The 142,056-nt window shown below is 39.5% G+C and overlaps 13 protein-coding genes across 14 annotated transcripts in view; 5 read left to right on the forward strand and 8 right to left on the reverse strand.

The window, feature by feature from the left end:
* Positions 1–7,711: 7,711 nt before the first annotated feature.
* On the reverse strand, positions 7,712–21,472 carry cpe (carboxypeptidase E). Its single transcript, XM_022738354.1, has 9 exons — positions 21,072–21,472; positions 12,818–13,014; positions 12,447–12,614; positions 11,661–11,778; positions 11,102–11,284; positions 10,535–10,674; positions 9,935–10,034; positions 9,509–9,627; positions 7,712–8,902 (listed from the first exon to the last, which is right to left on the reverse strand). Exons 1-9 carry the CDS (start codon positions 21,310–21,312, stop codon positions 8,804–8,806), a joined length of 1,365 nt encoding a protein of 454 aa, XP_022594075.1. The 5' UTR covers positions 21,313–21,472; the 3' UTR covers positions 7,712–8,803.
* A 1,279-nt stretch (positions 21,473–22,751) lies between these two features.
* msmo1 (methylsterol monooxygenase 1) lies at positions 22,752–27,218 on the reverse strand. The gene is made up of 6 exons (XM_022738236.1): positions 27,168–27,218; positions 25,779–26,072; positions 25,544–25,692; positions 25,016–25,142; positions 24,694–24,848; positions 22,752–23,213 (listed from the first exon to the last, which is right to left on the reverse strand). Exons 2-6 carry the CDS (start codon positions 26,031–26,033, stop codon positions 23,024–23,026), a joined length of 876 nt encoding a protein of 291 aa, XP_022593957.1. The 5' UTR covers positions 26,034–26,072; positions 27,168–27,218; the 3' UTR covers positions 22,752–23,023.
* A 969-nt stretch (positions 27,219–28,187) lies between these two features.
* Positions 28,188–40,996, reverse strand: klhl2 (kelch like family member 2). Of its 2 annotated transcripts, none has more exons than XM_022738156.1 (15): positions 40,578–40,996; positions 37,719–37,838; positions 37,437–37,543; positions 37,147–37,268; positions 36,599–36,761; positions 36,237–36,346; positions 36,016–36,132; positions 34,137–34,286; positions 33,897–34,014; positions 32,858–33,055; positions 32,626–32,727; positions 31,608–31,736; positions 31,173–31,313; positions 30,922–31,065; positions 28,188–29,746 (listed from the first exon to the last, which is right to left on the reverse strand). In XM_022738156.1, the coding sequence occupies exons 1-15, from the start codon at positions 40,643–40,645 to the stop codon at positions 29,718–29,720; spliced, it is 1,818 nt and encodes a 605-aa protein (XP_022593877.1). In that variant the 5' UTR covers positions 40,646–40,996; the 3' UTR covers positions 28,188–29,717. The 2 variants fall into 2 exon arrangements, with proteins under 2 accessions (XP_022593877.1, XP_022593878.1); XM_022738157.1 differs by lacking the exon at positions 40,578–40,996 and adding an exon at positions 40,206–40,277.
* Positions 40,997–42,715: 1,719 nt separating this feature from the next.
* Positions 42,716–45,803, reverse strand: med28 (mediator complex subunit 28). The gene is made up of 4 exons (XM_022738323.1): positions 45,617–45,803; positions 44,257–44,323; positions 43,414–43,526; positions 42,716–43,115 (listed from the first exon to the last, which is right to left on the reverse strand). Exons 1-4 carry the CDS (start codon positions 45,773–45,775, stop codon positions 42,912–42,914), a joined length of 543 nt encoding a protein of 180 aa, XP_022594044.1. The 5' UTR covers positions 45,776–45,803; the 3' UTR covers positions 42,716–42,911.
* Positions 45,804–47,063: 1,260 nt separating this feature from the next.
* On the reverse strand, positions 47,064–50,837 carry lynx1 (Ly6/neurotoxin 1). The gene is made up of 5 exons (XM_022738258.1): positions 50,728–50,837; positions 49,552–49,653; positions 49,165–49,341; positions 48,558–48,683; positions 47,064–48,459 (listed from the first exon to the last, which is right to left on the reverse strand). Exons 1-5 carry the CDS (start codon positions 50,774–50,776, stop codon positions 48,275–48,277), a joined length of 639 nt encoding a protein of 212 aa, XP_022593979.1. The 5' UTR covers positions 50,777–50,837; the 3' UTR covers positions 47,064–48,274.
* Positions 50,838–54,072: 3,235 nt separating this feature from the next.
* lap3 (leucine aminopeptidase 3) lies at positions 54,073–59,515 on the reverse strand. Its single transcript, XM_022738259.1, has 13 exons — positions 59,313–59,515; positions 59,036–59,151; positions 58,543–58,597; positions 58,354–58,459; positions 58,098–58,257; positions 57,842–58,006; positions 56,734–56,892; positions 56,481–56,605; positions 56,133–56,221; positions 55,942–56,044; positions 54,949–55,028; positions 54,743–54,855; positions 54,073–54,626 (listed from the first exon to the last, which is right to left on the reverse strand). Exons 1-13 carry the CDS (start codon positions 59,406–59,408, stop codon positions 54,440–54,442), a joined length of 1,554 nt encoding a protein of 517 aa, XP_022593980.1. The 5' UTR covers positions 59,409–59,515; the 3' UTR covers positions 54,073–54,439.
* A 1,990-nt stretch (positions 59,516–61,505) lies between these two features.
* Positions 61,506–63,577, reverse strand: clrn2 (clarin 2). The gene is made up of 3 exons (XM_022738372.1): positions 63,325–63,577; positions 61,946–62,125; positions 61,506–61,774 (listed from the first exon to the last, which is right to left on the reverse strand). Exons 1-3 carry the CDS (start codon positions 63,575–63,577, stop codon positions 61,506–61,508), a joined length of 702 nt encoding a protein of 233 aa, XP_022594093.1.
* A 2,125-nt stretch (positions 63,578–65,702) lies between these two features.
* Positions 65,703–76,494, forward strand: tapt1 (transmembrane anterior posterior transformation 1). Its single transcript, XM_022738357.1, has 14 exons — positions 65,703–65,880; positions 68,136–68,266; positions 68,352–68,470; positions 69,365–69,527; positions 69,626–69,761; positions 70,238–70,335; positions 70,426–70,495; positions 70,678–70,758; positions 70,975–71,084; positions 71,973–72,032; positions 72,318–72,386; positions 72,483–72,559; positions 72,695–72,867; positions 73,732–76,494. Exons 1-14 carry the CDS (start codon positions 65,703–65,705, stop codon positions 73,983–73,985), a joined length of 1,719 nt encoding a protein of 572 aa, XP_022594078.1. The 3' UTR covers positions 73,986–76,494.
* A 1,545-nt stretch (positions 76,495–78,039) lies between these two features.
* Positions 78,040–99,722, forward strand: LOC111216586 (prominin-1-A-like). The gene is made up of 27 exons (XM_022738137.1): positions 78,040–78,614; positions 86,623–86,684; positions 87,228–87,254; positions 87,378–87,583; positions 89,644–89,764; positions 89,864–89,927; positions 90,073–90,162; positions 90,631–90,654; positions 91,014–91,231; positions 91,338–91,412; positions 92,074–92,137; positions 92,303–92,311; positions 92,449–92,608; positions 93,001–93,153; positions 93,861–93,984; positions 94,194–94,297; positions 94,439–94,523; positions 94,833–94,979; positions 95,424–95,495; positions 95,825–95,917; positions 96,299–96,316; positions 96,503–96,556; positions 96,676–96,756; positions 96,946–97,014; positions 97,455–97,544; positions 98,743–98,858; positions 99,635–99,722. The coding sequence occupies exons 1-27, from the start codon at positions 78,344–78,346 to the stop codon at positions 99,702–99,704; spliced, it is 2,667 nt and encodes an 888-aa protein (XP_022593858.1). The 5' UTR covers positions 78,040–78,343; the 3' UTR covers positions 99,705–99,722.
* Positions 99,723–103,988: 4,266 nt separating this feature from the next.
* Positions 103,989–105,169, forward strand: fgfbp2 (fibroblast growth factor binding protein 2). Its single transcript, XM_022738136.1, has 2 exons — positions 103,989–104,762; positions 105,087–105,169. The coding sequence occupies exon 1, from the start codon at positions 103,989–103,991 to the stop codon at positions 104,742–104,744; it is 756 nt and encodes a 251-aa protein (XP_022593857.1). The 3' UTR covers positions 104,745–104,762; positions 105,087–105,169.
* A 6,218-nt stretch (positions 105,170–111,387) lies between these two features.
* Positions 111,388–112,819, forward strand: fgfbp1 (fibroblast growth factor binding protein 1). The gene has a single exon (XM_022738082.1). The coding sequence runs from the start codon at positions 111,388–111,390 to the stop codon at positions 112,060–112,062; it is 675 nt and encodes a 224-aa protein (XP_022593803.1). The 3' UTR covers positions 112,063–112,819.
* Positions 112,820–119,959: 7,140 nt separating this feature from the next.
* LOC111216669 (annexin A5-like) lies at positions 119,960–129,293 on the reverse strand. Its single transcript, XM_022738276.1, has 13 exons — positions 129,186–129,293; positions 128,855–128,898; positions 125,244–125,328; positions 124,724–124,818; positions 124,248–124,361; positions 124,056–124,146; positions 123,020–123,099; positions 122,673–122,723; positions 121,584–121,677; positions 121,377–121,472; positions 121,203–121,261; positions 120,482–120,604; positions 119,960–120,370 (listed from the first exon to the last, which is right to left on the reverse strand). Exons 2-13 carry the CDS (start codon positions 128,855–128,857, stop codon positions 120,308–120,310), a joined length of 954 nt encoding a protein of 317 aa, XP_022593997.1. The 5' UTR covers positions 128,858–128,898; positions 129,186–129,293; the 3' UTR covers positions 119,960–120,307.
* A 7,228-nt stretch (positions 129,294–136,521) lies between these two features.
* Positions 136,522–142,056, forward strand: part of uchl1 (ubiquitin C-terminal hydrolase L1) — a 5,908-nt gene continuing 373 nt past the window's right edge. The window contains exons 1-9 of the mRNA XM_022738211.1: positions 136,522–136,632; positions 136,720–136,731; positions 137,208–137,336; positions 138,163–138,304; positions 138,739–138,824; positions 139,500–139,547; positions 140,008–140,077; positions 140,168–140,226; positions 141,330–142,056. The exon at positions 141,330–142,056 is cut by the window's right edge and continues 373 nt beyond it. Coding sequence (XP_022593932.1) covers positions 136,600–136,632; positions 136,720–136,731; positions 137,208–137,336; positions 138,163–138,304; positions 138,739–138,824; positions 139,500–139,547; positions 140,008–140,077; positions 140,168–140,226; positions 141,330–141,413 — 663 coding nt within the window. The 5' untranslated portion in view covers positions 136,522–136,599 and the 3' untranslated portion in view covers positions 141,414–142,056. The remainder of the gene's footprint in view (positions 136,633–136,719; positions 136,732–137,207; positions 137,337–138,162; positions 138,305–138,738; positions 138,825–139,499; positions 139,548–140,007; positions 140,078–140,167; positions 140,227–141,329) is intronic.

Below are 142,056 nucleotides of genomic sequence, written 5' to 3' on the forward strand. Positions count from 1 at the left end.
GGCTGTTACTAGGGAAAACACACACACATATGCACAAACACACTCTCGGATACTCAAACAAGCAATGTGAAGTAGTCTCTCCTTATGTAAACAGAAAGAGCAGAGGGAAGACGAGGTACTGAGAGGAAATCCTCTGTTTAAATGCCAAGCTGTGCTTGCCATTCTCTCTCTCCTGTTCTTATTTCCTCTTTTTTTTGCATCTCTGAAGGCTCAGATTCTCCACCTTCATCTCTCCTCCACTGCCTGTTGTGTGTTTGTGCATGTGGGCGTGACTGCGTGGGTGTGCACGTGCCAGCTCGGGGCACACATTCATGATCCTGGTCGTGTGTTGAGAAAGATGACACGGACCAGTTTTGTTTTCATGCCACCAGAATTTACCGACAGGGGAGAAGAAGAATGAACACAGGATGCATGCTGGCGTGCAAAGACGGCAGCAGCTGCAACAAGAAAGAGATGGAAAAACATAGAGAGAAATAATGGAAAAGGTGACAGGGAAAATGGGATGGATATTGTCTCTGTGACAACAATATATAATGTTCTTTTGATAAATGCCTGAGTGTAAAATCGCTGTGCTCAGAGAAGCAGTTGAATTAGATCGTTGACCTTTTACACCCCTATACAACTCTTCTTCTTCTATATTCTTCACTAGTACAGATACAGCTACAGTATACAACAAAAAGGATAGACTACATTCAAAATACAGGCCTCAAAGTGCAACCTCAGCATAAAACAAAAAGTCAATTTACCTGCGATCACTACAACAAATTTAATTACGCCTGTGATTTTCACTTCCACTGACTACATGAACCAGGTTTTGGTTTGGGTTACGTCTAATGCAACATGGCTCCACATACTAACGATATGCCAGATTGGGACAAGAGCATCAGTAGGCCACTGAGCATAGGATGAAACACGGTTGCAGCACAGTGGTACAGGAAGAGCTATACTACCAATATCATAAGGAGGAGCGGTGGTCGCTCTTGAAAAATGACACCACACACACTTCACTATCTATACAATTTGCCATTGAAAACCAGACAGGTTAGTGATTCTGACTTGGTTATCTGTGGAAATTGGTGTTTTTTAGTGACTGATCAGACAGCGCAAAGGACATTGAATAAAGTCAGCCTCTAAGGACAGCATCCAAAAAGAAAACTGTTCCTCACAAAACTGCATCAAACTGTAAGATTAAACTTTGTCAAAGAAGATCAAAAGAAGTGTGAGGAACACTGGCAGCACCTCCTCTGGTCAGATGAAACCAAAACCATCAGATGGGGTCCAGCATGGTTGGTGTGGTTTAGTCTTTCTTCTGAATAGCTTCTCAAATGTGATGATTTGTTACTTTTCTTTATCATTTTTGATTATAAACTGAATATTTTTAGATGTTGGACTCTTAGTCAAATAAAATGGGAAATGACATTGGGCACATTTCAGTGTTTAATGCGTGATTATTAGAAAAAATAATCGGTACATTTCATTCAAAATCATCATTAGTTGCAGACTTAGTATCAGTACTTATGCTAATATTACTTCATGTTACTTCATATCAAAACTAAATGTTTTCCCCCTAATTTTCCCCATGTCTTGACAGTTAGAAAAAAAACATATTCTCCACTCAGTTTAACAGCACCACATATATTTCCTGTACTTGATCATTTAAGTGCTTTATTTAAGCTAAGCTACATCACATTTACACTGTGTAAAATATTCAAATCCCAGACGCCTTTCTTGTCTTCGACATTACATCAAATGGAAAATTGTAGGTGTCTCATGCTACATGTAACAGACATCACCCTATGCTTCACGTGACATATTTAGCATCTCTGGAAATCTTAACTAAATTTCAGATAAGTGTGGCAGTACAATTGTGTGCTTGAACGCACAGCATGAGTCTGAAATATCACGAGAGATGTTGCAAATAATTTTAATTCAATTATTGTGGCTTTATTTGGTTAAAAGAAAGAAGGGATTGTAGATGTATATTAATTCCAATGAGAATCTCTAGTGTTGCCTTGATGCTTATTTCAGGGTATTGTAAAGTGAAATTTCACTTGCCTTATATATAACCCCGCACATTTACAGATTTTGCAGTTAGAGGCATAAAAGAGTTGAAGACTAGACACTATTAGACTGAATTATTTGTTGATCTAGTCATTTTTTCATTGCTGCAAAAGGAGGGTAACAGTTGGACAAAAGACCAAAGATGCTGAGTTAGATTTATGTGAATCTAAAGTCCATAACAGACCAAGTCCTCCTGTTCGCACCACTTCGCCCCTCTGGAAGCCGAAGATGCTGTGTGTGTGTGTGTGTGTGTGTGTGTCTGTGTGTGTGTGTGTGTGTGTGTGTAAATGTAAACAGTAGCCCCTTGCTGACATAGCACTTCTCCAGGAACTTGGGATTGTGTGTGTGCCCTGGCCTCTGCTCCCTGCAGATATGCTTCCTTTCAGAGAGACTGTAGAAATAAGCAGCGAAGACCTTAGACTCTTCGTGTGTGTGTGTGTGTGTGTGTGTGTGTCTGTGTGTGTGAAAATTGATGTCTTCCTCCAGTTCATGAAAAAGATTGGTATGACTGAATCAGCTTAACAGCATTTTTTTAATGCAAAGTACCTCTCCGCTTGTAAATCACTCGCAGACCCACTCGGTCACGTTTAGCAGATTCTTCACAGGAGGACAGCTGTTCTACACCTGTTAACCTGCACCACCTACAAGAAAAGAAGGTATCATCAGTGACAGTTCAGACCATTCAGTGCATTCACACATACACTTAGAAAGAGGCACACCAGTGGGCTTGTTTGTTCACAGAGTTTATAGACTGTCAAGTTTCCACACAGCACATGACAGGACAAAGAAGTTAATTTCCTGAGCAATGTATGTTAAGCATGGTTTTTCTATTCAAGCGCTAGTAGTTATAAGTTACAGTTTATCATAGAGAACACTGACCATGATGAACTAGTCTGAAGTAATTTTATGTAGCAGAGTGAAGTAGAACATAACTATGGGATTTAAGATTAAAAAAAGTAATTGTCTCAAGGGCATTAATCCCGTTTAACAAAATATTTCCCCAAAGTTTTAACCTTTCTAAATTTATCCAGTTCAGTCTTTGAGTAGTGGTGGGAACGTAATGTCAGAGTGTCTTTTAACATTCAGGTAACAATGATTCCTGTTAATCAGAAAGACTAATGATTACCAAGGGAAGTTTTATGAAGTTTGGTCTCATTTTTTATGTATAAAAAGACAGAAATTTAATTTAATTATTGGTGTTTTATGTTACTTTACTTACTATGTTTTTCGTCTGGACCACAAAAGTGGGCCAACTTTGGTGCTACATTAATCGACTTTTCAGACTGTTTTTCAAAGAAAAACATTTTATCAGCAATCTAATGACTTTTTGGACAAACGTAAGCTACTTTCCATAGAGTTGCCAGTATGCTGACTTTTTAAATGAATATTTTCACACCAGGGTGTGTCACCATGTGAGTCAATTTAAACTTGTACATGTGTATGGGTGTGTGAGTGGGCGTGCACATATGTGTGCATTTGTTAGCACACTGTTGCCTCTGTGGTTTTCTGTTTATGCTGTGGTATCAAATTTAGTATCAACAATCTTGGAATTGTATTGGTATTGGTACTGACTACCAAATTGCTGGTATTGTGACATTCCTATTCATTACAGATCATTAACTTAAAAATCACCTACACTAAATAAACAAAGCATTCAAAAAATATGCTCCTATTTGAGTGTAGGGAAAGTAAACCAAAACTATTTACCCAATAATCATAAGTAGATCACAGCGATTAAAATGTTTGTTCACTTTTAACTTTTCACCCTTTGCTTTGATTAGTAAGTGCCTTTGTGATGCATAGTCTCATTGTTTGTTGGCAGTCTGCTCCACTGATCCTTGGCCTTACTTAATTCTTAACTGAAAGTACTGAGGAGAGGATGTACTGTTTTGTGTTCTCAACAGTTGTTGATGTTCTCATGGCCAGCGACTCTGCTTCATACATCTTTTTTTACATATCAGATGAAAAAGATTACATGCGCTTTCTTGCACAAATAAGTACAATTTTCCAGCTATATGAGGTTGTGGCCTGCAGCCACTTTGAACTTGTGGGAGTTGGTGGGCTCTGAAGAGGAAACCACTCTCTAATGAGGAACAGTCCACAAACTCCACAACTAACAACAGCCACTTCCTATGATGCAGGCAAATAATGATCCATGACCAGGCGGTCGATCCGTCCAGTTCATCCATCCAGATGAACTGTAGAGACTGTACTGAAACATGTCTCAGTGATTGTCAGGTCATCAGCACACTACTGTCATCTGCAGGATTAAGGATGAAATGACAGTTTCAACTAGGAGCCATGAACAAGAGCACTTCTCTGAATTATTAAAAGCCAAATTTCTGATGTTTTACAGTTTTTCTTGTCTGCAGTCATCTGTGTTGTGTTGTGCATTTTTTTTTCCAAATAATACCTCAGAAAATATCCTGTCTCGTGAAATCAGTGTTATACCTGTGTTAAGTTTTAAGACCATTATTTATGTAATTTCATTTAATCATTTCTTTTATTTGATTCATGTTTTAAAACCTTCCACTCCTTCTCATTGACTTTACTTATCATGTACTTTATTTTAATTATTATTCTCTTTTAAACCTTTTTTTATTGCTTTTTTATTGCTCATGTGCGTTCATATCAAATAGTTTCACTGTTTACATTTGAACTGTCTTATTATTAGCTTGTCAGAATAAGACCAACCTGTGTGAAAGGTGCTACATAAATAAAGTTTAATAAAAATTTAATCTGCAGATCCTCCTATCTGATGAATCCTTATGTTTATAAAATGTCGGGAAATTGTGAAAAACGCTCATCACAATTTCCCAGCGCCCAATATGACTTTTTAGATATCTTGTTTTGTCCGTCCAACAGTCCAAAACTCAAACACATTTGATTAACAGTGATATAAAACAAAGAGAAAAACAGAAAGTCAACTTATCAATTCACTTACTAATCGATTATGACAACATGTTTTCATTACATTTCATAGATTTAAAGAGAAAAAAATTTAACACTAACATTACATGATGAAGACTTGTTATGTGTCATTCTGTAAAGCTTCACCTCATGTTGTCTACAATCAGATTTGACTGATGTTGACTGTCTGATCAGATTAATGTCCTATTCTCTCTCTGTGCACCCCACTCCTGAAGCCAGAGCAGCTTGATCAATGGTATTGATGAGGAGATGCTAATAGCAGATGCTAATAGGGCCGGTATGACTAATAGACCGAGAGGGCCATTGATCTGCAGAGTTAGCATCTAATGCTAAAACAGCTGATTCAACCGCATAGTTGGACTAAAAGTTCCACCGGTGCTCGGTGTGTGTGTGTGTGTGTGTGTGTGTGTGTGTGTGTGTGTGTGTGTGTGTGTGTGTGTGTGTGTGTGTGTGTGTGTGTGCGCACTGGGGAGTGAATAGTTAGGTAACAATGCATTTCTGCTTTAGGCCAGAGGATACAGATATTCACATGTATGTAGAAGTCATACCTGAATACATATCTAAAATCAAACTTGTATTCAGAGATAGACTCAGTCACTCAGATATGTCCATGTTTGTCAGTAACACTCTAAACTTGCACGATTTCATAGGAGTAGTATATTACTAATGACATTAACAATAGCTCTGTACTATTAAAATGTTTCTATAAATCACGACAGTGCGACTGTAACCCAGCATGCACAATACCAGGACCCTGAAACCGAAGCAGCTAAATGGAATTCAGGCTTCATTCATTTTATTGTTTACACCTGTGCTTTTCCCACATAAAAGTGTCTTTCCATGAAAAAGGCCTATTGTGCACAGTAATGGTGTTAATTGACATTAAAAACATGTATGAGGTACGTGCAGCCAAGGTGAACAGTAGTATCACATAGGAAAACATGCTCACACACTGACAAAAAGCTTCCTGAGAAAATGCACTGCCCTTATATTCATCCTGACCGTGTTTCTAATTTGATGTCCTTGTAGGCTCTGCGACCACACATGACTCGCACTTAAGTTAATGAGTCAATGGAAAACATCTTTTCCCTCTTACTACCCTGTTCCTCATTGGTCATTGCTGTTTGTGTGCAAGTCTGTTTAAAGGCCCTGCATATATACACACACGCACACACAGACACAGAGACAGGTGTTTTCAATTATTCTGCCTGATTGGAGGTATGCTGGGAATGATGTGGGGTGACTGGGCTATACACTAATGAAAATGATAAAGGTGTAATATTTTCTGCGTGAGAAAGCAAACGGATGTCAATCAAACCATGCCCACACAGTCTTGACAAGAGGTCTAATCAGCCAAAATATGTGAAATCACCTGTGTAAATAACCCATAGGTGTGCAGAGCCTTTAAGTTTCTGGCCAAGCATGTCTTCTCTTTAACTTTCACTGACACACTATTTCATATTTCACTGACTTCATTAGACACCAACACTGTGAACACATTGGTACAGATATTGTAATGTCATTTCAAAATGAGAAAAAACTTCGACTTGCTAATACTCAAGGGCTGTACACACAAATTACATGCATTCAAAATACAAGCTTGAGGAAGACCAAGATCTGAAAGTTTGGCTACTCAGCCAAAGTGCCAAACGAATTACTGAACGAAGTGATATTTCCAGGAAAATAACGTAATGAACTTTACTGTCAGCCAAGCAACAACTAGGCAATCAGACAAAAGTTAGCATCTAGCAAATGGTGAAGTTTTAGCATTTAAGCTAACTAGCTGCAGTTGTTTGGGTGAAGACCAAACCAAAGCTAGAAAGGAGAGATAAAACTGGACTTACACTCTTCGGGTGGATAAAAACAGGACTCCAGGGGGACGATAATGTTACTCCCATAACTTTATGAGATGTTGGTTTGTTGATGGTAGTTGGTACTATCCATATGTTGGCCTGTTTAAAGTTTTTTTCTACCCCCTAACGGCCAGCAATAGAAGCGACTGCATTTAACGTTTGCCCCCGTCACATTTTGTTTCCTGTTGTCTCTCTTATTTATTACTATGAATTGCGCAATAGGCTACCTTGTTTAGTGACATAAAAGCAGGTTAGGATATGTGTCGTCCCGGTGGCTCACCTGGTTGAACGCGTTTCACTAAAGTTAAGTTTGGACCGGCGTGTCCACGAGTTCGAGTCCAACCCATGGCTCCCTGTTGTCCTCGCTGCTTCTCTCCTACTGCAACCATCCGCTTTGGAGGCAACAAAAATCTTAAGAAAAAGACATTGACTCTGGATAATGCACAGACACAAAGTTCATAGTACCGCTGAACAGTAAATATCTTCTTTTTTTTTCCCCACACAAATGTTATTTGAAAGAAAATAACTTTTTTTCTCTCTATCCTCTTTTTCTATTGTGTATTCGTGCATGTTATGTGAAATAGCAATGTCATGTAATCAGATGTTTGGCATGACACATAAATAAAACATATAGACCTACTATTGATACATACTATACCTACTATCATACAGCCTGATGCTTGGAAAACCCTCTGGCCAGAGAACTGGGGCTGTTCTACTGGTGCTGTCACATCAAATATTAATTTGATTTAGCTTTATACTGTAAGAAGTTAATCAATAAAACGATTCATGGCATTACTTTTGAAAGCATAATCACTTGTTTCTGTCTGGGTTAGCTGTTGAAACAAAATGGGACAACGCTGCAGTTTGACAACATAAAGAGGGGAGTTTTATTAATTAGTTCATTCTTTACATTTTGTATCAGTTTCTGTCGCTATACATTCAATAAATTCCTTCTGTGGTCTCAAACCGGGTGAACTGCATCCATACAGTCAGCTAAACGTTCAGTGTCCACTCAGAAGATTAGTGTTAATTTATCCTTGAAAAACAACTCCTGCCACAGTTTCTTACATACTATAGTATTCTCTGTGTAGTGCACATAGGAAGGAATGGCTTTGGGTAGACTGAGGTGGACAGATTTATATGTGTTATAACCTTGTTTTCATTTTCTTTTGTTACAAAACCAGAGAGTTCTTGCTATACCTACTTCATAAATACAGTATATATTATAACCATTCACCTTGTGCTAAAATCAAAGCTGTGCAGCAATCAGTTTAAAAAAAAAAAAAAAATTCTCAACATCAATAACATACAGGGAAATAAGCTTGCCTGTATATATTGTTTACAATATAATGTTTACAGTGGTTTTACAGTGTTTTTAATGTCCCTGATTATCTCAAAACCATAGTTGTATTTTTTATTATAGTACAGGAAAGAAACAGAGTATTTGTCAGTGTGTGTTTACAGTTACTGGGAAGTGAGAGGGTGTGCACCACGGTTGTGTGTTTGTGTTTGTGTTTGTATTTGTACTAAAGCCTGGAGAAACAGAGACATTTAAAACAGGAAAAATGACAAATCCTTATGAACAGAGCCATGTGGTAATGATGTAAACAGCTCTTTTACATCCATAATTACTCAGTCACTCATTGGTTATATAGATGGGTGCTATGGTTATCAATCACGTGTACGATAAAGAACACAACACCACAGAAATCAACATCAATCTCACTGCCATCAAACTACCTGCAAGTTCCTCCTGTGTCCGTTATTGTGTGTGCAGGATATTTAAACAGTCGACAGGAGTATGAGGCAAACCATTACATTAATAAACAGTATAATCAATTAAAATAATGATTGAAAGAGAACAGAACAAATAAGAGACAATATATTCTTTTTTTAGAGTGGACGGGCACACAGAATGCTGAATATATTACATCGATGTGCGAAGGGTCCGATCTTTAGAAGTTCAGTGTCTCTGACATCATCTTCCACCAGTCCATCAGCTCCTCCCGCTCCTCCTCCTTCCTCTCCATCAGAGACTCCAGCTCAAAGTCCACCTGACACACAGAGCGACATGGACTCACATGAGAGGTAAGAAGTAAAACAACTACAAACTAACTGGATACAGTATTATACATGAATTGTCCTAGTATGCTGCTTTCCAATAGTATACAAAGAACAATTAGTAACCTAACCTGTATACTAATAGGATACGATACAACACGTGTGCCAATGCAAACCAATTACTCTCAGTCTCTTTAAAATGCATCTTAAAATTAACAAATAAACATCCAAAAAACTTTTTCCAATGATTTAATGCAGATTTTTTTTGTTTTCACAGAGCTGCTTTACCACCATTCACCATTACTTTGAACTGTTTTGCAGCTCCTCCAGTTTCTTTTGTGCACTGCATTGTGTCAAAATTATTTGAATTACAATACATTTGTGGTTAACCTGAGACTGAACCAGAAATGCTACATGAACAGGAAGCTCACAAACTTTTGACTGACACCGTAGATTTAAGATTATTTAATATAGGCATAGCACTAAAATGATCACTCAACACTGTCATATCCTGCTACAGTCACCCTTTGGAAATATGAAAGGACAACACGGAGCTCTTAAGCCAGGTTTTAGTTGGTTTATTTGTCTGTGAGTCTTACCCTGGTTGCAGGGCTGTAGGGAACAGCCACCTTTTTGATGACAGTCAGGTATCCTGGAGCAGAGGCTGCCACTTTGTAGTTTCCTGGAGCCAGCAGGCGCCAATAATCTCCATCTTTGGCTGCGAAATACAGATCATCTGATTAAAACATATAGTCAAGCAACAGACAGAGCAGCCGACTGATGCTCAGCTATGGAAATAATCACATTCACAGCTTCACTGTGATATAGGCTACTGTATATTACAGGTTCAAGCGACAGAAAAGAAGAAATAGTGCAGTATCCACTATGTCCACAAGATGGAGGCATCTTACAGCATCTTACCATTACATGTCTCATAATACAGGCCTCTTGTCAATGGAGAGTGGTGTAACGGACTTGTAATGTAATACTGTGTGTATATCTTAATTTGCACTAGATGCTGATACCTGTGGTGATGTCATGGTCAATACCCTCCACAGAGATGGTGGCATTGGAAACGGCGTTGCCCTGGAGGTCACGCACGAAGCCCTTGACACCACGGTGAACCTACGTACAATACACACATTGACACACATTGACACACACACACACACGCACGCACACACAAAGAAGCATATTAAGTTTGACTGAAAGACTGGGATCTTTGTTTGAGCTTTAAGATGGTACAATGCTCTTTGATTGTGAACAACAACTGACTGACTGTTCAACACTTCAATCAACCAATGTTACATTTTCTTGTGTTTATGCCAGTAATGGTTGCAAATGTGGATGTAGTGTTATGTTGTCATACCACCACAAAACCTCTGAGGGTGGGGTGGATGGTTATGACTTTTACACTGGGAGACCATGGATTGTGTCCCATCACCTTCCAACAGGTAATGTTAGTAATTTAAAGGGGCGTCATTTTGGCTTTCCTATTCTGTTGAGCATTAACATTTTATTCAGCGAAGATGGAAACACCTTGAGTTTTGTTTTTGGGGTCAGCTGCATCAAATACACCAATGAAAACAGATGAGATTTATTTATAGTCCTGCTATGCTGCCAACCTGCTCAAGGTAGTTGACGAGGGAGTTGCGGTTCTGCTCCCAGTAGCTCTTCAGTGTGTCCTCATTGGGGAACTTGTCACAGCTGAGCTCCAGAGTGATCTCAAAGCAGTTGCTGCTGAGGTAGTTGAAATCCTGCATTCCTGTTATGTGGAAACAGCAAGAATGACTTTAATGAGCGAAAGTGGCAGGAAAGCTGTCGTTGCCTATGACATTAAAGAGCATACAGTACATAGCTAGACATTGTTGAAGGAATTGGTAGACAGACATGTCGACTTTTCAAGGTAAAATGGGTGATATTTTGTTAAAAACGTACTGAGTAACATTTTAAATAAAGCCCAGCCAAAACATGAACACGGCCAATTTTAGCATCTGTACTGTTGTAAATGCTTGATGATCAGTGACAAGATTATGCAGCACAGAAATGCCAAAGATATTGTTTAAATTGTCTACCAGAGAGCACTGACAATCCTTGTGTCTAAAAATGATTATTATCCTCTAACCGGATACAATAAATTTGCTTCTTGTTCAAATATAGTCACTGAAGCTTAAAAAAAACATGGTTTTTACCTCCTGGGACACTGTACCAGGCCCCTCCATTAGTGATGCCATCTTTGAAGCTGGAGTCGTCATCGTTCTTACGGCACGGGGGTCGGTGAGGGTCGGACATCACTGGGTTGTACATGGAGTAGGCCCTGGCCAGAGACTTGAACATCATATCATCTGGACTTGCACTGTACTCGTGAGTGGATCCTTAATGGAGAAATGAGAGGGGAAGGAACAAACAAGTGCACAATGTTTAGACAGTGGCTTTGATAAAGTATGAACACCTGCATCTGCAACACATTAAACCTGTGCTTGCGCAAACACGGTTTGGTTACTTTGGGTAATGATGCACAGGAAGCCATAGAAGGAAACATTTTCCATCTGATTTAAATTAGAGTTACGAAATTCTGAAGAAAAAAACCCATAAAATGTTTGTTGTTTTACTTACAGGTCAAATATTTGTCTCATTAAATGTCTGGAATCATTCTCATATAGAAGAAGAAAACAGCTTAGGTACATTCAAACAACCCAAACACAAAAACAGGATGTGTATGAGATTGCGTGTGCATGTGTGTTTGTGTACCAGTGCGGGTCTCGTCATATGGGTAGTTGGCCACCACGTCTCCTCCGTGCAGGTTAGCTGAGAGGACAAAAGGGATATCCATGATCCAGTGGATCACTGCCTTGGTCTCTGGAGCCAGCTGCAAAGGCAAAACATCATAAATTACTAATGCATAAAAGACATATACAGCACATGCTGCACCTGCCGCCACGTCAGAGGGTTTTCTATATTTAAAGTATTACCACTTTCAAACTACACGCAGCAGCTGTCTTTAAAGCACTGAAAGAAGTATGTTTTCTTACTGTCAACAAATAGCATGAAACAATTAAAACAAACAATGAATTGATCCTATAAACAAGTATCACCTGATATAGTTTATTCCTCATAGATCCATTCTTGCCAAAAACTACTGATACACATTAATGAACCACACTGTTGCACTGGGTGACATGTTCCTTCATTAAAATGACCAATGACCTTTTTTTAAATTGCCACATGGGCAAAACAAAATGTGCATCAGAAAATAGTTCTTAAGAAATTACAGTATTCACTTCTGCTTAAATAACATTTGACAAAAACTACCATGCCCTGATGTTTTAGAGAATTAATTTGTTTTTTAAAAGATGTGCATGTTCAGTAGGAATGAATGGGCTGAGAGCCACGGACAAGGTAGAGAAATCAAAAAGTACTGAGTCATGTTTTATTGTTTTGGTCTTTTCAAGGGATTTCTAGACAATAAGAAAAAAAAACATCAGTCTCATCCTTAAATCAGTTATGCTGACTTTATCTGCGTGTCTGTTTGTCTACCTTGGTGTTTTCATCCACAGCCTTCTTCATGTTCTGCAGCAGGTGGTTGTTGGCTCCGCCCTCCCTCTCATTGATGTAAATGATGCGGTCCAGATCTGGGAAGTTACGGTTCAGATCCACACCCTGTGCATTACTGCGGCCCACAAACCAGTCCTTGATCTCTCCAGGCTGAGCAGGAAACAGAAGAGGATGTTTAGGTGGACAGAGATTGTGCCGAGCTTGAATAATTGCCATTCTTAAACGCTGCGTATATGTAATTTAAAGCCAAGAGTCAGTGTTTGTTGTCTTGTGAGTTTAATCTGTCTGGTGTTAAATCCCTGGATTAGGTTTGTTTTATATACAGTGTGGTTTTTGTCATGCTGTGTCATCACCTGTGAAGCGGCCTTCTCAAAGCCGTCTGGGTTCATGGAGGGCATGAGGTGGATGCGGGTGTTGTGGATGAGGTCGATGATGGTCTCGTTGCCTTTCTGGTACTGGTTGCACAGGTACTGAGCCAGGTAGATGAGCAACTCTCTGCCCACCGCCTCGTTGCCATGCATGTTGGCGATGTACTTAAACTCCGGCTCACCTGCAGGGAACAAAAGAAAAAAATTGCTGTGTTAGTGCGTCACACACAGTGCGATAATACGACATTACGGATTCAACCTGGTCATAGCTCAGAATGAGAGGCTGAACAGAATTTGAATAAGAGACACAGGATTTTTTATTTTTTTTTATTTTTTACACAGATGGACGAGTGAAACAAGATTTGCAATTGATGCATCTTTGACAAGCTTAAACCAATCACACAAAACACAACTGGCAACTAATCCCAAAGAGAAATGTCACAATAATGTCACACTCTTTGTAAAAAGAAGTGATTTTAGTCAGTATTCATGGAAACCTTTATCTCTTTTGGCCCAAGAGAAGGTCACTGATAAGGCATTCTCACTTGCTATGGAGGTTACCCTGAACACAAACACCTGCTAGACCAACTATAACACGGGGCCTTCACACTCCAGCAGTGACGAACACACTGGCTCATCAGCTGAAGGGTTAAACAGAATTGAACACTGCAGCCCAGGACTCCATTTGGACAATAATGACTGAGAGACAGCGGATTATTGGGTGACACTGTCACAGATTGTTCTGCCTGAATCTTGCCAGAGTGACAGGTCCAAGATCAGATTCGACTAAATCTCAGTGAGAGTCTGACTCCAGGACCTGATGTGACAAAATTAGGGATCCTCAGGACACTTGCAACCTATAAATCCAGCACTGGGTGCCACTTGTAATGCGGCTTATCAGTCTGCCTCTCTGCCTTCATGTTGACAATTTCCTTACCAAAAACACAGGAGAAATTCTGTTTCACATTATGAAAAAGACATGTTGGCATGTAAAGTCTTACATTTACATGAAATACATAAACCTTGGACATACAGTATGTGTTATGTAAAGCTGTGTTTTAATGACTCGGGCTCTTACCATCTGTTTCATATGCTAATTGGCTTTGCTGCTCTTCTCTTCATGTATACAAATACAAAAAAAAGCAAACAATAAAGACAAGTGCAACTAAGGAGCTATAAAAAGTCCTTTAACAAAATGACAAAGAGGATGACTGTGTATGAGCTACAGCACACACTCTTTTGATGAACTACAAACCAGAGATTAGTGGCTTTCTGTGACTGTACGACAACAAAGAACTTCTCTGAGCACTAAGAAAAAAAATTTCTGTTGTTCAGATCAGTTACGAGCTATGAAATTTAGCTCCAGTTCGGCAGATGGTTGAGTGTTTTTGTGTGTGCGTGTGTGTGTGTGTGTGTGTGTGTGTGTGTGTGTGTGTGTGTGTGTGTGTGTGTATGAAGCCAAATTGCAGCAGGGGTTCTGTTTTATTGGAGGCTTTGTGTGTGTTTTTATTGTTTTTTTTCTTTCTTCTACTATGATTTGCCGATTTTCAAGACTTCTTTTACACTTTACAGATGAATTTCTAAAGTTGATAGTGTGATTAAACTTTCACGATGCATGTGTACGTGTGTGCCAGCATTCTCATATTTGCATCTTTTTTATTTTTTTTATTTTTAGAGGATTCCTGTGTGTTTGCTGTATTTGTAAAATAATCCCAGAGGCTTCATGAGTGAGTAACACACACACACGGCCCACCACACATCTGGTAGTCAGGTTATTTTTAAACACTCGAATCTGTTCTCTCTCTGAGTTGCTACTAATGATTTCAAGACTACAATTAACTCTTTCCGTCCTGACGTTTGTGAATGGTTTTTACAGGCCTCAGAGGCCTGACAGAGCTGTCAAACACATGCACTCACAAGTTCGTACACACACACACTTTGAAGCTGGACTGAAAAAAAAAAAGAGCTACTATGATTCAAGCTATTACACAGATGCTCGGTATCTAGAGACCTTTCCTGTCTCCCTTAAGAAACATGTTTTTATGTTGTTGACGGCCATGTTAGTGTGTGACAGAAAACAGAGCTGCACATGTTTCCTACATGTAGAACAGCTGACCTACATCGAAGTGATTATAGTTACTGCACGGGCCAACACATGTATTTATGAATTTAAGATGTGTTCGGGGTGGCCAGCTGAGAGGATGATGAATGATGAATAACACTTTCGTTTGAATTAATATCATTAATTAATATTTTTGCTAAGTCACACTTAGGTAACAGCTCTGTTTACTCTTTTTACGCACACACACATTTTTGACCAGAGGATGCATTTTGCACAAAGGCGAGCGTGATGTGTCACTGTGTAGGCGGCCGACTGTTGTCTTCTCTCTCTCTTCTTCTCTTTTCTAAATTTACTCGTCTGTCAAACTGTCGGTACCTCACTGAGCTTTTATTCTTTTGGACAGTTCCTTTTTGAAATGTAAAAAAAAACAACATTTCAAAGGAGGTAAATGCACAAATGTTTTATTGTTTGAACATTTAAAACAAAGAATTTGAGGACAGTGTGCAGTGCAAAAATTGAATGATGCAACTTTTTGAAATTCAAAGCAGACATCCATATACAGCCATGTGTTTTAAACAATGTATTAGTAGTAGAAGAAGTAGTGGTATGCTTTTATATATATTGTTTTGTCTAACCAGCAGTCCAAAGCTCAAAAGTGTATTCCCTTTATAATGATGCAAAACATAGAAAACTAGCAAATCGTCATGTAGAGAGAAGCTAAAAATAGTTCAAAATTATTTTTCTGTCACTCAACTATTCATTCATTCAGTCTATCACAGGGCGGACGTATAGAGACAAACAACCATTCACACTCACATTCACAATTTATAATAGCCAATTAACCTAACCTGCATGTCTTTGGATTGTGGGAGGAAGGCAGAAAACCCCTTTAGAAAACCCACGCAGACACGGGGAGAACCGTGCCTGTCAATCAACTAATCAATTGATTATTTCAGCTCTAGCGTAGATAGGCTGCCCTTCGTTCATATTATGTTCGATGTTGTATCTCTAAGAGGTGGAGACTTTGATTTCTGCTCTCCACAGGTCAATACAATACATCTGATGCTGACAAAAACCACTGCGTCATCTTACGCTTTGTCAGGACTTATCAGAAGTGTGTGACAGGTACTCAATACTGTCTCCTAGGCGACCGCGTCATAATGAGTGCAGCTGCAACGTCATTAAGGAAGCGCCACATTAGTGGGCTCTCAGTCGTTGTGGCAACCCTGACAGGGGCAGGTGCTCAGAGAGACAAATCAACTCTGAGGTTGAGTAAACACACTCACTCTGCGTCTGTCTGTCTGCCTGTCTCTCTCACACACACACACACACACACACACACACACACACACACACACACACACACAGACACACGTACACACACACTCATATAGAACTAGTATGTTAGCTCTGCATGACTGCCGGCTGTCATCGGATATTACGAGACACACATGCATGTACGGCAGAGATAGAACGCCAAAACGGGTGAAATAAATTTGTGTTTTTACATTAAATTGATTGCTAACATTTGAGTCACATAAACTGACAACAGGATAACAAATAAAAAGCTTAGAAAATAGACAGATAAACGAATGAAAGATACCCCTATAGTGTCCAAAAATCCACAAAAGTCAGTGGCCGAGAGGCTATGAAAGGAGGTGGGACTTTGGTTGTCTGCCGCTTGCAATGGCCAACACACAGCATGACACGAAGAGACATCCCGCAGCATGTCGAGATGCAGAAGGTAAGGGAGGATGCAAGCCTGTCTGATGTATAATAAATGACTTCTGGCTGATGCCTTGGCCTTTCTCTCATCCTCTTTCCGTTTCTGCTTCTGCCTTATTCCCTCTACATTCTTTCACCCACCTCTCTTTTTTCTGTTTTTTCAATCATCATTCCTTTCTTTTTTTATCTCCCTTTTCCATCAGCTCATCCTTCCTCTCAGCTGTCTCTGCAGCATTAGTTTCTCACAGCTAAACCGTCCAAACATCTACTGGGTTTACACTCTATTCTCCTCCATTTTTCTGTCTTTTATTAGGAACATGTTTCATTTGAAAGCCCCTTTATGTTCAATATACCGCATGTCATTTGATATGACCGTAGCCCATAGAGTGTATGGCTGCTATTGACTTTAACTGGGCATCTGTGTGCGTGCTCACTGGGGATTACATACTTCCCCTGTCATCTGATAAAACAGTCCAGCGTGGAGTCTTATGACAGTCTCCACCACATGAGATAGTCCATAGCGTATTGGATGACCCAGTGCTTCATACTGACATGATTTTTTTTTACCTTCAGACAAAGTCAAACCCATTACAAGATAGGGTTTCTCCTCATATTATAAGCCTCGTAAATAGTTCCATACATGAAAGTCAAAATAGTTTAGGCTGAGGAGAAGCCCCTCGTCTTTTTTTTTTAGCCCTTATACACTCAAATGTGATCCAGCTGTGAGATGTAAACACCCCCAACACCCCCATCAGATGAAAAAACATGTCACCCACGTTCAGTGGTGGAAGAAGTAACAATACCACACTTTGAAAATATGTCGTTAAGCCCAGCATTCAAAATCTAACTTCAGTAAACATTTATGTGTCGGCAGTATCGTCACTTCATGTATCAAAAATAAAAAAGTAGCCTGTTCATTAAGTAGCATGTTAGAGATGTATTATTGTATGTTACATTTGTGAATTTTGTTACTGATGTTTTTGTGTGTAAAACCATTTTAATCTTGTACCTGAGGGAGAGGGTGCTATGTTTAATTACTTTACATACTATTGGGTAGTTTAATTTGCAGAAATTCATCATAAGTTTATCATGTGCAAACACGTATATAAAATGTAATCTGTAAAATAAGTGGTAACAAGCCGTCCGATAGATGTTGAAAGTTAATGGTAAAGTAAATACTCAAGTAGCCTATGCATCAAAAAATTGCACTTACAGCAAATGTTTTGGGAGATACATTCCATAGATCATTTAATCCAAGCAGCCAGTTAGCTCAGATAAACTCAAAGAATGGAAAAAAGGGGAACAGCTAGCTTGTCTCTGTCCAAACTAGCAAAGACCACCAACCAGCAGCTCTAAAACTCACTAGTTAGCATGTTATTTTTTCTGTTTGTTTAATCCGTACGAAAACTAAAGTGCAGAAACAACAATTCAGCCTTTTATCAGGTATGGGGTATGTGCTGGACTACTGAGCTGCAAGAGAGATTTTTTACACATTCAGCAGACACAGAGCAGCATTAACATTCATTTGGGGTTGTGTTTTTATTCCCCTTAATAAATGTATGTAAATTATACTTTCACATCATAACATTCAAATCGTATGAGCAGCCAAGTTGTAACAGCTCGTGTCAGCCTCCTAATTGTAATTCCAAGTTTTAGAAGAAAGGCTGCTAAGCCTCCATCACTGGAAGTTGCATCAAATTAAAATCTAAAATAAACTGTAATATGATGAATTTAACTAATTTAATAGAAGCTGTACAACGTTTTTTTGTTTCAATTCACGACAAACCACTACAAATATGTAACACAACAGCAGTAGCTAATTTAGGCAGCTTCAGTAATGTGACTACAGGGCTATAGCAGTAATCATCATAAAAAAAAATTCAGTGATATTTTTTCACATGATCCATCGTTGATATGATAACGACGATAACCTCTTTAAGTGCAGTGGTTGGGTAAATGTCAGTTACTTCCCACCGCCTCGCATGTCCTACACTGCATGCACTGTATATTAATACATAACCACCGTGTTTACACTCTCGGCTATAAGCACTTCCTGTGTCACGGTGTATGACAGATGGCTGCTTACTGACAGATGCATGAGCTCAAGACCGTTGTCCTCCGGAGCCAGCCAGCCAACCAGCCAGCCGGCCAACCACGAGCTCCCAGTCAGCTCAGTGCACTAAGCCGATCTGTTGCCCCGGCAACTGCTATTTTGGCTCCACCTTAGAGTTTCAACACATTGCAGGGCCAGATAAAATATTAGATAGGGCTCCTTAAAGGGAAGCTTAAAGATGTCTCCGGTCTCTGCAGATTTTTATTCTTGTCTCACACACTCATTTATCATTTCTTCCCCTGACACTGAAACCATCATCTTTTTCTTCCTTCACTCTGCTTTGCCCTATCAGTCTCTGGAGCTCTTCTCACTGTTTCCTCCTCTGTTTCATCCCCCTCCCTCTTACTGTGGATGTTTTGCTCAGCAGAGATGGAGGGAGAGGAAGGGAGAGGAGGAGGGGGGAGGTGCTACCCCTGTTGGTGAGGCTGAGCAGCTTGGAAACTCATCTGGTAGTAATAAGGGCTCCACATCGCTACTGTGACTCATGCCTGCGCACACCCACCAGACTATTACAGGCTTATTTAGTACGTGCGTACGGTCATTAGGCTCTGTGACCATGCGAGCTGCAAAACACACAAACCCTGTGGCGCACCATTAAGACCACACAAATACACACAGAGAAGAAAATACACCTTTACACAGAAATGCTACACGAGACGTATAGTTTAAATCCCACAAACTGTTGAAAACTACAGTAATTACAGGCAAAGTTTCATCTTTCTTTTGAGGGCTCTGCCTCAGGACTACTGTGATGAAATTAATCGCTTCCTTCCACTGTGTCCGTTTCTGTTTGGGAAGTTGGATAGAAATCACTGACCTGTTCCAAGACATTCATTAAAGGCTCATCTGAAAGGTTAAATGTGCTACAGGCTAATCCAGTAAGTTGCATTATTACTCTTGGTGTCAGTAGTGTTTTTCTCACTATCAGGAGTACACAGTGTACCTTTTTCACACTTACAGTACTAATCTTTCTGGGTCGTGCACTGAATTTTCGATTTGTTTGAGATGGAAGCACTATGATAAAGGGGTTCAACAGCTGGTCTGAGTACAGTTGGTTTGGCTTACTGACATTTTAATATATTTACAACATATCAGACTTTGTCAGAGATTGAACAGTGAAGTTCTGGACTTATTCCCACCCTTATCCCTGGTGTTTTTATTACAGTTCACCATTTATCAAGATGGTGTCAGGTATTAAATGTCAAATATGAAGTTTAGACAGTAGACACAACTAAAAAGCCACAAAAAAAAAAAAAAATCAATCACATATAGTCTGAATTGATTCCAGCCTGAAAATAAAACAGAAAAGAGAAGATCTCTATCACGAACAGGCCAATCCTCCATTTACAAAAAGCTTTATGGAAATATTGTCTGGTGTCTTTTATGACACATTTTTACAGTTTTCTGCTCCAGCTGTTCTTAAGCTGATATTTTGAAAGCATCTGGTGAATTTCAAGATACAGTCCCACTCCTAAAATGGACTTAAAAGACTGTGGATGATTTTGCTAATCAGGTGTGACTTAAGAAAAAAAAAAAGCAGGAGGTGCACTGCATCTAAAAACAGCAGAGGTGGTTGCCCACATCTGCATTTCCTGTGGCTGGTGTGTAAACTGTCCATCAAACAAGAAGGTCTCACATTTTCTGACATCACGTCCTCTACCCTATGGTTCCTTCCAGTTTGCAGTCCAGACCTGACAATATGGAGCAGTGTGATGGAAGTCATAACATATCCCATGTCCACTGTCTTTACTGACCTAAACCCATCAGGACTGTCATTTAATATTCAGTCAAAGGCTTCCTCCTCTGAATGCTGTGTGTAACTCTTTGCCCTGATATGTTGCAGCCAACACTGCAGATACATCTGCTTTGGATTGAGGGGGGTTGTTAATTAAAAACTCTCCCCATTGAGCCGTGGCATGATCCACCGCCTTCGGGATCTTTTCTCAGAATCACGACTCGGGATAAGCACGAAGAGATCCTTATCAACCAGCAAAATGGCGGCTTTGCGTGGCAGATCCCACACTCTATCATCTATATTCCTCTGAAGTAATGCAGCAGGCCCTGCGCTCACAGTTTACGCACAGCACGGCACACCTGCGCTCCACCTCTGCTGTTTTTTCTGCTCATTTGGGCAACATCGGCCACACGGGCCGTTTCTGTAGCCTACAACCCTCACGCAAAATAAGAGCATCACCAAGCTGCTATGCGCAATAGTGCGTGATGTGTTTGTGTTATCACAGCGTGTGGTGATGAGTTCCTACAGCGGGGACAAAGGGAGTGGGGAAAGGGTGTACAATCACCGCATTATGAAGCAGGCTTTATGTATGCGTAAAACTGACCAGGCTCGTGCGTCCCGGGGTTGTCGGACATCTCTAGCACCAGCAGCTCGCGGCCCTCGAAGCTCTCCCCGATGGTGTAGATGCGGGTGATGGTCGGGCACTGCAGCCACACCGACACCAGCGCTTTCCGCAGCTCCTCATAGCGGTGGTACTCGTAGGAGATCTCACCGTCGGTACCGGCTGCGCTGACCAGGGAGACCACTGCGGCCCCGAATAAAATTACCGATAGGAACTGTTTCATTTCGACGTGTCCTCTTTTCCCTAAGCCCTGTCTTCCTGCCTGTCTGCCCGCGGCTTGGTTCCAAGCCTTATCTCTGTACTGCAGCCTCGCTTTAGGCTATAAATATCACTCCCTCTGCTCTCTCTCTCTCCTCCTCTCTGATGCGCTGCTGTACCTGAGCGCAGACTCCCAGTCAACCTCCAGTGTAAAGTCAGGCGCAAGATGCAGGCCTACATATCCGGTCATGATTTTCAAAATAAAGATATTTTCCATTCGGACATGGAGATTTAAGGCAATTCATAAGGTCTTTTTACGTCTAGAGGAAAGGCCTGTACTTTCAGAGTAGTGCAGACTGCAAAGACAAAAATGTAAAAGAATAAATAAGAATAACAAAACCACAGACAAAATACACAATTTTAACATAAAATGTAAAATAATCAAATACATTGTTAAAACTACATTGATAAAAAATGTCCTGTGATCAAATTTGTTCCTGTAATAAAATGTTAAGTCTTAAAAACTCTTTGGGTTGTTTTACAATTCAGTGGTTATAATACATATTTAGTCTTTATTTTTTGATACGATTGTTATCCAAATACTGTTCAGTAAGAATGTGATTAACATATTCCAAAATTATTTATTCGATTGATTGATTTGATCGTTTTTTCTATTCATTAGTATGATTTCTTAGTGAGATCTGGTCTTTGCTAAATCACTTCCTGTTTGGTACCTGCTGCTGCTGGCTGACTTGATGCTGCTGTGCGTGCTGGATGGGGCTGTAGGGGTGTGTCCACAGTGCAGCAGAGAGGAGATGGAGGGAACCTACTGCACAGACACTCATCAAATCACCCACTCCCCAACAAACCCACACTCACTGTGTGCAGCAGCGATTCTGATACGTGATGTTAATCTGAAACATTGAAACCTGAACTGTCCGGTGAGCCCAGTCTCTGTAGAAAAGTGTCATTAATGAACAATATCTTATTAATACAGTGGAACATGTTATTATCTGATCACAGTAAAAAAAACTGCTCAACACAACCAAACTCCTGTTCAGTTTTGTTCAAATATTTTATTCTAATATGACAAAAACAGAAAAATAAAACATGTCCAAGGTTTCTCTTGTAAAAATTATAACAGCATTTAATCATTACAGTCTTAAACAAAATAGGCTTGAACAATGTGGAAGTTCCACATAAGCCAATCCCCTCTCATCAAAAAATTTACATGGGTTTCCATTAAACATGCCTGACTTGTTTCAGAAGTCAGCACTGAGTTTAGACAGTTCCTACTGAACTGTAGCTCAACGGAGTAAAAACGGTGTCATCGTGACTCTGTTCAACTCAAGAGGAAGTGTTAAAGTGCTGAGACATTCAGAGGTATACAGAAGCGTTTCACAAGAAAAGTTGCGGTACAACTCTTCTTTTCATTCAGTGACAAAGCAAAGCAACAAATCAATATGAGGATGTTGATGGTTTTTATTCAGCGAACAGAAGCAGACAACAATACTTCTTTTGCAGAAAGGCACAGATGGTGGACTGAAGTCAACGTGCAGTCCGATTCAGAATCAAACCACAGTAGAGCTGATCCTTTGAAAGTACATCTTTAGTGTGTGTGTGTGTGTGTGTGTGTGTTTTATTAAGTGTACTGAGAGAAAAGCAGCAACTGCTGGCGTGCTCACTGTGAGACTCACTGCCTCTTCCCTTCTCCCGGCGTGTGAGGTGTAAGTGGTTTACTGCTCCTTCTTCTCTCCCTGTTTATGCATGTACTTGCTGTACTGGTTGTCTGTCTTCAGCAGCTTGTCCCACCAGGTGAAGGTGGAGGCGTAGTTCCCGACGAAGTTCATGTGGTGGAAGTCGTGGAAACGAGCGCCGGCGTAGAACGGGATCAGGTGGAGAGGGTTCAGAGGGATGTCATAACCGCTGACAGGGAGCAGAGAGAGAGAAAGAGGGGAAAGGTAAGTCACCTTTTCATTCAAAAATCATACCCCTATACGAAAGACTCAGTGTTTGCAACAGAATTACTGAATTATATCTAGGAATTTTCCAATATATTTTCCAACAAATGATTTTTAGATGGGACATAGAAAATAATAAAACATGTCATTTTTGTCACCGTGATATTGAAGATATGAAGCATTCATTATGGTTCTGTCCTCATGTTGCTGTGGCTGGATACCAAGACAAAGCTAGTGTTGTACTTTACTGCACTGAGTATGTGACTACAAACTATAATAGTCTTAGCCCTCTTGTGTGCAAAAAATGACTATGACTATGACTTGTAACATCTTATTTCTATTTTCTGTTTATTTTGGGTTTGTAAAAAATATTAATTATATGTTGTATATACATAATTAAATATATGTTGTTGTCTTTTATTATTTAACTAAATTTACCATCAGCTTATTTATTATTATTATTTGCTTATTTAACGTAAAATAATAATTAATAATACTAATGCTATTTACTATAATTTATAGGATTTTTCAAAAAGAAATAAAACCAGGAAGTTTCATATCAGAGTGACACAGTATAAGAGTTAGAGAGCAACGAAAGCACAGAGGGACACTGACTAAAGGTAAGTCTTAAATAATGTGTTTAACACAGACATATAATCAAAGATAACAAGCTTGTTGCTTTATCAACCAAGAATTTCTGATATTATTTATACAACCAGAGCGTGTGAGCTTGGCTCACATCTTGGTATCTTCCAAGTTTTTTATATCTAATATCTTTTTCAATCTCCTGCATCCATCTATATTTATATAGTTATATCTATATAAAAGCATAATAATGAGCCTACATTACAATAAAGGGGTTTGATATCACATAATAGTACAGTTAGACATCTGGTGTTCTCTGGCTCCCTCTAGTGGTCGACCTCACAACTTACTCAGAGTTCATGTGACGAGAAACGTGCAGGTTCACATGAACTATCATCTCACTGTTTATTGTGTATGCAGTGATGCAACTGCTGCTCTGTTTCTGTAGTGTTTGAACTACATGGGTGTGAGAAGTTACTATTACTGTCATAATATTTACAGCTGTGTGTAAAAGTTTGGGCAATCAAATTCCGTATTTTTTTTTATTTTTGAGGTGAAAAAAAAAGTAAATGAAACCCCTGCAGTAAATAGAGATTAAGAATTAGCCATTCTTCAAATATGAATGCACTGCTACTTTCTATTTAATGACCTAAAATTACTGGAAAAAAATTAAACAATAATTGTGGCATGGGCAAAAGTTTGGGCACTAGTGACTAAGGTGGACAGTTACAGAATATAACAATCTGTTCAACACAGGAAATTAAGAGAAAGAGATTTAGATTAGAGTCTTCGTGCAAAGAAGGACGGAGAGGGTGATGGACAGTGCTCACACGTGTGTGGAAACTGTTATTGTGTCCTACCTGTGGACGTCAATGGTCTCCAGCAGGCGGAAAGCCACCCATGCCCACAGGAAGAACACGTGGTTACAGAAGATCATGATGCCAATGAAGAAACCAGCTCCCAGGATGAGAGTCTCAGCGGGGTGGGCGTATTCTGCCTGCATGCCAAATGGAGCCTGAAGGACAGTTTAGAAGCGGTTAGGTGCCATGATGTGTTTGTACTCACGTTTTCATATGAAAAGGAGTTACAGCATGCTTAATAAGTAACTGTACCGTTAAGAGATTAACCCCGAACGTGGTGTGTTTGTGTTTATTTATCTTATCACTTGTGTGTTGTACTCACAGTGAACTCATGGTGGACTTTGTGGATGTATTTGTAGATCCTGCGGTGATGCAGCAGCCGATGGAGGAAGTAGTGCCAGGTGTCTTCAACAACAGCACAACCAAAGCACTGAGCCAGGAGGTACGGCCTGGAAGAAGAGAGAGAGAGAGAGAGAGAGAGAGAGAGAGAGAGAGAGAGAGAGAGAGAGGGGGATAAACTCAGTGAGTTATTCTAACCAACAAAACAAATGCCACAAAGCCATTAGCTCAATCCAAAGTGCTTTGTTCATCCCCCAGGAAGCATTTGATTGCAGGAGGCCCCAGCATCAAGTAACAACAGCCCTACTTCAAAATAATTGGCTATATCATAATAATAATGAGCATTACTGCATGAACAGCATGTATCAGGCTTTATAATGTATCACATACCATTATTATTGACTTCTACAAATGAAACCAAAACTTATTCTGTTTTGCACGTAAAGCAAATTTCAAAGTAAAACAAATAATCTATGATGACGTTTTAACATGAAGACATAATCACACTGACCAGCGCGGCATGGAGTCCCAGTCATACGGGATGTTGAAGAATTCAGTGAAGTAGTACGTCCCACAGATCAGAGGCAGCTGGATACAGAAGTGGTTGAACAGCAGCATCTTGAAACATCTCCACTGTTTCTCCCAGGTCTCTGGCTTGTCCTGCACGCACAGTGGGAAGGCTTGTTTAGAGAAACCTCAGATTGTAGAAATAAAACCATATTCAACGACCAAAGACACAAACATACCTGTTGGATCTTGTATTTCTGCATGAAGGGGAGGAACTGGAAGAGGAAACCAGGTACGCAGAAGAGGAAATAGATGAACTCATGGACGATGAGCGACCCCCAGGTGGCAATCTGGAACTTGGTGTAGTTGTCCAGCATGTAGCTCCAGGCTTGTTCCAGGGAGGGCTGGAAGGGGTTTTTAGGAAGCACTGCGTCTACATACTCCACTGCAAGGTAGGCAGAGCTCAAGATGTCTGCCGTGCCGTTCACCGCCATGATGGATCCCCCGAGGTAACTGCAGGTCTGGAGAGAAGACTGGAAAACAGGAACTCAGTGTTACATGTACCGTACTTACATGTAATATTACATGTAATCCATGCTCAGGTTCTCTTTCAAAACGTACATAAGTAATGTGAAGAAGAGGAAGGCAACAGAAACAGTCCTTAAAAACAGTAAAACAGAGAAACTACATATAATTAAAAAAAAATAAAAAAGGGTCATATCATTGTCACATGAAGGCTAAAGAAAAATATAACTAATACAATATGAGGGAATTAAATTATGCCAATGAAAATACATCAAAGAAAAATTTAACTCAGAAATTAATCATCACTTTACTTGAAGAAAGAATTAAGAGGAAAGGTATGCTACACATATTCACTTAAATGAGAAATTTTGGTTGTAAAAATACCAGAAAAAGAATTAAACTCATAGAAATATGACACATTTTTAGATCACAGTTTACCATGTGCACTGTTTATAAATTCACCATAAACTCATTAGTTAATCTACAGTAAACTGCATATATACAGTATTTCTTTTTCTCTCTTCCTTTAACCACATCTCAGCTTACTACCCCATCTCAGCTTCAGTATTTATACCTTGTCCACGTTTTAATTTGTTTTAACAGAGTGGAGTTGTCTGGGCTCACTTTGCCAAAGAAGCGGTGGCCCGATATGTCCAAGCAACTATTGATAAACGCTATTTAATTCAACAAAAACTACTTACAAGCATGCAGAATGACACTAATGTCAGACTGTTTGTGCAGTTACTTACGCTTCAGTGCAATAAGATGATAACACTCACAGCAGCTAAACGTTTGTTATAATCTCATACAGAAGACTTCGACAAATAAAACATCTGTCTTAGCCATGCCTCGTTAATATCATGTAGGCTATAATGGATAGTTTGTTACGTAGTCTTGCACGGTAAGTTTTTTATTAATTAAACCCCGTCTCTCTCCGCTAGCAAAGGCCTAAATCTTTGTTGATATGATTCTACAACTCGCAACTCAACTTTCTGCCTCCATTCTTGGTCCATACGTCTAAATAACAAATAAGCATTCGCCACTGCAGCTGGAAATTCCGCTAAATATTTCAATTATAGCCAAACACGACGTTAGACTCTTACCTTCCGCGGTACGTCCCGTCTACCTGAGCGAGAGGCAGACGGCCGGGTGAAGTACAGTGCTAACCAACGATCTGATTGGCCGAGAGGAGAGGAGACTGACGTCGGGGGGCCGAGCGGCTTCTCTGATTGGTCCGCGGGATGGAGTGATGATAGTGAGACTGAAGGTTTCTACAGCAACAGCCAATCAGAGGCGAGATCTGCTTTCATAACCTGTGCAGTGTTGAATGGACTGTCTGCTGGGAGAGATGGGGTGGTCAGACAACTTTTGAGTCATACATGTGTCCTTCATCTTAAACTTACATTAGAACAGTCTGTAACTCCAGCGGCAGCTTCTAAAAATGTTGTACAGGTGTTGACAAATAAATTGATGTATTACTACTTATTATTATTACTGATACAATTACATTAAACAGCATTTTAATGTTGCAGATGAGGCAAATATCATTTTTACTACTTTGTAATGTTAGGTAGTGTTAATCACTGACAATGCCTCACGTTTTTTAAAATGATTATTGTATGAAAAATTGTAATCTGCTAAGTAGCTAGTGACTATAGCTGTCAAATAAGGGTAGTAGAAGTATAAAGAAGCATAAAATAGAAGTGCCCGTAACTGTGATTATGCACAGTACTGGTAAAAAAAAAGCTGTTTTCTGGCACTGAAAACATTTTCAGCATTTACCACAAGCTGCCAAAAATCTCAAACGTCAAATCCCTAAACACAGGCAGCATTTCAAGAAAGGAGTAAAGTGTAATTGAGAACAGTCTAGATTTGGCAAAACTGTGATTTTGAAGTTGGATCAAAGACAAAGTTGAGATTAGTTAAATCATGAGCAAGCAAATGATGCCAACTTTTGCATACATGCTAATTTGTTGCAAAGGACAAACTTTTGGCAGGTATCAAAAAAGTATAAAGGTTAAATAACCAGTCTGTTTGACATTATAATAAATGAGTTACTGTAAAATTATTAAAATATCACACATGCACATTTCCATTTCAATATTTTACTGATTTGGCAAAGTTTTAAAAACAGATTATATCATTTCACAGCTTTAAATACAAGAAGCATATTTATTAATGATAATATAAAACAAATAATGAAACATTTTCAAAGTCATTAGCCTACATGACATTCCTCAATACACTGACAAGAAACAGCGATACCAGTTACTATTATAGCAATTTTCAATATAGGAGCAGAGGGAAGAGAAAGAGACTGAAGAAAAAAGAAAATCGAGAGTAAGTTTGGTCACTTTCCAGAGAGAGAGAGAACAGATTAGTAGAGTAATAAAGAGAGACAGAAAAGAAGAGACATATTAAAGTTGGCACATTCATAGTACGTCAGGGTGTGCAGTAATTAATAGGGTTGCTACACCAAGGGAGAAGAGGGTATGGTTGAAGGATAAGAGGGTAGAGACGAGGACCATGCAGTGAGTTCAGGCTGTTGTTGTCATTAGTGGTTACAACCACAGTGAAGACGGCTGCCTGGTGACGGTAAAGCACTGATACATCCAGCAGCTTCTCCCTCTGTCTGTCACTGTTTTTGGCAAAATGAAACGAGGCTTCTCCTTTACCAGAAGAGTTAGTATTCCAGTGAAAGTCTTGTTTTCTTTTGTTTTGTTTTTTTTTTAGAAGAAATGTACATTTCCTGTAACTGCTTCTCACATAGCTGTTCTGAATTCATGCGGCTTAATGCAACCGACACACCTATCTAAACACAGTTCTCAAAATGTATTTCTTTATCCCAGAACAGCGGCCGAGTCCAGCTGTGCGTACATCTGTCCAGTAACAGTACTCAAGGCATAACAAAGGAGAAGAAGAGGGAAGCGGGGTGTAATTTGACATTCAGGCACTCTTGAACAGCCACACTGCAACACTGTAAAAGGTCAGAGGTCAGACAGAGTGCGTTCATGCGGCGTCGGACCAGGCGTCACCACAAAAGAGACTCAGATGCACACAAACACACATGCTCACATGTGCAAGCAACGGAGCACCTTTAAATGCAAGCGCACACACATACACACACTCACTCAGACACACACAAACGCACACACGCCTCAAGAGGATAAAAACGAAGGAGAAACAAAGATTTCAGTCCCAAATGGTTGTTCTCTGCCTTCCTCTCCCGCAGATTACATCAGTGGTCTTTCTCAGAGCTTTTACGTGTTAACATTAGTAATGTTAAAGTAACTTTGCAGTTATAGTAGCTTCATTTCAGTAGCGTTTCAATGGCACTGCATTGGTACAGTGTTGCTTCAAACTGGTTTTGTCCAGTCACTGCTGCAGTCCTGCCAGGAAGGGATTACAACACGGGTTCGATCCCCCCCCTCCCTCCGTTTGTTATACCTCCCCCCTGTCCAGGTAAGTGCAAAAATCTTCATCATCATCCTCAACAACAACAACAACAACAATCTTGTCATTTCCTTCATCTGCGTCAGTGCCTGTGCTAATGCTGCCCCCCATCCAAGCATTGGCATCATAGACAGATCCAAGACCAGTATTCAGCAGGAGAATACATTCTGCTCCAAGTCAGTGGCAGGTGTCAAGAGCAGTCATAAGGGCTTGTCAATCACAGTCACACCTGTAGTCAAAAAAAAAAAAACAGATTATCACTATTGCCCTGGTTAAGAGTAGGAATAGTTGTAATACTTGTATTGGCAATGAAGTGCACGTGATTTTCTTGATATGATATTGTCTTTTTTAAGTTTAGTATAAGTAATTGTCTTGACTGAGTCTCTGAACTGAATTTTAATTGAATGTCTTTTATTTTTTTTTGTTTGTTTTTTTTCTTGTTCTCTGTCTAATGTCGTTGTGTAAAGTCTGCAATAAAGTGAATTGAATTTCATGCAAAATACATTATTCAACCATCCTAAATGACAAGGTGAGAAATTATTGTCCTTACCAGTTTTAACTTAACGCAGATATAGTTTACAGTATGAGTATTTGCATAAGTGACGGCCACACAGTGACCAGAAATTGCAGTAAAACGGTACCAAAGATCTTTTTGAGGTCATTTAGAAACTGTTGCCTTTTCATAGTTCACCAGAAAGTACTGACCACATATATCTTGCTTACAATCCTTTAATAACCAACACAAAGGAATCCTTATCAAAAAGTTTTGTTTATGTTATCAGGTTTTTTAAAACTCTCACACTGGAACTTAAACCCATCTTACATGCCAAAATAAATTTCCGGTGCTGGGTGTTTATATATATATATATATATATTTTTTTTTTTCTGCCCACACACAGTCTCACATTAGACTAAAGATCAAGATATCATCTCCTGAACAGCAGTAAGGCAGTAAAAGCAAAATTAGACCTATTACCTTCTGTGTCCCTTTGGTATCATTTGGTAAACATCAGTATGTTGTGCTCAGTTTACTGATGCTACATTTTACTGTACGTGAGTCCTGGGATAGGGCCAAGCAATATGGCTGAATCAGTGTTATAAAATTAGTACGAATATTTATTTTTAGTAACAAGATACATCACTTCATGGTGGATGTATACAAACTCTCACACTGTTCACTAAATGACTGTGTTCCACTCTTATTATAGATCTGGAATAACAAACATTTAAATAATTCATGTTGTCATTTGTTTGTAGCTACTGATGAGAAAAACAAAATAGAGAAATTAAATCAGCTGCCTGCAAAACGTTAAATGTTTTTGTTTTTTTTTAAAGCTAAATTAGTGAAGCCTTACAGCCTTACAAACAGACACCTTTACATCTTGTCAGTGTGTACGTTCACACCTGCATAACTGCGTCCTGTGCTCATGCAGGTCGGCAGCAGCGTCCACTTGTCCGAGTTTGGATTGTAGAACTCCACAGAAGCCAAGTTACAGCTGCCATCGTCTCCTCCCACCACGTACAGCAGGTTGTTTACAGCACACACACCTGAAAACACACACATGCATGTATACACAGAGTGAAGATTCATGGACATCAAACAGAGGAACATCTCACACTTTAGGACAGACCGGTGGACAGACTGTCTTTCTTACCTGCGTTGCGTCGACACATGTTCATATCAGCTACTTGTCGCCAGCTGTTGGAGGCCGGATCATAAACTTCACAACTCTTCCTCACCAACGGACCATCGTGTCCCCCCACAGCGTAGAGTAAACCTTTTAACACCCCCACACCTGAGAAGTCATTAGACAAATGGTTAGACAATAGTTGTTTTTTTTTTTTACAGCAGCAGGTAAATATTCCTGTCTCATTTCGGTCTCGAGTTTCTCTTGAACGTGCATCTTCTTCCCCTGTCTCCTTAATGTTTTTTTAAATATGTAAACATAAGTGTATTTTTGTATTGTTTGACGGTAAATCTGAAAGAATCCTTCATCTACTGCATATTTTGGCATTCATTTTATAAAAAGTTATGAAAATATTTTGCAGTTAACCAACCACCGTGCACCGTCACACACAGCAACACAGACCTGCTCCACTTCGTCTTGTGCCCATCTCAGCGATGTAGCTCCACGAGTTGCTTTTTGGGTTATAAGCTTCTACTGTACTCAGACATTGCCTGGTCGCTCCATCATAACCTCCAACTGCATAGAGGATCCCTGAAAACCACACAAAGCAGGCTTGTAATCCATAAGTTAGAATGAGGCGCAGTGTTGGACAAAATGACAGAAAAGCATAAATACAGTAGCAATACAGGGAATACACATTTTGTGACGCTAATGATTTTTGAAAATGACGGAGCTGTTGATGCAGTTCTGCCTTATTTTGCAGTGTTCTAATGCAGAGTGCTTTAAGTATTTGAATTCTTCTTGTTTTAATCATTTTTAATTTATAGATTTATATACTTATTTCTCCTTGTTTTATATATTGTCTTCTGTGACTCTTTTCCCTTTTCTTACTCCTGTAAAGCACCTTTGAAAAACTTGTTTTAAAAAATCTAAAGGAATAAAGTGGGTTGCTCGCTCATTCGCCGTGGATGACGGTCTAGTTGGGATTACTTTGGGAATGCATTTTTCGATTTTTTTCTTCATAATTATGTCGTTTCACACCTTGCCATATTAACTAATTTTTCAGTTTTTGGGAAAAACACACCAAACACAGAAAAGCTGCACTGACAATGAGAAAAAATAATCACACCTTTCACCAACATGATTTAACAGGATATTTACTGAATAAACTGCTAGAGGTGAAGAACAATAGAAATCAATACAATTACAAATCATACATTTTTATATTGTATATATCCAATAAAAAGTCACATCAAATCACCATATAGGCAGAATTCAATTAATATGTCATCATATCAGCAGCATCAAGCAAATTCCTGCCTCTACAAACTGCAACTTCAACATCTGTCTGAGCCTCAAAACAAGTTGTATTTATTACAGTGCTGCAGTATTATATTGTTGGGTGTATCTATTATATTGTCTGCCTTCTTAATCTATTTCAAAATGCTGACTGTAAAACCAAACTGGGAATTGTATTCACCATTTACGACACCCACTCCTACACTGCTGCGTCGGGTACTCATGGGTAACACGTGGAACCACTCGTCCGTCTTAGCGTTGTACGCCTCGACTGTCGACAGACCTGCAAACACACAGAACACGTATCAAAAACACCATAAACAAATCGCATAATTCATAATTCTCTGTTGTCGCACAAATTTTTTAAACGTCTGTTTTAACATCACAGTCACACACTAACACCAACACTGTACCTGTGCTGCCGTCAAAGCCTCCCACGGCGTACAGGAGTCCACTGAGCACAGCAGCTCCGAGCGTTGATCGACGGTCCTGCATGCTGCTCACACTCGTCCAGCGGTCCATCATCGGGTCGTAACAGTCGACCGTCCGTACACGCAGAGAACCGTTGAAACCGCCGACTGCATATACACAACCACCCACGTACACCACACCTGAAGACACCAACAGGACGGTTCATGAAACATCTACAGAGTCCGTCATAAACAGCCTGGTTTAATAAAGATGGAAGGTGAAGGGGCCTCAAAGTGGAGATGGAGCACAGGGGTGGATCTGACCTGAGTGTTTACACGCCTCACTATTAATGCCGCCAGGTTGTGTTTAAAAAAAAGATACCAGAGTCTGCAGCTGTGTCCCAGTTAAAAGATGCATTTCTAGACTGAATACATCAATGGGCTGAAAAAGGCCCGCTCCATTTTCATCTGCTGCTGTGAAATACAGCGTTCTTCAGTTAACATGAATTTGGAGGGCATAACTAATGTAGGTTCTTTCCAGCTCTCAGTATCTTACATTGTATTGTGCACAGCTGAATTTTGTATAGTGTCCAGGGTCATCACTCACTGGCAAATATATCAACACAACTACACCAGTGTAAAAGCCACTAGAAGGAGTAAATAACAGAAGCAAGGCACAAACTCCAGGGTTAATTCCCGTCAGTAAACTGTTTATCACAAATAAGCTGAAGCTGTTAAACTGGTACACTATATGCCAGTAACACAAGCACTGTAGAGCAAAACCTTCTCAGTTTACAGGTGGTATTTACACATTATTAACTGTTAAATGGAAACGGTATGGTAACACACCTGGAATTGTATGATCTACAAGCTGATGAGAACCATCTGAATCATTAGTTTTGGTGATGCCAAACCGTCTGATATGGGGAGTAGGTGAAGGTTTAGTCTGGCCTTTAGGTCCTCTGATAGATCCACGTTCCTCAGAGGATCCAGCCCTGTAATTGTGATGCAATTAATGTTATTGTTGTTAAGGGCTTCCTACCTGCTCTGCACCTTCTGGTGGGGAGTTCAGCCACCTGGTACCATCGCTGCTCCTCAAAATCGTAACATTCAACACTGCGGATAGCTTTGGGAGCCTGGCCTCCAACCACCACCATCACCTAAAAACGACCAAAACAGCAGTGTCATAACATTAGGAATTGTACATCAACTACTGCTTTGCGTCACGTAAGTCCTCGTACCTTCTGCTGTGATTGACGCTCAGTATTGACTGTGTTTATACCTTAGGACAGCAGGCTGGAGTCCTCATGCGTGTGCGTGCAGTCTTCATCAGAGCTCTCTGGTCAGCTGGCAGCAGGTGGTACTTCATGGCTTCAATCAGGTAGTCTTTACACGCACTGCTATTCTTAATCAGAGACTCCTCCTCTACCCGCTGACACAACCGAACAGAGAGAGAGGAGCCAATCAGCCAGCAGGATTTACAAAGACTCTGATTCTGACTCAGCAGCTTTTTACTGTTGTGACATATTTGAACTAAAAGCAAATGAAACTCCTAACACGATATTATGATAAATCAAGACTAGCACTGATTCTGCTGACAAACTAAATGTTTCTGCGGCACTTGTTGGCTGTCTTTAGATTTTACCTGAATGATGTTAATAGTAGAGATTAAATGGTAGATTGGGAGAACAGGGGGAATGTATGATGGGTTTTTTTTTTCTGAAAAAGATGAAATACCAAACAGCTTTCGCCATGAACACAAATGTTCAAATGTCAGCAACATCAGCTGAAAGACTAAACTCAACTAAAAACACATCCACAACAAGGATTACAGCATGCACTCTTGTCCATTGTCCATCCCCTGAGAGTTTAATCTGCCTCTACAGGCCTACATGACACAAATAAAGATCACTGAACCATTTTAAGTGTATTTCCTGATTTTTTTTTTCTTTGCATCACATTCAACAACAAAAAATGTTTTTAATAGCGAAGCACTGTCCAAATTCTCTTCACAACTGCTACTGTATTATTCACAGGTTGTTTTTTTCAGGGGGGGGGGGGGGGGGGGGGGGGTGTTGTGAAGCCAAGTGCAGCCAAAAATTCAAACCACCTAAGGGTTGTTTTGTTGGCAGTGGAAGCACATCAGTCAACAACACACATAGAGAGCATTCTCGTCATAACAACCTGTCATCTGTGAGAGGGAAGCATCTGCAAAATTCACTCTGTGGATGTCAAATTAACAAACACATCTGCTCGCTTGTAACTCGGCGTTGTAGCTCCTTTCACACCCAGAAAGTAACAATAGGGATGTGATTAAATATTAAAATCCTGTCTCCAATACTGCCTGATGATATGGTATTGCTCTCCTGCATATACATTAGATTTTCCACTTTACAATACATCTTATGCTTCAGTTGTATATTTTAATGCCCACATTTACATTTTATTCTACTTTCTCATGTCTAATATTGCACCACATCTATTCTTCCATGCTCCATATTCACTTTTTAATTACTATCTTATATTCTACTACGTATTACACTGTACATTGTTTTTACTTTGTGTCACACTAGAACATTTTGACCATACACCCGATATTAATATATCATACTATGCACAATCTATGGAGATTATAGCCAAGTCTCTCACATCAAGTCATGCTATGCGCCATTATGTATGTGACAAATGAGTTTTTCCGACATCGCGGGAAAACAACTAAAACAAAAAACTACAAATCTGAGACCAATGAATTAGAATATATACCATTAGAGTGGGCCTGAGATCTCTGGATCACAATTCTGTCGGGCTGCCCTTTGAATTTACCTGACTAAAAATGTACATATGTCATGAGTACCATGTGATGTACATCCTCACTGGTGTGGGAAAAGACATCACCTGATGTTTTTGCCAGCTCATCCCTGTTTCAACAAAAGCTGAAAAAAAACTAGTTGGACCACGTCTGTAAACTGGAGACGTATCAACATGTTGCTCTGTTGGCAAACACACAGAGAGAGTATTTAGCCTCTCTGGGAATTAAAACAAAAATTACATTTAAGCGCGGTGCAGTTGTCAAGCAGCAGTGATGGTTAACCTTGTGGTCAAAACATGATTGTGATCACACACGAGTCACACTTAAGGGATGCAGATGCAGCCACTCATACCTGCACCAGGTACTCTCTGGAGAGAAGTGGCAGGCGGACATGCTCCATCAGGTGAGCCAAGTGTTCCTGGCGGACATCTTTGTCATGGTTGACCCAAGCTATCACTGCTTCAAAAACCTACACAAGAATGAACACATAGACACTTTCAGAACATCAGGAACAAAAACACTTGATCTGGTCCACTGTGCACAATAGACTGAGCAGTGTGAGTGTGTGTGTACCTTCTCTTCTGTGGGGATGGTGAGCTTGTCGCTGGCAATGAGGCTGGACACTTGCTCCATGCCCAAATTTAGGAACTCTTCACTCCCAACCACCTCAGTGAAATGTTGCTCTGTCAGCGGAAACATAAAACAAAATTTAAAAAAAAATATGATTGCAGATGAAACACAGTTTTATTTTCTCTCTAATTTCCACATTTTCACAAATCATGCCTGTTCTCATTCTGTCTCATTCACTGTCCCACATCCTCCAGGACACACACACACACACACAAACATGTTTTAGTAGAGCAATGAAAACTGTCTCTCTCTCACACACACACACACACACACACATACAAAAACAGACGTTAGCACACACAAACCTGCATAGCTGTTGGCCTGTGCGAGGAGCTGAGAGCAGGCGTGTAGGTCAGCGAAGGCTCGTATTCCCAGACAGTTGGACGGATGAAGCTGAGAGCTGAGAAACTCACAACAAGCCTTTTTCACCTCATTCAGCTGGAGCAGGCCCGCTGCAGGCAGCAACGCCTGTCACACACATATACACACACACACAGAATATCCTACATAAAGTGGTAGTTTTGGAAGTGCAGAGGAGAGTTGTATTTGTAAGTTTTGCTATTGCTACATAGCCAACGTTAGCATTAACAGCTGTTTACTTAGCAGGAGCTAGTTGGTTAGCATGCTAACTTAAGTAGAAGTATACAAGCAAAACCAGAGGGTTGCTCTCCACCACTAGAGACAGCTCTCGGTGAGTTTAATGCTGAACTTCTTCTAGACTGGTTAAGTAAACAGCTGTTAATGCTAACGTTGGCTATGTAGAAATAATTACGTTCAAAAATTTGACTGTGTTTCCACTGAGCAGTGTGACTTATGTGTGTGTGTGTGCGTGTGTGTGCGTGTGTGCGTTTACCTGCACGTTATCCTCTGTGACCTGTATCTCTGCTGTGTAGATGTAGTCTACCAGCAGGCCCAGAGTCCAACCATCCATCTCCTTTATCCTCACTCGTTTCGCCCTGCTCTCTGCCATCTCCCCTGTTAGTGCACACACACAAACATGAGCCTTCTATCACCACGGAGGAAAAAACTGTGTACTCTGCAAAAAGGAAGTAAAAAAAAAACAAAAACAAATGCCAAAAAATGAAAAATATATAAATAAATCCTGCCAGATGTCGTGCAGCAGGGATGGAAAATCGTCCTTACCTGTGAACATAGCGTGGAAGTAAGGGCTCCCAGCAGCCAGAACCACTCTGTGAGCAGCGATTTCTACATCCTCCGCCACTATGGTCACATCACACAACAAATTCTGGCTGTATTGACATGCATGACAGGGAGAGAGAAAGAGAGAAAGAGAGAAAGAGAGAGAGAGAGAGAGAGAGAGAGAGAGAGGGAGGAAATATGTCCAGTTAAAGCTTAGACGGTGGTACACAAAGGATTCGGGGGATGATGACAAAAACAAAGAAGTGAAGGACGAGTGTGTATCACCTGCGCAGCTCGTTCATGACTCTGAACGCCTTCCTCATGTGCCGATGGTTGAAAGTGACAGGACCTTGCCTCTCGACTCCATCCTCTTTGTCCAGACTGTGTGGACAAAGTCTAGTGCACCTGAGAGGGATATATAAACACATAAACATGCACACATTAATAGAGAATAACTAAGTAATAGTGCAGACAGAGATCATTGTGTTTCTCATTACCGAAGGCAGATAAAGGACTGTTGGTGTTGTTGTTTTACATACAGGAGGAATGCAAGTAAGCAACAATACACAACAAGGTTTCCCGATACATGAAAATCAGTATAAGGACATCTTGGAGTGTATTATTGTTGTTACTTCATTTTTCTAAAGATGGTCTGTAATCATTTTAACCCTGGCTACATCTGTTTCACCGGTGAGGGCTGGTTGATCTGTTAGCAAGAAGGAACTGTTGCAAAAACCTTTTGGTAAATTTTGGTAAATTGATGAACTGATAATTTGTTAGGGATCTAAAACAAAAAGTCAACTATGGCCAGACCTTCATTATTACTAATGTTTTGGACCTGTCTTGTAGGGGGTCCCTGTGTCTCAATCTCATTTTAAGGTGTTAATTATTAGTTTTTATTGGGCTCACGTGGTACATTTCCCTGATAAAGTGATGCTTAATCAAATGACCTCTAATGAGTAATTGAAACTCATAAAGGCTGGCGTCTCTGGGCATATAATAAAGCTGTCATATACAGTCTCCCAGGTGTTCTGTACTTAATGGTAACTTGGAAGCGAAAGGGTAGATATACACTGCACAGAGGCCAGGAAGTGGGTGGTCAGTAAGAGCCTAACAACAATCCTTTTGGCCCCTCGGATCCTCTAACAGGTTCATCCAGCCATGTGTAAGGAACACCTGCACAATCTAATGCAATTCCATACACCAGCTCTGCCATAAATTCTGCCTTTACGAAGCTTACTATGCAATATACAATACAATAAATTTGAATTTGTCGATGCTGCACAGTCAGTGCTTTAAACCACAATTACACAAACAAATTTAACAAACATTGAACACTGTTGGTCGAAGAAGTATCCAGCTCCTTTACTTAAGTTATACAACAATGTTAAAATAATCCATTACGAGTAAAAGTCCGTCATTGAAGAACCAACATGAGTAAAAGGACAAGTATTATCAGCAAAACATAGTTTAAGTATCAAAAATAAAGCATTAGGTTGTTAATACTGATGTAGCTGATTGAGGTGGAGCCGATTTTAACTACGTCACATATTGTTGTATAGTTAAGTCCAGTGGTTCCCACCCAAGGCACCAGGGCCCTCGTAAGATTCACAGATAAATCACAAGATGAAGATTCATGATTTGTGAAACATTGGATTTGGGCAACAGCTATGGATTATCATCATTATCGATTAATCATTAATTAAACATTTAGTTTATAAAATGTCTGAAAAACATGAAAACTGTCCCTCCCAGTTTTCAGAGTTCAAGTTTACATCTTCGAATGTCGCGTTTTGTTTGACCAACAGCACAGAGTTTACAGTGACGTAAAACAAAGAGAAGTAGAAAATCTTCAGATCTGAGAGGATCAAAAACAGCAAATTTGGTGCATTTTTGTTTTTTTAACAACAACAATTTGTTTATCAAAGTAGTTGCCGATCATTTTTATGACGATCGACTAATTGATTCATCGAGCTACTGTTGCAGCTCTTCATTGGATCATTTCAGTGTCACGAGACAAAAGGTTTGGGAACCCCTGGTCTAACCTTTAACCTTTTTAAAATACACCGTCCCGCCTGAGGGACACTATGGCCGTGGTAGCAATGCTTTAGTTGTGTTTTGGTCTGTACTGGACTCATTCTTCACACAGCCTTGATGAATTATACATTGTTTGAAAGCTGTAAGTCTCCTGATTTTATCTGAGAAAAGCATTTCATGGATCCTCATATCACTGCAACAGCTGTCGACACAGAATTGGTTCAGACTCTTGTGGCTATGTTTCCATAGAGGCAGAAAAAAAACTTACATTTCATGTTTGTGCCTCTGTAACTTTGGTTCAGAATATCTTCTACTCATTCCTACTTTATGGTTGTAAAATTTAAAGCATTACTTTTCAAATGAGACCATGGTTACAACTGAAGTCAGAAGGGTTGAAGAACAATAATCTTCTTATTTTGTGTATGTTATTTTCATGCAAAAATGGTGTCTGTGTAGCAGTTATTGATGTCTTGTGTTGTATAATATTAAATATGTTTTGTATGTGAAATCGTGATCTGAAACCTCTTGCTATAGGTGTCAAATAAATGCAATAAATGCAGTGGAGTAAAAAGTAGAATATCTGCTTCTGTGTAATGGGATGGAAGTAGAAAATAGTAGAAAATGGAAACACTCAAGCAAAGTACCTCAAAAATATAAATGTACTTAGTTACTTTCCATCACTGTTCAGCGCACACCAATGGCCTTTCTTTCACAATAAAAGCATCCAAGACTTACATATAATGATGTTGCTCATGGCAAAATCACGTGTCCCTTGTTTTCTGTCACAAACACACCCACACACACATGGCTTTATAGCAGTTAACACACGCCCTCTGTACTGCCAACAAAACACCTCCGTTATCCCCCAACAAACAGAGGCAGAAATCCTCCAGCCTGCTTCAGCATGCACCGACAAGGCTCGGTGTCAGTCCCCGGTCCCCATCCCACCGGTCAGTGAGCAGCCACACCGGCTGGCCGCTGTCTCTGTCAATGCGGCACCATCAGTCAAGCAGCCACTGGGAAACGTCAACACACACACGCACACACACACATACACACACACACACACACACACACACATACGCACACACGGCTTTTAGCACTTACAGCGGATGACTGTCCATGATTCCGGTGTTTTTCAGAGGCGGAACACTTGGCCCAGCGGCATGCACCATTCCATATCCACAATGTCGTCTTTAATGGCTCTAAATTCAAGCGTGAATCGCGGCGACCATCTGTCCAGAGGCGGCGAGACGGGCTGACGGCAGCCCGATCACAGCAGCCTGGTTCATATAAAAACACAGCCCGACTGCGGTGACTCTCTGTACAAACACGTTGCGATTCAACCCGGCTGTTGTACCCAGCGGACTGCTTCTTCTGTCGGCCACACTAACACAAAAAAACAGCACGGGAAAAGGAGCCAACCGCCGTGTCAAATGGGGTTTATTTTTGATTTAATCGCCCCCACACACCACCTATTTCCTCCTGGGTGTCTATGGGTGCGAGAGGCGGACGGACAAGGCTACCTGTTATTTTCCAATCGCTGATTAAAACGCACAAACAAGGACATGTCGGCAAAGACGGTCCTCAAAGCAGCCAAGGCGTCCCACAAGAAAGCACTGTCTCCCTCTAGCTGTGGAAGACTGGCTGAGCTGACAGTCAGGATCCAGTTAGACATGATAATAAAAATATATAAGATAATAGGTGCTATCTGAAAATGTTGATTTACTATCTCGTAATCTTGACATCAAAATTTTGACTTAGTCACAGATTTTTTATTTTTTTTACTTTCATAAATTTCAAGTAGTAAGTCAAAAACTATCTCTGACCAATTTCTTTTAAATTGGTATAATTTGACATAATACTTCATAATTCTGATATAATATTTTATCGTTTCAATGAACTCCTAATTTTATATTTGACTTATCCAAGAATTCTAATTTGGTATCCCACCATTTTGATTTCATAGCACACAGTTTTAGACTTTTTACTATCTCACAACTTTGACTCCATATCTCATTATTTTGTTTCAGTGACTTAAAATTCAGACTTACTCTCTCATTATTTTGACTGATTAACTCGAATCTCACTTAAAACTTTGACATATCTCATCAATTTTCATATTTCATAATTGTTAGTATCTCATCATTTTGACTTAATATCTGACATTTGTGATTAATTCAAAATTTTTGATATCCCCTCTTAATTATGACTTGTAAGTAAAAATTATCATTTTCTGTCTCATAAATTTGACTTAACACAAGTATTTATGTTTATAATGTATACCTTCTCATCTTTTTTCATTTTCCTATAGAGGATGCCTAAATAGTTTACACAACTAAAAGTAATTCAGTAGATATTATCTCAAACAGAGTGTATGAAATAGAGAAAAGGGGCACCAATTTGAGCTATTGTCTGCTAGTGAAATCATAAACCCACATTTCCCAGGTTTTTAATGTCAAGACCCTTGTTTTGCAGAAAGCTTTAGCCCCAGGGCCCATCTATAAACATTTGTGTCTGGCTGTACTGTCATTGAACGGGCAATAGCTGTGAAACTTGGGAGAACAAATCTGTTATGGTGTCAAGACACTGAATGCATTAGAGGCAACAGGCTGTCAGGAGGCTCAGTCGTGGCTTCTCTGAAGTCACTTTTTTGTCATGATAGTGAATGAAATTGGGATTAAAGCTGTAGGCAAAGAATCTTTTACTTTGTTTAATGTAAAAGTAAGTGGATATTTAAAATTATGCATCACTGATCACTGATAATTTTGTAAGTGATGCTATTTCTGATACTCTCTTATGTGAGAGACGAGCTGGTGAAAAGGAGTATTCCGGTGATTTAGTATTGCACTTCCATACATTTGGAGGACTTGGTAGAGACTGGATTAAAGAAAAAATGGTCAAAATTGAAGCAGATATTGACTTTTAGTACAAAGTATGGGTCAGGTTCTAAAAAAAACTCAGGCCTGAATGTACCTCACTAGCATCTGTTTCTTGCTAAATGTCTGTGTCTGATGATATCATCAGGGTTTACTTTTTCCAAACTTAAAGGTATTTCAGAGCCACAGAAGACATTATACAACTGTTTTCACCGTCTGGTAAACAGCTCGTCATGTGTGAAATTTATGGAATGCCCCTTTAAATTGTACAGCCAGTGCTTGATCCTGTTTTGACAAAAATGTCAAAATGTATGTACTGTATAAACAAGAAAAACATAATTAAGCCTTCAGTGCAGATTCCAAATACTCCATTTTTATTTTTACAGTAAAAAAAGTCAGCAATAGAAATATTTACATTTATCAAAATACTGAAAATAGTTGAAACAAAACAGTCTGTGTCAATGATTTTCCTTGACAACAAACTTTTGACCAGTTTCCTCACAGGTTGATAGTGGGCATCAAATGATGTACATGGTGTATACTTTCCTTCAGTGTTTGTGTGTTAGTTCGGTTTTAAAGGGGCAGGGGGCAGACTAGCAGAGGCCTGCTCCAGGAAGGCCAGTGGTCCAGGAGGAGGAAGGTCTGTGGGTTTGCGATGTTGAACGCTCACATCCTCCAGCACTTGTTGCCAGTGGTGCAATTTGGACAAATGTTTCTGAACCAGCAATTCTTTCCTCTGTAGCTCATTACGTAACTCTGACACATCCTGGAATGAGAAAAGAAATGTATGTGAGAAAGACACATTCACAAATGGAGAGAAACAAGTAATTCATAAACACTGATAACACATCAGGCCTATGAAATTAAGGCCAGTAAACTCTGACACAGGCAGTGGTTCTTAGTAAGGAATTAAGGACAATTTTGTTTTGTGCTTAGAAAAATAGTTCTCAAGTAGGTTTTACCCAAGCCAAAACCTACAAGGACACAAATAAAAAAGTGGGTAAAAATTGGGAGGTGGGGAGGACCAATTTAGGATGAAACGGCAAGTCAGTCTAATAATTTACCTCTTTCACCACCTGCTCTGGTTTCTGCACAGATAGCTGAAGCCTCTTCTGTAGGAAGAAGCACTCTGTCTGTCGAGCCACGTCCAGAAATTTCTGTATGCACTGGTCAACACCTGCAATCAACAGACACATATACAGTAAAATATACAGCAAAACTGGGTCCTTCCCTGTGCAATATTCCTATTATTTGTATGTTGAAGTGTAGGGAACTTGATCTTGCTTATAATTCAAAACAAACAGGTAAGATGGACTGCTTTGAAAATACAGGCCCCAAAGTAGAACCTCAGTGTAACAAGCATGAATGCACCTGTGATTACTGCAACAAATTTGATTATACCTGTGATTTCTATTTAAGCTAAGTGCATGAACAAGGTTAATACATAACCTGTGAACACTAAAGCTTTTTTTTGGGGTTGTGTCTAATGCAACATGGCAAGGAAATGCCTCAACATGCAAGAAACCAGATTGTGAGACTTCATAAAAGATGGGGGAGGGTACAAGAGCATGAGTAGCCTTCTGAGTATAACCTGAAAAACATCTGCAACAGTAGTCAGGAGGTAGGTGTATTTATTCAACACATTTTTATGCAATCTAGAACTGAAAAACAGGGGAAACCAGTTTTGTTGAATTGTTTGTTTAATATGGATTTTTCTATATAGTTAAATTAGTCAAGCATTTCAGTTTTTCAAATTATGTGTCTAAAAAAATTGTGTTAAATGGACAAGATTCATAATTAAATTATAATCACAAGGGGTGTATTCCGTATACTGTAAATCAATATCAAGACAACAATATGACATAAACTAATGCAAAACAACAAAAAAAATTCAGGACTTCACTCACCAGTTCGAATCTCCTCCTGGTCTGTTCCATTCACATAGTCTTGGCTTACCAGGGATGCAAAACATGCCTGCAGAATAAACCCAGAGAGAAACATTAGTAAATGTGCCTTTTTCTATGTGAGTGGATATCAATCCTGCTCTTTTGGGCTTGAGCACAGATGGTTTCTAGTCCTGTAGTTAACTTAATAAAGGTGAATTAATATACAGACAAAAATCAGCAGGTCACGGGTCTCTGAGGACACACTGTGTCATATGTTGTTCAAACATGGAAATCTGTTTCTCCATAAATGATACAAGCCTTCTAGCCTAAGTCATAGCATAGACAGACACACTCTGAGAGGGAAACCACAGATGCCAAAAAAAATGGCTGTGCCATTTTTCAATTTACATACATTAATGACAACCTGTGGTCACATATTTGTTTCTATCCATCTGCTTATGTTAGGGCTCTGTGCAAACCATTAAAATTCTTCTACTCTGAAGCTGCAACTAACAACAATTATTTTCATTATCAATTAATCTGTTGTTTATTTACTTGAATAGTCAATTGATCATTTTGTCAATAAAATGTCTGAAGTGAAAAATATCCATCAGATCCCAGACGATATCTTCATATCTTGTATTGACCTGGATTTTAGTCCAAAACCCCAAAACATTCAGTAAAGAATTGTATAAGACTAAGATAACCAAGGAAACAATCACAACGGAAGGTTGGTACCACCACCAGAAATTACTCAAAACTATCTATTGATGCAGCTCTATTCGACTCTGCTCTATGTTTCTTTATTGACTTCACTTCAAGCGTTTGGGCAATTTCATGCTGAAACATTATAATACCTGGAACTAGGGGCCTAGCCCACACCGTGAAAAACAGCCGCAGAACGAAAGTAAGTGGAGAAAACCAAATGTAATTCCCACTGTGCGAAAGGAAAGAGTTGTAGCATACTGAGTGAATGAAACCAGAGATACACCTGTGTTGTTGTTATGCATATCTTAATATTGCGTTCAGGAATTACACACTGCCAGGAAAGGTTAAGTTTGACCATCATGTCAGCTGACAATTACCAATGCAACCGTGTGTGTTCTTCTAATAGTAACTGGTTTAGGGTGGAACGAGACTGACTACTCTAGGGTTACAGGGGGTATGACAGTAACTTAGCATTAGCGCTAGCAAAGGCTACACTTATCTGAGTGTGTTTTACTTGATTAAGTCGTTGTGAAAGAACACGTGTGTTTCTTAGTTTGCGGACTGATATGCTGCAGTAACACCAGGCAACTAATGAAACAATAAACTTCACCTGACGCTGGCTAACAAGTTAGCGCACACACAGCTAACGGAAGCTAGCATATTAGCCTCATACCTCAAAGGAAGCCTCCAGTTCATCCACTAGCGTATTATTTCCCTGAGCCCTGTTAGCAGTACCGGGGAAGGCCGGTTGGCCCGGTCCACCAGGACCACCGACGGGATGCGCACCAGGCGGCTGCTGACCAGGAAACATCCCACTCATGGACGATGCCATCTTGCTCTGGCCGATTTTTGTTTCTACCCGGTCTGGACATGCGCACAAACAGCTTCGGTGTATGGGCTTTCTGGCCAAAAATATGTGGACACAACTGTTGACTAAAAGACTATAACAATCTTTAGTCCTGCAATAAATCTTACCTTCATGGCAGTTACAATTTTCAGCTTTGTTTGTTTGTTTTCCTTGTGACATAAATCGTCCTTAACACATTACAAACGAATCACAAGGTAATAGTGGAGAAGTGTATTAGCTAGCCTTGAAATGCCCAAAGATTACGATAGCAAATGCTAGCCTCGTAATGTCCAAAGGCTAGCAGTTAATGCTACCGCTAAAATTTCCAAAAGTAGAAAGACATTGGCTGCTAACTTTTGGACATTACAATTATAAAGACAGCTTTATCTTATCTCAAAAGTTAGCAGTTTATGCTAGCCTAATGTCCACGAGTTAGCTAATTCTACCTTTGAAATTTCCAAAAGTAGCAGCTAATGCTAGCCCTATAATGTCCAGTTTTGGAATTTTAGCAGCTAATGCTAGTCTTATAATGTCTGATTCATGTTAGTGACACTGCTTAGGTTCATGCTAACCTTGTTTTCAAAGTTAGTTCTGAATGCTACTTACATGTTTTCGTTTTTATCTTACCATTAAATTTATGAAGACAAAAGTTAGAAGATAATGTTATTGGCACTGCTTAATAATGTTTAATGCTAGCCTTATAATGTCCTAAAGTCAATAGCAAATGCTAGCCTTCTAATGTCCAAGGACCAGCAGCTAATGCTACCCTTGAAATTTTCAAAAGTTGCAATTGATGCTAGCCTTATAATGTCCAAACTTTAGAACTTAAGCAGCTAATGCTAGCCCTATAATATTTGATTCATGTTAGTGGCACTGCATTACTTATCTTCATGCTAGCCTTCTATTCCATATATTAGTGGCTAATGTTACTGATGTTTTCATTTTATCTTACCATTAAATGTATGAAGACCAAGTAACAGCTACTGGCACAGTGTAATTATGCTAGCCTTGTAATGTCCAAGAGTTAATAGCTAAAGCTAGCCTTGTAACATTCAGAGGTTAAGATGAGCTAAAGCTATCTCTAATTGTCTGATTTTATTATACAGATTGTTTATAAAATTATAGTTTATGTCTTGTGTGTACTAATGTTACTGCTGACGTTTTGTTAGCTGATTTTTTGATTCAAACTCCAATAAATTTTAACTACATTGAATTATCTATGAGCTGAATAACTAGTCAAGGAAGTCAAAATCACCAATCAAACAAGCAATGAATCAATCAATCCAATGAATTAATTATTCAAATTAAAGCACAGAGGTAATCAATTAATACTGCAGTCCAAATCAGATCCAAGCAATAATCACTTGATAGGCAAATATGAACAAGCCATTATCAACATTCAATCTTCAAAGTAACACATCGAAATGACATCAATGAGACCAACCCTGTCCAAACAGTTCATCAGGGTAGGGGAGAAGCCACCCTCCTCCAAGAAGACTAATAAGAAACTCCTGCAGCTAGCACAAGCATGGCACATGAGGGTGGACTTAGAAGAAAACTACACACTACACCCCAGAGTGTTGAAACATCCCTCAGGCCTTACACAGTCATATGACCAGGGGTACACTATATTCGTGGGGTCCTACAGCTGTGTGGGGATCGATATGTTGGAACCCACTTGGTTTTAGGGTTAGAGTTGGGTTAAGATTAGGGTTAGGCTTTTAGTTGTGATGGTTAAAGTTAGGGTAAGGGGCTAAGGAATACATTATGTCAATGACTAGTCGCCACGAATGTAGTAAAACAAGGGTAAGGGGGCGTGCGTGTGTTTGTATGTCCTCCAACCTGCAACATTGTTCTTTTCAATAAGCATAACATTGCGCCTTCATGTCTGTGACCTTATCTCTGTAAGATTACATCTGTGTGTGTACACAAACGTGCATGATTTTATCTGTGTGTACTTGGGTGTTTATTTGTTCTCATATATTACTCCTACATACATAACTCTTATGCAAAGTATGTAATTCATCTAGTATGTTAAGTGTATGTACCATTACAGACAGAAAATTTTCCTGAAAAAAGCAATGAGGAGTACTTTTGCAGTTCTATGCATGATTATAAGTAGCTGTGTGTGTGTGTGTGTGTGTGTGTGTGTGTGTGTGTGTGTGTGTGTGTGTGTGTGTGTGTGTGGTCTTGTCATTGGCTTACGTCAAACCAGATCTGTGATCACTTTTAGCACATGTTGTAAAATGTGTTTTTCTTTTGTACTTGTTTATTGTATGTTCGTATTTATATATTGTTACTTGTAATGTTCTTGTGTTATGTTACCTGCGTAGAGACTACAGATATAAATTAGCATTCTTGCTACAATCCAGCATGTTTACATATTGTATTTTAAACTGATGTTCATTGACGTGCATTGTCCCTATCAAATAAACAAATACAATAAAAATACATGCCTTATGTCTGTTTGACCATATCTATTATCTAAACAAGCACTTTAAATGCTGTAAGAGCAAAGCCCAGCAGCACAGTGCTCATCCTGACGCTCCATGGTGCTCCACATGTGATCTTGGTGTTATCAGCAAACAAAGCGTTCAGGACAGGTAGGTTGTTGCAGAGGTTTCTGGTTAAACAGCCGAGCTGCAACTCATCCGTGCATCTTAATGTAGCTGCAAAGGAAGAACACAAGACAGGATGGAATGGATTAAACACATATAAAAGCAGAATGACAAGTACATTTTGTCAACGATTTATTGCATGAACTTACTGTTGCCACTGAAGCAACTGTCCTCAGCTCCCACACAGGCCAAAGTCGTATTGCAGGTCCCCGCCATACTGGCAGCTGAGCTTCTACACGCAGGACACACCTTCCCATTCGTTAAAGTACTAGGAGCTGGTAACATAAAAGAGAAGGAAATAGAAACAGAAGCAGGCTTGTTTGAACTGCAGGTCTTTACATGTATGAATGAATCTTTAACACTAGTCCTCAAGCTGAACTGACTTTACTGAATTGTCCTTGTCACAGTGGCTGTTAGCTATCAATCTCACATCTGTGTGTTAAACACCACTGGAGTTGAGTAGTCTAGCTTAGCATAAAGATTGGAAGAAGGGGGAACAGAGTCTGTCTAAAGTTACAAAAAAACATATCCCATACCAAAAAGGTAGACAAGATATATTTAGTAAATAAGACCGTTTTAGATTTGTTGGTAGGTATTTTTCAGCTTTGGAGAGATAGCTGGTACTTCTTCCTCCTTACAGTCTTTATGCTAAGCTAGGCTAACCACATCGTGACACCAGCTCCATTTTCATTATACAAATATAATATTGGTGTCAATCTTCTATGAGACTCAGAGAGAAAGAATATTAGGTCTTACTGGCCAGTGTCTGGAGGTTGCAGTTGTCAGTAACGCAGCAAAGCTGATTGTGGGCTTCTCGTCTGAAACCTCGATTTACAGACCATTCAGTCGCAAAGTTGACAGGAGTGATGCAGGACAGCAGTGTTGAACAGGTTTTATTCACTGTCACAGTAGTCGATGAATCTGTCCCCATCACTGGCACAAAAAAACAAACAAACAAGGGGAATGAGAGAAGGAAGGAAAAAGGGATTGTTAAATGATTCACTCACTCTGTATCTTGTAACAAAAGTCAACTTTATCTCTTGATAACAGGATGGAACTGTTGATTCAGTTTAACTGATACTTCATTATCATTGTTAATGTAAAAGCACTGGATTTTCAGTATAGTAAATCACTGCCACCCACCTGAAGTGACAGTCCTGCATGCTGTACTTGTGGCAGGACACTGGACTGAGGTTGATGTGGTACACATGTTGTTGGTGCATGTATGGCATCGTAGCGACTCAGCTGAAAAGTCAATAAAATAATTTACAGTGTTCAATTCATTTCTGTTTCATCTCAAGACAGACACATAGCTAGAATAAGCTTCAGCTCCTACCCTACCGTATATGTAATGCACAATGGAGAGATCAGAGCATCAAGATGATTCATTTTTCTCTTTGACTGAAGGCTACCAACTGTGTGGTAAACCAGATTTAAATATTTTATAGTTTTTCACCAAGATATGTCATGTACATAAATAGAGTTTGAGTTGTCATTGTATTTTATCTACACCTCAGGAAATATAACAGACCCTCCTGGTCCATGCAATATAAAACTTGTGCAATAGAACAACCACAATTGTCCACATTTGAAATAGTCCTGTATCAAAAATGTCAATTTTTCATTAATAATCTAAACTCTTCAGATGTGTGTTCAAACATGCTTCAAATTGTTGTGACCAAACAATAGCAGTAGAGCTGATAATTGATATTTTCCAAAATGATTGATCTATAGTCTAAAATAAAATAAAAAGAATCTGAAAAATGGCAAGTACATGTTGACACAGCCAAATGTGACATATTCTATTGGCTTGTTTAAACCACCAAACCACCCAAAACACAACAATATTCAATTTACAATGATATAAAACAGAGAAAAGCAACAAAATTTCACAATGAATAAAGAAGAATTACTAATTATTTGCCTTTTTGGTTAAACAATGGCCTAAATGATTAATTTATGATCAAAGTTGATTCATTTTGATTCAATTGATTAATTGATTAATAGCTTCATCTCTGAACTGCAGACTGAGCCTTTAATCATACACATATCAGAACTGCATGTAGTAAAAGTCAAAAGTGCTTTGCAGTTGATATGTAGGTCTATTTCTTAGATGTAGAAAACAGTGAGCTTTACTTGCTAATACAGGATGCAGATATAAAAAGCTGCAGGATAGAGAGCCACACAAGGCTCCTGTTTTGTGTAAAATCTCATATTCCAAAAATGTGGAATATAAATATGAAAAAACTATGCAATACTTTTCCGTGTTAGAAAGAAATAGGTGTCAGACAAATCCGATTCCCAGATAAAGTAAATTACCTGTGTAGAGAAGAGCCCAGGTCAGACAGACAGTCAGCAGCAGCTTCATGTTTGATGGAGGTTGGAAGGCGTTTGGTGTTTCGAGGCAGAAACCCTGCAGCTTATATAGATGTGCAGTGCTGCAGAGTCACAACAGGTGGACAAGACACATCTTGGTGGTTTAAAAAAACTGATAATCTTATCATTTTTCTCAAATCCAACAAGAAGGAGGAAGGGGCAGAGATGTCCCTGGGCGGCACCTGAGCACAAGATTGTCAACTCTTTCAGCTGTGGAACCAGTTAAACTGCTGATTATCTGATCTTTTAGCTTCATAGTTCTTTTCTCTCTGAGTCCCGTGAGCTACAGCTAATGTGCATGTTAGTGCAGAGGCAGCCAAAGCTCCAGTCGTCAGCTAGATATGGGATTGCTATGAAAGAAGGTCAATGGACACTCAAGGTGTTTCTATTGATTTCTTTGGTTATTCGTGGTTTTCTTACTGTGGCACTGTGGAAGCCTCTGAGATTGAGTAAATGTGCTTTCGAGATATAGAGATAGACCTGTCTGAGGCGGATCTCACACCAGGGATGCCATGCCCGTGTCCTGCACATACCCATCATGCCTTTGACTGTCATCCCTTGACGCAGGTTTACAACCTTGCAATGAATCTGAGTTTCAGCCAGGATTCCTCGATAACTTCTCTTTTAACACCATCTTCAAGCATGAAGAACTGTTCTGATACCAACTGGACTCGTCTGCATTCGAGGCTGACAGATCGACTTGCCATAAACGTGTATTTGAGGTTGGCCTGAGCAGGTCAGCACATAAGCTGGGCAAGGTAGTACAACTGTTGCTCTCCCTAGCCACATCCTGCTAGTCTTCCTCTATAGCCCCAATGTATGCTGAGGCCAAATGGTATAAAGGCCTATTATCACTTCAGCTTGTTCTGGCTCTATCCAAGGTTCTCCTCCAAGTGGGACGTGGATGCCTGAATCAGCTGGGTGCTTTCAGTGCAACAGAGCAGTGGCTATACTCCAAGCTCCTTACCTGGTCCTGAAGGTTGAGTCCAGCCATCTGGGAAGCTAACTCACCTATGTTGATTATATCAGTAATGTCTTTCTTGCTGTCCATACCCAAAGCTTGTGACTGCTGGTGAGGACTGGAGGGGTTGAGCTCCTATTCTGCAACAGGCTGGTACGACGACATATCTGCCGCTGCTCTAGTCACTCAGTCTGTTGATCTTGTGCTCCATATTACATATTAGCAGTGAATGAGACCACCTCACAGTTGGATGCAATATGTCCCAGGTCATGGTTTGATGAAAACAACAGAACTATACATCATCTGTAAAAATGCAGGGATTTCATCCTGAGATGACCGAACTCTGCATCCCTGTACTGCACCCATTCTACTCATGGCAGAAACAATCGGTGACCAGTTACAACCCTTCGTGGAACCCAATGCCTACAGATAATGCGCTCAAGATAACATCCACACCTGTGCTGAGATCAACCTACACAATATCAACCTGACAATGGTCAAAACAGACAGTGTTCGGTTGATGACAACCAATGCAGCATTTGAGATGCGATTCAGCATCCCGATAAACAGACTAGTCCGAATTTTTTGCCTTCTCTTAATAGATTGAGAACTTCTGCAATGTGTTTTGTGATGTTGACCCATGGAACACACAGCGCTCTTCAGTCCATTGGTTAACTAAGGGAAGAAATACTGGAGAGTCCAAATGAACTTAGCAGATCATGCTCGATGTGAATGTGCCAAAAAATTTGAATCTCATAAATCATCTTGTACAGTTAATAGTACAATACATGCACACTATGTGATGACACACAACAAACATACATGAACGACACTCTGCAGAAATGCGACTGTATCACTCATCAATGAATGAGATGAAGACGATAAATGATAAAGAAACAACACAGCTGATGAAGCCGGGTTGTGAAACTGCATTCCACTGTGGTAATCTCTGCACGCACGTGTCGGACACTGTAACCTTTCGCAGGAGAGTTTATGAATATTTTCAGTGCTTTAAACAGTAAAAGGATAAGGATAATTGGTTGAAACATGTTATCACAATTCATGGATGTCATGGATGCTCTGCATTCTTGCTTTCCCAACCTCCTTATTAGCTTTTAGCCATATGTGAATTTTGAATGTTTTTAATGTGCGTTCATGTATTTTAGGCTTTGACAGGACTCTTTGTGAGCTCAGGGGCGTTTCTGTCAGTTTGTTCCACAGCACAGCATCACATGAGCAGAGCCATACAGCAAAACTAAAATGGATATTGTTGCAATTAATCATTAACATCTAGACATTAGTACCCTGACTGAACTGTTGTTGTGTGCATTAATTGTTTTCTGGGCAGTGTGGAGTTATTGGCAAAATAAAATTGAGAGGTGCACTTTGGGTTTGACCTCCAAATAAAGTGGTAGCTAATGTAGCAAAGTTATTGGCTTGTTTACAAGCTGTTTGATTGTCTGTCTGCACCTGTTTTTGCCCTGTATGAATAATTTTTTAGTGATGGTGATGGATTCGTCCAACAGATTACTTTTGCAGATGTATGAAACTTTATAGGTTTTGTTTTTGGAGCATTCAAAACTCATATAATGCTTGGAGTTCAATGCAATGCTTCCAATGTGTTATGTAAAGCCTAGGATTAATGACTAACTCCTCCTGTGCTGATCTCAAGGCAACATGTCAAAAAGAGACAGAGATGATAGTGTGATAAAATAATAGATGAGAGATAACATCAAAGAAGAACGTCAGACTGCCTGCTGAGGAAAGGAATGTTCTACTACTCAGAGCTGAACATGGTGGAGTCGTCAAAACGTCCCCAATCTGTTGAAGTGGTCTGTCAAATTATTATCACGTCTTTATTACGTTACAATTTTTCCTTCTCAGATGACAATAGAAGTCTTCATATCTTGAGGAAGGTTTTCTTCTCCAGCTTTCCCATCACGAGCTGCTGCAGTACTAGTATGAACATGTCTGATGCGAGCAAATTTTAGAAGTGTAGACTCATTTCAAGACTTGTCTTTATTCCAAATCATACAGTGTAGAGGAAATAATAAACCCATGGAGTGTGGGTGTAGTTTGCCTGTAAAAACTGAGCGCCCCTACTTTATTATATATTTCTCCTACACATCGCAATAACGTTTGTTGATAACACTAACACACTTTCCACTGTACTATTATAGATTTCCTTTTTGGGGACATTTTTATGCCTTTTATTTGATAGGGACAATGGGGACAGACGGGAAATGTCCACATACTTTTGGCCTTGTAGTAAAAATCCAAAGAGCCAAAGAGATGACCATCATAAAAGACACACAGGCTCATACACCTAATTAAAGCCATAAAGAGTTTATTTATATAACATATAAATTATCTGAACTAGTATGTAGTTACTACAGAGCTTCAATTTTCTTTCAGCTGAAATCACAACAGTGTGGGGAGGGAAATGTTACATCATGGCCTAAAGAAAAAAATTCTTAGACTGATGTATTTGCTGTATGTAATCAAAGGTCCATCGCACTGTTTCACAAAACACTTACATTTTAGATTTCTATCATTAGTTCCTCCAAGGAAAGGATACTGTTTTATCTGACTTTGACACTTTAGCTCTCCGTGTCTCTATGGAAAGATCACTGTTGAATCCTGTCAGAAGATGGTCGGAGAATCTCGTACGTTATCAGATTTTGTGTCCATCTCTCAGCTGTGGTGAGCCAGCCCGGCAGCAAACTCCACCAGCGTGCGTGTTGGTCTTCCCGACATGCCTTTCCTCAGATAAGGAACTTCATCTTTGTTACTCATCACACCAGCGATGTCCAGATGAGCCCAATGAGGAGCTGTGACAAACTCTCTCAGGAATGCAGCTGCTGTGCACGCGCCGCCAGAACTAGAGAGAAATCAACAGGCATAACAATCAAATGCAGGTAAATAAAGACTAATAGACTTTCTCTGATGCCTCTAGCGGGAGCCGCGGACGCTCGCTGAGGGTAGCAGGATACGTACCGGCTGTACTTGCCGATGTTGTTGAGGTCAGCCAGCTGGCTGTCAGTCACCTGTCTGGTGTAGTGCTGGAACAGAGGCATCCGCCATACTCTGTCACCTGTCACAACACTGGCCTACGACACACACAGAGACATGCCATTCGTCAACACAGGAGCTGAGAGTCTGCAAGATGTTGTGTGAGTTTATTGTGCACACACACACAGTACCTTGTGCAGCTGCTCCCAGAGCCAGTCAGAGTTTGTGAATACTCCAGTTGCAGCTGAGCCAAGAGCAACATCCATCGCACCTTGAAGACACAAGAAGACACAAAAAATACTATTTAAAAATTATACCAGCATACATTTAGTTTAATCGTGCAAAACTATAAGGTGGCTTTAACAGTTCAGTTCAGTTGATCCATTAACACCTCTTTTTTAGTTATGGTACATTTTGTGTTCACACCGACTTATTACCAACAAACCAAGAGCTGGGAACATGGAGTCATTCAGACTCAAAGACTCAGTGACTGAATTTAGTGACTTTCATCCTGCATCATCAACACTACATGAACCCACGTAAGGGAATTAATATTAATATTCCACTGAGTCACAGCAAGTCATGCTGCACTCAACTGCACCTTATATGAGAGAGCTCATAAATAAATAACTGATTATGAGCACAATAAGTCGCGAAGGCAACCGGACCTTGTACGTCATGAATGGTGACTAAAAAGTAGTCACAGGACAAAAAAAGGTGGCAAAGCTACTGTGAGGGTACTATGTTTCACTCACTTTTTAATGAGAAGTGAGACACAAGCATAAATCCTCACATTAGGATGTACATACACGTTACGATGGTTACCAAATGATCTTGCGTAAATATGTATAAACTTATAAAACTGCTTCTCTGACAGTTCATGATCAGCAGACGGAGTTAATGGCAGTTTAGCTTTTAAATTGATGCTAAAATCATATCTGCAATCGCACAATCCTTTTTAATTGGTCGGTTTTGTGTTCACACCACAAAAATGAACCGCACCAGAGTCAAAGAAGAACCAGACCGAGAACCACATTCTCAAGTGGTCTCAACCCAGTTGTGTGGTGAGCACTTGACACCTGATGGCAGCTTTCACACCAGACAAAACAAATGCCAAAGAGTCAGTTTGTGCAACAGTGCCAGATAAGTTATGTGTGCAAAGCACTAACTCATGAAAATCTCACCTGTTAGCGTAGCAACATTGACAATGGCTCTGGGGCTGAATGTGTGTCCATAAAAGAGCGCGTCAGCGAGAACCAGTCTTCCCTCTGCATCTGTATTGTCAACCTGTATGTGGAACAGTACAAATCCATTCAGCTGTACACATGCATACAAATGTGCAAATGTGTCTAATTTCATCATGGATTTCACCCACCTGGATTGTTTTTCCATTCTTGGCCGTTACAACATCACCAGGTTTAGTGGCCTTTCCACTGGGCATGTTCTCACACAGAGGAGCCAGACCTGATTGAATCATACACAGCAGAAAGACAGGCTGAGACATTTGTTTTCACTTTGACATAAACAGAACATATTTTATCTGTTTATAGGTGTCAAAAAAAAAGCATCATCATCTACTGTGATTCAGTGTAAAAACATAAAATACTCCAGCTGGATAGTGACCACTTTTTAAAAGCACTCTAGTTTCATTCAATGACAAATGTATACGTACTTACTGTACAAACAAACGGTGTTAGAGTGGATTTAATGTCATGAAACTCACCAATGATGTTGACCGGCAGTTTCAGAGCTGCTGCTGTGACAATGGATGCACACACGGTGGCAGCTCCGCCCATGTCAGCTCTCATTGCATCCATGGAGGGGGACGGCTTCAGAGAAATGCCACCACTGCAGTCACACAGAGAGAAGGGGACAGATGGTCTTGATGAGAGCACTGTATTGCTTAAATGAGGTCAGAAGTAAGAGTGGTCCATTAGATATCCTGGTGAGCTGGAGTACGTATCGTTACAGTTTACCTGTCGAAGGTGATGCCTTTGCCGACTAAGAGCAGCGGGGCCTGAGTGCTGTCAGGTGAACCGTTGTAATGTAGCTCCAGGAAGACAGGGGGCTCCTCTGAGCCTTTGGAAACACTGAGAAACGCTCCCATCTGTTGCTCCTCTATCCAAGCCTGGGATCTGCATAAAACATGAATTGTTAAGACAAATCCTCTTTCACCTCATCCACCTCAAAACACTAACAACCGTACTTTGTTTTTGCAGTTTGAATACTACAGAGGAGCCTGACTGAAGACCTCCCCAAGTATTCAGCCTCACATTTTTCTCTCATGTTGCTGCTACCATCAGGTGATCCTTTGTTATGGTGGATATCTGTTGCCAGCTGTGTTTCTGAAGGATATAAACTATCAGCTTAGAGTGGATTCATAAATGCTGCCAGATTTGACTGGGGCTGCAACTACAATTATTTTATTAATTGATGAATCCTTATATCCATATGATGTAAGAAAATAGTAAAAAAAAAAGAAAAGAATTGCCCATCAACATTCAGTTTACCGTGATAGAAAACAGGGAAAAGCAGCAAATCCTCACAACTAAGAAGCTGGAACTGGAGGATGTTTGGCATATTAGCATGAAAAAATGTCAGTTGCTGATTAAAATTATGTCAGCTGACTAATCGATTAATTGTTACAGCTCTATATTGACAGTTTCCAGACCAATACATTTTTTTAAACTTTCAAAAATATGATAACATATTTTGTGATTAAATTAAACAGTATACATAAACGTCAAAATTAGTAAAATTTTCCCCAAATGATCCTAAATCAGGTCGATATTTATCTTCCCACCAAAAGTTTTCCCAATCAAACGAGTCCAATATCTGAAGATGTTGGATTTGTGTGTCCCACGGTGCCTTGAAAACTCATTGATTAAAAAGTATATATGTCTAAAATACCCTGCAATGATGCGGCAAAGTTAAATTCTGTGTTTCCCATGTCTAAGTTGCACTTACTTCAACTGACAGATACAAACACTGTAGATAAATCATAAACGGTCGCACTGTAAATTCCTTTTTCTGAATACTGCGTAAAGTAATGCCAGTGATGATGAATAATGATGATGCACAAACCTCTTATTTATTGTGACTCGTCCAGCATGTGGTGCTAGTTTCTCTTCAATGGTGCTGGCAAAAGCAGTAGGAGTGATGTGATTCGCCGGAGCTTCCATTAGTAGCCGTGCCAGGTTTTGGCCTTCTGCAAACACAACTCCTCTCTCCCACCCGGCCAAGTCAGCACTAAGAACAATTACAAACAAATACACTGCATTTATGTGAATTTACCAAAATGTAAACTTGTCCCAGTTTTAGGTTATACTTGTCAGTCTACCTTCCGAGAAGCTGCGTTGTTACTTTGGTCTTCTTCTTTGATTTGAGTTGGTCATAGTGAAACAAGCCCAGAACAGCACCTTCTGCTGCTGACTGGGTATCACTGCAGCCGTCCACCTCCACGTGGTTCACCTCCAGGTCCTGAAGTAACCTGCAGCCGGCTGAGCGCACACACAGAATCACACACAGATATGAGCCAACTCCAGCAAATCCTCCATGTAACCAGTGCTGAAACAAGCAGAGGCGATGTCTCTTACCTGAAACTGCCTGTCTGATGTTCTCCCTGCCGGTGTCCCAGTTCTCTGTCCCACTCACTCCTGGGTTGTTCTTCCCCAGCCCTACTACTGCGACACAGGGGAAGTCCTGGAAAGGATGCAGAATAGATGTCATTACTCTGATGCTGTCATGTCATGGATTTTTCTTAATCTCACGTCAAACTTTGTTACCTTGTGGATTCCATAAAATATTCTGCTCTTGCCTTTCTTGAGCGCAGGTCCAGAGCTGGAAAATTCATAACAGAAGTTTATGAAACACAACAGTGAACAGAGCAGACATCACTCTGGAACAAGTTAGTTAGATATAATGTTTTTCTCATATGGATTAGTAATGTACTATTATGCTTTGCCTTAACAGTGCTACTTTTGGTCTGTACCTGACTTGACTTCACACAACCTTGAGAAATTGTACAAAGTCTGAAATCTAATTCTCCTGATTATATCTGTGCAAGGAATTTTAGGATCCCCATTTCACTGCGACAGATGTCAACACAAAATTGGTTCAGTAATTGTGGCATGTGGAAAAGTTTGGGCAGCCTAAGTTTGTACATAGCTACAGGGGATGCACTGACTTCTTTTCACTTTAATAATCAACAAAATATGTCACCTGCTCAGACTTTTGCATACAACTGCGCACTGTCAGTTTACAGATATGAAGACTCACATTTTCAGTAGTTCAGAGAGTTTTCCAGAGAGAGCTTGGTCAAACCCTGCAGCTGCCTCTGTCAGATGAAGGCTGCCCTCCTCTCCCTCCTTCTCAAACACTCCCAACACCAAACCCTGCAGAGACACACAACAAACACTGTAGGAGAAACAAACGCTCAAAGACAAACACACACCACACACACTGATGCTCACATGAATACAACTCCAGACCAACTCAGAACAGAACTGAATAAAGACACAGCTGTTTCTCCGGTAGTGTCTGACAGGCTTCTCACCTTTCTCTGGTTCAGAGTCTGTGATGCAGAAAACGACCTGCAGTGGTTCGTCCGCACCGTGGTCTGCACGGCTCTCCTCAGAAGAAGCATTGTCATCTGTTGGACATTAATGGACTGACAAAAAAATGAATTACTGTTTCAGAGAGTTAAAGGTCGTAAACATGTGCAGAAGGTAGCCGAGCGGACGGACGTAACACCGTCGCGTTTTTGATTATGTCACCAATAAGCGACGAAGACGGATCATTGTCGCCACCAGGCGGCAGGAGCGGGTTAAAACTGGTTTCTCCTCTTAAACATCAATATTTTTCTGTGCATCAGGTATGTGAAAGCTTCATTTTATGTCAACACTTTGTCAGTGTATTGTGAATATTTCACCTTTATACAGTATCATATTAACATAGATAAATAAATATAATTAAAAAGAGAGAGAAAAAGTCTGAAAAACAACACCAGGCACAATAGAAAAAATGTAGCCAGTTATCAATATGAGTAAGTCTCCAAATAATCAGGTGCAATTTAAGAGAACATTATTATTATTTGGGAGGTCTCCAAAAATAATTTGCATCAACATTTCCACATAAAAAATTTTCATCAATTTTTCATTTATTAAAGGGAGAGACAATATTATTCCCTACTGTAGACGTATATATAAAATTTAGGTCATAAATCTAACAAAACACAGACTAAGGAGAATAAGAAATATGCACTGTAAGTAATTGTTCATTGTTTATTTTATGTTATACAATAAATATGTTTGTCAGAGGTTTGTTAGTTTCCAGCTCCGGTTTCCCTGAGTAAGAGAACGTCTCGAAGCAAAGACATGATGACATGCAGCCAACTCAACACATGAGAGTGCAACCAATCTATTACTTTTCATACAGTAAATGTTCTTTAACTATGGCCAAACCCATTATTTGCATTAACTTTTTTTAAAATGTGTACAAAATAATTCTTATTTTGACCTGCATAGCAGCCAACTACTTCAAATGTGAACAACTTTTGTGACCAATTTTCTAAAGTTAAGTACGTTTAAAGAAGCTCTTATGTAAGCCCCTCACTCACTATGAAGTAAATGTTCATGCCTAACTTTCTGGTAGTAAAGATAATTGCTGTAAACGATTCATTTCAAATCCTTCAGACTTTAGACTTTATTCTGAGAACCATAACAAATCAGTTACTGACATCCCATACATACAATGAAAATAAATACTCATACATTTACACATGCAGCTATAGACAGAATATATAGCACAGGACGTCCAGAGCTCAAAGCCCGAGTATGAGATGCAGGACACTTTGTTTCCATTAATGTGGACGAGGATTAGTTAGTTCAGTCTTAGCTCCTTTGAGCAAGCAAATAGACCTGCAGACCTGCTGTTACTGTCAGCCTCTTCTGTGATCACAACTGCTGGTAGTGTTTGAGAATACAAGTGACCAGTGACTTGACATTTGTAGCCACTTATCATAAATAGTGTAAAATCTGTACAGAGTTCGGTTGTGATTCAGCAATGTGTGCAGTGCGGTGGGGAAGCCTCCAGCACGCCGTGAGTCTGACTTGTCCACAGTCTCTGTCAGGATGGTCAGTGTCTCCTGTGTGTGCCTGTGTGCTGCGATCCCTCTGGTGGTGTACATTATAACTGCTTGGCATACAGTAATTTTAGAGGGAAATATTTTGAAAATAACTGTTGATTACATTGTTTTTCCTAACAGATCAATATATTCTTCTGAAAAATCTCCAGTGTGTGCATCTGATGAAACCATCATCTTGTTTTGTGTTACAGGGTACATTTACATTTACTTAATGTTTTATTTTTGTACATTATTTACCTAACATTTTCATTCTGTTTCTCCATACTACTGTATCTACAGGGTCCATTGCATGTCTGTCTGTAATGGAAGAGGAATTTCTTTTCTGTTGCGCCTCCTGGGGTTCCTCTTGACTTGACTGTTCATCTACTCCAAAAGTGTAATCCACTCCAACATTTGAACAGCTGCCTTACAGCCCAGGCAGCTTTTTGAGGAAGCAAGTCAACACTTTTTTCCAGATAACTGTCACTGACAAATCATGATGTCTTTTTCTAGTGTCAGTTTAAGTCAAAATCAATCATGAGGCTAAATTGTGATTATATAATGAGCCTAAGGGGCCAACCATAAGTGATGAAAGTGCTAAAATGTTGCGTCTTGTTTGGTCTTTCAGTAGAGCAGGTCCAGAGCAGAGATGGTGGGTTCTTCAGGTTTCTTGATCTCTGGTTTGGGCAGCTTGATCCGGCTCATGGCGACCACTCCACAGACGGCAAAGTGAGTCGTAACGCTGCCTACACCCAGCCAGAAGGACCAGTCCAGGCTGTCATCCAGGACCACGAGGACAAAGAGGTTCTCCTGATAGTTTGCCACCCGCTCAGTCAGACTGTGCTGCTTCATAGCTGCCAGGAAACACAAAACACCCAGGGCACCGAAAAAAGCTGAAAAGAAATACAAAATGAGTTGGGCAAAATAAATGGATTTCTCACAAGAAAAGAGATGGGATAGTGCACTCAGTTGCAAATAAAAGAAAGAAAGGAAATGCAGGGCAGGGAAATGAAAAACAAAGCAATATTTGAGGGACAGAATAAAGACAAAGTCCCCTCACATACCAGCAATGACGTTCCACAGGTAGAGTCCTTTGTGCCCCTTGATGCTCTGGTAGGGAACCTTGCGTGCGTTGTAAATACAGAAAGACAGACTGACCAGAGCGAAGCCAATGGCCACCAGCAAGAAGAGGATCACCATCATGTGAAGGCCACTGTTCAATGTTCGTATGAGCTTTGGGAAAACTGGACAGTCAGACAGAAAACGGAGAAAAAACACACATCATCAGCCCTGCAAAATGATTTGTTTGAGTCAAGATGAAGAAACTGAGAAACACACTCAGCGGCCACCAGATTAACTGTCGTCCTTGGCAGCAACCAGAAATAGAGTACGTGAGGAAGTGGGAAGGTTGCTGATGTGAAAACGTGAACAGGTGAATATAATGTGTGGATGCAGTATATTGTGTTATTGCACACATTTCATATTGGACAAGAAGCTGGAGTTGTGTGCCACCTAAACAACACCGGTGCATGTGTGCCATTGGCAGAAAAATGAACGATAGTGTCTTTACAGTCAGAAGATCCATGTAGAAGTTGATCATATTTTAAATGACTATTTAGGCACAGATTAAGGCAGTCTTACTTGCCGGAAAATGTTGGAGCATGACGTTCTCTGGTAATTGTATTTATGTGCTGACAGAATCATATTGCATATGATGTTATTTTTGATATAATAATTAATAATTTGAAATTTAATCACCTAAAGTTATTTAATAAGTTTGCATTGTGATATTTAAGTCAGTAGTATGTCTGAATGTTTGCAGTACATTTGGAGGTAGCAGCAATGTATCTTAATATGTGTTTCTTTTTTTATAATAAAAGACAGTATCCTCATACCTATGTTTAAATGCTTTCAAATGTATTAATAGTGTAGTTTGTCATGCTTTTATGGTTCATACGGAGTTCATAGGAAAATAAGCCAGAAAAAGTATTTAAAAGACGGGCAACATAGAATATATAACAATTTACACAGACAAGATTAAATGAGCTTCTATTAAAAAACATGACACCTAATTTCAATTCTAAGAAACTGGTGTGTATTTGTAATTATGTTAATATTTCCACTATACTATTTCGTCAAATGGAAATATTCTGCTTGATGTCTTGTAAATCATGTTATACAAAGTTTTCCCAAAATTCTGCCTGATATAGGACTATTTGGTAATTTTGGAAACTCTCCAAGACTTGTTTTGCTCAGTATCTAAAGCTGTTGGTGCAGGAGCTAACAGGCATCAAAAAAATAGAAGAAAATAAAGTTATATTATCTGCATTCATATAATTAGTCTGTATTTCATGATGACTTCATTATGTTTTAAACACAGGAGGAAGGGAATGAGGAGAGAGGAGAGGGCTCAGAGTGGCTCATATACTGTATTTGATCCTACTATATATTTTGGAGCGCCGCTTCCCGAGCCCGCACTTCTTGCTCTTTCCTCCCTGGAACAAGCCGTAATAAATGTCCCCGATGAACTGGTCCAGCTCCGGATGGGACGCGTTCACTATCTCCGCTCCGGTTTTACACAGAATCCGTCCGGTGACCCACCGCTCCGTGGACAGGGCCACGACCAAGAGCGCCACAGAGCCGACACAGAGAACCGAGGCCACCGAGAAGGTTATCCGTTTCCACAGAGAAGGCATCTTAGGAGCCCATGGTGCCCCGAGGGAGGTAACAAGACACCCGGCAGCGACCGCGGAGCGCACTCGGCGATCACCATGAGTTTATTCTAGAGTTTGAAAAGAAAAAATAAATCATAATCCGACAAAAAAAAAGGTTGTTTCACTTGGTGAAATGATGCATGTATGGACGCATGAGTCACCTGGGAGGAGAAACCGAATCTATGGCGGTCAAAGAGATCCCTTACCGGGAGAAACTCTATCCTTTCCCTGTGCGCCTGGTTTCTGCTCCCTCTCTCTCGCACACAATCCTCTTTATTCAGGGGATGAATTAACCTTTACCAGTTGGTATTTGGAGCTGGAAATGTAATTGGTGACCTTAGTGGTGGCTGCAGCTATAAAATCATGTAAGCACAGTTAATTGTGTCAGAATGACAGATGTGGTCCATTAGAACACACACCCGAAAAGGTCAGGTTATGGCACCAATGAGAAATCTCATATGTTATTGTTTGCATGCTCCACTTAATTTAGGTCTATCTTGTGCATATCAGTAGTCTACATTTAATAAAGTTGTGTACCTAAGTACAATTGTGAGTCTGCTTTGTGATGCAGTACTTTCTCCTCCACTGTATTATTTATAAATAACGAAATGGTGTGGATACAAGTTTATATTATTCGCAGAAAGTGCAACAGTTTCAGCTCAACCAGACCCAAGTCAGTGCACATGACTACAGCACATTTATTATATGTTGCCCAAAGGTATTAAAACAGTAGTTACTGAAAAGTTGGTAAGTCAAAATTTTGACATAGGGCCCATCCACATGACAAGGTCTCAAGATGAGGGGGAAAAAGCAGGATCAGCCTTGAGGCCAGGAGCAGGGGACGGCTTATGGGGCCCCAGCCCTGGATGTTTTCCCAAAAGCCCTGACTCTTATATGTAGTTCATGGTATTTATAAGTGTGCACCACCTCAATGTCCTATGCATTTAATATTTTTGAATCTTCAGTTTATGATCAAAAATATTAAAACTCTTTTTGTTTTATTTGATTTTTTTTAGTGTAGGACATTTCCAGGGATAAATGAATGGACCTGAGAGAGTTAAAGAAGAAGAGAGGTTGAGGCAATCAGAACAGAGTGATAAAGAGTAGATCAAATAAAATACTCTACGATGATATTACAGTACATGTTCATGTTGTTTATCCTATGATGCTATTCCTTAAAGAAATTTAATATCATTAGAATAAATGTTGGCCTAATATTCAGTTCAGAGTAGTGAAGACATTTTCTTGGCCTTGTTGTGGATCCATGTCTGCTCAGTTAGAGCTGCACATATAATTGTCCTATAATTGCTATATATGCTCTATTTGCTTTAGATTTGTCGTCTAAACATTAAATCTGTGAACTCTACTCCAGCATACTGTAACAAAAGTGGGTTTCAAGATGATGCTGTTTATGCCAAATTCTTTCCCCACCTATGTCATGTAAATTTAACCTAGTAACATCAGACAATCAGACAACAGAGAACAATTAGATTCAAAATATGATGCAGGCTCTGGATGATTTTTTTTCCTGGGCAACTATCATGTTTTCCCCAAATGATGTACAATGACTTGATACAGTGAATAGTGCATGTAGCTGCTGTGAATGGGGAAAAAAATTCCCAAGGGGAGCATGTCCCCTGAATATAGACTTAAGTTGGGGTGAAGCACTGAATGTTTACAATGTCTGACTACATCCCCACTTGAGGCCCTTATCATTTTGTAGCTTCTAAGGTGCTTTAGTGATGTAAATTACCAAAGCAATTCCATATTTCCATTATTTTCCATTATTATTGTAATTTCTTTGTCATTTAAGGTATGTATGTCTGTATGTTTTATAGTCTTATTCTGAAATATAATTCCCCCATCTTTTATTCAAGCTGTGATGTGTGATTGTTATACGTTTTATCGTCAACAAAGACGTTTTAAGGGTGAAGAGGGGAAAAGCAATCATTCAGTTATTAATAATTTATTATCAAGGAGTAAAATGACTTACTGAGCTTTTCATGACACCTGCTGGCGATTTGGTGACACTACGGGGCGTGATGACGTCACGACGTGTGACGCAGATGTCAGTCTCCCAGGCAGCAGCTGAGATCGTTAGGCGAAGATGGCGGACTCGCTGTCGACAGGTCTGGGAGAAGAGAAAGAGAAAGAGAAGGAGGACAGGGAGAGGGACAGAAAGACTGCAAAAACCGAGAAGAACAAGGAGAAGGACGAAGTCACGGAAACGCTGGGGTTCAACGATAAAAATGGCGGCAGTAAGGGCAAGAAACGCAACCTGTCAGGTGAGAGCTAGCCTCGTTTCCACAGCCACAGACCCCCTCAGTTTGACAGCGCTAAGCTAGCTGCTGAAATTATTGTTTTTTGCCTATTATTGTTTATTCACAAGCAAATATGTTTGGGTTAGATTACACTTCTGCACTGTAAGTGTGGTTATCTGTGATAATCACCTTTCTTGAGCACGCAGTTGCAATTTTAGTCAGTGGAGTCTCTGCAGCTGAGGGCGCTGCTCAGTGTTGCCTGATTTGCTTAAAAAAGTAGCTCAGTAGGAGCCTAAAATCCACCCAATCGTCATAAAAGTAGTCCAATCTGTAAATTTTATGGACGTTTTTTGTGCATCACATACGTGTATATGCATATATGATTAAAACGTTAAAAGGTAACAGCTGTAGCTAAAGATACATAAAGTATAATGTTGCTATGGACTCACTGAGGTAATATGTGGGATACACCTTAAATCCCTAATTTTAGCCGATACGTGTTTACATTTTGGAAAATTAGGTACGCCGAATTTGTTATTAGCGGTTCCTGATTGCTGCGCACCATTGGACACACCGACACCAGTCAATGACTAAGTTAGAGACTGAAGAAAATTAAAAAAAGGGGGTTATTTTAGAGCAAGTTCTGCAGTTATAGGAAGCATCTTTTTCTGTGACTTCTAAGCGGGTTTATGGACGTGTACTTGCATTATACAATGGAGGCAAATATATTTGTAAAGCCTAAGTCACATTAAATCTAAAATTATGTGCATCATATGTTTTTGTTTAGGTTTGACTGGGTTATGACACAAATGGCTTTTACACTAGTTGAACTACTTTAATTGCCGCTGATGCAAACTTTGATGGTGTTGATAAGCGGGTAAGACTAAAATAACTTTTTGTCGTGCATGCACCTGCCCCTTTTACCTCACACAACGGTATAGTCTCTCCCGGCAAACCGCCCAGTCTTGCATTAGTGGCGTTGCAGCGAGTTGGCACTGATCTCAGGATGTAGCGACCACCTCAGACACTGAGTGTCAAACACTGAGCTGGATTAAAGTAACGTTAGGAGGCTAATTTATCTTGTATGCACCCTTGTTAAAATTGGTAGTATCGACTGCAGTGGTGGAATGTAGCTATACATAATAAGTATAATTTTGAGGTTGTACTTTACTTGAATATTTCCCTTTTTATTCTACTTTATACTTATACTAATACTATCAATTATCTAACAGTTTTATCCACTATTTTTCAGATTAAGATTTTAACATTAAGATTTTGTAAGATTTTACATGAAAAAAACATATCATAAGCTCATAGCATGTAAGGGTAGATTCTAATTCAGAAAACATGAGTACACTATGTACAGTGTCAAGTTTGTGAGCTTGTGGTTTTGTGATACAACAAGACATGGATACAACTGATCTAGAATAGACAGCACAAGAGGTGTTGGTATGGCCGTACTTAAGTAGAATCTTGAATACAAGTACTAATACTAACCCTGAGAGAACAAAGCTCCCTCAGAGTTGCAAAAAACATCATACAACTGTTTTCACTGGCTGGGTAGTAGTTCCTGTAAGTAATAAATTGACTTTGATACATAAAATGGTGCAGTGCATCTCTTTTAGACAACAGTGTGTTTCCAAGGCCTTTCCTGTGTCAATATTGCAGTGCCCCCATGCACAAAGTGAGGTTCATAAACAGTTTCTCCATTTTATTGTGGAAGAACTTGATTGACCTGCACAGCGTCCTATCAACTTTGGAACCCTGACTGTGAGCCAGGCCTTATCGCCTAACGTCAGTGGCCAACCTCACTAATGCTCTTGTGGCTGAATGAGAGCAAATCCCTGCAGCCAGGTTCCAAAATGTTGTTGTAAACCTTCCCAGAGTAGTGGAGGCTGTTATGGCAGCAGATTACTGTCCATGGTTTTAGTTTTAGTGTAGGTAATTCAGATTTCCAGGGGTTTGCTGAATCTTAATTTTAAGTTGCTTGGTTGATTATTAGCTAAGGACTTATCTTTGTTTGCAGTGGAAATGCACAAGCAGGCAGCCATTATTAACCTCTGGATGTAAGTCATCAAAGCTTTTAGGATGGCAGTTATTTGTATCACAAAGGTGGGTGGGTGTGTGTGGGGGTGGAGGTTCCTTACAATAGACAGGTGATGGTTACATGCTCAAGGAAAAGAGCACAATCTTGATCATGGAGACCTGAGAAAGAATGGTTGGTTTAGTTGGTCTTTATGTATGTTTTCAATGCTTTTTCTCCGTCCTTGTGTATCTAGACTTGTCTCTGGTCAGATTTATAACTACTGAGCTCACCAGAGGCTATTTCCTGGAACACAATGAGGCCAAATACACAGAGCGCAGAGAGAGGGTCTACACTTGCCTCCGCATCCCCAAGGAGCTGGAGAAGGTAAACACGCAAAACATTCACTCTGGAAAATTAAAAATATATGACAAATACATAAATTAATTTTCCTCTCTCTCTTTCTCTATAGTTGATGACATTCGGCTTCTTCTTGTGTCTGGATGCCTTTCTCTACGTGTTCACGCTGTTGCCCCTCAGAGTTATTCTGGCCCTCTTACGACTCCTCACACTGCCATGCTGTGGCCTCAGGTAAAGTTCACACAGAAGTGTCTGGTGCGCGGGTTTCAAGCAGTTTTCTTAATTGATCTTTGTCCACATTGACGATAAGCATTCAATTAATCATTAAACGCTTTTTCCTGAACACAAGCTTTATTCAAACAATTGACAATTGAGTACAGTATTATGATTTACAGTATATTTCCAGTCAGTAAACATTCACTATAAACCACCTCAAGACCTAAAAAAATGACAGTAGAGTCTAATTCATACCTCTCTTACACAGTTTTTACAAAAGTACAATACACATTATAACCTGCTATGCTTTTGAGATGTCTATGTCATGTGTAGTTCAAGTTATTTAGAAGAGTGTACCCTTTCTCTGGATGAGTTTGAACATCTGTAAAAACTACTATTGAAACTGACAAGTATTTTGGTTGGTATTTGGTTTTAAGTAATTTATCAAGCCAAACTTTCAGCCATTCCTATGTGAGGATTTGTTTATTTTTTGGTTTTATTATCTGTTTAAATTGAATATCTTGGAGCCTCAGGCAATTGGTCAGACTGGTGTTCTGCACAATTGTGATGGGCACTTTTCTCATTTTTAAAGACTAAACAATTATAAATTATTGAAAAACTAATTGACAAAGTAATTGATAATGAAAATAATAGTTACTTCCAACTCTACAAACTGACAGATACATACGGATTTGATGAGTAGTTTCAATTGTCAACATGTAGATTCATAAACAGAAACAGCCATTGCATTATTGTTCTTGACGTCTAGGGGGCAGTAGAGCTCTCTCTGACTGCTCCAACTGAACAGATTATAACAACCTGCGTTCTGTTGCTCTCTTCTTCTGTTGTTTTTGTGATTTCCTTCTGCGAATATTTTCTTCATCTGTATTTTGTGTGTGTGTGTTTTAGTGGCTCCCGCCTGCTTCAACCAGCCCAGGTGTGTGATGTGCTGAAAGGCTTCATTATGGTATTGTGTTACTCAATGATGAGCTACGTGGATTATGCCATGATGTACCACCTCATCAGGGGACAGTCTGTCATCAAACTGTACATCATCTACAACATGTTAGAGGTACACTCAAATAATACTTCCCAGTGTTTCTAACTCTGATCGTGCAGTATAGTCAGCCATCCACTCATACACTCTCCTCGCCCTTGTTGTGTTATCAGGTGGCGGACCGCCTCTTCTCATCATTTGGCCAGGACATCCTGGACGCTCTGTACTGGACAGCAACCGAACCCAAGGAGAAGAAGAGAGCGCACATCGGCGTGATTCCTCACTTCTTCATGGCCGTGCTCTATGTCTGTATCCTCTCTGAGAAGGATGGTGGTTGTTGTTACCAGTTTGTGTATCTTTGTAAGATTGTATGCTTCTGTACATGAGCTGATAAAAAAGATATAGAAAAATAGAGTTGTCTACAACAGTGTTAATAGTCAGTTAAATCATTTAAGTAGTTGAATCAGTGATTCCTGCTTCTAAACTGTGAGTTACTAAATATTTTTTCATTTTGGACTGTCACATAAGATAAGTTATTTGAAGATGAAAACTTAATATTAATGTTTAACAATTCCAGACATTTTAAAGACCAAACAATTAGTCAGTTAATTGTAAAATAATCAGCAGATTAATCAATAATGAAATAATCATTAGTTGCAACCCCACACAGCTTTTCTTCAAACTACTAGTGCATATTAGTAAATGTATATCAGAATAAAAAACACAGCAGGATGTTTTTTAGTGCAGTCCTCAGTATGTCTTTTCCTTAACATGTTTGTATTCAGTTCTCCATGCCATCCTCATCATGGTTCAGGCCACAACCCTCAACGTAGCCTTCAACTCCCACAACAAGTCTCTGCTCACCATCATGATGTCAAATAATGTAAGTGTGAGGCACACAGCCATATTAACTTGGAGTAAAACATATGCGGAAGTATGAGTTCGGTCATGATATTTTTGGGTTTTCTTGCAGTTTGTGGAGATCAAAGGAAGTGTGTTTAAGAAGTTTGAAAAGAACAACCTTTTCCAGATGTCAAACAGTGGTAAGTGGTCAATAATGTATAAAACAGCCAAATATGTGCCACTTAAATCAGTGTTTTTTGGACATTTTGTACCTCAGCCTTTGAACTTGGTGATTTAGTACAAGGTAAATTTATGGAATCAAACTCAGCCGCTCTGAGTACAAAGTAGGTTAATCCAGGATTGATTTGTTTGTTTCCCACAGACATAAAAGAGAGGTTCACCAACTACATCCTTCTGCTCATCGTCTGTCTGAGAAACATGGAGCAGTTTTCATGGAACCCTGGTAACTAACACTGATGTACAAATACTGAAATCTATACAGCTGGTTTATCTAAATGATGAGTTCAATATGAACACCACTCTGCTTCTCATAAGTCCATCTTCAGTTCCTCTCAGTGTGGTTCAGCATTTCACTTTCACTGACTGACTCATATCCACATTATAACTAATATTGAACTGAATATTGACACTGATCCATTTTCAATGTGTTTGTTTTTAGACCACCTGTGGGTGCTGTTTCCCGATGTAGTCATGGTGATAGCCTCAGAGGTTGCCGTGGACGTTGTCAAGCATGCTTTCATCACCAAGTTCAACGACATCAGTGCTGATGTGAGGGCTCACAGTACAGTACTCCATACAGTTCTTTCACAGTTTAATAATGACACTGGTTAGTTTTTGATGTGTATGCTTGACACTGAACAAACTCCATCTACGCAAGAAGACTGTGAGATGCAGTTGAAATCTCAGCTAGTAAGTGAACATTGAGTTAGGATTATCTCGTCCTTCTACAATTTCAAATATCAAGAATGAAACTTCAGGCTCGAGAGACCAAAAGTGCTTTCATCTTCATCAACACTTGATGTGTCAGTGTTTTACAAAGTGGTTTTTACTCTCTCTCTCTCTCTCTCTCTCTCTCACACACACTGTCTCACACACCATCCCACTCACAGCAGATACCCTGTAGTATCAGAAGGAAACTGCCAGGCTTTTTTTTGTATTGTGCCGACCTTGTTCACGTCACCCCTTCGTCTTTCCTTCGTTTTCTCATCCTCTTTGGTTTTCTTCAAGGAGTTTTAACCATGTTTATGTAACAGAAACCATCTCCCCAAGAAGGGATTAACCCCTTTATCTTCAAACTGTCAAACCTAATCACACAAACCTGACTCACATGTAGTTGGTGTTCAAGCGCTTGTGAATTTATGTTCGTTCTCATTGAATTCATGTGTGCACATTTTTGTTTTTTTACATTGTATTTAACTGACTTAACTAATCTTTACTACCTCTACTTGTACTCTCACATTTATCCACAACACCAACTAATAAACAGATGAACATATTATGCAGCTTTGGTTTTATGCACACATTTCTCACCTGTAATTTTTATTACCTGGATACACTCTGCTCATTCCATGTAAATCAGTAACTGCACAATTGTTTGATATTAAGATTTTTCTTCTTTGGCTGACTTGTGTTGTGTTACTCTGTGTCATGTTCCAGGTATACGGAGAATACCGAGCCAGCCTCGCCTTTGACCTTGTCAGCAGTCGACAGAAAAATGTGAGAAAATAAACTTAAACATTAATTTTTTCTCCAAGAAACCATCATGCAAGTTTCAGGCAAACATTTGAAGTTTTCCTCCAGAAGATATCTTGATTTATTTTGTCTTCATCAGCAAGGCTAGACTAGCTGAACTTACAGTGTAGCTGCAAAGTTGAGAAAATGTCCACTCATCTTTCCTTTTTTGTTGTAATTCGCTGTGGACTGACTACTGCATAGGTTGAGAAACAAGAAAAATGCTGGTTTTTGATGTTTTCTTAGATAATGTGTTAAATGTGTCCACAGGCTTACACAGACTACAGTGACTCAGTATCCAGGAGAATGGGCTTCATCCCGCTTCCCTTAGCTCTGCTGGTCAGTCACTCTTTATGGAGATGTTCATTGCTATTGCTATCATGTTCAATGCATACAGTATAAATCTAACATTTTGCTTGTGTCTTGTTTTTTCAGTTGATCAGAGTAGTGACCAGCTCAGTGAAAATCCAGGGTTCACTCTCCTTTATGTGTGTGCTGCTGTTTTACTTGGGGTAAATGTCAAGTTGTCTTTTCCAAGTTTTGAACACACATCATAGGTTTTATTAGTTCTGCATCTCTCAGGGTTTTTTCTATCAATTTTCTTTGCCTGTTTGCACTTAAACATTTCTGTGTGTGTTTGTGAACAGGATGATCACTCTAAAGGTGCTCAACAGTATCGTTCTGCTGGGGACATCTTGTGTGTTTGTCAAAGAGGCCAATATGGAAGAAAAGCTCTTCGACCCTCCACCTTCTGTCGTCTCCAGCCGTGCAAACTCCAGAGCTAACCGGACCAAACACGTTCACACTTCACCACAGCAAGGTAGCACTCAAAGTGTCCCTTTTTCTCTTAATTGCTCCCATTTAAACTTGAACATGCTCCCCTGACAGGTTCAAAATATGCATTCAAACCTGCCCTCTGATTTACCCACAACCTCTGACGCTCCAGCCGCCCTCACAGCTCTTGTCAGATTGTTGTTCCAGTGTCATTCTGTCTTTCCCATTGATGTTCCACACAAACACATTTCAGACATTTCTTACCTTCAGACTTCAGTGCTTATATATCATTATATCATATTAATGTGTATGCTGACCAGTATCAGCTTGTGTTGCGCTGTCATTACCCGCAGCATCTACAGTAAAAGCAGTGACAGTGACTTCACTCCCTTCAGTCCTAGAGGCTGGATTTCTGGATTTTCACTGGGAAAAAAAGTTAAATAACTTCTGTTGTATTGGACTCTCCAGTCTGGGACCGGAAGCAATTGATGTTGTAATAAAGTAGCTATTCATAACAGTGCTTTTCCTGGCTCAAAACCAGGTGCAGGTGGTGCCATCCTGATCATGTGCATACACATGCATGTGTACTGTGCCTTCAACTGCCTCAATTGCTTTTTACAAGCAACACATCTTGAGAGTTCTAGCGCCTTTCCCAGTGCACCACCACATCGGTGTAATGCTGCAAGTGCAGTTACAAATGACAGAAATCCAAAAAGTCCAACACTTGTTAGATAGTGTTTTCCATGAAGAGACTTATAAAGTTGTAGCGGCACAAAATTTGACAGTAATTCCCTATGCAGGAAAAACCTTGCATATAATCTACTAACTCAAAAAAAAAGAATGGATTCAGTGTTAAATTACTCTTAAAGTTTCTCATCTATTTACATTGAACTCTCTCTCTTGCAAACAGAACCCACAGCTGACAAAGGAGGAATATCACTGGTATCAGACAATGCTCAGCCCGCCACCGTCGCAGAAAGCTCTGCTCCCACACTTCCCAAAAGCGACTCGGACACATTCCTGACAACGCCTGACGAAGAGGACGATGACAAAATTATCAATGCTGACACAGGACTGGAAGGAGACGGTCTCAAACCCAGAACACCCAAGAAAGACTTGCTGGAGATAGACCGCTTCACCATCTGTGGCAACCGAATAGACTGAACGCCATAGGAATAGCCAGTCAGTGTCCTGGAAACACAGCAAGGTTCAGGGATCAGATACGGGTCAAGGAGCATGCTCAGACCGGACTTATTCTTGTGCATCTGACCCCTGGAGTATTTATTTATTTATTACTGACAAAACCAGCCGTGGCATAAAGCTGTTACACGCATCAGAGGTCGCTTCAGATGTTTCCAGCTGATCCAGTCCATTTCCCGTTCATCAGGTAGACTCTGATGATATTCTGTTGTCATCATGGCAACCTGCAGAAATGCAAATTGATTTCAGCAATGCGGAAAACTGGTGTACACAGCTGGAGCGGAGCACAAAGAGAGAAACAAAACTACATATGTGAAAATGTGTGTGATCCTAGGAACGTAACAGCTGGACTGTGCAAGTGGGTGTTCAAAAGCACAATCATATGTACAGTGCGGAGTTGTTTTTAGACAGAACAAAAACTTGTCAATTTTTTAATTTTTTAATTTCAAATGTCTGAAAAATTCTAATATTTCAAACGAAGTTTATATGAAAAACGTTTTTTCTAGACTCGACCGTGTTCAGCTGCAGGATTAAGACTCACTATCACATGAACACATTGTTGAAAACTCAAAGTCGTTCTACAGACACACACACCAACACAAATTTAAAGAGGTTGTTTTTGAATTGAGTTACTGTGAGGAGCTCAGATGTCCATAGGTGAAGTCCAACACGTTAAACATGGCAGCAGTGACACTATGTACAGTCTGGCATGAGTGCATTGTGCTTGGGTTACACAGTTTGGACTTTTACTTTTAGACACAGATAAAAGTTTTGAGGTTTTAGTCTCATGCCATTTGTGTTGCTATTTGAAGCACTGAGACAAGACAGTGCCGGTTTGTGAAAGCGCTAGTATTATTTTGAAGTGACCTCCAAGCCAAACAGGTTTGGCAGATATTTCTTTTTAAAGTTTTTTTTTTTTTTTTCAATATGGTTCATGTGTACTCTCATCACTCAAGCATGCAGCCTCGGATAATCATTACAACAACATAGGCATATAGCAATTTTTATATTGGAAACTGTGATCTTAAGAAATGTCTTGGTGAGGTACCATTGTGTGCTTGCTCTCATTTTGAATTCATGGTGTGTGACACCAGCATCAACTTAACATGTTTTCCAGTTCTTCATCATTATTTTGACACTGATATGAAAAATAATTAAGATTACATGTTTGCAGGTAAAATGGTCAAGTGTTGTGTCTGAAGGCGTAGACACAGATGTTAGAGTGAGTCACATCTAAATGACAGGAAAGAGGAAAATAATAGCACTGTAATTGCATGAAAGCAGTGAACGCAGCATTTGCCATAGCGCTGTACTTGAGGAAAAATCAGGTTTGGTCTGTAAAAGTTGTTGGCATCGTTTGGTGTGGTTGGCTTCTGGCTGTGAGCATTGGAAGACACAGGCTTACTAAACAGTCTTGGATGCCGTGAAAGCTTGAGGCATTGTTTAATCAGGTAAGCGTATTAAACAACTCCGTCTGCTCTGAAGTGCCAGGAGTTGCATGTCAGGGGCAAAAGTTAAGTCCAACCAAGCTCTCATTTTTGCCTCTCATGTATTATCATTACATGCAAGCCACCGTGCTATACATTTGTTTTGTTTTGTTTTTGGAAAAATACCAGGTGATCTTTGAAAAACCCAGAAGCCCTTTTGACAACTTATTGCTGTTCTGAAGCTTAATGAAAAAGTTTGCTGCCAATAACAATTTTAACCAGTTTTCAAGTCATAGCTCTGTTTTCTTAATCCAGAGTTGCTAGCCAAAAATAGCATATCTCCTTGCTCAATTTTTACTTGAACCAAAATTTAGGTTTTATTATTAGAACTACACTATTTGTCTGTATTGCTGTTTCTTTGTATTATCTTAAGTTTTTGTACAAAATAACATGTTTATATTTTTCTTGTGTCGTGCAAAAGTAAGTAAGAAATTAATTAATTTCCAGCTATCTGGGAAGGAATTAGAGTTGCAACTTGAAAAATAGGTTACAAAGGTCTTGCACAACATAAAGTCATAGTGACGTGTGTGTAAATCAACAACTCTTGACTGGGAAACAAACACTTTCAGTTACATTGCAGTGCACATCATCAGTTCATCAGCCAAAAAAAATTATTAATTGAGTACAAGTGATGGACAGTGTGGGGTTCCCTCTGAACAGAAGAAAATGTTGTTAATGGATGTAAAATGGATGCTAAGCTTTGCTGTGACTCAGTGGTTGTACATGAGAGGCACAAACCTGGCATAAGTCGAACCTCACTATAGGAGGACAGTCAATACAGTGACATAACTGCATACTTGCAAATGAAGGATCAAGAGTGTGTATGTGTCGGTATGTGTCAGTGTGTGTGTGTGTGTGTGTGTGTGTGTGTGCGTGTGTGTGTGTGAGAGAGAGAAATTGCAGTGTATGAATGGTTCTCACTGCTTATGTATGAATCAGATATTGATGTTTTTATTTTTCATGTACAAACCATCTGTGTAATGCATCTCCTTACATGGTAGAAGGAGAATAAAACAAGATTTTGTTTTGTAACCCTTTGTGATTTGAATGTTTAACTAGTGTGTGTGTGTGTGTGTGTGTGTGTGTGTGTGTGTGTGTGTGTGTTTGCACGGGAAAACAGTGGCAAGTGTTTCAGTGAAAGGAGTCACTTCAGGCTCTGTTCACAGGGCAAACACTGCTGTCCACTGTTCCCCCTGAATGGGCATGTTGGGGGGGGTCTGTCATCACACGGAACATTCACACAACACGGGGGAGCGGGGGTTTCTGCCAAAGGTCTCAACCCTGATAAATTATCTGCCTCTGGATACATGACTTGCATTTTCCTGATTATTTAGACATATTTCACGTTTACATTTAACCAGTGTTGTGTAAAGTGACTGAGACACGTGAGGGGGTGAGAGAGGTTGGAATAGAGGGCTAACATATCAGAGACTTCAAAGCTATTTTCCCAGACTTAGATAACTGAACTAGGCTAACGATAATTTTTAACTGAGTTGGGTTTTCCCTTTTTTGAACTTGAACCTTATTTGTTTGCCAAAATTTCTCTAGCCTTGGCCAGCTATCTGCTCAACCTCAGAGATCAAAGGTCAGTTGTTCAGTGACAAGAGTATAGAGTCAATGACCTGCTTCACATGCATAGGGAGACCCACTGTGATTATGTAGTTTGACTGTCTTGTAAACCAACGGTTTAACACTACCTGACAGTGCTCAGGTGAGCCGGCATAGTGGAGGACACACATACACAGTGAAAATATGTGGCCTTAGCTCTTTAAACTTTTGTAGGTAGACCAGAGCTCACCTAAACAGAACGCAGCCATCGTTAATATTATTTACACCTGTGTTTTCTCTTCTTTGAAAAGTCAAAATGTCTGCCTTGAGAAGGGTCTGTATTGGCTTGGCTTAATAAAAGGCAACTATAGCAGTGGTGGAACGTAACTAAGTCCATTTACCCCTGTACTTTCACGCAAAAGTGCCAAGTAACTATTTGATGGTTCCAGTTTTCTGATGTTTTACATTATAAACAATTAACTGAGTATATAATTGGTTGATTAGGCAGCTATGACAATAATCTTTAGCTGCATCTTTTTAAAAAAGAAATGCTGCTTCTGGCCAGCTGCAATATTAAAATGCCATTTACAGAGGACCCAAGAGGTCAGAGGTCAGAGATCATGGGGCCCCTGGGTCTGTGCCCAGCAGGCCCATTCAGTAATCAGTCCATGCTAGTAATATTTTTATTTGAGTGACATTTTCAATGCAGGACTTTTACTTGTAATTAAGTTTTTTTTTAAAATTTGCAGTAAAGGATCAAAATTTCTCCACCTCTAACCTGTCACTATATTATACAGAGAGAGAGTAGAGAGAGACTTGGACAGGTGATTGGACCCCGCGGTGTCGCGCGCCACAGATGCGCCCGGCGAGCTTTCAGCGAGCACGAGCGTCCTGGGGTTTTTTTACGTGCACGCGAGATTAGGCTGCTCGCAGCAGGCAGCCGGTGAGAGTGAGGACACCGAGATAACGAGCACATCCTCGGCCGTTGGTCCGTTGAGTCGTCGAAGAGCTCCGGGAAGATGTCTGTGATGAGTCCTTACCGAAAAACCAGGAGCTAACGGCTGCTATGATCTCGACCGTTGGATGACAAGTTTAAAAGTTTTGCTTCGGACGGTTGTTTCTGAGCTGAGGGGATAAGCCGCCGAGAGGGACAGGTGTCCTCTCACGTCAACAGCCCTTCTCCCTTTTCCATCCCCCGCTGGACTGTAGTACGACCGGGGCTCGGAGTTGTCCTTTATTTTAATTAGTGTTCTTCTGTTTTTGCACAAAAGTGGACTTTTGTGAGCCATGTTGTGGACACGGTGGCTCGTCTTGCTGCTCTGCTGGGGGGCCACGAGCGGCGAGCAGCAGGCGGATGAGAGGGATGGAGCACAGGCAGAGGTCCGGGCGGAATCCCGGAGACAGCGGTCCCCTCCACCGGTGGAGCCCTTGGATTTTGGGTTTGTACCGGCGGCGGTTTATGGTACCCACGCTTACTACGAGCCAGGGGCCGTAGGGATCCTCTTCCACATGGTCCATGCTTTTCTCTACGTTGTTCAACCGAACTCCTTCCCCAAAGGTGAGATTATTACCTCCCCCTCCCCCCAATCCCTGCTCTTTTTTCTCCATCCCTCAACTCGTGTTCTGTTTCTTCTTCCCAGGATTTCTCTCACATGATGAGGGATACAGGAATATTATCAGCACTCCTGTATCTACTGAATACAAATTGTTATATCACTCCTGTTGAATTAGACCAATTTAACTTGTGTCTGTGCTTCTGGCTCTAACAGTTGCACCCAGTTCTGACCCAACAGATTTAATGACCTGCATTTCAGCTTAATTGCAAATGAGTTTTACTACTGTACTGTATTCTGTGTTATATTTGTGACACCAGAGATTTTAGATAGGATCACAACGATATTGGTTGGATAAAATAAAATAAGACAGATCTAAATTAATCCTGAGATAAGTTGTATACCACCCATACTCAATATATAGTATGTGTGTGGTAAAATAAAAGACACATTAATAATACAAAATAATAAAAAGAGAGGAAACATAGTGTATATGTATAAATAGAATAAAGGGAACTGCAAAGTACAAATAATGGGAATTACCTGCAATGAAAACTGCATAAAGGTGCATCTATGTTACAGTATGGCTGTTACTATGCAATACAGAAAGATGCACCAGTGTTATAGTATAGTATAGTATATAGTATATAGTATATAATGTTACAAATGTTACAAATTACAAGCATAGATATAAAGAATTTGGGTGGAAGAATGTATGATCTGTATCACAGTTTGAGGGGGATTACACTGCAAGCAAAAGATGTAATAAACCGGTGGATTGAGTTGAGCATGGTGCATGACATCAGTGTCTGTTTTAATATTAGATAGATAAAACTAAGGGTAACAAGATTATTATTGAGATAGAAAAGACAAAAATGTACATTTCTGCAATATGAAACCATTTATTTTCTGACATTCTGTCTAATTTTTGTTTATATCTTGTGAAATACTTAATATTGTCTGAATCCAGGTCGCTAAAAACCCTTCAAATGAAACACTCTTTGGACATGAACTGCTCACAGGTTATAACCTATCCAAAAAACACTCAAAATGTCAGAGACTGCAGTGGTAGGAATTATCTGCACATAAAATCTGTACTATAGCTTGGATGATTTAAAGCATGATGTCCTAAAAAACACTTCCCTCGTAGTGGCCCTAAAATCCTTCTGGGTCAGAAGAGCACGTGCACGTAGTGACTGCATGCACTGATGGCGTGTGCCTGTTGAGTCCATAAACCACTGTTATGAGCAGATTAATGGGATCAATAGCTGTCATAGCTCATAAGTGATCCTCTCTGGGCTCATGCTATAACATTACTGTGGTGATTTAAAGTTGATCAGGTCTGTCACATGATCAATACAAACAAAGTGAATGTTGCTCTCTTACGCCCCCCCCCTGCTGTCATAAAGTAACCCAGTGATGGATATATAAAATTAGACCCAACTAAAAACGGTTGGTTTGTGTGTATGTACAACTATGAGTGGTCACGTTGGAGGATGACACAGTGCAATAGGATTGAAGGTTTTAAGTTGCTGCCATTTTGGTGTGCAGGGTTAGGGACGCTGGCTGGGTAATCAATTAGCAGATCAGCGATTAGAAGAGGCTTTCTCAGTCACCTGCATCACTGCATAATACCTTAATCCACTGGACCATATGCTGCTACTGTAAGGGACTTTCCAGTATGATTCACCGTCACACACGCACAGGTAGAGACCACCTGGATGGTCTCCCACATCGGATGTCACATGTATGTAAAATCATGCATGTTGTTCACACACATCAAACACCCACACACAGACCTGAAAGCCTGTTACCATAACTGCAGCTGCTTATAAGGCATGAGGTTTGGCAGGTTCGATTTAGCTAAACTGCCAGGTACTCTGAGCTTTAAATAAATAATAAGCCAATTTTTATGTGGCAGCAACAGAGGCAAGGAAAGCTATTAAAAGCCATCAGTTTGAATACCCAAATGAATTAGTGTCAATTAGTGTTTTCTATATAATCATCATCCTCAACAATCATTCTGTGTGCATCCACATATATATGTCTTCATATATACAATCTTTGACACAAAAAATAAAACTATAAAGTATTAGTAAAGTTGAGTTTTAAATCTTAATTTAACATTTCTCATTATGCTAATCATAATAGCTTTGGGCAAGAACTTGTTTAAGTTTTACAAATAATTTACCCACAGTCACATTTTGTGATGTTTCTCTTTACCCTGTATGTTGTACAGGCACTCTAATGATTATTAATAGACAAATATTTTACTGTCTTTTCTTGCTATAAGATAACAGCACTGTTTGATTTTCAAACTACAGTATAAAAGTGGTTGTTATGTAGTAACTCCTGGATATGACTAGGTTAGTATAGCGTAATGAAAATTGATTATTAATACCATTTAATTGTTTCATTTAAATCAGTTCTTTATTAAGATGTAGCCCAAGCATAGGCATACTTTGTGTATGAGTTATGGACAGTAGTAATGTCTTGGATTCGGTTTCCCATAATTTTGTTGATCTATTTGCAGTTTGATGGCTCTTTAACCACCAAAGGAAACAGCTTTTGGATATATTGTAGATATGAGAACTGACAGAGGGAAAGTAACTACACTGGTCTCAGACTTTTGGATCCCGCTGTACATATAGCACTACACAATTCTGCACTCATTTAGCCTGAAATTAAAGTTAGAGAAGTACTTAATGCTTGTATTAAGTTTATAACATGTGGTCAGGTTGCTACACTAAAACTTATAATAGTTTTATAACATTTGTTTCATTTCTTGAAATATGTAGACTGATTATTTCTATCATACAAGTTTCTGTATCACTATTAAAAATTTACCTGTGTGCTTATGAATTTTTTTTCTCTTGTAAAGTGTGACTTACTTTTATCACCTGTTACCACCCGGCAACAAGCAAGTTATTTGCCTGGGATAAATATTACTTCATCATCCCAGTTAGCTGCTCTCTGGAAAGTTACTTTCAACTGTAGGAAACGGCTACACAAAGCGCTTCTGAATGAGCATGAAGTGAGAGCAATGCAAATACAAATTCTACTGCGGTTTTACTGACAAGGTTTGTGTCTCTTGCTCCTCCGGAAGAACAGAAAAGGATAGAAGGTTGTGCACTATACATGCTCATCTCATTTCATGTTTCCTTAGTGGTATATAGTGGTTTGTCACTTTGATACTGGTCTGGCCCTGTAACACAGTTGTCCATGGTTGTGGTTAGAGCTTAAGTTAGGTTATTGTTGATGAAGTGGTCACAGGTTGAGGTTAGGGCAATGGTTGAGTTGAGGTTAAGGTGGAGAAATACAAATCTAGGCTAGGGAGAGTGAGGAAAGGCAGTCGATGGATTGATCCTGTCAGATCACTTGGATTCTTTGAGGTTCCATCACAAGAATTAATCATTTAGTAATGTGGCACAAAATGCTGCCACAAATCCATGTTATTTTATTAATGTTATAAATATTTCAGGTCTCCAGTAGAGCTGTTTGCATCTGAGTGGTAACACATAGTGAAAGACTTGAGAGGGGACATCACTGGTTCATGACCAGTAGCTACTGAGTCATCCCTCGTTACAAATCTGTGTGAAGGTTGAATTTAGAGTGAAGAAGCATTTTGGGCTCTTTCACTGTGTGTGGAGTCTGGGTCTTCTTATCCCTCTGATACACACAGGGTAGATTAGAGGATTAGCATCAACAGGGCCAATGCTACCACTGTGCTGCTACCACAGCTACAGATGGCATTGTCACACACACACACACACACACACACACACGTTTGCAAACACATGGACTGGCACATACGTACACACACACACATACGTGTGTGCAAACACATGGACTAGCACACACACACACACACACACACATATTGAAAGTGGGTCATAGTCCTGGTGTTTGTCTGTTTGCCTTAATTACTGTGATTGGAAGTAGAAAGGCTGTTTATCAGGAAGCAAGTGTCTTAAATCAGATCACGCTCAAGAGAAACACAAATTAATTGTCTGATAAGGATTTTTTTTTTTTTAAATGTGAAAGACAAGGTGGAAGTTCCCCCAAAAACTCCACTATAAAACTTACATATCTCCATCTTACATTACAGCCATGCACTCCTGTTTTAAAAAATTTAAAGCAAGGCGCTTTTGGTGTTGTTCAATGGCAGACTGGACTGTGTCATACTGTGTCTCTTGTACAACTGAAATTATTAGATGATTGAATATTAATTGATCAACAGAACTGGGCGACAATATTTCATCAAAAATGTAAAAAATACTTACTGTTTCCAGCTTCTCTCATGAGAATAGTTGTTGCCTTAGTCTTCTATGATAGTAAACTGAGTATCTTTTGGTTTTGAACTGTTTAAAATTAATAAGCAGTTTAAATATGTCAACTTGGGCTTTGGGAAATAATGATGTGTATGTTTGACTTTTTTCTTTTTTTTAAACTTCTCTCTGTATGAAGAGTCTACTGCAAAAGGGGAAAAAGTTATTCCATGTAATCCTCTTAGTTGTTTTGCTCCAGCTCAAAGTGGTCAGTGTAACTTTCTTTAGCTTCTGCTGCCATGAAAATACATACAGTTCTTATAGTCTTATGTAATACTCAGTCAAACATACTGTATAGTTAGTACTTAAAGTAACATAAGCACTACATAACTGTGCTTTGGCAAAGCTGACATGACTTATGTCGTAATACTAACACCTTTTGAACTGCAGCCCTCAACTTCACCTCCTTTTAACAATGTGCCTTGGAATAAATATTGTGCCAAAAAGGAGTGACCCTGGCTCTTTTGAGTTACTGAATCACAATCTCACTTTGGCACCCCAATATTAAACTTGTTTCAAAACCATTTCAGTCAAGACAATGTCCATTCATATGATGCTTCAATAACTTCAAGTGCAGCATTGTGGCTCTATAAAAAAATCAATCTTATTAAAAGTAAGCATTTTGATATTCAATTTCAAGCTACAGGTGTTCTTTCAGTTTGCTAATACACTTCCAAAATCCATAATTCCAAAATCCATAATAATTTGTTTCAGCCCTCTGTGGTGTGTGTAGGTGACTGAGAGTGTTACTTTACTTTTGAGGCTTTTCATGTAAAAAGCAGCCGAGATGTTGTCAGGTTGCGTAATGGCCTCCAGTCCACACCTTCCAGTAATCTCTCAGAGCAGGTCAGCGTAGAGGATTGTGCTAGCCTATATTTACACTTAACGGTAAGAGGGTTGAAGGTTCTGACTTATTTATCACAACAGCAGCAGTGTTTGATGGTTAGCCTGATGTGATTAGCATGTATGGTCCTTCGACAGTGTTTCTTTTTTAGTTGTAAACCCAATTTTTGCTCCAGTTTGTTTGACTAGATCCAACTGTTTTATTTAAGCCCTTCAAAGAGTCAAGATGCACACAAAATGTCTAGTAACAATCCGTGGTACATGAAAAGTTGCTTTTATCACAAATACCTCTTTAGAAAAAAACACAAAAAACATGAAAATATCACGTTTTCTTAAGAGAAAACCTGTATATTTCAGTAAATCCATCGGTTGCTCTCCCTGACTGTTGCACTGTACACACGAGTTCATGTTGGGCAGTGGTCTGTTCATCCTTTCAGGTCTAATTCTGATAGTTGTTTATCCCCCCACCCCTCCACCCCTCTTCCTTTCGTTTGCTGTAGCTACCTCTTATACTGGGTCACTGAACTAAGCTGTCTAAGCTTAACTGCCCTCAGTGGCTAATGCTAACTAAGTACCTGAGCAACAACAGGTGGTATCAGATATGTGTTCATATGCTGCATCTGCAGAGTTAACAGAGATGTCTTCACCCGACGTGACAGTCTGAAATCTTCTCCAGTCGAACCAGATTTATTCACAGTAACGTACAGGTGCAATGATGGAAGAAAAGTAAGGCAGCGACTTCCCACCATGAGAAGAAGATAGTGTTAAGAGGATTATCCATATGGTCACAAAAGATATGCAAAATCACACTTCCTTTTCCTTTTACTCACCAGAAAGGCTCCCACATCTTTACCAAAAACTCTGAACACTGAAAACCTCCCACGATTTAGAGACAGTTTAGTTTGCTGCCAATCATTCAACAAAAGAAAACACATAAAAAACTAATTAAACACTCACAATATAATATGGTGGACTGTGTATACTAAACACATTTTGGGAGGATATTTGCCTTTGCTTTGATAGTAGTCAGTATAGAGAGGAAGTTAAAGCTGAAATGTGTTAATTAATCATTTAGGTGAAAAAAAAACTTGAAAATTAATCAGCAACTATTTTGATCATCAGTTTGTCTCAGGATTTGTTTCAAATGATTAAAAATCTCTGATTACAGCTTCTCAAATGTGAAGATTTATCACATATCATTGTAATGTGAATACCCGAGAAATCAAGGAAAGATGCCACCTGAGAAATTTTCATTATTGTTTGGCATTTTATAGACAAAATGGTTAACTGATTAATCAAGAGAATAAATTATAGATTCATCGGTAATGAAAATAATAGTGAGTTGCAGCCCTGTAGGAAATGTGGGATGAGAGAGAGAGGATGAATAAAAGTTTAGTATACACAGTATAGACATTAGTATAGCTTTAACTCACCTCATTTAACGGTGAGAAAAGATTTAGTCGCAGTACATTTTGTCTTCATGTGCTTTCTCACCTCACCTGAGGTCAGCAGGTGTGCAAGCAGAAGGTAGAACCAGACACTGAATGTCTGTGTGTATGATTGTTTGTGTGTGTATGTCTGTGTGTGTGTGTGACAGCTGTGTCAGCTTTTGCATGCTAAACTGGCCTCCATCTGTTAGTCGTGTGCAGTGGCACCTACTCTGCCAGTCTGAGAAGACTTGCTATGTGACAACATTACATTCTTAAAGGAAAAAAGAAGTGTAGACCTTTTGTTTTCTATCACCTCTGTCCATTTCAGCAACTTCTTGTTCCTTTTGGTCCCATGTGAGAGATCTGACACTTTTCAGACTCATTTTCTTTACTGTCTGTAGCTTCAAGCAACTAGTGCTCAATGTTCATATGCTGTGTATCGCATAAATGTCTGCACATACATTTGTTGGTAATTTCCACTGTAGATTTACACACATGCATTTGTACGTAATAGTTATATTTGTTACTGTACGTGTCAAATGTTACATATATACAGTTTAGGGCTGCACGATATGCAAAAAAAATCATATTGTGATTGCAGATATTGCGACATGTGATTGCGATTTCAGTTGGAATGGTTGTTTTAGCATTTTATTTTCACTGAAAACGAAAAACGTTGATGTGATTCTTATTGGCTTTTGTACCAAACAATCATGATCCTTTACGTATGGAGAACAGGATTTGCGCGAACAATGCACAACAATATTGTGACACATTTTACCTTTATCAAAAAAATTGCAGCTCCTGCGATTTGGATATTGCACTCGGCCATATTGCGATTTCAATTTATATTTCGATTAATTGTGCAGCCCAAAGGCAGATACATTTCTAAGGCAGATGCATTTATATTTGTGTGCATGCGTGCAGGTGTTCTTGTTAGTGTGTGTGAGAAAGAATCTGTGTTTACCTGCTGAGTAACAGTCTGGGTGAGTCACCCTCCAGGTAGGCTTAGTGCTGGCTGACCTATATAAACACACAGACAGCTGGACTGAACTGCAGCGCTCGTTGGCGAACTACACAGCCCAGACAACTTCCGCAAAACACACAGCTGTTAGATATATGAGAAAATATAGCCGCAATACTATCCTCGGAAATTAAAAATGACTCTACATAATCTGTGTTGTCTCCTTGTGAATAGCTAAATGGATTTTTTCATTCCAGTGTAGCTTGTCAGATGTTATACCGGAAGTTGATTTGATTGTCTATAAATCTGGTTCATTAGTCACCTACAGCCAGCTGTACTACCTGTAACACTATTGCACAATGAATTATTATTTTGCAGCATAGTATCTGCAAACTGAACTTTGTGTATTTAAGTACTAATCTATATATATATTTATTATTTTTTTCAGATCTGATTGTTAAAGTCATTCAGCAAAACATGGGGGGAATCAAAATAGAAGAATGGAGAAAGGTACGTTTGGGTACTATACCCATCTAACACTGGTGAATTAACATTGATATTTTAAGTGAAGCCTGTCATTTAACACCTTTGAAAGATAATCTTGCAAATTGAAAAAAAGAAATTTCATTTTAGATATTTTAAATCCTTGTGTGCCATTTAAAGAAAATGATCACAAACCTTCACAGAAATAAAGGCTTAAATACTGTACTTAAGATTCATCACAGTGAGACTCACAATGTGATCATATCATGTCATAATGCTAGGAAGATTTTTTTTTTAGATCCTTGTTTGAATTTAATTTACAAATTTTACCCTTTTTTATGTCTTGATGTTGCCTTCACGTCCCTCTTTTTATTACTAATTACTAATCTCTTGGCTGTCACACTGACCTTGTTATGTTTGTCTTTGTTTTCCTCTTGCTGCGGCTTTGTGTGTGACTGTTTATTTGTGTGTGTGTGTGTGTGTGTGTGTGTGTGTGTGTGTGTGTGTGTGTGTATATACACATGCGTTTGTGTTTTTGGACACGAATGCGCACGTGCCATGGTGTTACAGCCAGAAAACGTCGTCCTGTTGCTACAGGTAAACTCCTCATCGCACTGTTCTAAATCTTCAATTCACACTACAATTTTCCCCCACTTGCAAAAATGATGAATAAGAATTAATGATTATAATAATGATTGGATGAATCCTGTCCCCCTCCAGTGGATCTACTACGAGGCTGGATTCCTCATATGTGGGACCATCGGTATTGTGTTCGTGGTCCTCACCCCCATCATAGGCACATGTTTCTGTGTGTGTCGATGCTGTGAGAACTGTGGAGGGGAGATGCACCAGAGGCAGAGGAAGAACGCTGACTGTCAGAGAGGTTTCTACACTGCCTCGCTCATCGCCACCTCCATCTTCATCATGTGAGTCTTCTCCTATCATCATCGTGATTCTACTCTCACTGTTTGCATCTGGGATTACTGCAGTTTTATGAGCTGTTAGAAAGTGTGAGACTCCAGTTGCGTCTACTGTACTTGTAGTCGCCTCATTCAGCTGCAAAAACTAAAAGGAAAAACATATATCTGTTGGCATGCATATATTGTATTTTCAGATATACAGCAGAAAGAGAAGCATGATACCACACCAGTATGTATGTAAACCTGAGACCGTACACTATACTTACAGTATGTGTTCTGAACTTTAACCCATCTTCTCACTAAAATCCATTGTGAATACATAGAGATATTTTACTGACTAAATAGTGTCACTATAATTGTCAATTGCAATGTGTTTTTATTAGAAGACAGGACATAAAGAGCTTCTTTGAAATAATCCCCTTTCCACCCAGGACACTTAAAGATAAAACATATACTACAACAGTAAAAGTACCTTTAATCATGTGAATCAATATGTTACTTCAAGTACCAAAAAAGAAAAAGAAAAGTTATAAGGATGCTAGTGTTTGCAAGTTGATAAAATAAGTAATAAAAGGTTGTTAACTAGACATCACTGCAATTAAAATGGTTATAATGTGAATATGAAATCAGAGCAGACCAAATACACCGTCACAATTAAGCCCTGGTTACGCAACGGATGTACATACATGATGTACTGCACACATTTTCATTTATTTGCATTGTTAACTTTATTAGAAATAATCAGAATTTTATTATCACTGTATAGAATAGAAAACAGATTTCATATTTAGATGAAGTGTCGGTGTTACAAAATGATTTTTTTTCCTAATTGATTATAAATTCAAGGGATGTATATCTTGTTCATCTTTTTGAAGCACTGTTTATGCATGTGTATGTTTGTTAATATGTGGGCTGTTCACAACATATGTACACACAAACACACACACACACACACACACACACACACACACACACACACACACACACACACACACAATCACATACAGACTGGGACATGCATTCATTGCTCCTGCTCTGTGGAAGAGGCAGGTGCAGGGTCAGAGCAATACGATCCGAACTGTGCAGGACAGTTAAGTGTTACTGATATCACTTGGCTGACTGTGAGAGGCCTCTCTGTCTGAATGACTGCTTTCACATCACAAATGCTCACCCACACACAAACACACAAATGCACATATGGGCATCTGAGGCACTTTGTGGCCATTTGAAGATGAGGCGATACCATTTGTCATCATTTTCATGCATTTCTCTGTTTTTCCCTCTGGTGGTTTTTGTCTTGTCTAGCTCAGCCTGTGTTGTTGAAAATCTCAAGGCAAGTCTAGGCAATAAGTCAAGTCTCTTTGCTTAAGGGCTTGCAGTGTAAAAGAGCTCAGGAATTTGGCAGGTAAAACCTTAAAACACAACAGTAGGATTCTTGCCATCATTTTTCAAAGAGGAGGAATAATATTCAGCCAAAATCTCATCAAAATAATGAATAATGAATAAAAGCTTCATCATCCTTTTTCAGTGAACGACATTGAATTGTCACAGCATTATCTTACTCTACTATACTGAATTTGATATAATAGATTCATCTGACAATATATCACAGAATTTAATGTACAATGTTGAAGTGAATCCAGAAAAAAATATCTGTCATTCATTTTCCTTGTTAAATCTTAATCACAGGTAGTAGGAGGAGGCAGTTGATTTAAAATTTAAAGCTTACAAGGACATTAGAAGTAGATTTTTTTTAAACAGGTTCAATATCACTAAGGTTGCCCTAATAAGGTGTACATTCGTTGAGTGTAAGTCATGCTTTCAGAAATCCTTTCAACTTCATCATCTGGTAACAAAGACAGGTGTGCATCGAACAAAAACTCCTGAATGTGAATATCACAATTTTTTGAATCATCAGTGAGTGACTTTAGAGACCCCTGCAGCAGAAATCTATCTGTATGGAGCCACGCTGCCCTCTGCTGGTGAATAATGGTCAATATAACATTTTACTGATGCTGCCTGTGTTTTTATGTTTGTTTGTGCATGTGTATGTGTGTGTGTTACAGTTTGGGAGTACTTATTGCCTATGCTGCGAACCATAATATCAGCACCCAGATCAAGAGCACTCGCCGGTTCATCAATACCAACATGAGAGACCTGAAGACATTTGCTAACAACACACCTGCGGTAAGCACGGATACACACATACACACACAACAAAACAAAAACACATACACATTTTTAGTACTGTTTTATATTTCTGTTTATTTGTGTTTTCTGTTGCAGCAAATTGAATATCTGACAGCCCAGTACACCACAGCAAAGAACAAAGTCCTGTCTGACCTCGACAGTAAGTGAACCCAGACTGTTTACATACAGTATTTGTCTAATGTCTCCCACTTCGTTTGCCTGTAGCTCCTTATGTTTACAAAGCAGTGTACAAGTTGTGTAGTGTTGTCATAAAACCCTTCTGATCATTCTGTGTCTCTTGATAGACATTGGACCGCTGCTGGGTGGGAGGATCCACAGTCAGCTGGAGAAAGAAGTGGTTCCATCACTGGACACTGCCCTGCGCATGGCAGGAGGTAACACCCTCTCTGTATTAGCTTTCAACACGACCTCCTGTTGAGCTCACACAGTTTAGACATACAGTCGTATCACAATGCAGTATGGAGGGTCATAAGCTGAGACACTGTCTCCTGATTGTGATTTCAAAATTCAGGGATAAGTCCCTTTAGATGAACGATTTTTGGAACTTATAAAAGCTCTTCTTCTTCTATTTCAAAGACACAATAATACAGAATAATTTAAATGTTATAATTAGCTGAAATTCTCAAGCACGCTCTAATGGTGATACAGTTGTAACATACCTAATTTAATCATGGATTTTGTGAATTGTTGCTTCACTTATTAGGTATTGCTTTAACATGCAGCTTCCTCTCTTGTGGGTTTATTGCTACAGAATCCTGATGTGTCTTTTAAGGACATATTCTCACCATTTTTTAAACTTTCTTTTCCCCCTTCTATCCCCTCACATTTCTTTTTATCTAAAGCAAAAGTTGAGAATGCCATCAAAGGTAATCAGAGCTGATGTGGATTCATTGGTGCAATGCTCATGGCTTTGTGTTAATGGATTCCAAGTGTTAGAAACAGATGCTGATCCTGAACCACTGTTTCCTGTTGTAAACTGTCTTTTGCTGTGGTTTTCCTCTGTGGGTTATTGATCTGTGGTCAGTGTAATCTGTGTTATTGTAATAATATTGATAGTTCTGTGGTGTATGTACATACGTGAGGCTCAATCCTTTGACAATACAAAACAACACGCTTTTGTGTATTATTTTTTGCAAAAGTATAAAAATTGCAATTTTATTTATACTTTTTAAAGTTACATAATTGCTAAATTTTTGTCTCCATCCTTCCTCTGTTGTTTCTCTAGCCATGCGGGAGACCAAAGAGGCCCTGGAGAACGTCAGCTCCTCCTTGGAGGTACTTCAGGAGGGGACAGGGAAACTTCAGGCCAGTCTGTCAGGGGAGCGGGCCTCTCTGTCCAACACCCTCTCCGATCCTGCCTGCACAAACGGAGCCGTGTCTCACACCTGCAACACCATCCGATCCACGCTGTCCCAGCTGGGAATCAACGCAGACTTCTCAAGGGTACCAAGGAATCAAAACCTAAAAATGAATGTAAATAAGCATTTTAGTTTACAACATTATCTCCATATTTACTTATCTTCCCACTTTCTCACTCTCTGCCTTTAAGCTCCCAGATGTCAGTCTAGCCTTGGCCAATATCAATGCAGTCCTGAAAACAGATCTCAGCAACATTGTACAAAAGGTTAGTCTCTGTCTCCTGTTTACCATGCTCCTCGTCACCCAATTGGCACTTTGCATTGGAGTGCAATCTGTATCTGGATAAATAAAAACGTGTTATTGGTAGCTGTAAATATACACGTGGAATCTGAATTTAATCAGATCAGCTTGCATTGCGATCTGTTGTCATACAGCTATAAATGCAATCCGTACAGCATGAGTACAATTTTAAGAAAAAATCCCCCATCAAGTTGAAAGATCACCTGATTTCACCTCTTCCTGTTATCTCAGGAAAGCCCAGCAAACGCTACAAGTAGAAGCAGTAACTTGCAAGTCAGCTTCAACTTGAACTTTATTGTCCTCAAGAGGAGATTTGACTTGTTGCCAGGTGAAACATAAAACATACAAACACTTGAGCACAAAGACTAGAGAACATGAAACATGCAAAAATATTAAAAAACACATGAAGCATCAATCGGCAGTGATCATCCTCATATTGGTTACACCAGAAACACGTCATAAGCTGAGTGTTTATTGATAACAGTGTTCCCACGCAAAAAAAAAATTAAAAAATGAATGACACCCTCCATGGTGTAAAAAGGGGCCTCAGTTTCACCCACCACCTTCATCCTAAACATACCCTTTATGTCTTTAATCAACTTTTCTCTCTTTCTTTCCACTTCCAGGGTTACTCGTCCTTTAATGACACACCAAAACTGGTCAAAGAACAAACTAAAAACATTGTCTCAGGTAAATAAGTGTATATATACCTTACATATATGTATTTATTTGACCTAAAACACATTAAGCTGTATTCCCTCTCTTCCTGAGATTCGATCTGAATGTAGTATTTTCACTTTTATATTCTTTTTTCTTTCACCTTCACCTGCATACCTGTGGATGATGAAACCACAGCTCTTCCTCGTAAGTCCTGTTTTGTCCCCTTTCACTTTTCCCCTTTCTCAAGTTTCTCCGGCCTTCTAGCTGATATTGGGAAAAAAATGTATGCATTTGTGTCCCTTTCTGAATTTTTATTTGTCTTTTTGTTTGTATGTGTGTAGGAGTAAAAGGTATGCTGGATAAGATTGGCACAGAAATCAGCAGCTTCTCCAAGATGTTCCCAGTGGAATCCTCTCTGGCCAATTTCACCATTTTCCTCAATCAGGGACAGAAGAACATTGAGTCCTTTTACCCACAGGTTGACCAAATGGATTTCTACAGGTTTGTGCATGTGTTTTTCTGTGTAAACATCTTGATCAGATGTTGGGAACAAAAATCTGTCACATTATGGGGGCAATAATTTTGCTCCCACAAGATTAACTTTTAGGGCTTATAGCAACTATTCTGGATCATTTTTTTATAATAAGAATGTATCAAATTACAAAAACAACGTGACTGTGTCAAAGATGTTTCTAGTGATGAACATACAGAGAATTATCACCTGTATTTGCAGCTCCCCTTGACCAAAAATGGCTAAAAGACAATGAATATTTGACTTATGTTCATCAGGTGGCCAGAAACTTGACTCCAAATGAATCATAATGTAACTGGAGGGTGTGTAAAGAAGCATCTATTTGCTAACAACGCTGATGGTATGTGTGTTTGTGCCGCAGGTGGATCGGCTGTGTGGCTGTGCTTTGCATGGTCGTCTTGGTCCTGGCCTTCAACATCCTCGGACTGCTATGTGGTACTTGTGGCTACGACAAGCAAGCTACACCTACAACGCGAGGATGCCTTTCAAACACCGGCGGCAACCTGCTAATGGCGTATGTAACCAAGGCAACAGTGCAACACTCAAACTAAAATGGAGAGGGAAGACCACAGCAGATATTTTGTCTTTCTCATGGCAGACATTTTCGTTAGGTATACCAGTGTTTTTCCTGCCATCAGAAGACAAAATATCTGCTGTGAGAAAGGTTTATTAGTTTAGCACATACACCCATTAAAATAGATAATGAGGGAAATATAAGACAGTTAGTGACAAGGATTGACAAGGAGTTTGTCAAATCCTGAGGGTAAGAGGTAAGAGATGGTTAAATATGTCTTTTGGAGAAAAAGACAGTGTCAACAATCAAACGAGTAACTTACAGAAACTGCAACATTTGAATTTTTTGGTAAAACTTTATTTGAACTGTCGGAAGCTTATTTTAATTTTCAAAAAGTAGATGTTTAACATTTGTTTCATCTCTCCTCAGACAACGTCACTATGTACTAGAATAATATCCATAGATTTGATTTCATACATCAATGAATATCACCTGAGATGCAGTCATCTTGTTACAGACTCATTATAGTCGATTGATAGGACGGTCTAAATAAATGAAATGAGGCTAAAGTTAAGTTATACTCACCCTCATGTCCCACAATTTACCATTTTTGTAGCCTTGTCCCTGCTGAATAATGCAGTTTGCAGGAAACAGAATAATAAGATCACTGATGTTACTGATGTACTCTCTGTCTCCTGCTCTTTCAGTGGAGTGGGCTTCTCTTTTATCTTTGCCTGGGTGCTGATGGGCATTGTAACCACCTTGTTTGTTGTTGGCGGCAACGTGGAGAAGCTGATGTGTGAACCACTGGCTAACCGACAGCTGTTCAAGGTACTGAAAACAATCTCTCTTCCTTCCTGAATCGTCTTATTTTCACTCTCCTCTCTGCCTCTCTCTGTGTTTACCTTGGAGAGAGTTTTATCTGAGCAGGATAGTATTACATAACAGACAAGACTGCTGCTCTGTGCTGATGAATATGCGTGTGCGTGTGTGTGTGTGTGTGTGTGTGTGTGTGTGTGTGTGTGTGTGTGTGTGTGTAGATTATAGATACACCATTCCTGGTTCATCCCGCCAAGAAGAACTTCCTTCCTGGGATGCTGTTCCAGAACCCAAATATTGACTTGACTTTGGGAAGCATGTACAGGTAACATGCCACCAGCTAATGCACACGTACCGTACATAAGGGTCAATTATGTTTTATTTAACAGCGAAGGACCTGATTGGTTGAAATTTGCTTATTGAACATAAGGATATTCAGTGTTATTATGCTGTATTTGTCCTACAGGGATTGCTATGAGAACAACGGTCTGTATCACGCTCTGCAGCTGGAGACCATGTTCAACATCAACTCCTTCCTCAACAGAACTGTGGTAAGTGGGCGGCCGGGTGGCAGAGTGGTTAAGGGCACCGACTCTGGATGTCAATGTCCCTGTTATTAGTCCCAGTTTGGGGACCTTTGTTGTGTGCCATTCCCCATCTCTCTGCCTTTGTTTCCTGTCATCTCTCTGCTATTTCCTGTCAAATAAAGACACAAAAATTCCCCAAAAAATACTTAAATAAAAAAATAAAAAAAACTGTGATAAGTGTCAATTTACCGTGTAGATAAAAATCCGTGTTGTTGGAGCTAGATAAGTGACAACGTGGTAACTTGTGTGTTTTGCTTGTGTGTTTCGCCACAGTACAACAAGGATCTGGCCAATGTGTTTGAGAGTGTGCAGGTGGACCTGCAAGACATTTCACTGCTGGAGCAGGCCGGCAGAGACAGCCTCATCAACTTCGCCAACTCTGGAATTGGACAGATTGACTATGAGACATACCTGGCTGAGGTAATCTGTGTGTGTGCACTTGTATCACAATCAAGGGGGCTGAAGTCACACATTGAGGGGACTCACCTCCCATGTGGAGACAACAAAAGCTGGCCCCCACAATGTTTACCATTTACGTAAAGGCTAGCATTTGGTTTGAGGTTTAGGTTAAGGTTAGAATTACACTTAAGGTAATGCCAGGAAAAACTTCCAGAAAATGAATCTAAATCCATACAATGTCCTCATCAGTGACAAAAACAAGTATGTGTTTTTGTGTGAAGACTAAACAAGACTGTTTGTGTATGTATCTGTCACTCCTCAGTGTCAAGGTCATTAGAATAAATGTACATCATCTTCACTTTTATTAAACTTTTAAAAAACCTTCCAACAAAACTAAAATTTACATAACTAAAAACTGAAAGATGTACAACATAAGGATATTAACCCTGCTTCATCTTGTTTTAGGTAAATAAGGGAGTCACCCTCGTGGATCTCCTGTCTTTCTCTACTGACCTGGAGGCTCAGGCTGACCAACTGGTAAGTCTCATCATAACAGCTGTTATTGTCCAGGAGTTGATAACAGTTTTGTTTTTAAACTTGGAGGAAATCTCTGACAACCAGACACAGTTACATCACTCATTGCTGTCCAAACTATACATGTCCCATGCGTCTTTAAATGGCACATGTACAGAGAGATTAGTGTGCGTATGTATTTGTAAGAAAAGAAAGAATAATAAATCACTTTTTTAATATTCATTACCTGAAGAACCTGAAGATTGTACTGTAAGTTTTGTAGGAACTCAATGTGCAACAGCAATAAAGTCACGTGTCTTCAACTCTTTATGTTTGTGTTTGTTCGTTTACAGCCGCGTGGTGCTCTGGAGAACGCACTTAAAGGACACGCCAGCAGTATCAGACAGATTCACAGAGATCAGGTGGTGCCCTTGGAACAAGCGATGGTAATCACCTCTCCCACAACACAAACACAAACAATACCAATACCACACTCAATTAAACACCTACACTATGCACAAGCAAATATACACACTCTCATCTCCAGTTAGTAAATTAACATACAGTTTGTCTTTACGAAACTCCTATAATAGCACAAACTATTTTATGCCTCAGCGTACTGTTTTCAAAAATCCCTGCATGAAAAATAACTGTAAAATACATATCACACAAATTACATTCAAAAATCAACAAACTATCAAAATAGTCCAAACAGTCACTGTTAGAGGTAAAAGACATAACGGTTATAAAAGTGTCTTTTTTTGCTTGTCCCCTCAATGTTCTTTCTTTTTTTCTCTTCCTCCTTTTCTTTCATAAAATGGTGACAGAAATATGTCAGAGCGCGGGTAAGCCGCTGTTGATGCACGGCACAATGACAGTGTGTTTTCTGTGTGTGTTTGCTGTAGCAACGTGGTTCATGTTGTGACAGCAGTGGTGTGACGTGACAGAGTATTTGTAAATGAGCACTCAGACATTTGAACGTGCATTTGATTTGTTTGTTTAACCATCGGTGTTGTTGTCCTGTCACACAGAGTACCCTGAGCCAGAGCATCAAACAGCTGCAGAGGACGTCCAGCGAACTGCCGGTGAGAAAACACACTGACAGCAACAGTGTTGTAGCATACTAAACAGCATGCTAAACACAATCAGGTTCTTAACTGATACACATACACATCCAGTTCAAATGAATATTTCTCTCTCTCAGGTCAAGGTCACTAATATCCTGAGTGCCATCGATGCAGCAGAGTACCTCATCACTCATAATGCCTCCCATGTGGTGAAGCAGGTACAAGACTTTATGGCAGATAAAATACTTTGTCAGCCTTATATAAGTGTGCTCATATGATCTGATAATATGGAGTATTATACAGATAACCAGTGTTTGTAATCCTTCTTTGAATTAGGTATAAATTAATGACATGTTTGTTCAGTGTAAAGATTTCCTAACTTTCTAACTAACTCTGTTGGTTTATAGGAAACAAAGGGCTACATACAGAGCTTGGTGGGATACTTCAAACAGTACACAGACTGGGTTAAAAACTCTGTGAGTATTCTCCTAATTTTCTCCGTCGTTTTGAAGGTCATGGGTCAATTTGCAGCTGGGACAGTGTCAGCGCAGGAAAAGTGTGCACAAACTCAAAGGAAAAGCGTTCATCCAGTGGCGGATTTACTGTGTAGTTAATCACGTTGAATGAACAACACAACTCTGGGGATTTAAACAAATTGCAGTAAATCACAGGAGCCGTAGCTATTTCCTGATTATAACCAAACTTTGTAACAGTGCAAGAAGCCACTTTGATTTAATTTGAAGTGTGTAATGAGAAGGTTGAGGGGAGATCAGGAGATGAGCCAAAAGGAACTGAGATGTTCACAAATGTCCACGCTCAACGAGTTCTGGTTTCACATTTGATGTCATTCATATCAACACTGTAATCTATATTCTGGGTTTTTTAAGTTATATACTGTATGTGTTTTTCCCTGCAGTTGACAGCAGAGGTGGCGCAGTGTAAACCCATCAGTAACATTGTGGACAGCATGGAGATCGTAGCGTGCAGCTTCATAGTCGATTCAGTGGTAAGAGTGGTTAGCAGTGTGTGTGTGTGTGTGTGTGTGTGTGTGTGTGTGTGTGTGTGTGTGTGTGTGTGTGTGTGTGGCTGGCAGGCTGCTGAGGTGCACCATTGCCCAGTCGTATGTGCAGTTCATGTTCCCTACATGTGTCAGGATTTCAACTGAAAATATAAACAGCTCTTTGACGTTCTGAGGGAGCTCTGGGTTTTGCAACCACACATATGAGAACAGTAAGTCCTCAAGTCTCTGACACACTTACTCGTACACACTGTGATGGGACAGAGTCTGTTTTGAGGCAGGGCTGGGACTTGCATGCACATAGGTTCTTCACTGTTTTTACCCGCAGCCCTGAGGAATTGTAAAGTTTAATATTTACTTATTAGCCATGCATGTGAGTTTGTGAGGGTTTAATGAGAGCTCAAACAAGCCACAGACTGTGAGCAATATAAACAAGAATTTATATATCAGGGCTCCAGCAACTCCAGCAGTTGTGCATGTGTTTTTATTTATATATACTGCCCTGTATATGCACATTTTATACTATTTGCGTACATGTCTTGTGCGAAATGTAGCAGGACAATTCTGAATGGCTGCAACTATAACTGTTTCACTGTATTAGTATTCTTTCTGATACATCGTTTAGTCTACAGCTGAAAGTATTTGTCAATTAATCCATTAGTCAGTCAACTGAAAAAGTAATTGGAAACTATTTTGGTAGTCGATTTGCTGCTTCCAGCCGGTCAAATCTGATTTATTTGTCATATATGATCTTAAACTAGATAACTTTTGGTTTAGGACTCTGTTGGTTGGACAAAACAAACAATTCGAATATGTCACAGCTCTGGAAAATTAGTTTTATTTTTATTTTTTTTTACTATTATGACATTTTATAATTAAAACAACTAATTGGCATGTAAAATAATTGGCAGATAAACTGTTAGAAATAATAAAAAAATAAAAAATCATTGTTAGTTGCAGACCTAGTTTTGTCTTTGTAAACTTAGCAAATAATAAGACATACTAAAGGTTATATATTTCATTAACACAAAGTAACAAACCTACACATTTGAGAGCAAATCTTTAGATATTTACCATTTTGGCTTGATTTAATAATCAATCTAGCACTAGATATCTGTTTTAAAGATGTACGTCAATTTCCAAGGTCAACTTTTAAGGAAAAATTACGGGTAAATGTGTTTTTCAGAACACATTCTGGTTCGGTCTGGGAGGCTGCTGCATCCTTCTGATCCCCAGTATCATCTTCTCCATCAAACTGGCCAAGTATTACAGAAGGATGGACACAGAGGACGTCTTTGAAGAGTGAGTTCAGACAACACACATGCACATTTAGGACATGTAGCCAAAGAATGATAATTCTTTAGTTTTACTCTTAGCTCTCAAAATCCTCTCTGTTGTAGATCAAAACAAATTAATGAATCGTTCTCTTCTCTCTTTCCTTCTGTCATTATTTGCTTCGATTCTCCTATTTTTCCCTCATGTTATTTCCGCTCTCTCCAGATCTTCTTACCCGTGGCTTGTTGCACTTTGATGTGCGTCTTTTCGTCCTCTCTCACATGCCCACTCTTTTTTTCTTGGTATGGGATACTTCCTCTTTGGATCTCTTCTTTCTCCTCACTCTTTTCATCAGAAATCACAAGCATAATCTTGTGTCTCTTTGCATGGATCCTTGTTTCATCGTCTTCCCTCACGTCACTTCCTCATTATCGACTTCATTTCCGTCGAAAGTGACGCTCTCCGAGGATCCCGCCATCCTCGTTGCTTTCACTAAAATCTTACCATTCTCTTTCTCACCTGTCCTCCCTCGCTCTTGTGTTACAGTTTGGGTAATACAGGTAATCATGGTGAACAAGTGTGCGATATCCATGGAAACCTCTCTGTGGTCAGGTACGAGTTGTACTTACCAGATCTGTTTGCTTGCATGCTGAGGTATTAATTGGTGGAGGGATATTCGTCTGTAGAAGACAGAACTAAATGTGCTACATGAGATTTTTCCACAAACGTTAAACTTATAAAGAATTCCCCATGTGTACGTGTGCATGTGTTTGGATGGGTGCGTGTGTGTGCACGTGATGTAGCTCCCCCTATTACGACACTCTGACTCGGTTCCCTCGGGCCTCTGCTCCTCCAAGCTACTCCGACTGGTGACCCACAGGAGCATTCTCCCCGTTGAAGAGGTATTGATTATTGGTTACATATAACCATCCACTAACCCACTTCTAACTGAAGTAACCATCTAACAACCACCAGCCATTCAATCATCACTAGTCTGACTTTACCCAGGAGACTGTGAGTGATATTTCACCGTCTTTCCGCTGTGTTTCATCCGTTCCTCTTCTTCAACCTTCATCCATCACCATTGTTTCTTTTAACTGCTCATTCAAACAACTGGACTCATCAAGGAGAAATCACTCATGATTTAGGCTCAAAGCCTCATATCCATCTGACACCCCTGACGCCCTGAAATATTAGTAAATATAGAATTCTTTTATATTTATAGCTTTTCACACCGAAGTTAATTTTACAGTAAATTTACAGTTTACAGTAAATTTGCACAATTATTCCTTGCAGCTATTTGACTTCGATGGTCAGTGATGTTTTAAAATGGTATGGTATCATATTTTGACCAAAGTCTATCATCCACCTGAACAATAACAATCATGTTGCAGATGTAGCACAGATTTCATCTGGAATTTGTGTTTGCTCTATCCATCTACAACCTTGATAAATGTTAAAGGCAGGAATCAAAAAGGGTCATACTACTGAGTTTTTATTTGCCTTTGAGTCAAACTAACGCGCTGGCTTTTCTAGAAAAGCCTCTGGGTCTTAAGCCTGGGGGAAAATAAAGCTGTTGATAAACCCAGAGCTGATTTTATTTTTTCTTTCTCTGCAGCGGACAAGAGAACTGGAACTGAGCTTTTCCTCATGGTAAATGTTCTTCTGTTTATTCTTTTTCTCATCGTCACTCAGTAAAAAAAGAAAACCCACTGCAGGACAGAGCGCGGGTTATTTCTGACATGGCCTTTCTCTTTTCCAGGACCACTGGACTTTCCATCTTCCCTACTCAGATCTTGTAACACTTCCAAGGACAAAATGGAAGAATGACAACAATCAGGAACTGTGTGAGGCCCCCCCCCCCCCGTTACCCCTTCAAGCCATTTGACAAAGACCTCTGATGCCAGCCAACTGTAATTTATCTCATACATCCCAGCATCCAGTCAGCAGCACCACAGCAGTCCTTCTAGTGTTTCATGCTGTACTTTATCAGATGTCAGAAAATTTTTCCTGCATAGTTAGTTTTACATATAGAGAATGAATTTGTATTTACATCATCAGTTTTAACTTGGTGACACAAGTGTACATTTTTTACGCTTTCAAAACTTTTGAAAGTTTTATATTTTTGTTAATGTTTGTTTTATAACATGTACGTAGGTTTTTTTTTGTAGGAGTAGTTCATTTCTTTTCTTTCTTTTTTTTCTTCATTTCTTTGCTTGGTGAATATTTGTAATGTAGCTTGCATCATTTTGTCTACAGGTTTGCACTGACCAGGTAGATGTTCAAGAATAAGTTTTACATTGTGGAAAATATACTTCTCTGCTTTGTTTCCAAGAGTTTGATGAGAAGATGCCACTCTCACATCTGTGTGTTAAATATCAGCAGCCAGTTAGCGTAGCTTGAGTGAGGAAATGACCAAAGTCAGGCTAACATTGCCATCCATATAGCTATGCTGTTAGCATGGCTAAAGTGTCAGTTTGTGGTTTTACAGTTTTGGATTATGTACGTATTAAAGACACAAGATAGAAAGTTTTACTTGATCTCTTTGCACTTATTAAAAAGATGTAGTACTTTGTTCTTATGCCAACGTTTCCTGTTGCACTGAAGCTTTAGTGTTGTCCCTCACTTGTCAGTCGCTCTGGATAAAAGCGTCTGCCAAATGAGTAAATGTAAATGTAGAAAGTGTAAATTGCTAGGCTTTGGGCCAATTATGTTCATCTTAAAACAGCACCAGATCAGGTGTTTACCCCTGTCTCTGGTCTTTGTTCTAAGCTAAGCAAACAGTCTCTACACTGTAGCTTCATACACAGATGAAGGTGCTATTCATCTTCTCAGCAAACTCTTGGGAAGGATGCAAAACAAGGTATTTCACAAAATGTCAAACTATTCCTTCAAACACTGACCGAGAAAAGCTGCTCAGTATTCAAATCTTTGAGACATGAAGAGATTAGTCCAGAGTTTATACTGGTTCATGCTACTGTAAGAGGCAGTGTTTCAAGCGATTCAACACACACATAAGCTACATACATATTACCCTTACAAGGTGTTAAGACAGCTAACAAACAAAAAATTGTGTCTAAGGCACTTCTCGCCAGACCATTAGTGAGGGCCTAGTTGATTGTGTTGTCAGAGGTTTTGTTTGGTTTTTTTTCGCCATCATGTGGTTTGAGAAATAAAACTCCCAGAAGCCTCTGTGTCTTCGTCAGAGATCAAATGGAGGAAAACACACACACACACATACATACGCACACACACAAAAAACAGCTGGAGTTTATGGTGAGGGCGCAAATCTGTGAATAAAAACTTCCGTCCACTAAGTGTCTGCTTTGCTTTTCTTCCATTAAACACAGGATTCATGAACCACTGTTGTCTGGCTCACATACCAAAGCAAAGAAACACACCCACTGAGGAAATTCGGGAAGCTTTTTTTTGTTGAGGGGTCATAAACCACCTACAATTTAAACTTTACATAAGCTCTGAGCCACAGGTTTAAGTGAAAGAGGAGCCCATCTGCCAAAACACAGTACACCTGTGATCATTCATGTTGAAATGGTTCAGGTCTGTTTTGGGGGGCAGGTTTGCAGGGAGTGGTGGGGGGGCTTAGCAGTGGTTGAGGTGGCGTGACACAGTTGCAACCTATCGGCAGACGACTACACTTACTTAATTGTGGAGAACATCTGTTCCAGACAACATAAACACACTTCTCACATGGGGGGGGCAACTTTTTCTCTTTCCTACCAAGTTGATGGCTATAAAAAATAAAACTTCCTGAATGTACTGAGGGCATGTGTGTATTTGTACACATACTTTACACAGTAGCAGACTATGTGTGCAACTCTCCTCTTCCTCTCAGCCGATCCATATGGAATATTTAAGTCTCTTAAAAGGCAGCATGTGTTTCTCTGTTCAGTTCAAACTCACTGTGGAGTTCAGTCAGGCCTGGTTAGAGCTATGAAATGACACTGGACACCACCGCAGTGTATACATGTATTCAGTTATGTATTTAGCCTTTAATGAGTTCAGTCTTTGCTCGGGAGATTTCGGGATTTACGGGATAATGCTTAAACAGTTTAACAGTAGCGTAAGTCAAGAAGAGACATAGAGTCAATGAACTCACTCAGTAATTTCATGAATCAATGTCGATAATATCAGCTAATATTACTCGCCATAACCTTGCCCTTGTTTGTTCCTCTAATGCATTGTCATTATATTCTCCACTAACCATCTGGATAAAACAACGCTTTGCAATAAAAGAGAAGAAGTAATTGTGTGACAAGATATTTTCAAATTATATCACATTACAAAACAAATTTTTATTGCACATATACAGGAAGATATTCTGATACAGCCCATTGAGTCCAGTATTCAAACCCAAGACTGTCAGTCAATATTTTAGTGCACAGTGTAATATTTTCTTATTTGCATTCAACATTCAGTCTGACAAAATTTGGCACTTTTGGAAAATCTGTGAAGTTCTGTGAGTTTGAACAAAGTTTGGCTGCACAGCAATAGTTTGTAGTACAACAACAAAAGTCTTGAAAAAGTCAACCTCTGCATCTGTAGAAGAACATGATGAGGTTTTTTTATTTTTACAGGGTCACAGATCAACTTTAAACCTTCAGCAAATAACCCTGGGCTGCAAATATGGCTCTGGACCCACGGTTTTCTCCCCCACCTCTCCCCCTCATCAATAGTCAAAGACCCTCTTATGTGAGATTATGTAATGTCTTACCACTCTTTTTCACAACCTTTGGCTTCATGTGTGAACCCTCCTTCAGTCTTGTAACTCTCCTCCCCCTCCTCAGCTCCCACAGATCCAATGACCCTCTCCCCTCTTCCTTCCTCAGTTTATGTTTTCCCCCTCCTTCCATCCATCCATCCCGTCCATCACTTTTTTAGTTTTGAGCACACCACACAAGCCCCATGTAGTTGGTGTGTGTGTGTGTGTGTGTGTGCGTGTGCACATGTGAGGGAGGGGTCAGTGCTGGAGGCGGTGTTTGAGTCCCTCACTTCACCTGAATAATACCTTCTTTGTAAGCTTCAGCCTTATAAAGCCAAACTCAGATGCCTTCGACCCTTCCACACCTTAACCTTCTGTGCAGACACATCCATACACATGATCCCATACCTACGCCCGTCCATCACTGACACACCACCATGAGAGCCAGGATGAGAGTGTTGCTGCTGGTTCTAGCAGCAACTGTTTTTGTGTCAAATGCTCAGACGAACAACAGCAGCAATGACAACAAGCAGCAGCAGCAGCAGCAGCAACAGCAGCAGCAAGAACGAAGCATCTGGGACGAGTCCATCAAATTCACCACCAAGACCAAGGATTCCTGTACCATGGTGGTGTCCGGAGCCGGTGACTATACTCGCCTGCGTGTCTCCTGCAAAGGTCCTAGCCAGGGCCAGACCCCAGGACGCTCCTACTACTGCGACTTCCAGGGAAAACCCAACCTCTGCCGCGCCTACAACCTCAACCCTCGCCACTACTTCACCCAGATGATGTGGGAGTTGAGGAAGCTGAGCCACGCCTGCCAGGGACCCAAAGTCTACCGCACACAGATGTGTAAGAAATACCCCGACGAGGCACAGATGACCTTCCTGGCCTCCTGGCCCAAGACCACCACCCCCAAGCCCTCCAAGCCTGTGCAGGAGCCACGCAAACCTGTGGTGCCAGCCCAGACCAAGCCCGTCACTACTCCTAAACCCGTCAAGCCCCAGCCTCAGCAGCCCGTCAAGCCCCAGCCAGGCAAGGGCCCCCAGACCAGGAAAACTACCCCCAAGCCTGGGAAGACCACTACTCGTCCCACAGAGCAGCCTGACTCCAAAGCCTCCCGCATCGCCTCAGAGTACTGCTGGAAGAGCTTCCAGGGCATCTGCACCTACGTCATCAGCTGGTTCCAAAACTGAGATGATACTCAGACACAGGTGAGTGATGGAAAAATGACAGATAGGAAAAGGAAAGTTACAGAAATTACAGAAGAAGAATAGAAAGAGGAAGATTGAAAAAGTTAGAATAAAAAAGACTGAAAAAGACAAGAATGTTAAACAGAGAATGAGTGTAAATCCAGAATACAAAATACAATCGACACAGATATTTTTTAAAGACAAACTGTCAGTTAAATCAACTCAAATTTAAAGTCTCTAAGTTTACGGAGGACTAAATCTCTGTGCAGCCTGCCCGTTCACAAAATAAACAAACTTTATCCTGAATTTATTCTAAAAATTCTTTTTTTGTGTTTGTTGTTTAAGGTTGGAAACACCAGTGATGGACCTGGTCAGAATTCTCCAGGATCTGTGTGGGAGCCTCTGGAGTCACCTTTTTGACTGAGCCAAAAACACTCGAACTACACATGTGTACAGTTAGCAGATGACTGCTTGTGCTGTCATGTGGTAAACATGTCATTTTTAAATCTGTAATACACACAGCAAGGCAAAGGGAAAAATGGCAGGCATGTGATTCTGTTTGTATATGATGTAAAATGTTTCAACAACATTTTTTGATAAGAAGAATAAAGTCAGACTGGTGACGTCTCCTCTACTCCTGTGTCGTTCTGTTCCTTCTTCTGAGGTGAAACAAGCAGTGAGTTGTCACACTTACTCATTCAAAGGAGTCCTTGTTTCTTTTCATCGCCGGCTGTAACAACATGTCTGCTGCCTGGCTCAGGAAGTTGTTAACGTACAGACACAAACTGCAGTAAAGATAATAGGGTTCGGTCCCAGAAGGCGTCTGAGCAGAGCTAAACACTTCTTTGTATGAGCTGATGAATCGAGTCTTAAGAGCTACCGTGTGTAGGAACAGAGGAGGTCTGTGTGGAGGTCGAAGCCAAAGAGTGGCTGCAGCACCAGTGTTGTTAACACACACTCAAACACAAACACACACTTGTGGATGATGAGGGAAGATACAAATCATTTTTACTGGCGTCACAGTCACTTCAGCCACTTCTTTAAATCATTTAATCCCTTAGCAAGCAGTTGATCTGGCATTACAGACCTACACTGTGAGGCCAATTATTGTTAAAATACACAGAACTACATTTAAATTTATGATGGTGATTTGAAAGTTTCCAAAAATGCCAACAATATTAGGGTGTGTATAAAATTGTCTGTATATTTAAGTAAAAGAGTAGTTCATGAAATCAGTTTATGGAGCCGACATTTAAACTCTCCATACATGGTGCATAAGAAGATGTGAAATCCATGTACATCCAACTATCCAATATTCAAATGCAACAATTCATGTCAGGAGCTTAAGTAAGCCGTTGTACATTTCTGTGACAGCTCTAGAAAGTCACACACACTGAGCTCGGCATCTCAACAGCAAAACAAATAAAGAATAACATTTCTGACAAAGAGACGTCTTTATTGAACTTTCTGTCTATTTTACAGCGCAACATCACCTGAGGAGTCTCTGCACACACAAATTGAACTAAACAACAGACACAAAGTGTAGGTCCACTATGTGCACTTAAGGACACGCACAGAGGCAGAAATCCAGTTGCCTCAGTTAAATCATGTCAGTACAACAATGACGAACTTGAACTCAGTTGGGTATTTGCATACCCAATGAATCTAGGGGGGGAATCTAGGGGGTAAAAAAGTTCAGATTCCAGCTCCTGAACTTGAAACAGATGCTTATTCCAAATGTGGAGGGCTCAATGAGCAAAGCCTCTAGCCCCAAAGAGTTTTCACTTAGAGCAGAAAGGAAGTGATGAAGTAATCAGACTGGATAAGAAGGGGGAGCAAATCTGACTAAGGCCTCTCAGGTCAGTCAGCTCTGGCTTATATTGGTAGCCAATGCAAAGACATCAGGATATATGTGATAAATGTGTATAAATGTGATCAGACTTCTTGGATATGCAGCAGAAAATATAACAAAATCAGAAGAAAAAAAATTAAATTAAAAAATTAATTATATGTTCTGTAAACGATCGTCACTGCCACTAGATGTCGGACTAGACCACCAGCAGCTCAGACCAAAACAAACGCTTCGTCCGCCACGCCTCCGGCTTACCTTCGGCGGGCTGGTCATGGGGACTCCCAAATCAGCAGGTGGCCCTTTAAAACCTCAGTGATATTTTTTAAAGTTTTCCCCGGATCCGTCAGTGGCATTCCTGCGGGCAGTCGCGGCAGATGAGTCCAAGGCTGAATTTCTCTCTCAAACCGACCATGGAGCTAATACTGGTCTGGCATTACCGAGGTGGAGAACCCGAAAAGCTGCTCAATGGCTCCAGCTTGACTCGGAACTGGCTTGTCTTCTCCTCTATGTGTAAGTAACTTGGTGGCTACATAAGGTTACATGTCTGTTTTAACTAGCAACCGGCTGCAGTAGGCATGGTAACGTTAGCTAACTTACGTATACGGCAAATGTTGCTAACGCTAGCCGGCTTACTGCTAGCATAACTGTGGAGAATATCACGGCAATGCTAGCGCGGGCTAACGGTTGTGGCTGGATTGTGTTTTGTTGGCTCTCGTGTACATGGGGATAAGATTATTAAGTTATGTTTCTTGTTGTGTGTTTGGTGGTTCCTTTCACTGGGCTTCTTAACAGCTTGCTGACTGAGCATGTGACGGGAGGGGAGTGGAGGGGTTGTGGCCTAACGGAAGCCGGAGTTGTGGCCGGCGAAGCATTTGTTTTGGTCCGAGATACTGGTGGTCTAGTGCGACATCTAATGGCAGTGAAGATCGTCTACAGAACTTTTTCATCCACTTTTACTTTGGTAAAATAAAGAAAACAATATACACAAATTTTACTGTGAGCTCAAAAAGAGTAAAGTATATGTCTTATGCACATTAACCATAACGTGAGGTCCGTCCTTTTTATCACATGTGGTGATGGTGGTGGTGGTAGGCAAACAGTGGCCTTTAAGCCAAATCTGGTGTGACACAGGCTGAAGTTCTTGTTTACAGAAATTTTTTCGCAAATTTACTGTAAATATAAATGTAAATATCAATTAAGCTAATGTAATTCCCAATTATTATGACCTTTGAACACCTCATCCAGCCTGCTCTGTTGTCCAGCAGTAAAACACAAAATATATCTGAATATGAATAATTTTTGTCAAAGAAATATTAAGATACACAGCTGTAATTCTGTTAGCCTTCAATCACTGACAATTAGAATGAATTACAAAAATTGAAGCTAAAATTAAATGTATTGCAAACAGGCCTATCTAGACATATGTTGTTTCCTGTTGTCATTCACAGGATCAATACACATCTTCATCAGTCAGTAACCTCTAGAAAACACAAGGTGGTGCTGCTCAGCAGAGAAGAAACAGTCCCTGTACTGAAAAGCTTCATACTTTTCTTTCTCTCCATCTCACTCTGTCTCCTCTTAATGTCTGTCATATACGTATATGCACACACAAACACAAACACACACACACACACACACACACACACACACACCTTCCCTGCTACTGTAAATCCTCTACTTCTATTTCCGACACAGTGACTCACAGAGATAAACTGCTGTAACTTGTAAGCTTGTTGGACCTGTGCCAACATGAGCCTTATAGGGCTCCTTCCTTGTTATCACAAAGTCTTTGCTCCTACCTGCAGGTAGTTGCATCATTACAGGAGTGAAACGTGATGACAGGGTGGGGTGGATTTATTAACTTACCCTCATAGAAGTAGTTGTGTGTTGTAAGTGATATTCAGGTCAGCTTCATAGCACCGAAACACACTTCAAAAAATTTGCAATATTAAAAAGATTTCATTTAAAATTGCATGGTTTAGCATTAAGTTTAAGCATTAAGTATGCCTCAACAGCTAACACAAGGCTGAAGCCTACATTTTGGTTTGTGTTGTATGGCGGGTTTCCATCTGGACTCCAGTGAAGTACACTCTGCACCATCACTTATTTTCTGCAGTTTCTTGCAAAAAATAAAATGCTATTTGCATAACCTTACATTCCTTTAGCTCTGTTCATCTAAGCATGCAGCTTCTCTCTCTTTTGTCTGCAAAAACGCTTTGTCTTTATCGCCAAATAATATCTGATTTCTACTAGAGGTAGATGTCCACAAAGCTGTGTAGAAACCCCTGTATGATTCAACCTTTCAAAAAGAGTAGTTAATGAAACAGTTTCCCATGAGTTGTGATGCGATCACCTTACATGTGAACTGTATTTAATTTCTTATGTTTTTCTGCTGGATTTGGGTCTGTATATAGCAAAAACCAATATTTTGTCAAGCTTTACCTGTTCTGAAGTAATGTATTGAGTTGTTATCCCTAAAGTTTTATAGGCATCTGTGTCATTTTTGTATTGTATTTTTGGTGTCTGGCAGCTTCATACTTACTTAATGACAAAATAAGAAGTCATACTAATACCTGAGTTTATGCTGAAGTAATGACACCATGCATGTGGGGTAATCACAGTTTAAACCATGCTAAACAAAGACAGAAATTAATGCATAGAAAGTCAGCAAATATTAACCAGAACAAACCAATAGAGAGATGTTTGTTGTAGGAAACAGCCTATACGTAAGCCCGAGTCTGCCAACAAACATGAAGACTTTTACTCTCTTCTATTCTGAGTTTAGTACAAGGACCTCACAGAGTTAATGTCAGGAGGAAATCAATGGAGTAAAGAGGACCAGAGAGTTTATAGGGACAGAAGGAGCTGACATGGTAAATGTGTTACTACTGAAAAGATAATAAAGGCATTCAGAACTGAGGTCAATGTCATAATAAAAACACATGACAAAGCATCTGTTGTACCATCAAAAATAATGTAAATTTTCAGAACTTTTTATAACTGAATGAATGCTTTTTTTATTTTGACATGTCAAAATAGAAGAAAAGCACAGGTGTAAATGATAAAATCATTGATGGCTGAACTATTTAGCTGCTTCAGTTTCAGGGTCATGACTTCCTGGGACACTTAAATAGCCACTGTTAATGTTATCAGTAACACCTATGCTTTTCCTACAATGACAAGCCCAAAAAAATCTTTTAAGCTGTATCCTTAAAACACTGCATTAAATTATTCATTCACTACATTTAAAGATTCTACTGACAAAATCAGTTTTTCATTCTGTCCAGCTTTGACACACCAACCAAACCCTAACAACCACTTTACAGAACAAAATATTTGGGTGTCTTCCTATAGCAATCTATGTATACAGCAAATCTACATGTCTGTGTCACTAACTGCTTTCTGGGCCATAGCTGCCAAAATAATGTCACCAAAATGTTCCATTTTTTATTTTTTTATTTTGATTGTATAACACTGTCTTCCTCAGCAAAAGGAGTCTGTTGTAATGGAATTATATAGAGCTGAAACTAATGATTATTTTCATAATCGATTAATCTGCTATATAATATAGGCAACAGATCCTGACATTTAACAAGCTACAGCCAAAGAATTTTTGATATTTTTGCTTGAAAAAGGACGGAAACAATTAATCATCATTGCAAGTTGAATGAACTTAAATGTTGATTTATTTATCTTGTCTGTATGATGTTTGATGCTCATTTTGAATACAAAACCATACTTCTAAAATGTTGGAAATAATTGGGATTGAAAGGAAAAGTTGCCAATTAGTCGACTAATCGACTGTTCGTTGCAGAATTATGTAGATGATAAAACTTAAATCTTGGTCATGTGTTGGTGAAAAACTTGAGATTGAAGGTTTATTCTTTAAAAAGGGCTCAATCCTGGGTGATATAATCAAAAGCTCTGGAACAGACATTAAATGGACCGTTTTAACTCTTTCAATCACATATGTGTAATATACAAAATTGACATATATGGATCTATTAATGTAGACTAACTGTAGAGACTTGGTGCACTTCGTCAATCATAATCATGTTAAACGTTAGCATGGCTTACTGTGTGCTTGTGTGTGGGGGATGCGATGCTGAGTTATAATGTGGTAATTTGTCTTGTTAAAGTTCTTTAGAATAGACCCCCACAGTGTGTGAAGACACGCAAATCCATCATCAGTTTTAGTTTATAGTGTCTTTGATCTTCAGTTGAGCTGTAGAGGGCGGGAGTTGTGTGTGTGTGTGTGTGTGTGTGTGTGTGTGTGTGTGTGTGCGCGCTTTGGGAGGGGAATGGTGGGCGTGCCGCAGCATCTAGACATATGTATGAAAGCCATGTGCGGGACGACAGACAGCCACAAAAAGAAGCTTTAGGCACGACAACACTTGTCATTGTCGGTAAGTGAAGTCTCATTAAGACTCTCATAAGACTCATTATATTTGACTTTCTTCTTTGTATGTAGTGTTTGTATAGCTAGTGTACTGTGGTATGGCCTACTTACTTTTTAACAACAGACTCTGGATTTATAGCAGTTTTAATTGCAGCCTGTGAATTTATATGCGTAACAGAGTGTCCAGGTTTGGATAAAAACCCTTTGTCCGCTAGAAAAATTCTTTAATAATTAACATTATTAATAATAATTAATAAAATAACAGATTGACAATATGAACAGCTTTTATTTTTCTGGATGCCGTCTTTAATTTTTGTGAACACCCAACAACTAATTTTAATCAGTTTTGACATCCTGTGTCCTTTCAGTGAATAAATTGTCTTCTAAAAGACAACATGTTGCTGCTGAGAACTTTCGCTCCCTGGCTGCTGTTGGCCTTCCTCGGGCAGCAGGTCTCTCTGTCCTCCGGTGCGCGCAACAAGACGCGTGGAGCAGACAAGACCGTGGTCCCAACCACTGGCAGAGCGCAGAGGAGCGGGAACAAGGGTGCAGCGACCGGGCGGGGGAAATTCTCCCTCAAGGACGAGATGCAGTGCACGTGGGGAGCGAGAGACATGGGGGACACGGTGAGACTGTCGGTCAAATGTGAGGACCCGAAGGCGCGCGTCAAAGGCGGGATCACCGATATGGAGTGTGAATACACCGCTAAACCTCAGAGCTGCCGGGGCTACGGGTCCGACCCCAAGGGCTTCTGGAAACAAGTGGCCCGCGCGATCAAAAGGCTGCAAGGCAAAGTGTGTAAGGATGAACGCGCGCTGGTGAAGGCTGGCATGTGTAAGCGCGCGCCCCGGGATGCGCACTTCAAGCTGGACATCACCAGCTCCGTGATCTCCGCTCAGTCAGGAGACCCGGAGACCCCTCCGCCGCTGCCGACTCGCTCCACCTCCGCCGGGCCGACAGCCTGCACAGGGCGCGCGGACCACCGGAAAACGGCAGAAGAGTATTGCAACAGCTCGTGGGCCAGTGTGTGCTCTTTCTTTTTCTCCATGCTGCAGGGTGAAGACTGTTAGCTTCAGATCCCACGAGGGGAAGTGGACTTGATCAGACTGAATATAGGATTTATATTAGGCATATGTCAACAAATGTTTAATTTTGAATCAGTAATATTCTCTCAACTCCACGCTTTCCAGTTACCACATACACCAATATTTCAGGTTTTACATTAGTCCCGCAGGTGTGCTTATTTATCAGGTGTTTATTTTTATATACAGTCATGTTTATGAATCTAAAGTGAGGATTTTATTTCCGTTAAATGCAGTAATTTATCACCAGTTGTGGGAAGTAGCTAAATTCAGTTGCTGGGGTAGAACATTTTTTGAGGTATTTACAGGCCTACCTTACTCCAGTATTTCATATGCTACTTTAAACATCTATTCGTCTCCATTTCAGAGGTAAATATTGTACGTTTTCCTCCACTACAAGTATCTGTCAGCTGTAGTTGTTCATAAAGATGTAGTTTCTTTTCAGATTAAAATGTTCATCCAAATTTATATGTAATGAGATTATAAAATATGATGCATTTTACATATTAAACTACCCAACAGTATGTAAAGCAGACGAAATTAGCTTTACACATTAAAATTCTCCTCACACATCAATGCAATAGTAATAATAATGCAGTAATTTAATACAGTATATAATTTAACACTCCTGAAGTGACCATTCCACATAATGAGTACTTCTAGTTTTGATACTTGAATCTTATGTATTTTTACTTCAGTAAATTTTCTTTTTGACATTTATTTAAAAATGTCAAGACATGTTGTACACAACAGGTACACACATACACAAACAGAGAGACGGAACACAGTGGAGATTTTTTATAATATTGACTTGGACTAAAGTGATAAACTTTGAACTGAATCAACTAGTTTCTGCCACTGAGTGTGTTCTGTGCTCTGAAGCCATGCAGCCAGTGCCCATGTCACCACTTTCCTAACAGGATCGCTAAACACAGATACAAACACTGAAAGTAGCTGCCTGCAATCAAGAGATTGTTTACAATGTCAGAAAAAAACTGAGTTTTGAATTTTGGATTTGACATAATGTCTTGTTTGTAGACATGTAAAGTTAAGTCAAGTTTTCCCTGTAATAGAATATTTTTAGTTGTTTTATTCAAGTAAAGAACCAGAATACTTCTTCCACCAATGTTTATCACATAGAACTGAAGATTTACGATTAAAGTGGAGTGGTACGCTCTTCTACCTCTGGTCAACTTTATCATTCAGCCACTAGTTTCACATAAGCACCACTGTATTTATGCACCACAAATAAATATTTTCTATTTATACAATGTGCTCTGTTGCCTTGAACAATATGAAATGTAACTTTTAATAGAATGGGGAGAGGCAGTGGTTGTATGAACACCCCTATAAGATAAATGTACATCTGGATTGTAAATGTGAAAAAATACTCTGAAAATACCCATTTTATCACATTTTTCTCTTATTGAGTCCTAAAGAAATGTGTTTTCTAAAAACAAATTGTTTCCAACCAATACAAACCAACTTGTTTTAAGAAAGTTTCTATGAGCGAGTGTCATTTTTCTTCATTTCAGCGCAGAAATCGACCTTATTATATCTCATCTCAAGACACTAACAATCAGTTTGCAAACAAAAATGCACATCTGTCTTGCGCAGGTGCTGAGCCCAGAAAGCCAATTGTGATTTCTGCATCCTGAGGACTCACAATGTACAACACATCTTTAAAACTACTTTTGCGTCGCATTAGAAAAGGTACAAAGCTTTGTCAGACAGTCTGTGCTTTTTCTGATGTAATGAAATAGGAATTCTAACGAGAGTGGTGTCAAGATGGTGACAACAATTTATTTTTATGAATAATTCTTAAAGGATAGGTTCACAGTTTTTCAACACTCTCTTAAAACAATCAGGTGTTCATATGAATGATTGAACAGGTTTTGCTTGTAATCATTCCTCCATTAGTGTCTTCAAAAGTATCAAGTTATTATGAGGTATTCAGCAGTCGTGTGAGTTAGACAGATCAAGTGGATATCTAGAAGCCTTTTTAGTATAAAAGTTCTTTATGGTTCCACAGACATTGTTTCCCTGTTGAACTGCAGTGGAAGAATAAACACAAAACTTTGGAAGATATCCACTTGACTTGTTTCATTCGGACGGCTGAAGCTTCACATTAATCACCTACATAGGAAAGACATAAAGAAAGGTTCTTTTACTGGCCAGTATGGACCAGAGCAATGTTTCTGTTTCAATGTACATATGGGCACCTGACTGCTGTTTTAAGATACACATTAAAAAACTGTGAACATATAAAGCATGATGACAACACTGGCCATTTTTTGTACCTGTTCTGGGAAAACAAGACTTTTAGGAGTTAATAGTATACCAAATCTGTTTGATAAAATGGAAAACAAAATCACAACAACTTCACTGTCATGTCAGACTTAATGTCATGAATACTCTTTCTGGCAGATTAAATCATTTGTGAATTACACTACTTTTTGCTGACATGCCCTCAGGTTAAAGTACCACATACTCATGATGAAAGACTCTATTTTTCATACACAAAAGTGGAGCAATTGTACACAGTGTCCAAATACAGGGCTTGTTCCTCCATTGTCCTGCAGCGATCTCTAATTACTTGCTGAGTGACAGCAGCCAACTGCCCTTTCCACATAGCCAGATTGGAAGTAAAGACTGCTACCATCCAGCTGCATGTGTGAGCAGTGTGTGTGTGTAATCCCTGAACAAGTGCAACCCCAGATGTGGATTTTTATGTTTTTCCTGTCTGCTCTTGACCTTTCGTCACCTCTGACCTGCTGCTCTTTGTCCCCTCAGACACACACTTAAAAAGCCGGCTTGAGAGTAATTTCCATCTTTAAACGGACGTCCGCTCTCTTTGATGGCACAAAAGGGATTTTTGTAGACGTATTGTTTTATTGACTCCTCCAGAGCTCAAGGACACATTCCATCACCGCCACACAGTCAGGGAGGAAGTAGTTAGAGGTTAAAGGTCAAGGGTGAAAAAGGAAATGAGGATACCATCCAAAGGTCTGCGCTGTAAGCATCAACCACCTCTTCTTCACCTCTATGAGTCATCGTGTGAGTTTATTTCTTTTGTCTTTCGGCTCCAGCAGGCTTTGATCAAAAGAAGCTCCACCATCAGGATGATGTGGGATAATTGGTTTAGACAGAGAGTGGAGAAACTGCAGAGCTATAAATCAGAGTCTGTCTGGGATTTTAACCCTAACTGCATTTTAAATGATGGAGTTTGTAGTTAATCAACCAATTAATCAATAATAGGCAAATCATTGTTACTCATTACTAAACATTCACAGGTTCCTGCTCTTCATTTCTAAGGGTTTGGCTCTTGCTTCTCTTTTATATCATTGTACACTGAACATCACTGGCTTCAGACTGATGGTCGCACAGAACAAACAGCAGGAACTGAGCTGCCGAGTTCATCAGTTGTCATGGAAATGTGTAGATGGACTAAATGGACATTGCTTATTCCAAAGTCAAGAGTAAACTTTGAACCTCAACTTTAAAGCCATCATCATAAAGGAGAAATCCTTAAACCTGCAGTGACTCAGGAGCTCTGCAGTGTTCTTGGCGGCATAGTGACATTCATAGTGTTGCACAGTTGTTGTTCAGTGGACAGAGATAGCTGTGTAAAAAAGGAAAAAAATCTTTAGAGAGTGGCTTTGAATGTGGGACTGTTGGTTTGTCGAAGTTACGGATATTGTCAGATACAGACTCCTGAATCCAACAGTGGAAAGGTGCGAGGGGAGGGGGTGCAGATGGAGTATACTGACGTCTGTTCTGTCCCCTCATTTCTTCTATCAAGTGAAGGCAAAAAAGCTCTTTCACATCCCCAAAAAGCATTTCACAGTCCGAATGTTACACCCCATGACTACTAAATTGACTTTGACATGTAAATTGGTGGAATGCCCCTTTAAGCTCACACTGTACAATTTTCAGTGATGTGAAAAGCCTGTAAGTACAACAGACTAGCAGCCCTGTCAAGACAAATACCCTCAAACTGTCAGTAACCCCTGTAATATTTTAATGAGACAAGGAAATCCCTGAAGGAAAAACCATTATTGTCAATAACCGTTAACTCATCTGAGTCATATTTAGGTATGTGTGCCCTTTTCCTTTTCATATCTGATATAATAGACGCATGCCTCATCGTGTCTCTGAGGAAGTTGGTGGTGACGCTTTACAAACACCCGTGGGAGCACCAGCCTTTGACTCCTCTACTCAAAGTATTCAAATAACATCTTTTAAAACCCCTTTGAGCTTTGCAAGTAAAAGCATGATCGCACGAACAGCAGATCCACCTCTGACCGAGTGTTTTCCTGATGAAACAAGCAGGTGCAAACAGGTTTCTCAGCCAAATGCTTTTGTGTGGTTGCAGACACTCTTCTCCTGAGAAGTTAAACTTTTAAGACTTTGATGTCAAAGGAACTAGTCTTTGCTGGATTTGGGACACAATGAGAGAGAACCTTAGCTTTGCTGCACAGTTTGAGATGAGGGAGGCTTTGCTGAATTTGCTACCATTAACAAAGGTGAGAAAAGACTCTAAATTATAAGACACAGGGATGTTTGGACATCACGGTTGCATGACCCACGAGGACACACATTTATCTGTCTGTCTGTCTGTCTGTCTGTCTGTTTGTCCGTCCGTCCGTCCGTCCGTCCGTCCGCCCGCCCGTCCGTTCGTCCGTCCGTCCGTCCGTGCTTCCTTGCTTCCTTCCTTCCTTCCTTCCTTATATACCTGTGAATTGCTTGAGCTGTTTTGTGCTCAAAGACACAAATCTCTAACATTTTATTCCATACTTTGCAGTTATGACTGGATATACAATTACACAATAAATATAATTGAATTCTGTACATAATATTATATAATTTATGTGTTGCAGAGAACAAAATGTCTTTTTTAGTAATGAAATAGGTGTGGAGACTGGCAGTTTGTACAATGTACAATACAGTTTCTGATGTGTGGATTGCATCAAAGCGACTGAGGAGAAACTGTAATTGAGCAAAGTGATGGTGGCATAGACATGGACTTCACTCTTTTATGGTGCAAGGCTGGAGCAGATCTTGACGGTGTTCGCTGAAGGAGATTGTCTCCAGCTGTCCAACCATACCAACAAACACATGTTAATGTAAGCTGCCTGCTCCAGCCTTGTTCCAGCCCTGTGGTCTCAGGCTCCTGGTCACCTCAAGTGCATCATATCTTATCTGAGCTGCGTCAGGTGCTTGGACATCGGTCTACCTGCTTACAAGTCTAGTTGTATTTATTTTTCTTTTATTTTTTTTATCTTGTATTGTTTCTGTGTGAGTCTGTTGCTTTTGACTTTTATTGCAAAGCACTTAGTGACATCTGCCGTAGAGGGTAGTTAGCATTGTAAGAGGTAAAATTCAGTTGTGTTTGACTTCAATGTAATTGAGAAATAGGAGGAGGATGGAGGATATAACCAGCAATGGGAGGATAGTCTAATACAAAAGACTCTGAAATCACTGAGCCTGGAATGCCAGGGCACGCCTTCAGGAATTTGGGTGTTTTGACAGCTTCTACCACCAGATTACTCTTAAAACTATGGATTTGTGGTCATCACTTGATGTTAGGTCATGAAAGCAGCTGAGAAAATCAGCCTCATGCTCTTTCATAGAAAGCAACACTTAGCAGGGTTGATATAAAACCATCTGAAAGAACTATGTTTTATTCTTCATTACTTTGTATGTTACTATATCAAACTAATGTGCAGGCATTCATAATCGTCTTACATCCAAGTAAGTCTACGTATGTAAACTTTATATCCTGTGTCTTAATGACTTAAGACCATTCAGAAGCAGTTCCTGATATAGTGATGATTTGGCAGAGAAGACAATGAAATGTCACATTCCCAGGATCCAAGGCTCGCCATAGTGCTTGTTTTGTTCAACAGTCACAAAACCAAAAGATATTCAGTTTACTATCTCACACAACAGACATGTCCTCACTTTTGGGAAGCTCCAGCTGTAGAAAAGTTTGGCATTTTTGCTTGAAAAATGAATTAAATTCTTAATCAATTATCAAAACAGGTGTTGGTTAATTGTCTGTTGATCAACTAATAAGTGAATCAAGTAATTGTTTCAGCTCTTCATCAGTGTAAATACACCAGCAGCTCCGTGCAGGAGAATAATGTCAGTATCAGCCTTGGGCAGGTTTGAGCCACTTTTCTCTGCTTGCAAGTTCAGACGGTTACAGAAAGTTTTGTCATTCATGTGTAACGGAAGCTGTTACTGGAAAACAAACTTCCCATTAGAGTCAACTGGAACTTGAACTTCACAGAGTCTCAGTCAGTGTGATGAAGGAGAGGAGGGGCTGGATGTCAGGAGGGGAGAAAAACATCAGAACACAACTCACCGCTCCATTAAGTACTTCAGATCTGACCTACAAAGCTGACCTAACACATGCCCACCCACAGCCTCCCACACCCAAAACACGCAAAGCAGCGAGGGGGAGGAGTCAAAGGTATTGTTCTTCCTGTGGCTCGAGGTGGCCTGACCCCACACCCTGCTGTTCAGACCTCGTTATTGGCTGCCTGTTTCTGTGGCAACAATCAATGGCAGCCGCTTCTGCGAAAAGAATAACAGGACCTGAGGTGACCCCTCCTTCAACAGAAAAACACGCAGAACAAAACATTTTCCTTTCAAATCATTTCAGGGGCAACAGTTACTTTATGTTCTATTCGGCAGGTATTAATTTAAAGTACATGAAGTTCAGGCCAAAAGGTCACTCTAAATATCCAGCTGTACAGGTTCAGTGAATGCAAAGAGCATAGAAGTGACAATCGTAATCTTTTCATGAGGCCTCTTCAGCAGTAGATAATCTGCAAAGTATGCAGCAGTGAAAACTTCCTGTCTGTGATGTTGGCAGCAGTGATGGTGTGTGTGCCATCTATGACTTTTGAGTATTTAAAGGCTCACCCAAATCACCAAAACATTCCATTCACTACCCTGATTGTAGTGGAGATACACTCCAAATCTGGACAAATCTGGACACTTAATTATGATTTGTGATGGTACAAACTCTCCCATCAAATGTTTATGGCTTTCATGATGCTTTCACAACTTTAATCTGTGCCATCTATAGTATTATATCACGTTATTCCAAGCACAGAGCTTAGATATGACACGATCTGTGACAGAGTTTTTGTAAGAAAGTAAATATGTCGTGTTACGTGTTGAGTTACGATCGAAGTGAAACAAAGTTTTACTAAAACATTTTTTTTACAATTTCAAAGTAGTAGAAGTAAAAGTAGAGAATTGTTAGAAAAATTATAAAAATAAATACAATTAAAAGCACTATTGTGTAGAATGACTCCATTCAAATTGTTAAATTATTTATTTGTATTATATGATTAATTATTTCTAGTGATACATTTGAGCATCACCAGAGCGTTTTAATGTTGTAACTGATTGAGTGGGGGCTAATTTGTTCTGCATCAGAGTTTATTCTATAATAATGAATAATTTCTTATGAAATTATCGTATTTTGTACTGTTTGTAAAATCTTAATCTGCAGGGTAAACTGTTAGTACAGCTGTCAAATAAATTAAGTGTTGTATAAATTACAATGGATTATTCTGAAATGTAGTGGAGAAGAAGTGTAGGAAGCTGGAAATGGAAATGCTCAAGTACATGTGTCTCGAAACTGTCTCTAAGTTCAGTACGTGGCTAAATTAGTTGTTACTCTCTATTCGTAGGTCAAATGATGGCATGGGTACTTTTGTGGTGCCTTAAACTTCAACAGCAGCAGCTCAGCTCTGTTAAAGCTGCTCTAGCTTCCTCTAGTGGCCAAGACAGGTCAGTGCGTGTCCCACAGAAACTGGCGCACAGTGCAGGACAGTGTCAGAAAAAGAAAAATTACAGTCTTGCACTATATCAAATGAAACATTTATTATTGCATATTGGTTCTGCCATACAAAGTGCAAACAAAAATGAATGTAGTCAGATGATTTGGAATTAGAAATGATAAAACATTATTTATAATGACGATATTAGTCGACCAAAAGCTTCATTAATGTGTACATGAAAAAATTGTTAGCTACCTTTCAAAGACAAAATTTGGAATCATAGTTTAAAAGACCTGATGGTGTGTGTCTCACACACAAGAAAGTTCTTTGACTCTGTATTAACTTGTTGTCTCTGTGAGCTGACGGCCCAGAGGGCCCACTTAGAGGAGAGGCACTTCAGGTGTGGTTCCTGTTATTGCTTGTTGCCATGGTTACGCGTCATCTCCACCACAGAGCAACAGTAGGGCCTTACGGTAGTCACCGCCAGTATCTCCCTGTAACAAACACACACATGCAGTAAAATTTGAGAACGGGAAAAAAGTATTCAAAGGTGGCAACTGGTTTAAATACATGCGAGTGTGTGTTGTGCAGTTTATTGAACATACCCTGATCATTGAATGCAGAGAGCAAGCAAACTTCCTCCTGAACTCAGCTCTGATGTCCAACATGTCCACCTCGCTACGAGTCACCATCACTCTGATCAGGGTGTTGTCATCAGTACCTGCACCCTGCAACAAACGCATAAACATATCATCACTCTATGTCTTGTAAACATACACAGCATATTAAATAGCAGCATCACATTTTTAGAGAGCACTGATTCTTTACAGTGCACGTGGTGGTCATGTAAATCTAATTTAACACAGAGAGCTCTCAGAGGCTGCAAAAATATGTCAAGGCTGCACAATTTTCTACTTAAATAATGATTAAATGAAAATGTTTAAAAATTGATCATCTGCAAATAGAATTAGGTCTGAATCAAAATGACAGACATGAAAAAAATAGTGAAAATGTTTTAAAATAACTGTAGAAATCTGCACCTGGATTCATATCATCACCATAAAACAAATAATTTGTTCCTTGGCTTCTCGCCTAACTTTCTATTATCGAAGGTATTAATATCATCAAGTTTAGTTTTATCATGACCGTCTCCACTTTAAACCCTTTTAACATAAAAGCAAAATCTATACAAGGAAAATTTAAGCTTACATGTCAATAAAATATCCCCTGAATAAAAGCATCAATCAGGAGTAGGCTGATGTGTTTTTGAGAAATAGTTTAAGCCCAGAGTGATATTCAGAAATCCACAGCTGTTGGTTGTTTTACCTTCATGGAGTAGTACAGGGTCTCAGCAAAATAGCCTGGAACGCTCCTGGCACATTTCACTTTAGAGGAAAAACAGCAATGATGGGCAACAATTTAAAAATGGTTGTTATAAGTCACCACCCTTTAAAAAGACATGAAGGCATATCCAGGCTGCAGTATGGACTTGTTTCTTACCCACGGCGAGAAGCAGGTCTCTCAGGCATCCAGATGTTTCCCTCTGGATGCTCTCCTCCATCTCGAATCCAGACAGCTTCATGTAAGCATCAAACACTAAAACACACAGGTTCAAAATTAGTCTGATTATTATGTGAAAGTGCAAAATAATTACAGTAGCTTTCTAATCCTTGCTGCACCTGTCAACTGTCTCTCACACATACACACCTTTCCTAAGATGTTCAGCGCTCCGGTTGCCCAGGATGGTGACGAACGCTTGTTCATCAGTGCCAAAATGCTGCTCTCCTGCCTTGAAGAGGGCCTAAAACCACAGAAACATGTTTCCGTTACACCTCGTTTGTCCTTTAAAATCATGAAAGCAATTAAAAGAGACTCTTAAAGAAGCATTACACCAATTTTACATGTCAAAGTCTTTCTATTTTTCACCAGTCAGAGACCACTACACAGCTACCAAAGTTTGAGTTAAAATGAATTCAAGTGTTGTCATTCACGTGGCTTGGCTCCGAACTTTAACACAAAAGATGAACTTTAATATTTAGGCCTAATTTAAAGATTTTTAATGAAGAGCATATTATACACACTAGGGCTGTGGAGATGACACCAGACAGTAACGTATGTTTTTGGCTAAAGCAGCAAATGAAATACCTGACAACTCAAAATACACACAGATGCAAAAGTCATATTGAATCGAATATGAGGCAGATTAGAAGAAGACAGATTTTCTTCTTTGACATATTTGGATGATTTTAGAGGCTTGAAGAGGTAAAAAAAAAAAAAAAGATATTAAAGAAACAAAATCTCTGATGGCAGATGAATTTATATTGCCTGATCATATACTGTGTATGGTCATATCACCCACCCTTACTGTTAATGCTGGTCCAGACTCAGCTCTCTCAAAGCCTCTCTTGACTTTGTGGTTAATTTAGAGAGACCAGACCAAAGAGCAACGATCAATGTTACTACTGATAAAAAAAAACAAAAAAACACACAACTGAACTATTGTTTTTTCCTTTTTAACATCTTTTAAATTCAACCTAGAAATTTTGAGAGCATTTTTACTTGCTTCTTCCACTAGAGGGCGTCACAACATCATTACAGACCACTTTTACAAACTGTAACCCCCACCTCCACAACAGTCACATTCACAAAGCACTCTTCTCATCTTGCTCAAAGCCCAACAGTTAGATCCTATCTACAAACACATGTGACAGTCACACCCTCAGACAAAAACACAGAGACACCATTGATGGTGAAGAGCAGAAATGTTTACTGACCAGCAATGAACAACTGACTCACCTGAGCATCATTCTCAATCTCTCCCCCCTGGATCCCTCTCTGCCTGTTTGCCTAGGGAGAGACAAGACATTTCAATCAATTAATCAATCAAACAATCAGACTTTGTAAGTGTAGCACTTTTCATAAAAACACAATGTGACATAAAGTGCGTTACACAATAAAAACAATAACCCCTCCTACATCCACGCACAAAGCAATATATGACCATATTATAAATAAAGGACTAAATAAAAATAGGAATTCAGGAACTGAGGCCCACCATTATAAATCTCATAAATCTGCAATGAGGAAACAGCCAAGGCATAAAAATGTTAAAATTCAGTATGAGAGGAAGAGGAGAGGTTTACCTGCAGCAGAATAACCAGAAGTCTCTTGAAGTGACCTGAAGTGTCACCACATACATCCTCCTCCAGGTTGTCGTCATATTCTGAGGGAAACAGGCAAAGACACACAACACACGTAGTCTTAATTTAAAAAAATAAAAAAGGTTTCCTTGATTTCTGTAACACTCTTTTACAATTGCTGACTCACACACATTCAAACTACCGTATTTTCTCACTCAAACTCAACCACTCAATTGTGTGCATATTTACGTACTGTTGTAAAACCTGTTACATTTATGTTGAAAACCTAAAACATAACAAAATTACTGTAAATTAGACTGATTTGCTGCCTTCTCTAAATCTAAGCTCAAGCTCCATTTAATTTTTGTTTAACTCAGAAACATCTGTTGATCCAGTCAATTTTTTGTATGTATATATATGAAATATACCCACAAGAACTATATAATTACTATGAGGAAAAAACATCAGTACATGGGAAGAAAAGTACTTTACTTCAGTTTTGTGGGTTCCCTCTAAGTTAATAATTACAACTGGCAACTTCTCTTGAACCATCTTTGCAAACTGTGATGAAACTATAAACTTGTGACCCATTTACATGCGCTTCACACGCAACACTGATAGTGTCTAAACAGGAAATTTTACTGTGAACGACAGGAACACACGATTTTCTGCCAAAGTAAAAAAACTATTGATTGTTTCACATGAGAGATCGTTGTATTTTGTATTCTTCTCACTAGTTTGAAGTGACTTTTTGACTGTTATATTGATTCAAAATAATAACTGAGGATTTTCTTTCACAACTTTGACTTTTTGACTTATTTTGTCTTGAATATTTAATGTCATAGATAAAAAATTAAGATAAAAAAAACATTTTATGGGTATTAAATACAGTTACAGACTAAAGTTTTAGTTAAATCACTGATCATGATAAGTTAAACCAAATATGACCGTAGGATAAACAACAACATCAACATGTTTACGATCTCAGGTGAGTTTATCATCCAGTGTTAGTGTGTGTGAGCGTGTGTGTGTGCGTTACCCTGTCTGTAACCAGCGATGATGTCCTTCACCTGCTGACATGTTCTGGAGGAAAGAATCTCCACCAGCACCTTCTCATCTGTTCCTGCCCCCTACAGGTGAAAGGGGGGAAATGTCACGGACTTCACAATTCAGTTTCCAGCTGCTCTGTCTGCTAACATTTCTGTACACATCTGGTAACTGTAGCACCTACCTTGATGGCATTGCGAAGTGATGTCACATCATAAGCAATGGGTGGGGTCATCAGACCCACAATCAGGGTCTCGAATTTGCCCCCGAGCTCTCCCTTCAGGTCGCTGACCAGATCCTGTCATGCAGATACAAAATGTTAGTTGGTTTTGGTGCAGCATAGATGTGTGACTGCACCGCAACGTTATGTAGTGAAGGATTTTTATGGTTGTTGTGTGCGGCTGGATTTTTTGCTACAGTTAGTGTGTAACCCTGTTATGTCATTTATACTGTGTGTTTCTGCTGATCGCATGACCATGACAAGTTGGAGCTTTGATATTGTGAGTGGTCAGTAGTTTCAAAGACCTCAGTATGCTTCAAATGAAAAGCTTGACCAGCCTCTGACACACAGTCCATGCCACATTTGCAAAACATGAAAAGTGTGTGGAGGTGAGGAAGTAGGAGGGTCTGAACTTCAATTCTTGACATACATACTCTTACCTTTCCAAACAGAGTTTTGTAGGTGGCCTTGATCTCCTGCCTCTGGGCGTTGCTGCGAGCCGTCAACAGCTGCAAGATGGAATCCTCATCAGTCCCTATGGCAACAAGCACCAAGGTTACTCGGCAGCTGTGAGTGTTTGTTTAGATTATTCTCACACGATATACGTATTACATAACAATGACCATACTGTATAAGTATACGCTTGATTACAAGTATTTCACCCACATAATTACAGCCTTCATACGTATAGACAGCATGTGTGTATGCTCACAGTGTTGCGTCTCAAGTTTCACCTCTTTGCTCATGTGTTTATGACTCACTGCAGTCTGGGCGGAGCTCAACACAGACCGCAACGTTTACTACAGTAATTGTTCAGACAGGAACTCCTCAAATAACACTCTCTCATTGGTCTGTTGTAGGAGTACTACAGAATGATGTGCCTTCAGCGTATCAGATAACACTGTGCTCATAGCAGAAAGAGTACACAGTACACACAGGCAAACACACACATCAGCTTACCCAGCCCTTTCATGGCCTTGTGCAGGACCTCAGCATCCTCACTGGCTTTGAAGTTTCCGCTGGCTTTCACAGTTCCTCTGCTGGCCTACAACATGGTAGAGGTGCAAAAGGAGGATTATAATGGTGAAGATTTTCCAAAGTTATGTCTTTTTCACGTCTTTTTTTATACAAAAATTTGTTTTTGTAGAGCAGCTGATACTGTGTCCCCAAAGACACTTCTGTTTCTGGCTTTCTCCCTTTGTATCATGGCAGAGTGTCCTTTATGTCCTTTATGCTTAGATTAAAATAACAAATCTCAGATTTGTTTTGTGCATACACTGATCAAAGATGTCCCCTTTATAAAATTACAGAATATACTGTATCCTTTTCTGAGATACAAATATCAAATCTGAGACACTCATCAGAGATTTCCTCCCTTAAGGGTTAAGGGTTACTAAACAACCTTAATGCCGTGACGACTTGCAGCTCCATGGAATCCATTCAGATGTGCACACACGATCTCTCATTAAACCACTTTATTCACACATTCCCATTTTATATAAAGCATGTTCCCACATCATTCTTTAGCCTTGGAACTGTCAACCATACCTCAGATTTATTCGGTGGTTCAAATATGATGGATGAAGTGAAACAAAATGGCAATTCAGTCCGATTATCTGGCTAATCATTTCTCTCAGTGTGGAAAAAATATTTCTAAACAGCAGCCTGACTGATACTGGAGGTATGTTGACCCTACATATGTACAGAGGCTGTCACAATGGTATCTCTGCTTTAGAGCACAGGCAGTGACATCACACAGGTCTCATCATTCCCCTCCTACATTCATGGACTGTGGTTACCATAGAGACAGTACACAATCCATGTAGTCACTCTTGTATGAAGGGAAGTCCTCTATCATAGTGTCATATAATGAATTTTAATGTTAACTGTTAACAGAGCTTGAATGTGAATATTACTCCTTCGCAGATTAAAAAACGAGGCTGGTGTTGTTCAATATTTTTCTTATTGTGAACAAATCTCATTAAATGACCAAACCCAACAATGTGTTAGAGCGTCTCTCTATACCACTACCTTACCTACAGGCAGGACTGTGACTGCGATGAGAACCAAGAGATCATGTCCTCTGTATTATTTTAATTTAATTCAAGTTGCAGTTTACACTTCATAATTTAAAGTTACACATAGTGGGTTGCAGAAAAGTTGGATACAAAAATGCAGAGACTCAGTGGCCTCAACTTTGATAATTCCCAGGCAGAAAAAAATGAAGAAATACAGTATCTACACTGATAATGGAGTTTTTAGTGAAGGAGGAGATGTATTGTGTTTATGAGTTAAACTTTTCAAATGATCAATATTTACATTTTTATATATTCTGGATTCTTCAGTGAGGGACAGGGTGTAAATCATTATTCAAAGCCAAATATTGTTATATGTTTTAAAACTTGTCAAAGTGGATCTTTATTTGTATAAATATGATGATGGATGAAGTGAAACAAAATGGCAATTCAGTCCGATTATCTGGCTAATCATTTCTCTCAGTGTGGAAAAAATATTTCTAAACAGCAGCCTGACTGATACTGAAAATTGTACCAATGTGATAAGACTGAAAAAACATTAACTTTAAGATCGATTTTAGTAAGTGTTTACAGCTGTGACAATGCTCCAGTCACTGCGGACACTCCCTAAAACTCTGACATATTAACAACAAAATAGTCAGGCAGCTGCTTCGTGTTTCAGGGGGAGAAGTGTTTGGAGAGGAAAACCATGGGAATGTCTCTGGAATTTTAACCCTAAAAACCAGAACAACCAGGATTCTGTCTTTCTCTGCTGACACTTGCCTTTTTCATAAACACACTCACCACCACAAGCTAAACAAAATCTAATCAAGCAGATGGCTGCTTGGATAAACAAGGAGATATTTAGACTGTAAGACACCGATTCTAGCCGCTATAGCCGAGTCCTGTGGAGCTTGTTCAGACATGACTGAGGTGGGGGGGGGGCTTCTGATGGAGGTACAGTATGTTGACCCTACATATGTACAGAGGCTGTCACAATGGTATCTCTGCTTTAGAGCGCAGGCAGTGACATCACACAAATATATAGTAGCATGTTTTAAAAAAACGCTTGGTAACTTCCTAAAACTGCTGGGCACTGTAGTATTTAGCAAATGTCACTCAAACAGGAGTGAATAGTGCATTTATCAGGGACTTTTTTCAGCTGCAAATACAAAGCTACAATACAAATACAGGTGCAAGTTAGTATTTACAGCTACAGGGCTGTGTACAGTAATGTGGGATTGACTCAGAATAAACTACAGCATCCTTAACCATGTCCCCCCGTGTAAAGGTCTGGCTCACTGATTCATTTTAATAGTTTTTGCCTACCAGCCGAACTCTACGCTACAAAGGAATATGCTACATCAGGCCCCTGCTACACGGACAACACTTGTTAGTAAGATCAATTCATTGTTGGTCTTTTCACTGGATTTGCTGACAACAAGAAAAACAGATTACCACCAGATCTATCTTTTAAGTCAAGTTAGATCTTAGTCCTATTAAAACTGACCACTGTGAGTTTGTTTTATAACCCCAGAGTAAACTGCCTGCAGACTACAGAAGCATCAAATCATCACGACTGACTGTAGTCATGAATATAACCAGAATTTTTATGTTAACCGACCAACTCCACCCTGACATGTAGAAAAAGAACTGATTCCCCTTTAAGAGAGGGAGGCCGGCTTCTAACTCCAGACTAAACGTGGAAATGGGAGTATTAAACAGAGAGAGAGAGGTGGAGAGACCCACCCGAACAGAATACAGCCCATATGAGTCATAAACTAAACTTCCCAACTTCCCCAAACGAGAACTCTTCACAGCCCCACAAACATGCGCACTTAACACACGCTCACACACACACACACACACTTGTCTTTCTATATTTGCAAGGACCCTCGCTGACGTAATACTTTCTGTAGCCCCAAACCCTAAATTTAATCTTAACTAAATGCCAGACCCCAACTTTTACAAAACCTAATCCTAACATTAACCTTAAAAACTATCTTCAAACTGCATTTTGAAGTAATGAACAGCCAATATGTCCTCTAACTGGTCCTCACAAACATAGCAATACAAGTCACATTTAAAGATTAATAATTCATAATTAGTGAAGGAGTCCATTTGACAAATTCTCTGTTAAGATACACAGAATTACAGAAACTAGTCATAGTATTTATTCAGTTGCATGTACATGGTTTATCTTACAGATATTCTGTCATTGATTCAACTTACAAAAGATACTGTTATGTTTAGTGGAAAGTGGAAAGATATCTAAACTTTATCCAGAGTGAATAAATATCCATCTGTAATTGACTTATCCTTACCAGTCAGATGAAATATGTTAGCATTATATAATGTGGAATAAAGTGGGCGTTGTCTTGGAGTTCACAGGGTAAAAACAGCTGTGAGTCATAAATTTGCATAAATAACGGATTTTTTAAGTTTTATTATTGTTGTCATCCGTTTAATATGAAGTTTGTCGTGTTTCTTTGGGCTGACAAGTGATTAAGTCTGAAGAGGAGAGAAGAGAAAAAGTATGAAGTGGAAGTGACTCACCATTTCGTCAGTCTTGAAGGTTTATTCAACGGTCAGAAAAAGATCTGTTGAAGAGAGGAAAACGTTAAGACAAATACCAATCTCCCTCTGCATAGCAGAAGTACTTACTTAAAACGCCAGTTATTAACTTGTGTCTCATCAGTTTTGATCAAATTCCTTGCTCTGTCTTCTCTCAACAGTAACTTTCAAACTTCCGTGGACCAGACATGTCCGTCTTTTGTCAACAGGTAGTCCCCGGCTGTCCCCGCTCACCTGACTGATGCTACCGAACTTACTCTACTTAAGTTAAAACGACAAACTGAAAGTGCTCCGGTGATGTGGTGTAACTTACCGCAGAGCAGCAGCTGACAGATGGAGCACAGGGAGCAGACACAGAGAGAACCGACAGAGAGTGAAGAGAGCAAGAGAAGAAGGACGGAGAGAAGCCCCACTCTGAAAAAACTCGCTGCGCGTGAGTGTGTGACTGGTGCGCGTGTGTGCGCCACACCCAGTTGTAGCACAGCCCTGCTCCCGAAGCACTCTGGGAAATGTTGTTTTTGATGTTACTTTCACCATAATCTTACATTGTTCGGTAGCAGCAGAATGGATGTCGCCTGATTGTTTTAGGTTTTTATAAACCTTTTTCGGAAATGACACTTTGGCATGCTACAGCAGGAAAAGCACAGGTGTAATTAATTTAAACATGATGGCCCTGAGGCCATCATATCAAATTTGTTTTATCTGTGCTTCCTGTCATGACACCGAATGTCTACTTTGAAAAATGTCTATTTATTTAGTTAGTTTAGTTATTTGATCCATTGTTAATATCAAAATATTGATTAGTGTAGCTTTAAAGTACATAGTTCAGTAAATCCAATCACAGTGCAGACAACAGGACAGACACTGTGTTAACACCCACAAGTCAAAGACTATGATCATACTCCATATGTCTAGCAACTTCTTTTGTTGACCCATACTGAAAATATCTAAGCAATACAACTACAGTTTGTAGTCATTCATGTAGCATATATACTGAAGACAGAGATACAGATCAATTGGTCAGTTATGTGCTTGTTTTAGTTTTGGCTGTATAATTTGCCAACTTTATTTAGGTCAAGGAAATAAGGTAAAAATAAAGTTTAGATCAAGGAATAATCAAAGATTACTGCACCAAACAGAGTTTTTCACTAAAGCGCTTGATTATTTCTGAGACTTGATTGTAATTAGATAGATAGATAGATAGATAGATAGATAGATAGATAGATAGATAGATAGATAGATAGATAGACTAAGGGCCAGAGCACCACCAAAGGTTTGTAATAAAAGAATCTAAGGTGTTGTTTAAAGTTCATAATAATGGTTATGTACCAATAATTCAAAGACATAATAATTAAATATAAACATCAGGTGACATCAGGTAAGACTGACACCAGAACTGTTATCACAAGGGCAAAACATAGGCCTACTCATTAAAGAATGTCACCATAGAAATATATTGATTTGTATTGTTTCTACCATGAATGCTATCCATTATCTCCCCTTTTGCTTTGGCATGTATGGAATCTACATGCCATGTCAATAAATCACCAAGTAAACTGAACTGAGAGCTACAGATCGATTCAAACAAAGACACTAAACATAGTGAGAGAGACGGAGAGACATAGAGGGAGAAGACAGATGGTGTGTTTAATATTTTAAAAGCAAACATATAGTTATGTGTGTATTTTGACAAAAGATTAGGCTTACAAAGGTTTTAATTCACAGCAGACTTTTCAAGCAGATGGATGATCTTTTATTTTGAAAGAGCAATAAATTAAACATCTTTTTTTTAAACATGTCAATACATGAAAATGCTCCATTTTAAGTAATAATTTGTGTCTGATACAGTTTAATTGTGCTCAAATAATCGAACCAGCTGTAAATGTAGTTTAAAACCCTCCTCTGAAAACATGATCTACCTTTGCATTATTTTTTATCATTTACACTGGTCAAAAATATTTCAAACATTCTGATACTATACAGATGGAAAATTGTAAATGTTTAAATATCCACTAAACACACACATTAGGCATCCAAGCTCATTCGCACATAATCTGTTTTGAGGTAGCAGGTGTAGGTCACAGTGCATTGTCACTTTCTGTATCTGTAGCATTGTGATTCTGCAAGTAAAAACCAAAGCAACAGAGCTAACAGCATGCTGAGTGAGACAAATAGACTAAAATACACCACCGTGCTCCATCCCTAGCCTGCTGGTAAAGGAGGCACACCATTCACCTCCAAAATTTGTGCTGGGATAGGCATGCTGGTGTGCACAGGTGTGAACCCGTTTCTTTGTTGACTGGGAGATGAAAAGTGAACTCTCCACCATTAACCCTGCTGGTGATGCACAATAACTTTCTCCAGGTCTCCACAGATGAGTATTTGGTTTTCTTTATCTTCTGAGGACCACAATTATTCCATGAACCTCATTGGCACTGACTATGTTGTTTTTACCAGCTGTTCAAACAGAAACCCATAATAGATAGCTACAATCAAGTTTCTTTAAGAGCAAAGATCTTGATCAAAGCAACAGGTCTAATAATAATTTTGTCTGAAGAGAGTGATTACATATCTTTTGAGATGATGACTCACCAGTGTGCTCTGTTCTCTGAGTGGTTAATCCACATTCAAAATGAAATAAAAAATGAAGACAAAAATAAGAGTTCTTGTCTCGCTTGTCTTCTTCCCCTCAATTTTCATAGAACACTGTCTCACTGTTGCTTACCCCTTTTTAAACCAGCCTATAAATGTACCATTTAAACACTCAGACAAACAGATGGACAAATAGACACACACAGAATAAATCACCAACTACCCATATCCCTCTGACCTATGAACCTATCAGCCCACAGAGACAGGGTGAGATAGCCTGTGGGCTATCTCACCCTGTCTCTCACTCTCTCATAAACACACTCACCACGCACAAACACACCCTGAAGGTGTGTATGATCGATACCTTGTTGGACCGTCTGTCTTCATGTCTGATTAAAACCTATCTCAGCATGTCATGTTGTAGCTTTTCTGCTACTAGCATGCATTTTGGAAATATCTCAAAAAGGCCTAGTGACACATTTAATATGTGACATTATACAATATAGTCTTTAAGGTATACATGATCAAATTACAGCTGCTGCACCTCCATGTATCACAAATGTTTTATCTGAAAAGCTTTTAAAGTTATGGTCTCAAAGGCATTGTTTACAGCAGTACAGAACCTAAGAGTTCATGCTCTTTTTGGGAATGTCAGGCATGCAATAAGTGCTGAGAAGGCAAACAAACAATAACAAAACAAAACAGACAAAATTCAAAAAAATTGAATATAAAACAAGTGTATAATTTATTCACACCAATTCTCTCACTATCACTACTGTTCATATCACTATAACCATACTAGTGAAACATAGTTGTCAGATTATAGTGCCACCAGGAGGAAGGAAGCCATATAGCCAAAACAAATTAAAAAAGACAAGGGGAGCCTCCCATGCACACAGAGCATTTATGTATTGTCACAGCCTGGCTCTTACAGTCATGAAAGGAAGGAGACACACCATTTTAAGAAGCAAAAATAAGTAGTTTATTTCACAGAAATCAATCAAAAAGTATAATTAACAAATGGCTGCAAATCGTGGAGTTTGGATATCAGTAAAATCAGTGTGAAGTGCATGATGTGTGAGTGGTAAACCGATGTGTGTGTGTGTTGCAAAGTGCATAAAATAAACATACAGGAACAAAAAAAGGGAACTGAACGGCATCACATTGACAGCGTGAATGCCTGCAGAGAGAGGGAGAGAGAGAGAATGAGTGACAGTGACCTGATTTTAAAGGCTGGTGAGAACCAGGCCCAGGTGCCACCAGGAAGCACTGATGATGAGGTTGCATAAGGCTTAGGCCTCTGCCACACAAACAGCAGGGGTCACCACAGTATACACTTTTATTCCCACTGACACGGATAGGTACCAACAAGAACAATCAGGTGATGAATCAGATCGGTGCTTACAGAAGCACCAACATGAACAAACAGGTGCAAAAAACTGTAAAAACAGGAAACGCAAAGTAATATCCCTCTGGCAGACACCATAACTGGTGCTTACCAACCGGTATGTAACTGCAGGCAATAAACAGCCAAATTCTCACAAACTGTGCAAACCTCTTGAGTAACAAGTGACTGAATGTATGTGGATTTTACAACTGCACTCAATGCTCTACATACAGTGAAATGCTCACTGTTGGAACAATAGCAGCACCATAAGGTGACAATTGGCAACTGCAGTCTGTAATTTATTGGTTGTTTTTAGCCTCGGGGTACACTATGGCAAAGCTTGGCATAGACCTAAAGGTTTGTGACTTAAATATATAATCCTGGAGTAGACAGCTGCACATCAATTTACAAGGAAGTAACATAGAGTTTTAAAGGACGTTGGCAAAAGTGGATTGTTGCAGTGACAGAAACAGTTGTAGAAAACACTCTTCTGCCTGCAAAAGGTTCAATTATTTTCTTTCTTTCTTTCTTTCTTTCTTTCTTTCTTTTTTTTTTTTAAATTACTGACAAACACTGACATTCAACTATTTTGAAATAACCAGTCCTTCACTGTGTTCATGGTTTTAAAAGTTGAATCTGAATTTCTACTGAGCATTTCATTCACGTGCACTGCGATAAGAAAAATGTAGATGTAATTATGTATAAAAAAATGGGAAAATGTAATTTTACAAGAAGCCATATAATAGTCACTTGATTAATAACTAGATATTGAGACAATATGGACATAACCCTCTTTGGCAGTATTATTGTATCCCATTCTTTTTGTAAATAAATGAGCTGCAGCAGTCTAATGTTTGATTGCATGGTAATTTATAGTTGATGTGTGTGAACTTGCCACAGTGGTTACATAACCTTGGAAAATCTGAAACTTAAGCGTTACTGAAATAAATAGCACTACACGCCTGTGTAAAAGTAACTGTTCTGATTCAACTGGGAATCCAAAAGTCTGATGTTTAACCCATTACAAGAACCATTATTTATAAATACGTCACACCTTTCTTTCTAGAAAGAACTTGATTTAACCAGCGTGATTTCACATTTAGCGGTGTGTTTTAACGTAAATCTACTTTTAATAAAGATGTAATTCCTTCTAGGGTGTCACTACATATCTTAATGTTTAGCATGTAAAACCTACCGTTTAAATCATATCAATATCTCTCAATAAGACAACTAAATCTCTCACTCTCTCATAAACACACTCACCACGCACAAACACACCCTGAAGGTGTGTATGATCGATACCTTGTTGGACCGTCTGTCTTCATGTCTGATTAAAACCTATCTCAGCATGTCATGTTGTAGCTTTTCTGCTACTAGCATGCATTTTGGAAATATCTCAAAAAGGCCTAGTGACACATTTAATATGTGACATTATACAATATAGTCTTTAAGGTATACATGATCAAATTACAGCTGCTGCACCTCCATGTATCACAAATGTTTTATCTGAAAAGCTTTTAAAGTTATGGTCTCAAAGGCATTGTTTACAGTATATCATAAAACAATAAGAGCCTAAGAGTCCATTCTCTTTTTGGGAATGTCAGGCATGCAATAAGTGCTGAGAAGGCAAACAAACAATAACAAAACAAAACAGACAAAATTCAAAAAAATTGAATATAAAACAAGTGTATAATTTATTCACACCAATTCTCTCACTATCACTACTGTTCATATCACTATAACCATACTAGTGAAACATAGTTGTCAGATTATAGTGCCACCAGGAGGAAGGAAGCCATATAGCCAAAACAAATTAAAAAAGACAAGGGGAGCCTCCCATGCACACAGAGCATTTATGTATTGTCACAGCCTGGCTCTTACAGTCATGAAAGGAGGGAGACACACCATTTTAAGAAGCAAAAATAAGTAGTTTATTTCACAGAAATCAATCAAAAAGTATAATTAACAAATGGCTGCAAATCGTGGAGTTTGGATATCAGTAAAATCAGTGTGAAGTGCATGATGTGTGAGTGGTAAACCGATGTGTGTGTGTGTTGCAAAGTGCATAAAATAAACATACAGGAACAAAAAAAGGGAACTGAACGGCATCACATTGACAGCGTGAATGCCTGCAGAGAGAGGGAGAGAGAGAGAATGAGTGACAGTGACCTGATTTTAAAGGCTGGTGAGAACCGGGCCCAGGTGCCACCAGGAAGCACTGATGATGAGGTTGCATAAGGCTTAGGCCTCTGCCATACAAACAGCAGGCGTCACCACAGTATACACTTTTATTCCCACTGACACGGATAGGTACCAACAAGAACAATCAGGTGATGAATCAGATCGGTGCTTACAGAAGCACCAACATGAACAAACAGGTGCAAAAAACTGTAAAAACAGGAAACGCAAAGTAATATCCCTCTGGCAGACACCATAACTGGTGCTTACCAACCGGTATGTAACTGCAGGCAATAAACAGCCAAATTCTCACAAACTGTGCAAACCTCTTGAGTAACAAGTGACTGAATGTATGTGGATTTTACAACTGCACTCAATGCTCTACATACAGTGAAATGCTCACTGTTGGAACAATAGCAGCACCATAAGGTGACAATTGGCAACTGCAGTCTATTGTAATTTATTGGTTGTTTTTAGCCTCGGGGTACACTATGGCAAAGCTTGGCATAGACCTAAAGGTTTGTGACTTAAATATATAATCCTGGAGTAGACAGCTGCACATCAATTTACAAGGAAGTAACATAGAGTTTTAAAGGACGTTGGCAAAAGTGGATTGTTGCAGTGACAGAAACAGTTGTAGAAAACACTCTTCTGCCTGCAAAAGGTTCAATTATTTTCTTTCTTTCTTTCTTTCTTTCTTTCTTTCTTTCTTTCTTTTTTTTTTTAAATTACTGACAAACACTCACATTCAACTATTTTGAAATAACCAGTCCTTCACTGTGTTCATGGTTTTAAAAGTTGAATCTGAATTTCTACTGAGCATTTCATTCACGTGCACTGCTATAAGAAAAATGTAGATGTAATTATGTATAAAAAAGGGGAAAATGTAATTTTACAAGAAGCCATATAATAGTCACTTGATTAATAACTAGATATTGAGACAATATGGACATAACCCTCTTTGGCAGTATTACTGTATCCCATTCTTTTTGTAAATAAATGAGCTGCAGCAGTCTAATGTTTGATTGCATGGTAATTTATAGTTGATGTGTGTGAACTTGCCACAGTGGTTACATAACCTTGGAAAATCTGAAACTTAAGCGTTACTGAAATAAATAGCACTACACGCCTGTGTAAAAGTAACTGTTCTGATTCAACTGGGAATCCAAAAGTCTGATGTTTAACCCATTACAAGAACCATTATTTATAAATACGTCACACCTTTCTTTCTAGAAAGAACTTGATTTAACCAGCGTGATTTCACATTTAGCGGTGTGTTTTAACGTAAATCTACTTTTAATAAAGATGTAATTCCCTCTAGGGTGTCACTACATATCTTAATGTTTAGCATGTAAAACCTACCGTTTAAATCATATCAATATCTCTCAATAAGACAACTAAATCTGTACACCACCGGTAATTTGATATGAGCTCACCCCCCTGTCTGCCGGTAAGATGGTATGACCGGCAGCATAAAGTACGGGGACGCTCTGTTACTTCAACTGAGAGCTGCTAAAACCGACAGACAAGACAACGTGAACTTGCAGAGCTACACTAAAACACTGCAAAAATGGAGTGGACCGCGATGGAGATCAATCCCGAGGTGGGCAGATAACTGTGTTTATTAACTTTCTGAAATCGGTTTCACAGGTAGCACACTCACCTGCTATTTCTGTTTATGTCGTTTCAGATGCTGAACAAGGTGGGTAACAAACGTTAGACGCAGAGTTATGCCGACATATTGGTAAATATTTGTTTCAACAGTCGGGTAAGTTTCACAGTAGCTAGCTAGTGAGAACATTTAAACCGTTACGAAGACGACCATTAAAACGACACCAGGCCACTACGTAGCGGCCATGATATCAGTACAGTCATAGTGATATTTTCAACTGTTATATAAAAAAAAAAATAATAAAAAAAAAGTGGAAAATAATATCAAAAGGAGGCCCGACAACAAACAGAAGAAACGTTTATGTAATTTTAATGAGCGGCAGCATCTTCACAGCGCTGCCCCCTGTGTCTGGGCTAAAGGGTGTGGTCTCACTGGACCAACACAACGCAGCATCTTTAAACAGACTCGGTGGGGGGTCCTTGATAGACGTCGTCACTGTAACCTCAACTGTTTGACATCCACTTAAAGCATCGTGTTTTGTTTATTTCCCTCGCCGTATGTTTCAGATGATGAGCAAGCTAGGCGTGGGTGAGAGCTGGCACTTCGTAGATGTGCTGGGGCTGGAGGGTGAGCAACTCTCCGCCGTCCCGAGACCATGCTGTGCCCTGATGCTACTCTTCCCACTGACACAACAGGTGATAATGATGATGAGGTGGTAGTGGTGGTGGTGGTGACCGAGGGTGGGGTGAGCCAGTGGTAAACAGGCTGTCTGGGGTGGGGTGAGACTGAGATGCAGGGAGGGCATGGAGAGGGAGAAAGAGCTGCAAGACTGGGATAATGAGGAAGTGATTCAGCATATGCTTACCTTTTTTTCTGTGAAATCTAATTATCCTGTCAAACAGGCTTTTAACTCCTAACAGTTAATAGTTAATCTGTCAATTTTGCAATGAATCAAATGTTCAATAGGTCCACAAAATGTAAGAAAATTGTGAAAAATACCCATCAGCTCAAGATGACAACTTCAAATGCCTCGCTTTGTCTTATCAACAGTTCAAGACCCAAAGAAATTAAATTTACAAGTAAAGCTACAACAATTTGTTGAGCATCAGAAAAATAACCTACAACCCTAGAGACATTGTCACGGGCATTTCTAATGGTTTCTGATGTTATACAGACCAAACAATGAATCAATTATTTAAGAAGATAATCAGCTGATTATTAGATTATTTAAAATAAACATTATTTGCAGCCCTACTTACAATGATATAGACTAGAGAAAAGCAGATAATCCTTACATTGGAGAAGCTGTAAGTAGAGAATTTTTTGTGTTTAAATGAGTAATTAATTTTTAACATTTTTTCTGTTCTGTTGATTGCCATTTCCAGTTCTGTTAATTCATGTGCCAGTGGCAGAATTGGCTGCACGTTGTGTTCTCACAGGCAGATGACAATGACCGTGTGTGTGTGCATGTGCGTACGCGTACGCGTGCACGCTTGTGTTTTGTGTGTGTGTGTATGGCAGCATGAGTCTTTCAGACAGCAGCAGGCAGACAAGGTTGCAGAAAACTCTGAGGTTTATTTCCTGAAGCAGACAGTAGTCAATTCCTGTGGCACCATTGCTCTGCTGCATGCTGTGGCCAACAACAAAAGTAAACTGACTTTTGGTGAGTAAAATTGAAAAAACATATTGTTACAATAGTGAGAACAATAACTAATATTTGGTTATAAAACAAGCATAATGTTGTTGTCAAATCTGCTCACTCATTCCTAAAGCTGAAAATCAAATAGAAATTTGATATTGTTTTTTGAGTTTGGGATTTTACCAACATATAATATACAGTGGCTTCTCTCAGGACTGTGACCAGGGGGCTACTTTCAAATTTTCTAACCAAAAAATAAATGTATATTCAAGTATATTGTTAGCAGGTATGAAGCCACAATGCATGTACTCGAATATTTACTGAATTTTACTGGAAAGAGAAATTAAGTGAAAAGTAAAAATTAAGTTATTTGGTGTGGCAGGCTGTAATTTGAGACAACTTCATATAAATGAATGCCATGTTATTGATTAAGCTAATGCTGCTCTTGGTGTTTTCAGATACTGACTCTGCCTTGAAGAAGTTTCTAGATGAGACTGCAAACATGTCTGCCAATGACCGTGCCAAACATCTGGAGAAAAACCAGGTAATGCTGCTTTATGTATTGTTATATGTAAGACAATGAACTTTCAAGTTCAACTATTACATAGCGTGTACTGCAAATCTGAACAACAGAGGGTAAAGTCTCTTGTATCATCTTACAAGACTATTTTGCACCACAATCAAAACTTTTCTTTTTTCTTTTTTGTGGTTGTGTGTGTATATGATATATACTGTTTTAATTAAGAATATAAGATACACACAAAATATCAAATAAAATAGTCACAACTCAGTAAATCGCACATACTTAAAATGTGCCACACCAATATTTCAACATGTGATTATATCTGAGACCTGTAGTTTATTTGATAAAGTGGGTAGTTTAATGAGTTATCAAAAAGTGCATTTAAAAAAAACAAAAAAAAACTGAAATAAACAAATCTCAAGTTTCTAGAATCTGCGGGACTGTTGTATAACCTTCATGTTATGTGAAGGCCACTTGGGGGCAGCAGACACTGCTAAATCCTTGTTACTAAAAAGGACAGTTTGCCTTTGATATACAGTGACAACATTGTAAAAGTCTTTGGAACTTGTGTTTTTGCTTTCCTTGCTACATTGCTAATTTGTCATGTTGCTATTAAAAACATTTTTGAATGTGTATTTTAAAGCACAAAATGATCAATGGTTAGCAGTATTAAACTGATGTGTTTTTCTTCTCCAGGCAATCTCTGAAGCTCACAATGAGGTTGCAGTGCAGGGCCAGTGTAGGGTAAGAGACTTAACCACAACATTCACGGCTACCAATGACTGACATCTTATAATCTTTTCAGACAGCAGTGACAGCAACATTCTCTCAATGTTTGACATGTTGGACCCATTCATATGAGACAGCTGTCACCCTGCTTGTCACTGTTTCATAGATTCCAGTCTGCAGTATATTTTCATACACATTATTGATAAACCTGAGAATTGCATTGAATTATTTTAAATAATTACCTGATAAAAGTTAAATTTCAGTTTCATCTCTCTGTCTATATGCTTGTTCCCTCTCTCTTGATAGCCCATGCATGAGCTGGAGTCTGGGTACAACAGAGATGAGAGACTTTGTATTTAAAGCAGATGTAGTGTTGATGGCAAATGTTTGCTTTGCAGTGCTTGTCTTTTCTGAAGCTTTTTCATATCACAGTATTTACTCCAATTATTACTTCCACACATTTCAACTTTCACAGCCGGAAGCCGACAAAGTCAACTTCCACTTTATTGCCTTTGTCAATGTAAATGGACAACTTTATGAATTTGGTAAGCATGTCTACACATCATGTACATTCCTGTATGTATTTTGCATTGGACAGAGTCATTGGATTCCCAACTATTTTATTTGTTTTTCAGATGGAAGAATGAATGGACCAGTGAATCATGGAGGCACCAAAGATGAATCCTTCATAACGGTATGTAAAAGTATAATCATCTGACCTTTTCAGACTCCTGGTCTCTGATGAGTCATGGTATCAGACTGGAATAGGGAGTGGCTGTTCCTGAGTGTCTTGATTCAATCAATAAACTTGGCTAATGCACACTGAAATATATCTCCTGGATGAATCATAAAAAAAGACACTGCAATTTAAGCAGTGCTGTTTTCTGCCAGTCATGTTTCACCTCAACCCTCAAGCCATGTTAGTCAAGTCTGTTTGTTAATTATTAGATAATTAACAAAGGTTTAATCTCTAGGAAAAGCATGATGAATATCACTAATTCAACCAGAACAAAAGTTCTTAGAGTCACAAACAATTTGCCTATGTGCTGCAGAAGTCTTCTAAAAGGCTCTGCTGAGCACAGATGTGGCATCTTTTCTCCTTTTTAGTTTGTCACATAAAACTACCACAAGAGGGCTCCACATGCATTAGTAATGAAAATGCAGAATTGAATGTTAGGATGAATCACTGGATTTCATTTAAAGGAAGAACTACTGAAATGTATAAGTAAAGGTAGAGATACCCACTGAGATTAATATTTAAATTGATGTCCTACATTCATAATTTTGCTGGAGAGCTGAATTAATATTTGTTCAAATACTGCTATCGATGTATCAGAAATGTGATGATATTTTAAGGACCTGCTTTTGCACCTATACACATCATTTTATTATGAACATTCAGAGGCACTTTACTCAGCTTGAACGGTCTAATAAGTTGATAAAATGTAAAGCTTGTAAAACCAGCCTTAAAACCCCGGAAAAGTTTAAGCTTCATTTCATGACACGTCAAGCCTCATATTACAGCATTAGTATTTAATGATAATACCCAGCTCTGCTGAAGTGTAGGAAAATATTAAAAGAACAATTTTCCATCTTTAGGGCAGTCTGTCCTCTATGACTAGTAACCTCAGATAAGGTTACTAGAATTTAATTTAATCAGGTGTCAGGAGTTTAGTACCTCTACTTGAAAAGTGCAAAGTTTAAACTTCCCTTTTTAAAATGTGCTGTATTTCTAAATATAGGGGATATATAGACTTATCTCATTTCTCTTCCGTTTTTCTTCTTAATCATGTCCAGGATGCAGCCAAAGTGTGCCGTGGATTTATGGAAAGAGAGCAAGGCGAAGTACGTTTCTCCGCAGTTGCTTTTTGTCACAGTTAGATATTTGGTTGGAAACAGAACCAAATTGTAAACCAAAATGTCTTGGAGCATTCACATGACAAACACAATCAGCAGGCACCCAGAATGACCTGTGTACACATACATCTGCAGACACTATGCACTATAAAGCACATGTTGTTTCCACATATTGCACACTCATCTCATGAACAAAGCATTCTTTAGCATTAGCACATATACACACAAACACACACACACACACAAAAAAAAACATTTTGTTCTGCTAACACCAACTGATACATGCTTGCCCAGACCTTTTATATGTGATATCATTTAGCAGTAAAAATTGTAAAATATGAGGTCAGACCTCACCACTGCTTGTGGGCATGTGTGTATCTTTTTTTGCAACTTTTTTTGTACGTAATCACTGGTGCATCTGTGTCAAACTCAAAAGACTGATGCTTAAATACCTTTTGTGCCAATAAGAGTGAGAAGGAAAAGGTAGAAAACTTGGTTAGGGAAACTTTTTGCCTGTTTGTTTGAATGCCTTCGGTTGCTGTGTGGTTGAGCTTGTAAGGGTCTGACATTCCTCAGAAGAGCCCAAATGTATCCGTAGGAATAATTTAACCATTGTTCAGAGCATGCACGCAACCTTTTGAGTCATGTTCTTGGGTGTCACACTGAC

This window comes from Seriola dumerili, unplaced genomic scaffold, assembly GCF_002260705.1.
Source record: "Seriola dumerili isolate Sdu_G_001 unplaced genomic scaffold, Sdu_1.0 BDQW01000035.1, whole genome shotgun sequence".
NCBI classification, from domain to species: Eukaryota; Metazoa; Chordata; class Actinopteri; order Carangiformes; family Carangidae; genus Seriola; species Seriola dumerili.

Coding starts and splice junctions, on each gene's coding strand:
- cpe (XM_022738354.1), bottom strand. CDS start 21,312: ATGAAACAGTTCCTATCGGTAATTTTATTCGGGGCCGCAGTGGTCTCC. Junction 13,015..21,071: donor CCCCGGGACGCACGAGCCTG/GTCAGTTTTACG, acceptor TGTTCCCTGCAG/GTGAGCCGGAGTTTAAGTAC. Junction 9,628..9,934: donor TGACCATGACATCACCACAG/GTATCAGCATCT, acceptor TGTATTTCGCAG/CCAAAGATGGAGATTATTGG.
- msmo1 (XM_022738236.1), bottom strand. CDS start 26,033: ATGGCGGTGAACGGCACGGCAGACATCTTGAGCTCTGCCTACCTTGCA. Junction 24,849..25,015: donor AAGTCCACCATGAGTTCACT/GTGAGTACAACA, acceptor ACTGTCCTTCAG/GCTCCATTTGGCATGCAGGC. Junction 23,214..24,693: donor GAGACCATTGACGTCCACAG/GTAGGACACAAT, acceptor GCTCCCTGTCAG/CGGTTATGACATCCCTCTGA.
- klhl2 (XM_022738156.1), bottom strand. CDS start 40,645: ATGGTGCATGCCGCTGGGCCAAGTGTTCCGCCTCTGAAAAACACCGGA. Junction 37,544..37,718: donor GTCATGAACGAGCTGCGCAG/GTGATACACACT, acceptor ATGTCAATACAG/CCAGAATTTGTTGTGTGATG. Junction 36,762..37,146: donor TCACAGAGGATAACGTGCAG/GTAAACGCACAC, acceptor TGTGTGTGACAG/GCGTTGCTGCCTGCAGCGGG.
- med28 (XM_022738323.1), bottom strand. CDS start 45,775: ATGGCATCGTCCATGAGTGGGATGTTTCCTGGTCAGCAGCCGCCTGGT. Junction 44,324..45,616: donor AACTGGAGGCTTCCTTTGAG/GTATGAGGCTAA, acceptor TTTATTCTGCAG/GCATGTTTTGCATCCCTGGT. Junction 43,527..44,256: donor CCAGGAGGAGATTCGAACTG/GTGAGTGAAGTC, acceptor TGTTGATTGCAG/GTGTTGACCAGTGCATACAG.
- lynx1 (XM_022738258.1), bottom strand. CDS start 50,776: ATGAAGCTGCTGCTGACTGTCTGTCTGACCTGGGCTCTTCTCTACACA. Junction 49,342..49,551: donor ATGCAGGACTGTCACTTCAG/GTGGGTGGCAGT, acceptor TTTTTGTGCCAG/TGATGGGGACAGATTCATCG. Junction 48,684..49,164: donor CAACCTCCAGACACTGGCCA/GTAAGACCTAAT, acceptor TTATGTTACCAG/CTCCTAGTACTTTAACGAAT.
- lap3 (XM_022738259.1), bottom strand. CDS start 59,408: ATGACAATGCTTCTTCTGAGGAGAGCCGTGCAGACCACGGTGCGGACG. Junction 58,460..58,542: donor TATTTTATGGAATCCACAAG/GTAACAAAGTTT, acceptor CATCCTTTCCAG/GACTTCCCCTGTGTCGCAGT. Junction 55,029..55,941: donor CAATGTTGCTACGCTAACAG/GTGAGATTTTCA, acceptor TGTGTCTTCAAG/GTGCGATGGATGTTGCTCTT.
- clrn2 (XM_022738372.1), bottom strand. CDS start 63,577: ATGCCTTCTCTGTGGAAACGGATAACCTTCTCGGTGGCCTCGGTTCTC. Junction 62,126..63,324: donor GCGGCGCTCCAAAATATATA/GTAGGATCAAAT, acceptor CTGACTGTCCAG/TTTTCCCAAAGCTCATACGA. Junction 61,775..61,945: donor CCTGTGGAACGTCATTGCTG/GTATGTGAGGGG, acceptor ATTTCTTTTCAG/CTTTTTTCGGTGCCCTGGGT.
- tapt1 (XM_022738357.1), top strand. CDS start 65,703: ATGGCGGACTCGCTGTCGACAGGTCTGGGAGAAGAGAAAGAGAAAGAG. Junction 70,759..70,974: donor GCAGTTTTCATGGAACCCTG/GTAACTAACACT, acceptor GTTTGTTTTTAG/ACCACCTGTGGGTGCTGTTT. Junction 71,085..71,972: donor TCAACGACATCAGTGCTGAT/GTGAGGGCTCAC, acceptor GTCATGTTCCAG/GTATACGGAGAATACCGAGC.
- LOC111216586 (XM_022738137.1), top strand. CDS start 78,344: ATGTTGTGGACACGGTGGCTCGTCTTGCTGCTCTGCTGGGGGGCCACG. Junction 89,765..89,863: donor TTGCTAACAACACACCTGCG/GTAAGCACGGAT, acceptor TTTCTGTTGCAG/CAAATTGAATATCTGACAGC. Junction 91,413..92,073: donor TCAGCAACATTGTACAAAAG/GTTAGTCTCTGT, acceptor TTCCACTTCCAG/GGTTACTCGTCCTTTAATGA.
- fgfbp2 (XM_022738136.1), top strand. CDS start 103,989: ATGAGAGCCAGGATGAGAGTGTTGCTGCTGGTTCTAGCAGCAACTGTT.
- fgfbp1 (XM_022738082.1), top strand. CDS start 111,388: ATGTTGCTGCTGAGAACTTTCGCTCCCTGGCTGCTGTTGGCCTTCCTC.
- LOC111216669 (XM_022738276.1), bottom strand. Junction 122,724..123,019: donor TTCTGGTTATTCTGCTGCAG/GTAAACCTCTCC, acceptor GTCTCTCCCTAG/GCAAACAGGCAGAGAGGGAT. Junction 121,262..121,376: donor AGACCTGCTTCTCGCCGTGG/GTAAGAAACAAG, acceptor TTTCCTCTAAAG/TGAAATGTGCCAGGAGCGTT.